This window comes from Corvus cornix, chromosome 7 (genome assembly GCF_000738735.6).
Source record: "Corvus cornix cornix isolate S_Up_H32 chromosome 7, ASM73873v5, whole genome shotgun sequence".
Taxonomy (NCBI): domain Eukaryota; kingdom Metazoa; phylum Chordata; class Aves; order Passeriformes; family Corvidae; genus Corvus; species Corvus cornix.
Genome location: NC_046337.1, coordinates 9074377 through 9187263, shown reverse-complemented (window position 1 = coordinate 9187263; position 112887 = coordinate 9074377). Strand labels below are relative to the sequence as shown.

The following is a 112887-nucleotide window of genomic DNA, read 5'->3' as shown; positions in this document are numbered from 1 at the left end:
GCTTATAACCTGGGAGAAGAGCCCGACCCTAGGCTGGCTACAACCTCCTGTCAGGGAGTTGTAGAGAGCTCCCCCCAGCTCCCTCAGCTGCTCCTCATCAGACTCGTGCTCCAGACCCTTTCCCAGCTCTGTTTCCTTCTCTGGACATGCTCCGGCACCTCAATGTCTTCGTCATGATGGGCCCAAAATTAAACACAGAGTTTGAGGTGCTTCACAGTGCCCAACACAGGGAATGGTCACTGCCCTGGTCCTGTGGCCACGCTATTGCTGGTACAAGCCAGGAGGATGTCATTAGCCTTCTTGGCCACCTGGGCACACACTGGCTCATACACAGCCATCTGTCAAACAGCACCCCCAACTCCTTTTGAGCCTGGGATTTCATTTTTCGTACACAACACGGCCTTCTTCCAGCTTCTCAGTCCACAAACACAGTACAACAGGGTATCCCCAAGTTTCCAGTAGGGAAACAACTAGAGAAACTTTTACCACCACCACCACCACTGATAAAAGGTATCTGGGTTTTTGTAGTCCTTCATCTTGCAGCTCCTCCTGCCTTCCAAGGTGTTCAGGTATAAAGAGGGCCACACAAATAGAAAGCACTGTGTCCTGGCTCACCCGGCTGCTTGGTGACAGCAAGCGGAGAAGCTGGTGGATAGCTGGTGCTTTCAGCTAAACCTAGTTACTCTGGCTGCTGAAGTGTCTCCATGACACAGAAAAGCACCCAAAAAGCAGAGAAAGGAGAAAAGCATCCTCACCTTTACACAGGGAGCAAAATCTATTAAAGCAGGAGTGGATAAAACTCTGCTTTAAATGGGATTTTATGCAGGACATTCATCTGAAGTGCTGCATGGGCACTTGCTGTGAAAACCAGAAATTTTTTACATTGCAATCTACAGATGCTGTAAACCCTTTTCTTCTTTGCAGGCAATGAGAATATCATGGTGAAGTTTTAAGACATTGTGGCAGCTGGTTGCAGCACGGGTCTTTTTTCGACCAAGGCAAAATAATTTCACCTGGAATTTGTACGCACAAATCATGTCACTCAGACAATACAAGAAAACCATTTTGTCTTCAAAGTCTTTATTGCATCAACGTAACATACTCCAAATGTGAAGCAACACTTCTTAAGTGAAGCGTGTTCCTGTTATAAACTCAGCTCTTTGAAACTTTTATTAAACAGTGTATATGGCTTTTGATTGGCAATTTTAAGATTGCAAGGTGATTAAAAGTACAGCTTGCAAAGATGTAAAAGTGCCATTAACTTTAAGAACTTCAAAAATTTTCAAATTGTTTAAGCATGTGAGCTGAGTTATGCCTCTGTAGAGTAGTTGACTCTGCAAATTGGTGATTCTACAGAAGGGTTAATGCTTCAGTAATGAAAAGAAAAAATTAAAAGTCCCTCTTTACAGTCTTGAAAGTTGCAAAAGCAATGACTTTGTGGAAGCTGGAAGTAGTAGGGGGGACTGTAGAGAATTCCCCTAAGAAATGGGTATGAATTCAGTAATTTATACCTAGGAAATAACCAAAGTATGCCAGGGTAACCAACATATAGGTAAGGGGGTTGAAACAATAAATACAAAGTGCATGCTCATATGGGAATTCTTTTTCTTCCAGACTTTTAGCACCAACAAGGCTGAGTGGATACCTAAGGATGACTGAAAACTCTGCTGGTAGGTGAGGTTATTAGAATCACAGCACTGCTTTGATTGAAAAAACCTTTTGGATTCCCTCAGCACAGAACATTTTAAATAAATTCTCACAAGAAGGTGCTTTATGGTGAATACTGGAAATAGGAACACGCACAGGTGCTCTGACCTACCCCACACTTCTTACTGCTGGCCACGGGTAAGGCAGAACAGGCTCCCTCTCCTACCGCTCCCCTCTGCCTTGCGTAGGAAGAAGTCAGAGCTGTTCTCACAGCTCTTGCCTGCATCTCTGCATAACTGAACTTGTAATGTGAGTACTGAAATAACATGTTCTAAAATATTTGCTTGTGTTAGTCCTTGTGTTGATAATTTGAAGACATATTTAAACACGTTGATAGATCAATAAAGAAGAAACCTAGATGTAAAAAAAGAATTTAAAAATTGCCCTGTAAATTCTTACATGTAAAAGGCACTAACACTTTCTAGGCTAGTAAGATCATTCTAGTATTTGAAAGTAATAAGGTATTGTGGATATGCCTGAATGTCATTAAATATGACAAACACTGTTGGATTAAACTCATCATCAACCACGCTGTCGTAGAGGTCAGCAGGATCTGCTGGGCTCCTTGGTGGTGGAGCCTTTAGTCCTTCTCTCCCATCACAGTATTGCCCAGTTAGGACCCGAGCCAAGTACATGTGTTTTTGGCCTTTCACATCTGGAATGGAGTAAGTATCCCGAGCAGAGTAAGATGCATGAACAGCAAAGTAGGTTCCATTTCCAATGGCTGCAGCTGTTAGGAAAGACAACATTTTCAAATACAGTTAGTGTTCTTATTCTCCTAAGAATCTCTACTAAAACTTCTTTTTTTTTTTTTAACACTGCAGAGGCTAAAAATGTGGTTAGAGTTCAAACACAAAATTCTAGTAATAATCCTTTGTATCAGAATCAAATATGAACCCACATAGATACCAGGTAAGTATCAACACGCAGGTTTTTACTTCCCTTTCCTATGGAGAAAAGGGCTCCTCTGTTTAGCATGGTTTAGCCTGCCATCGATCAAACTGCAATTCTTCAGAGACTTTTGGACTTAAAATGACTATGTAATTATAGTTTTCTAGTCACACTTCCCAGCAAGTTAGAGGAATCACATGTCTTTGTTCAAGAGAGATTTCTTTTTTCTGACATTGCTAAAAAGCTGTTCAAGCCAGACAGGTCCTTCCTATCTGTCTGCCCTGATCCTTGGATACTTTTCCTTGGCTACATAGCCTGACAGAAGGGGAGTGTACCTTCCCAATTGTTAATCACAGCTGAGATGAAAAGGTGTCAATATCCACCAGCAGAGAGAAGACATGGGGATCTAGGGCTCTTGCTTCCTGAGTAAATCCAACCTCCTGACACTACCAAAGAGCAGGAAAGCGAAACTACATTTCTGGTCATGTTTTAAAAAGAAGTTGTGGCTACCATTCCTACCTGTGCACAACCTGATATATTTTGTGTATGCTGGGCTTCATTTATTCAAGAAAATCTCAGTTCAAGTACCCTCCAGAGTATCCAGACAGAGAAAGGTCTACTTCTGGATCCAGACCACACTGAAGTGTCAACTAGATCTGAGTTAAGCTGCCCAGCTCTCTCAAGATCAAATCAGCCCTAGGCATGTACAATTCTGTCTTAAGGAAGAAAACATTAAGAGCAAAAATTAAGGACTTTTGAAGTGAGGTTACATGGCCACTAAAATCAACTAGCATCTCAATTCAGTTCATGTTCCACTTCTTCGGATCCTGTCTTTCATCTTTGAATGCTGCCAAATAATACACACAGCATGACTGTACTAGAGGAAGTGGACAAAACAAGCTTTGAACTAATGCAGAAAATCTTTATGCTAAATATTTAAGTTGTCTCTAACAACTATTAAAGGCTAAGAATTAAATCATGAATCTCATAGATTTTGTGAGCATAAAATTGATAAGGATGTGGCATCTTATGCTGTCCTAATCTTTGGAGGCAACAGGAGAAGTATCTGCACTTCTGCTTTGCTACCTGTCTTTGACTGAGAGGAGAGAAGATACCATCAGCTAGTAGCTGTTACCTCAGCAGAGGATGTTGAACAGTGTTCCTTGTTCCTTTCTCTAGGTAAATGATACAAAACAATTCCCAAAAGTTGCCCAGGCTTCATTTCAGAGTAGGTGAACTCTTTGATATCCTTTACATGGTGGCATCCAGCAACAAGGGATTAAGTGAACAAGGTAATTCCTCTTTCCATACAGATTAATCTCAGGAGATGTTAATTACTGTGTTCTCTAATTTCATTCAGGTTCCATGTTGTGCTGACAGCACTGTAACACTGACATCCTGTAGCACTCATACATGTCTAGGAAATTAACTGATTCAGATAATGACTCACCATTCTTTCCAGCATAGCCACGATTAAATCCATAGTAGTTAATTGAGCTCAATGAGGATGCAGCTGTCCCATGAAATAGCAACTTCTCATTATTTTCACTTTTGTTCTTTTTACAGAGAAATTTTTTTTTTAATTGGTATGTCTGCCAGAGGACGCGATTTTGTACTCTTTCAATCTGCAAAATTACAAAATTAACTATATTTATACTAGGGATAAATAGGATAGGGATGAATATTTATCATGGTAGGAAAGCATTAAAATGAAATCAAACTGAAAGAATTACAGCAATTTTCACTATGTTCTGTTAGCGTGAGGTTTGGGTAGAAGAACTGAATATGTAAGCCTCCTGAAAAATCAGAAACCAAAGCAGTTTATAAGAGAGTTTCAAGCTTTGTAATTTTGGGTAAACATTTGTCTTGCCTAGTATACCAGGTACCCAGCAGTCATGGTAGCTGTGCATTGTCATTTCTAGAAAGAGGCAGCTGTACCACTGCTAGAGGCAATGACATAAGATGCTTTCTATACATCCTAATCATCTTTACTGATGATTTTCTCACTAAAGGATACACTGTAGCAATAGCATTATGTTGCGTTTAAGTTTCTCTTCTAGATCTAAGCTTGCAAGTCAAAATTGCTTCCTCTAATGTGTAGCTTAGCAACCCGTAAGAAAGTACTATATAAAAATCACTTGGTGGGAGGATGGATGTTGCTGGCTCCCTATGCCAAGAATGTGAATACAGCTTAAGGGGAAGCAGTGTCTCTGCATCAAAGTATAATCTTAAAGGCAATTGCTGTAACTGCTTTCCATTTTTTAACAGAAAAAGACATAATGTCATTACTTGATTTTTTTTCTATAGTACACTAATGTTTTGTTCTCTTTGTGTGTTTTCATGCCCATGCTCATCGAAGCTTGTGATGGAAGAAAAATTTTAAACACATTATTCTTACTCCTAATTTGATTGTATGTTCTACTGTTTATCTCTTGTCTTGATTCAGAACAATTCCATCTTCTCCCTGGCAATTAAATCTCTGTGCATTGTGTTGCAGACTTCTAAATAAGCAGGATCAAATATTGACACTGGTTAAAACTGCCAGCCAAGACTGAAAAGCTCTGGGATGATAGGGAAGAAGGTGTAAATTAGTCCAAAGCTTTATGTCAGTCTACCAGGATTTTGTTGGGTTTTTTTTCCTGTATTCTGAATGCATTTACTCATGCCTCCATTTCAATACAGAATTTCCCAATTAGAAATACCACATTAACTAGTGAGTACCACATTAGTCGAACAAAAGAGTTAGCCTGAAGACTGACAGTCACTGGTTTTGCACCATTAGATGGCAGAAATGGCAGAACAGCTCTGAGGAAACTTGGTTTGATTTATATCCATCCTGTACAGTGCTGGGGACACTGACATACAAAAGGTGTATTGGGTTTCAGACACCTTATAAGCAAATATTTAGAAAGTATATTAAAGTTTCTTGCCCAAGCATTGACATTTGCCCCCCTCCCCACCCCATATGATATCACCTGCTCTATATTAAAGTTCGGACATGTTTTCCTAAACATCTTCTCAACTGTTCTATATTCGGGATGTGATGGCTTGAGATTCACCAGTTTGACATGTTCATTTTGCATGTCTGTCCACTCCTTAGGGAGCTCTATCGACTGCATATCTGCAAAACAGAGGTTGCATTATTATGACAGAGAACTAGCTCAGCTTCACAGGCCACATCTTACAAACCACCTGCACAGAGAGGGCTAAGAGGACAGGACCTTCTGCAATATTTCATTTAACAAGTACTCTTGCTCTTCCAAACATTGCTGTCTTTGTAATGCACTATTAAGGCTTTACATTTTGTCTAATTATCCCCATACCAATATCTAACTAAAACAAGCTTTAAAACCCCAGAAGAATTTTATGTATTCTTCATACACCACTTCCTTTGTAAGATTTAAGCATGAAATCTATGCTCACCAGTCACATTTGTACAGATAATGTTTCCACTTAAACTGATGTTCTGACTTCACTCATACTTGGCACTGATTATGAAACTCAAAACTGCTGGTGAAGGAAAAAAACAAAAAAAAGAAAAAGGGAAAAAAGCTATGGACTACCTTACTCCTTTAGGATACCCGAGTTTGCATTTATCCGAATCAATAATCCGATTCAATAATCACAATTCAAGCTCTTTTATTTAACAAAAATGTCATTTACCTTCATCCTTTGCCACACGTTGGAGGTTTATAGTTTTTCCTTGGTCATCAGTAGCCTTTAGAGTATTCAGATCCACCTTGTAGTTCTTCTTGTTAATTTTGACATTCAGATATGGTTTTTTAAATAGTTTGGCATGCTCCAGCTGCGTATTTGTCAGTTTATCAAAAGCAACAAAGCTACCATTCCTTCCTGGATACCTCCATTCTACCAGGTTATAAAGAAGTTCTGCCTTGGATTGTTCTTCTTCAGTAGACTTAATTTGTTGGATCATTCTTTGAACTTCTAGAGAAACGGAATAGACATCCCTGCTAATACCAGAAATTTTAATTTGAGGGGGAGAAAGCTTATTTTCAAGCTGAATGGTGACTTGCTTTCTTCTCTGGAGATCTTCCAAAATGGCAATTTGTGTCTCATCAAAACTTTCAATTGTCTCATCTGCAACAGTATTTTCAAGGTGTTCCTTTAAAATTAAATCCTTTATCCAGGACTCAGTTGCATCCACCTTTTCTTGGCTTTCTCCACAAATTTGAAATGTAACTAAATGAACTTTCTTCTCCAAAATCATTAACTTTTTATTCTCAGAAGATTGTTTTTTGCCCCAAAAAAAGGCTGTGGATAAATATATGACAATTAGTAGTTGTAAATAAAAGAACTTCAGTTTTATTTGCCCACACACACAGAAAACACACCAACTTACATTTAAATGTAGATAACAATGATTCCATTGTGGATGAAGATGCATGTTCTCTTTTCTTCATGCTTTCATAAAAGTCTGTGAGCATATTCAGCTGGAAGACAACTATTTTAATTGTCTGTAAATGCTGTACTGATTTTTGTCTTGCAAATTCCACTATAGCATCCAACATTTCATCAGCTACCTTGGCTGGACTCTGTCCTGCTTGACCTAAACAAAAATAAAAGGCACATATCAGTGAACAGTTTTTGTGCAAGTCTACTGTTACTCATATTAAGTTTGTCTGTTTCTGAACTACCCCCATCACAGCCCTCACTGCTTTCCCAAGAAAACACAAACCTGTTCCAATAGCTGGCAAGGCAACAGATTTGTACATCCTTTGTTCACACTCATGAAGCACTTGGGAGACCTGACTCTTCACCTGGTTATCAGTAATCAAATGGATGATTTTACTGCACAACAGATTCCCACCCTGTGTAGTAATAAAGCCACTTTGATACCTCCCAGCTGCAAGAGAGAAGATAAAGAAGGAGACATAACATTTACAAAGTTGCAATCACTTCTGGTAATATTGATTTGTTATATTGGTGCTACAAGAGAAGTGGAAAAAGTGGAGAGAAATACACTGTGAACTATTTTATTGTGGGTTTACTTGTTCTGGTTTTCTCTGTAAATACTCTGCAGGGTTTCTTTGAGAAATTAATTCACGTAAATGTGTTTTCTAATTTCCTAAGATCTCTGCTACAAAATATTTCCCTATTACATGCAATTTAAGAATTTATGATGACTTTGAATACATCTCACTTTTATTTAAAAGCATTCCAAATTAATTTATATGTGAAAACCTTTCTTATGCCACTTATTCCTTGAAAGCCCAAATTTTTATTCTGCAGAAGAGCTGAGTGGTAAACATAGTCTCATTAAGATTATGTCCAACTGATCTAAGAATGGTATGGAATTTTAAAAAAGATGTTTGTGATTTCTCAGAGCACTCATGTTTGCTTACAAAATGCAGTCATATTGTGAGGATGAATGGATTGATGAGCACAGAGTTCCAGACCACCTCACAGATCACAAAGGTAATGACTGTGAGATGCTCTGCAAGCACTGAGATCAGGCTGATAAATTTACTTTGATAAAAAGGTTTATCTGCCAGGCGATTTTCTTATGACTCTTAGGATTTTCTGAATAATATTTTGTACATTAAATTAAAATGTAATTTGGATCATTGTAATGGGGTTTTAAGGTCCTGAAAACATTATCGTTTCTTTGCTTAGTCCATTCCAACAAAAACAGAAAAAAAAATGCACTGGCACAAAGAGTTTTATTTTAAGTTGAGGGTAAGGAGTATTTCATAGTAGTATGTTGATATGGCCTTGCTCTGTGATGGAGTTTCCTTGGGAAACAAGCAGGGTGTAGCTCTGCACGGGAATGCAGATATGAGCATATTTACCAAACAAGTTGGAGCCAAGCCTTTTATCTTGTCCTGTACAGAATAGTTTGGAAATCAGAAAGACATAAAAGTGGCTGTTTGAAATGAAAGAAAAGGAAAATCAATGTAATAGTTCTGAGAACAGAGGTATTTGCTTGATTTGAAGTTAATGATATATGTGTGTTTGTACAAAAGTACCTACAGAGCAAAAGGCTGGGAAAAAAATCCAGGAAACTCCATCTTGAAAGACAATTTCCAGACTTAGAGCAGGCACATTTTGTTTATGCATCTAAAATGTCCCTTTCTATGCTTGTAGTGGCCAACCACAGTGAGCTGGAATTTTACTGCTCTACTGGTCTGGCAGAATGCAGACTACAGAGTAACTTAGGATCAGGGTTGTCCTGATTTCAGCTGGGATACAGTTAATTTTCTTCTTAGTAGCCAGTACAGGCCTATGTTTTGGATCCAGTATGAGAATAAAGTGCATAACACGTTGATGTTTTAGTTGTTGCTAAACAACTGTGATTAGAAAAATTTTCAACATATGTGTCAAAACGAGAACAGGGATTTTCAAAGTTCCTAAAAGTGAAAGCTGTGTTTTTCAGATAAAATAATTATGTCATCAGAGTAGAGAATTACAAAACAACTTCAAGTTTTCAGAGAGAATGATAATAAAAAAAAAATAGTATGCTTTAACATACCATATTGAGCACATTCATCTGCTACCTGGGAACCAGCAGCATCCATAATTGCTTTGAAGACCCCTTAAATCACACAAGAAAAGCACACATGTTCACTAAGTCACCTTAACTATCTCTACTTAAAACTCTACCCAACTTCTGTACTCTACACATACCCTAAATTCTTGTATGGCAAGATACCACAAAGTTCAAAACCTTGACAGTTTCCCTAAGTACTGTCCATGACACACTGTACTAGCTGCAGAGAGAACATTTCCTTCACTGCTGAATACAAGTCATTAAGAACAACTCCTACTTCATAGTTTCACTAGCCAAACCTGTATGCCCTTCACCAAACTCTCCAATGGCTTTGAACTATATCATTTGGTATCTTTCATGCTTATAATTCACCATGTCAAACCCTCTGCTTCTTACAGAGCACTTTACTTAACCAGGGCTTTGTCTTACAGTGAAACATTTTAGGATAAGAGCATTTTTTCGGAATTATACTTAATCTAAAAATTCCCTTTTATTTAAACACTTTTTGGTTTTAAGCAAGAAAAACCTGGTCAGATGCCTTCTGTTTGGAAATGAAATCAAATATACAGGACGTGTAAAAAAACCTGTTTAAGATCTATTTCCTGACTAATCACAACCCTTTATCTGTCATCTGAAAAACACTTCATAAAAGTTTCCCTTGTGGACAATTCTTTCCTGTGATGCCTTAAGAGGACTCCTAGAAGCAGAGACTAGACAGGAGTAAGGGAATAAAAGTAGGTATTTGTTTGAAAGGCCTTCAAAGGTACACCCTGGGGCCAGAGGCTACTGCCAAGGTGGACCTCAAGATGGACCACAAGTCACGAGTTCTTTACCCTTTTATAGGTTTGGTTCATTTGCATAGCAGGGTTAATTCTCCAATTAAAGCTTCAGTTTTCCCCTCAGCTTAACCCCCCTTAGCGGCTCTCTGGTTTATACTTTTGCCCTAGGACAGTCTTGGTGTCCTTGGAGAGCAGGCCCAGAGAGGCTTTGTTATGTCTACCTAGCATGAGAGAGCAGAAATTAACAGGCTACAAGAAACTTCAGAGTCACACACCAAGCAGTGCAGAATTCGAAAAATATAAAGGTTAAAACCTAAGGCATCATCTGTACCCCTTTCTAAAAAGTAGCCCAGATTTATTGCTAAGGAACCACGTATTCAATAGAATACCTGTTTTGGCATCAAATGATGAATTTGCTAAGTTTACAATAACCTCTGTATCTTCCATGGTAATATCTCCCCCAATTACTTGGAGTGTGATGGAACCAATCTTCATTTCATTAGCTCCCAATATTTCAGTAGGAACAGGCTTAATGAAATCTGCAAGGGGAAGAAAAATACATTAAATCACTTCTCCTTCAGTTTGGAGTATTATTCTCTTCCACTGATCAAAACTTCTACTTATCCTTTTAAGGAGTATGCTCTAGATCAGTTTGATGGATGTAGAGTGTCTCTGCTTTTCTCTTTATTCCCTTTCTGAAAGCTGGGAGGCACAGTATTCTTCCTGTTTAAATCGTGTGGAAGTGAAACCATTTCTACTCCTGTAAATTTATGCAATATGAATTCAGAAAACGCCTTCAGGGTTTATCTGATCTGACCAGCTCTGTAACAGAGTTTCCTGAACTAATTCTTACAAGAAATGGAGCATCCAGTTAAAGTGCTGCCAGTAATGGAGATCAGATCACATCCCTTTTGTAAGTTATTTCACATTTGCCTTCATGGATACAAAACTGTTCATTTCTTCTAGTCTAAACTTATCTAACTCATGTTTTATCTGCCCACTCTTAACTTCATCTCTCTGATACTCAGCAACTGAGGCAGAAGAGCTTTATATCCTTACAAATAAGCCTCTGCCCTTGATGCAGTACACTCACATTTTGGCTATTGTGTCCCACTATTGTCAATTAACTAATGGAAAGGAAATGATCCACTATATATATGTGTGTGTATATATATGTGTGTGTGTATATATATGTAGGAGATTAAAGGTACAAAAATACATTTGGCCAAGTGAGAGCAAGATCTTATATCCTTTGAGCAGGACAAACTACTGTGTCTCCTATCAGAACACCCTCTTTGTTATGATAAGACTGGCCTCACTGAGAGTTGACCATGCCCTCAACAAAAGAAATTCCTCCCTGAGAATTTTACAAATGACATTTAAGAATGCAAGTCCATTAGGAGGAAAAAAAATGCCCTCTTCCCTGATGGTATTTCTTCTGTTTCCTGATACATATAAAACCACTTAACAGCATTTACATTCTCCCCCATGTCCCACCTCCTATCCCTACAAAACTTACTTGGCTGTGCTGCTGTGGCATTGCAACTTTCATCTGCCCTATGTTCTAGTTCAGTGGTAAAAGCCTAAGGAGAGAAAAAAAGTACCCAAGATAGTATTTCACAGTATTTACACCAAATGTTTCTATAATTAACGTTGTCACGTAGCTCTTGCTGAGGCACCTGACACACTTTACAGTCATATTTAAGTGTCATTAATAACAGTGAAAGACCCAGTGGTGGACAGTGTGATAAAAGATATCTCTGCATTGCTAGAACTCCTCTGTCAAAAGATAAGGGAGCATCTACAAGCATTTACAGTGCCAGCAGCAAGGCCAATTTTGTCTGCAGCTTCTGCTTGCTGAGAGTTTATATTTCAGAGACACTGGAAAGACATCTCATTGTCACTGGCCCACTGCAGTAAGAAAGTGGCAAATTATTCCCGTAGAAAGCAGTTAAGTAAAATAGATTATTAAAGTGTAACTACAGCAGTATGTTACAAAGACAGCTTTGTCTTGAGAAGAACTACCTGAATGCAATCAAGATCTTTTGGGTTCAAGAGAAAATGAACTTCCTGGAGATTCTTGCAAGTGTGACTACTACTGAACCTGAATACCACATCAAACATCAACTTAGAAACAATTATTTTAGGAAATCCAAATCCTCCAGCCCCAATAGCTGGGAAAGTGATCGATTTCAGTCCAAGTTCTTCAGTTTTCTTCAAGCAGAAATTGATTACATCTTCTAGGACCTGTAAAACACAGCAAAGACACTTTTTTTTCTAAAGGCATCATTTATTATTAGTTCCAAAGAAACTGGTATGACAAGCAGCTCTGAGTTCATCAAGGCATCTTTAAGGTCACTCCAACAGAAGAAAATGGAGTCAAGTCATCTAAAATAACTATGTTAAAACCTGAAATTTCAGGGCAGATCCCAAATAAGTATGTAGCTGCAGGTGGGTTAATAATTAAAATATACCTTCTCTGACTGTGCTCCATCCCACTTGGGTAGTATGGCATGAAACACAGCCTTGCAGGCCATAGCACATCCACTGGTGCAGACTACACGACCAGCAACCTGACTTTGTGTTTTGGTGTCAAACTCATCTTGGAGAGCTGGTCCAGCTCTTTCCAGCAAGGCTTTGCAAAGAGGCCCCACGCCAAACTTCAGATCTGTGCCAACGCTGTTGACGACAACATCCGTCTGCAACAAGATTACAAAGAAAATAGCTACAGCCAGAATTCCACCAAAAATATGCACCAAGATTAAAAGCCCTACCAAAGCAACACACAGCAAAAGGAACAAGATGCCAGTAGATACCCAAAGCAGCAGCCCAGACAGGTACCCACTTTCCCCTAATATCCAACCAAGATAGCTACAGATCATACAAGTACTGTTAGGAAGTACTTTAGAATTTCCCCTTTAGGAAAAAAACCCAAAATCTTTTACATATTGGCCTTGGATCTGGAAAACGAACAAGACCTAGCTGGGAATGAAACACCCTGAAATTCACAGCTGCCCTCTAGAAATGGCTGCAGTGACAGATCTCACTCTACACTCAAGTTTTGCAAGCTTGCGTCCTTGTTTAGCTAGCACACAGCTGATCTTTCCTTATGTAGCAAGTACTTGTAAAACCTACTGTCCCATCCTTTTTCATTTAAATTGAAAGAACTGAAAGATCTTACCATCAAGTTAGAAAGGAGTCAGAAAAGGAAAGACCTACCGTGGCTTCCTGAACATTTTTCTTCTCCACTTGGATGCGAAGTCCTTCTTTTGTTATAACCATGTTCAGATCCCCTTTTCTCTTCTCCTGGCTTTTTTTTTGCTTCAGCCATTGTGGGGAGAATGATTTAGCTGAAAATACTTTTTTTACTGTCTCACTCAGAACCTGAATGATTTCTTCTGCATTACTCACAAGATGAACCTCCTTCAAACTGCTGTCCTCCATGAATTCTTCCAAGGTCTCCTTGATGGATGATGCAATTGAATCTGCACACATCTGCGGTGGAAAGCCATAAATCCCTCCGCTTATAGCAGGCAGAGCTATGGAACGATGATTGTATATTTCAGCTAGTTGTAGACATTTTTTCACTGTCTTTTTTAACAACCCCGTGCACTTTTGTGATTCCTCATTGCTCCACCTGGGCCCAACAGCGTGAATGACGTTCTTGCAGGGCAGTTTCCCGGCGCCCGTGATCACTGCGCAGCCAGGCTGCAAATTCCCGTGCTTCCTCACCAGCTCATCGCACTCCTCCTGCAGTGCTGGGCCAGCCGCTCTTGACAGCGCATCAGCAAGGCCACCAATGTGTTTTAGGTTTTCATTAGATGCATTCACCACAACATCAACAGGGTAATTGCACAAGTTACCTTTATACACTCCTACCACAATTCCACCTGGCAGGTTTTTTTCATAGCAGACCTTTCTTTTCACTTTATCACCAACTTCTCCATCCTTCTGTTCTTCTTCTTCCTTAATCCTAATGAAACAGCTAAACTTCTGCTTTGCCTCTAAAATACATAAATCTTGCCTCTCAGTGAAGAACTCTTTTGCACCTGGTTTATCAATTGGCACATTCTTTGAGTAAAGGGATGAGACAAATTTTTCAAACATGGTGAATGCTTCTAGCACTTTTGTTCTTGGTCCCCTCAGGGAAATACATGGTGTCTTGGTGTCAAAACATACTGTCACACCTTTCTTCTTCAATTCTTCACAAACACCAGATTTCTCCCTCTCTACAAACTGCACTATCACCACTGAATTAGCTAGGATTACTTTTTCCATGATTGTGTTTCTATCTACAAAATCATTAAGTCTCTGATAAACCTCTGTTACAGCCTTAGAAAAGCCAGCAATAATCATTTTATTTTCTTTTCCAACAGTTTGCCAAGTGATGACAATTTCCTGGGAAGAATTATATGTCTTGAGCAAGGAGAGAAGAAGACTCTTCCACTGATCCTTTTTAATGACTTCACCATCTTCCACATTGATGCACTCGTATTTTAAACCTGTTTTTATTTGCTTTTCTGCTTCTAGAAGGTCTTTGGGAGCATCTCCATATAGCAACACAGTATCATCCTGAAGTTCATAAAAAGTATTAATTTTTTCCCTAATGAATAACATATCTGACATTTTTTTATTATCTACACACCGTAGATAGTGGAAAACATGGGGATCAATGGTAACTGATGTACATGGCATACTCAATACCTTTTCCAGTAAGTCAGCTTTGATTTTATATACTTCTGCAGGTAATCCGCACAGCTGAACAGTCTTTTTTTGGTCATCATAAAAGATCTTTAGGCATGGATATTCCTTCTGAATATTCTCTTCTAACCCAGCATTGTGCAGCACAGCATACTTCCCTGGAATCACTGACACAGAAATTTCTATGCTCTGTTTTTCCCTTTCACTTTGCTTCATGCATTCCCTCACTTCTTTCTCTGCATTGTCCACTGCTGCTCTGTTTCCTGCAATCACCACCATCTCCTCAGAAATATCAGTTATGATCAGAGCACCATCTTTCAACAACCTGTTTTTCACACCTTCCCAACCCGATGAATTGACTTTACATTTTATAGCTATGTAACGTGCCATGATACGCGAGAACTCAGTGGAAGCATCTTGCTGCCATGTCTTGAGCAACTTCATCATCGGATTTTTCTGCTTGCAGAGAGATGGTGATGGGCACAACATAACTTCTGGGTTTGCACAGTCTGCCTGGGGCCATTTGAGCTCACAATGGCAAACTGCCATTTCCTGGTTTATGTCTTGGGTCAGATTGGCATGCCTTTGTAAAAACTGCCATACATACGGGTCTAGTGGCACCCTAATGGGGTCTGGCATCTTGACAGCTGGTCTTTCTTTTCCATAGAGAGCCATTCCCAGGGAGTGATAATATGGATGCACAGAAATCAGCATCTGTTCCAGTAAATGTTGCTTTCCCAGGACCGTGGTTAGATCTAGAAGTTAGTGCAAACATACACATAACATTAGCTTCAAATCAAGCAAATGTCTTTGTTCTCAGAACTATTACACTGATTTTCCTTTTCTTTTTCTTTCTCTTCAAAATGCTATTTTTACATCTTTCTGATTTCCAAACTATACTGTACAGGACAAGATAAAAGGCTTGGCTCCAACTTGTTTGGTAAATATGCTCATATCTGCATTCCCGTGCAGAGCTACACCCTGCTTGTTTCCCAAGGAAACTCCATCACAGAGCAAGGCCATATCAACATACTACTATGAAATACTCCTTACCCTCAACTTAAAATAAAACTCTTTCTGCCAGTGCATTTTTTTTTTCTGTTTTTGTTGGAATGGACTAAGCAAAGAAACGATAATGTTTTCAGGAACTTAAAACCCCATTACAGTGATCCAAATGACATTTTAAAACTTTTATCTCAAAGTAAATTTACTAAGCCAGGAGTCTCCAAACACAGGTATTTACCAGAAGTTGCACTGGCACAAAAACTGGAGAGTGATTCAAGGAATGCAAGGAATAGTAACAAGATTGTTCTTTAGCTCTGTTCTTCCCTGACAATGAAGATATTTGACCTTAGTTTCTGAAAGTTAACTGTGCAAGCTGAAGTCACTGACAGATCCTCTACCTACAAGTACAGTTAATCTGGTATTGCAGATAAAATCCACTGCAAATGGAGAAAAAACACCAGTGAGAAGAACCCATGCACAAGGCAGGTATTAAAATGAATCTCTGGTAACAGAAGAAAATAAACAAACAAAACAAAAGCCCCAATAGGTTCTGAAGTCCTAGACATGCAGCAGTATTTCTACACCCAGAGAACTTCCCAGGAACAGGACAGTGTACACTGACTTCAGTGAGAGAAAGCCAGGCTTCTCCTAATGCCCACATTTGCAGTAACTTTCTTGTGGGTCATCTGCCTGTGAGCACCTTGGTCAGGCAAAGGACAGTGTTACCTTTGTGGTCACAGAAAGTAATGATGGCCGAGTTTTCTGTGGGGAAGAGCTGGACATCTGACACGGGCCCCCCTCCGCTCCGCGCACTCTCAAAGTACACTGTGAGGTAGTCTGTGGAAATGCTGTCTGGTAGGTTTTCAGCCTTGATGGCCTGTGTCAATTCAAGAAGCCTGGCAGTCATTTTGAATTCTCTAACTCTCTTGTCTTGTGAACATTTTTGGACAAATTCCTTAGTATCTGTAAGCAGAAGAGCAGTATGAACGGACTGTATTTTCCTGTGTCATTATCAGCCCTGGTTATCACTTCAGGCAGAGACATGAGCAGAGTCTACTCCCTGTATTTGGAACAAAATGGTCTCTGGTGCCACATAACTTTGTGTTGTAATAAAAAAGGTGAAAAGCACACAACCATGTTACTCTCTGCTATTCACTACCAGTATGTTTCTGTTCCCATCTCATAAGTGTATGTCTTCTCTAAAGGAGACTTTATATAATCTCCAAACTCAGTGCACTTCTACTTCTTCTTCATCTAACCCAAAACAAGACAGAAACAACAAAGTATTCTTATCCAATTTCAATAAAGATGCCAGATTTTTCCTTTTTCAGTGTAACATTTGGATCACGGGCACTTTTGTGGAGCTGTATATAAGGCATCTTTCTTGAGAGACTGCAATCTGGGTACTTTTTTAAAACAGTCTGGATCTCTAATGGGAGAGGAATCAAGCTCTGAAAGCTATTACTCATACATATACATGGAAATTAATAATGGTGTCATCCTGTCTTACCAATACTTTTTATAAAGGTAGCTACAGCAACATTTATTTCAGGTATCAGTTCAACAGTAAAGTCAGCATCTACACTCAAGCCGCTGATGTTCTCCACCAGCATCTGTAAGCAGTTTGGACTGCATGTCTTTATGTTCTCAAACACCACTGAAGGTGAGGCCTCTGCAGAGTCAGCTTCCTCCTGGAGTTCACTGTTTGGAACAAAACTCTCTGCTTTCTTCAAGGCTTTTGTATCATCTGCAGCAGAAAGATAAATAAGCCACATAAAATGTTAGTACACATTTCCTGGAATAAACAGATTCTTCTTACCCTTTCTCTCCTTTCCTTCCCCAAGAAAAGAGATTGGTAACCAAACAAATACTGCAGGGTACCTCTGGACATTTTGAGATCCAAACCAACCCAGATGCAATATTCTGCAGGCAGCTTCTTTGGGGCACAAGAATAGGGATGAGTAAACACGTCCAAGGTCACTGGTATGTCTCTGAGTCAGAGACTAAACTAAACCAAACTAAAATCCATTGAGATAAGAGGCCACAGCTGCTCAGGTGTCAGTAAGGGCTGGGAGAGACCTTGCAGCCCCTGCATCTGTTTCTTAGCCCAGGTGCAGGCAAAACAAGCCTGAACATAGCTCAGGACATCCATAGGCACCATAGGCCACCAGTAGCTCTGCATTACTTGAGGTAAAGCCTCCTGATGACCACTGTGCCCTGCCATCAGTGCAGCATGACAGCGCTGGAGGGCCCACGTGCACAGAGGGTTGACAGGGATGCAACAAAATTTTGCAAACAGAAAATATAACAGAGGTGCCCACTGAGTACCCCAGAAGTCCAGTGTCTGCCAGAGGCAAGCACATCTCCAGCTTTGCAGAGAGATGAGGGTGGAGGTGTGAGAGAACCTCTGAACTGGAATGAGCAACAGGCTGGCTCTGCCTGCTCACCAAGGTACAACAACTGATACCAAACCCATAACATTTCCAGAACATAGCTGCCTTTGAAGGCCTACCACCATAAACAAGAAGAAAATGAAACAAGAAGCAAGAGCTCTGCAGATGTTAGTTACTAATTTCTAGATTGCTGCAGGAATCATCTGTTCCACTCTGTCCAATGAAGAAAATACCGAAAGCCAGGCTGACCCAACGAAGCAATTGAGAGCAGCATCTGAAGATTTTCAGGTTCCTCTCTAGTATAACTAAAAAATATATATGACAACTTGGAGAACTGGAGCCATGTGTGGAGAAAAGCACCAACATTTTTGTTTTATGAAGAATCAGCACACAGAGTGATGGATAACATTTTACCTTTTGTTTGAAGGTTGCTCATGGCATCCAAAGCCTAAAATAAAATAATAGCCAAATATCAGTGACAGATTAGACACTCTCACCACTATTTCAAAACTCTGGTTAGGATTACAATTTTTGTTCACCTTTGTGGGAACCGATTTTTCTTCAAATGTCTCCACTCCAGTAGCTAGTGCTGTTTCAGGCTCTGTGACAATCAACCTCAATTTTCTTTCTCCTCCCAAATGCAACTGATGAGAATGTCTCGCAAGAACTCGTTGCTTGACTAAATAAAACCAAAAAAGCCCTGAGAAAATCTGAATGGAAAACCAGCTTTACATGGCATGGCACTTTCCCACCACTACATTATGACACCGTCGCGATTTGGGAATGGTAGTCTGCAATTTATTGTTTCCATTGAAACACGCCAGACCTCGCCGCTTGCTCACTTCCCTTCTCCCCTTCTCCCTTCCTCCCCCCTCCCCGCGCCGTGGCAGGATGGAGAGAACTGAAGGCACGTAAACGTTAAGGATTACAGGATGAGATGAGAACAATTGACTACAAACAGCAACGAAGTAAGAAAAACGAACATGAACAACACCAATACTGATAACAACAGACTGTGCAACAAAGGCGAGCGATTCACGGTGCTCATCCGACCCCACACTAAGCAAAACCCCGGAAGAACTCCCTCTCCTTCCGTGCCCGCAGCGCATGGCTGGAGCGGGATCGAATATCCCCAGGCAGCTGGCTGTGCTCCTCCTGCCTCCTGGAGAAGTTAACCTCGCCTTGGTCGGAACAAGGATGTACAGATACACTGTCCCGCGAAATGAAAGAGCTTTAAACTCATAACACTGACACAGTATGCACAGGCGTTTTTCCTTAAAAAAATCCCGGAAGAACAGGAGAGGACAGTACTCCTGCGAAAAACCGCCAGAGATGCAAAACTCGGCTCTAGCATGTGTTTCATAGCGGTACCCGGGGAGTCCCGGTACCAGCCCCACGCCTTGAACATCCTCTTCCTGACAGTGCCGAAATGGCTTGGGTCTGTATGTCCTGAACTTACCAGCCGGGAGAGCCAGCAACTGGGAAGCATGTTAAAGCAAGAAAAAGAAAAATTGTATATAGGTATGTGGGTGTATCTGTGTGTTTCTGCATATACGTGCCTGTGTACATATACATTTAACCCAAGTGCAGCTAAATCCTTTCCACTCTGCTGCAAGTTTATAAAAATATGTGCATGTTATAGATGTAATATTTTTATATATATATCTGTAACTAATCTAATTGTTAGATTAACATAAGCTTTACTATTCCGAGTGCAGTCTAGAGAATACTACTGTGCATCAAGATGAATATGTATGTATATGTTCCTCCTGGGATATATTTACTAGCTTACAGCCTTTACGCTAAACATAATCCAGAGGCTAGTACTAAGCATCAAATCTAAGCATACATTTAAGTAAATACCATATCCTGAGTTAGAAGGGACCCAAAAAGATAATCGAATCTAAGTTTTGGAGCTGCACAGGACATCCGCATGAATCACACCATGTTAACATACTATCTACTCTATATTGCACAGTAGGGGATGTATACAACATATTACATACTATAGATACTGCACATCACGTACTAGGCGGGATATATTATTACATCGTATGCAACAGCTAAGTTAGTACGTATCTTTTAATTTGCAGGAAGTTTAGACGTGTGAGTTACGACCCCAGCACCCCCGCAGAGAGCCCACACACTAATCCATGTCCCGGCCCCTGCCCTCGCCGGGTCCCCTCACCCCGACCCCCCCGGCCCGGCCGCTCACCCTCGGGGCGGGCGAAGCAGACGAGGATGTGCCCAGTCCCGATCCCGGTGCCGGCCCGCAGCTCGCACTCGCCGCCGCCCGAGCGCTTCTGGCTCTGGAAGTAGCAGAGCAGCTTCTTCCTGAGCGCAGGCGGCGGCTCGGCGGGGCCCCAGTCCCCTCGCACCAGCAGCGGGAAGGCGCACGGGCGCTGCCCCTCCATGGCTGCCCCGACGGCTCCTCTCCCCGCTGCGTTATCGCTTTCGATTCCCCTGCACCAAAGGCGCGGCTTTTCCCGGCAGGCACGGGGCTGTTGTGTCTGCCGCCTATCGCCACACACCTGCCCCAGGCCGCCTCCTCGGGCCTTCCGGGCACAGCTTCACACCTGCGCCCTTACGCTCCTCTCCCCCGAGGACATCCAAAGCACATCCATCACCTCCCCAAATGCCCTGGCTGCTCCTGTGCCGGGGGCTGGCAGCCCGTCTCGCTGTTGTCCCAAGAGAGGTTCTTCCACCCTGTGCGCAAGAGGCCAATCCACACACACAGTCGGGGGATTTGATTCATCCACAGTTCTGCACAGAAAGGGGGGCTGAGTGGCAAATCCACAAAGCCAGCACGGCGACTGCCATAACTTTTTCACTCTTTGTACATTTTAGCAAAAAAGAAGGCATTAATGTTCATTGGCTACATGTAACTTAGTTCTCTTATTAATTAGAATTCTATCTTTCAACACACTTGCTGAGTTGTCTTTGTTAGTTTCTTCCTTATCTTGGGGTTTTTGCCAAATGTCCTTGTGGCCTGTAAATTCTGCATTCTTTGTGTCTGCTATCAGTGGTAAATCCTTCTTCCCAAGCTTTGTTAACCTCCCCCTAAGTCTCAAATCACAGAAACATGTTGAGCCCTAAATCTTAACAAGGCAATTCTACTAACAAGTAATTTGTCTAACACCTGGACATCAGTTAGAGCTTACTTGCTAGCTGCTATCTGTTTCTGAATCTGCTATTCATAGATGAAATCTCCTTTCTTGTTGATTGCACCTGAACGTGTACAAAGATCAAACACCAAAGAACATGGTTCCTTAAGAAAATTTTTGCATATTCCACGTTTTGCATCATTGCTGCCAGAGGAACAAGACTGGGGTGGAACAAGTTGTGTCAGGGGAGATTTAGGTTGGATATTAGGAAAAAGTTCTTCAGTCAGAGGGTGGCTGTGCACAGGCTCCCCAAGGAAGTGGTCACAGCACCAAGCCTGACAGCATTCCGGAAGCATCTGGACAATGCTCTCAGGCACATGGTGTGACTCTGAGGGATGTCCTATGCAGGGTCAGGAACTGGACTTGATGATCCTTGTGGGTCCCTTCCAATTCAGCCTATTCAATGATTCTTGGTCCCCTTGTATGCTCCTAGCTCTGGCCTTTGCTTGTTGGAATAAACCCATTTGGAAAGCAACATCTCACTCACAGCCTGCACATAGCCCAGGGCTACAGATTTCTGCTCCATGCTTGATGCCCTCGGCACCTCTAATGCAAGCACTGGTGAAAAAACACCTTGGTGTCCTCTGCAGCTTCTTGTGGTGCTGGGGAAGCTGAGACCTGATGCAGTACTGGCTCCTGGGGAGAATGGTCAGACTGGTACCAGTGACCCATCAGCTGCAGTGAGGCACCTGGAGCCATCTCCTCTGGCTTCTGGCACGCTGATAAACCACTGGCCACAGGTATTTGTTATGGGGATTTAATAAGTTTATTCATTGTACAAGTGAAACTTAAGACTTTTGTCCCCCATACCAATATCTTGATTTCCAGCTCTGGGTTAAATTGATTTCAACGCACTTGATTTCAGCGATTTTCAGTGGTTAGAAAACTGAGACAGTAAAAAGCAAAAAAGCCCAAAGGGAGCATTCCAGTGCTGTCACAGAGGCAGTGATGGGATGGGTGCAAATGCATAGCCTGAGGTTTATGGCTCTATTGAGATACTTGACTTGCAGATTCATGTTATTTCACACCACCCTCCCTAGAGAAGGTGTCCCTTGGCCACAGTTACCCTGCAGTAGTTATTGCTCACATGGACACACCAACCCACGGTAAAACTTCAACAGTAACCTAACTCTGTAAAGAAAGCATTGGAAGATTTTTTTCTCAATCATACAACCAACCAAGTCAAACCCAATACATTCAGAGGAGCCAAGGGCTCTTTAAAGTTGGAGGTGCTGCAAAGCAGCAGGATTACTGTATTAAAACCAAGTCAATTCGTATCTGTAATGTCAAGTCCAGTGAAGTTCACTGGTTGAAAGCCAATGCTAAATGTCTGAAGAGGTTTAGACAAACACAAGCCATTAAGTACAACTGGTTCATTTATTGAAAACTGCTCTAACATAATACAATATGAGATTGTAACTTACAGAGTGTAAGAAGGCATCAGAAATGCAACACTGAATAGTCCATGGCTGCATTATCATTCATATTCCCCACCAGCACTTAGGAAGGTCCTAAGGCTGTATGGGAAAGCTGATACAGTACAAAGGCCCATTATGTAATCTGAAAGGTTTGCAGTAAAATATTGTGCTCAAGTGTTAATATGCTCAGCTGCTCCAAGTATAAACAAGCTTCAGGGGGATCAGAAATTGCCTGAGATTGCTTGAATGGAAACAGAAATGAATTTGATGCAACCCCTTATTGTTTTTGTTGTGTGTTTTTTACAGGTGTTTCCATCCTACATAAAGGCTGAAAGACATGCAGTTGTGGCTGCAATCAAAATACTTATCTAGTGAAAGTGATAAGGTATTCTGGATAAGCTTGAATGTCATTAAAAATTATGAACATGGATGGCTGGCTCACGTTATCAGTTGAACTGTCATACAGATCTACGGAGTTGCCAGCATTTTTTGCTGCTGGAGTAATTGCTCCTCTTATCCCCTGAGAATATTCTCCAACAAGGACTCGAGCCAAGTACATGTACTTCCTCCCATTCACATCTGGTTTAGAGTAGGTGTCGTGGGCAGAATAGCTGGCATTAACAGCAAAGTATGTTCCATTTCCAAAATTTGCAGCTGTAGTCAGAAAAAAAAAACGTTTGTGAGTGTTTCAGTAGCAGCAATTCTTTATCTGCCATGTTCAGAGCCTGTGAATCTCTGGACAACTCTGCTTTTTATTTGCCATAGGGAGACACAACAAAATAAGTAATTTTGCATACAAGGCAGGATTATACAGATGGCATGGAAAGTCAGTCCTAGCCCTATTCAGGAAAACAAGAGTTGTTTTGAAAGTTACATTACCGTGCATTCCAGCATAGCTCCGGTTAAATCCATGTTTGTTAATTAAGGTTAATGACTCCTTACTCGTCCCATGGAACAGCTTCTTCTCATTCTTTCTGCTGCCATTTTTTTTATCCATCTCACACTTTTTTATTTGGTAGGCCTTCCAAAAATATGGGTTCTGTACCCTTTCAATCTGTGAAGTTTGATAGCAAGACAGAAAGAAAGAAAGTGGGTAGGTTGCTGTGATGAAAAAAGTTAGCCGATCAATTATTCAACCTGCTTCCAAGATTCCTCTCCTAGCTCCAATGCACATATACCAGATGATGACAGATGTTAGTCAAATCCTTCCAAACTCTGGCATGGCAGATAGCAGAACCCAGCCCAAACCATGAGACAAACACTCCCTGGGAAACAATACAGGAGGCATTTGCAGGTTTCCAGGCCATAGATGCCTGCTGGGCCTGCACAGCACAAGTGCCTTATGTGGGCAAAAGATGTGTTCTGCTACAGCAAAAACCATTCCTGTTGCAGTGGGGATCCTGCAACACGCATATATCAAACCAGGACATTCCAAGGAAGGGCACTCTCCCCTGGAGCTGAAGAAGTGACTACTTAAGAGCTGCTCCAAATACCTCAATTGCAACATTAAACTGATTAGTGACAGCCAAAAAGAGTTGTCCAACTTCAGAAATCTCAGGGGAATTATTTTTCTGGTTTTATTAGTAACCATCATCACTTGCCATCGAGGTGTTCATGCTCAGAAATGATGACTTGCTTTTACCTTTTCAATTTTGAATGACTGACAGGTCCGCAGAAACCTTTCCTGCACGTCTTTATACTCTTTTGAGTTTGGTTTTAGTTCCACTATTTTGGGTTGCTCATTTTCCATAGGGTCCCACGTAGGAGGGAGCATCGTTGACTTTTGATCTGCAAAAGAAACATGATCAATCATATTCACCCAAATCCCCTGCTTAAAATGAAATATGCCCTGCTATAAATCCTTCTGGAAGTCCATACATCTTGCTTATGGATGAGTCAGAAAGAGGTATCTCCTTGAAAAGGACCAGTAGTAAATGGAAGTGGGTATGTCTCAAGAACAGAAGTGAGCCAAGAGCCAGAATGACAACTGCTACAAGAAAATTATTGCTAGTAAGCCTGTTAAGAACATCAGAACACATTACTCTCCTTTCAAAATATTTTAAATAGCTGCAAGGTTCTTTTATTTCCCAATTTGGTTCCTTTCTACATTCTCCAGAAAAGCACCTGCACAAAGCTCCTAACAGTATTTTAAATATTCTCATCATTCCCTTCTCCTAACTGGATACAACCCAGGTTTTCACATAGGAACATCAGTCTGTCAAGATGCTTTTACTTACCTTCAGATTTGTCAACACGTATAATGGGTATCTCTGTTCCTTGGGCATCCACAGCAGTCTTACGTTCCATATCCACTGTGTATGTTTGCTCACCAATGGTGACTTCAATAATTTTCTGCTTTCTCATGTAAGCATTTTCCAACTCCACATTTGTGAGACTGTTGAAGGGCACATAAGAACCCTTTGCAAAATATTTCCATTCGATTAAATTTTGTAGAAGTTTTGCCTGGATCTCTTTCTCTTTAGCAGCTTTTACCCTGAGGATCATTTTATGAACAGCTAAAGAAGCCATGCAGACATCTTTTGTAACCCCTGAAATTTCAATAGAGGTACCCTTCAAATGAAGAACAATTTTTAATCTCTCTTCTAGGTCATCCAGTTCTTCACTCTCTTCTTCACCGAAATGAGAGATAGACTCATCTACAATTTCTGTTTGAGATTGTTCTTTTGAAATTGCACCTCTCAGCCACTTTTCAGCTTCTTCCACTTCTTTTTTATTTTCACCACAAATCTGTACAACAGCCAGGTCAATTTTCTTTTCCAGAACCACTGTGGCTTTTTTCTTTGGGGGACGTTTCTCAGAGCTCCAGAGTGCTACATTGAAATACATAAAGATTGTAATCAATATTAATCTTTATTAGCTGGTGCTAAATGGATTGAACTATAAACTGCACTTAGGTGACATCTACTTACATTTAGTCATGTGAAATGCCTTGGAAATCAACGATTTGAATACTGTTGCAGCAGACTTTTCTCTTTTCTGCATGCTTGCATGGAACACACTCATCAGATGTGGCTGAAAGATGACAACTTTAATACTTTTCACAGATGGAGCAGAATTCCATTTTGCAAAGTCAGTTACTGCATCTATCATGTTGTCAGCTACCTCAGCTGGATTGCGGCCTGCCTCTCCTGAAAAAAGTAGCAGATATTTTGCTCTAAAAAGTGTTAATAACTGTCACAAATTATTAAAATATCTTTAAAAGAACAGCTATGAACATGCACAATCACCTGGATCATAAACAGTTCAAGAATAACGTCAGGCTGGCAATTAGGAAAGGTTTCTATTTATCAGGCAAAGAAAGTTAGGGGAAAATGGAAGGGAAAAATGGAAGTTTCCTTTTGTTAGCATGGCAACCAATCAGGTTATGATGGAGATAATATGTCTTGGGTAACTAATAGGCCACAGGCCTGCTGCTCAGTGGCCCAAGTAGTCCATTCCTTGCTCAAAATGCAAGCCTAGTTTTATTCATGCAAGAGGTTCCCACATGCATAGGGTGCATTTCTGGATTCTCCCACTCCAGGGATTTCTACCAAACTAACTGAAAATAACAAGAGAAGAAAAAGGGACAATCTGGGCTTTCTGACAGGTTCATGTTCCATCCGTATCAACCCTACTTGTGCAGCTGCTGGCCAGAGATGCATCATCAACTAATTTCAGCAACAGAGAACTAGGTCCCTGGCTATTCTCTGTCTGATGAGCTGCTCACACATACGAGGCTGCAGGTTCTTCAGGAAGCACAGACTTACCTTTGAATCCCTGTCAGCAATGAAATGCTGGCTTTAGAACACTCTTGCTCGTTATGTACTGGAGCACTGCAAGGAGTGAAGCTTTCTAGCTTTCATAAGCCTCTAATAACATTTTTAAAGACTGCAGTTTCCAAATGTATTTTCACCAAATAATAACCTCTCCAGATAAATCATATTTATCACTTGAGCCCTGAGATCAGCAGAATCACATGCACTGAACCCTTTTCAGAAAAGGGAGACACAGACCTGTTCCAATTGCTGGGAAGGCAACAGAGGTATACTGCTGTAGTTCACACTCCTGGAGCACCTGGGAGACCAGCAACTTGATATCATTTTGGGCAACAAAATGAATGATTTTTTTGCATGGCAGGTTTCCTGCCTGGGTGATGATATAGCTCTTGTTAGTTTGCTGGGCTGAAACATAAGTCGAAGAAAATAATCAACAATTATCCCCAACACAGATGTGTACTAGTCCTCATTAGAAAAAATAAATAGTGACAAATATACCCCAGGATAAGCTTTGTGTCTCCTTCCATAAAGTGAGCAACCCCTCTCTCAATTTTCACTTTCAAGGCACAAGAACTCAATTTATGTTTGGAAAATATTTGCCTTGTTTGGCAAATAAATAAATTTAGTGTGTGCCTTTAGTTGCCAGGTTTGCTCTATAAACTTGGAGAACTTCATGCAGACTATCACTCTGTCTTCACACACACACACACGTGTGCCATCCACCCCCAGGCCACCTAACCCAAAATACCTTCTTGGCCTATGCAAGAGAAGCCTGTTTACCTCTCATCTCTTCCATGTAATTCTTTTCCTTTGGTTGGTCTTCCAAGCTGACCTCCACACCTGCATATTTCCCCCTTCCCTTATTTTCTGAGGTTTTAAATCACATACTCATCCATCTTTGCTCCTCTTTCATTATAGTTGTTGTCCACTAGCTGAATTTGGCCTACAAATAAAAGCCTCTTCTGAGGCAGGAACCCAGCTTCACGCTACTGAAAAGTAGTCACCCACAGGATGTGGCAGTGAGTTACTAGTTAGGCCAACAGCACACATCTCACCAAGAAATAACAAAAGGAGTTGCAGCTACACAGTTGTTTCCAGTGAGAGATGGCTTCTCTATTAACATTTTTGCCAACATCACCCCTTGCTCATGGCTCTGTTCAATGTTGACTCTGTTTTTATCACAGAAATCTTGATTGGAATAAGAGGATGCAATAACTAAGAGATTTAGATCTTTATGTATTCTTAGAAGCAGTCTCCTCTTGAAGATTTTACTTTTCTTTCCCTCATTAGACGTTTTCCATGTATCACATTAACTGATTGAAAACTAGTTGCTGTAACACAGTGCATAATACAGATGGAACTTCAGTAGTCAGTACTGAGAAAGTATTCCAAGAGATTCCCTGCCATGCATTAACACCTTTGGAAAGGTCAGAAATGTTGTACCATACCTAGTACACCACATTCATCTTCAACTGCTTTTCCAGCACCATTCAGAATTGCTCTGGAGACGCCTTAAATGAGAAGAGGCACATGAATCCACTGTTAACTGCTGTTAAAATCCTATCTGAGGCAGAATTGTATGCCTCATCACATCTAAAATATCTCAATTCTGATAACATTACAGATTATTAATGAACAACACTAGCCAAAATTTTAGCCTTATATGCTTTTCAATTCAAATTGATGTTGAAAGTACCTAGCAAGTTTCACTAAGGTCAAAACCTCATTGAGGTTTGTCTTCTCCTTTAGTCTGACAGGTGTTCTATAAAAAGATTATATATATTAAAAAAATTATTAGTTTCCCTTTCTTCAAGACAGTCTTAAACATGCCATCCTGTAACACAGATTAACAAGAGATAAATAAAGTTTCAGATGCTTCCTAATTGAACTTTTGTACCCTAAGAAGCAAAACAGAAACTACATTGTGAAACAAAAAAAAAAAAAGGTTTCAAGTATTGAAGAAAGTACTTCCTCCTCTTCTTTCCCAGCCCTTCCAAGCACACACACTTTTTTCACACATAATATCAACTGAAATACCTATTTTGAGGTTGAAGGTTTGGTTTGTTATGTTTACAATGACATCTGCCTCCTCCTTGGTAATATCACCTTCTGCCACCTGGAACACGATGGAGCCGATTGTTACTTCGAGCACATTATGTGCTGAGGTTGAAGAGATGGCAGAAAAATCTGCAGGGAAAGAAACACAGACCCTGAGCAGAAGGGAGTGATGATGTAAAAGATAAGGGACCTTTTCATGGGTACAATGCCTACAGAGACCACAGTTTGGCTACACACTCAGCCTGTAAAAAGGATTGCCTGCCATGCTAACTGAAAATCATTCCTTCTCGCAGAGTCTGTACTCAACCTGCACTCATTCTCATCATTTCTGTTCATGGTAGCATGGCAGGGAAAATGTGTTTTGCTGCACACCTGGTATGCAGACACTACTTAGAGACATTTTTTACTGTTGTAAAACTCTAATGTAAGAGAGAGCAAACTTTCCAAGTCTCACTCCCTTGCTCCTGTATCTCATAGTTTCCTGGCAGGTTCTCTACTGCTTGAAAAGGTGGAACTTTTTACCCATGTGTTACTTGTAAAATCATAATTAAGTTTTCAACATGTAACTCACTTTTTTACAGGCTGCAGCTCCATTAAGATGGATAACACCAAAGATATTTCTGTTTGGTTTTGCTATTCATCTGAACATGTAAAAGACTTAAAGAGTATTTCAAAGAGGCCACTTTAACACACATAATCAGGAACTCACTTGCCTTCCCAGGGCAGAGGAAGACACTGACTTGTTCACAGTTTAATCTACTGCTGCAGCAATAAAGAAGAAGCCCTGCTTACACCTTTGACACCTTATAGCTTCTGCTGTTCCAATTCGTAGGGGCACTATCCAGATAAGGAATCACAGATACACTTTTTTTCTCAGCATCTCTAACACTAGTTCAGACATAACAGACACTCAGCCTGAAAATACTACCTTTACAGCAGCCACTCAATTTTGGGAATGCTCACCAAACAAGTACTTAAAACATCCATAATAAATGCATTCCCTGGAATACTTTAAAATTTTTTTTAAAAAATCAGTAGGCACACAGCTTCTGTGAAACAAGCTTACCTGTGCTTTGGCTAGCCTCATTTGGAGAAAGCTGCTGCACTTTAACAGCTGCAGACCTCTTTTCAAGTTCATCTGAAAATTCCTAGAGAAGGAAATGACAAACAACCCCTGTAGAAGTCTTTACACAGTAGAAATAAAGGTTTGAAAAGCTAAAAAGCATTTAGAAAGAGCTGAACACAAATTACTTCACGCCATCTGCCCCAATGCTGATGGCCAGTCCTGACACGTTGTTCTCATAGAGCAAGGCTATTCAGTGTGAGCAACACACAGAACTGCAAATAACTGAGCCAAAGCTCTAGTTACCATTCCACAGGGATACAGCAGCAGAAGGCATCCTTATACTGAGTGAGTAGTTTACACTAAACTCAGCTCTTCCAGGTAATGCCACCATTCTCTATGCACAATAGCTCCGGCTTTGAGGCAGTAGCCTTCAAGTTTAGCCTTTCAAAATGTATTAGCTCTTGCACAAAGTACAGAAGGCAACAAATACAGAAACACTTATCTGGACATCATTCACAGTGTGACTGCTCTCTTTGGGTGTGAAATGAGTAACGTGAGCATGGATATAAATTTATGCTAATGTAACGCTGAAGAAAGGGGGATGCAGAATACTGATGTTTCTACTGCAGAAGTTTACCAGCACAGCAATCCTAGCACAGTTTTATTCCTCCTAAAAAGACACCAGCATTCCATTAAAAGCACACCTTTTTTCCAAGGATACAGGCACTGATGCAGGAGTTACAGCAAACTTGTCTGATCTACAGACTGAAGAATTAGGCGAGTTGATGAGATAAAGAGTAATTACACTTTAGTCTGTATTATTCCCAGGGAACAGAAAAGGATAGGAAGGGAGCAGGACTGTACTGGATAGGTGGGAGGTAGAATCAAAAAGAGAACTGTCAGTATAGACGAGAGACTGTCAGCAAACCTTTTCTTTAGGATAAGAACAAGCACCTTGTGGATTCTTTGAAGATCATCATCTAGCCAAGTATCATGAGAGAGACCCAAATAAACCAGCATATAATAGAGAGAGGAAACCACAGTAACTCACCTGAATATTAGCCGTGTCTTTTGGATGCAACAGAAAGTGAACTTCTTCAAGAGAATTGACTCTATTTTTACTACTGAATTCAAATACTTTGTCAAACAATAATTTAGCAACAACAGATCTTGGGAATTCTAATTTCCCTGTCCCAATTGCTGGGAAAGTAATTGATTTCAAAGACAGTTCTTCAGCAATCTCCAGGCATTTTGTGATTATGTCACCCAAGACCTGTAAAGCACAATTATTTTTTCAGTTACTGGAGGTAATTTTTTTCCCGATATGTGCAATGTAACACTTTCCCTTTTAGCTGTCTCTTGGTATTAAAATACAATTAATTGCATACACATGGAATTCACAAGGAATTTATTAGCCAACAAGGGATCAGCTCCACAGTTAAAAAGAACGAGTCAAACTCTCTCAATCTTCTATGACACTGTCCCCCATTTCAAAGGAAAAGTGGCATTAAACACACTATAAATCCCAGACAAAGTCAGGCAAATAAAAACCCTTATACCTTTGAAGGTGTGTCTTTCTGGGACCACATAGGTACGACAGCATGAAGCACAACACTGCAAGCTAGATTGTAACCTTTTGTTTTCAACACAGATCCTTCATCAGGTGTTCTTCCTCCGCCTTCTTTTTTCAAGCCTGTCTGAAGCATTGGCCCTGCCTTGCTTAGCAAAGCTCTACCAAGTGGCCCTTTATCAAGCTGGAGATCTTTGCCAACACTGACGACAACAATGGATGTCTGAAAAACACACAAGCAAAAACTCTAGCTTGTAAGTATCAAATTTAAGTTTTGCATTGGATAATCAAATACAGCCTGCCTGATGGTTTACAAGGTAAATTTTTGGGACAGCAACCAGAGACAACAAAGTTTTGGAATAAACCAGAAATTATGCTCAATTCTAATATCATAAGCCTGCCCAAAGAAACACAAAACTGAGTTAACAATGAAATTTATTTCAGCCCAATGGGAGAAATGTAACAATTCTGCATTCCTGGTTTATGCATTCTACCTCCATTTGAAAAACATTTATGCACGTTTGTTCTCAAAGAGAGGCTTGCAGACCAAAATCTGAGTTCACGGAGGTAGGCAGGGCCTCCATGCATGGCTGGTTCAGGGGGACAAGAAGATGTTAAAGACAAACAAGACTGGGGGTAATCTAAGGAGAAAGAAGTGAGAAAAGCAGTAACTTAGGAATGAGAGAAATACAAAGGGCACTGAACATTGTGTCAAGCCCTGTATTTAGCTCCTCAGGAAGGGCCCCTATACACATAACATATATTCTGCCCTGGCCAATTGGAGGAGCTGCATGCACAAGCTGTGGGAGGCATCCACTCCTCAGAGATTTTGCAGGCCAATATGGGAAGGGTCCTGGACGGAGTTGCTTCCAGTATTGGCAATTGCACTAAAGTATCTATCAGCCAGCTAAGAGAAATTCAGTGCAGGAGGCAACTGGAAGTCAATTAGTGCCACTGGTTCTCCACAGGAAGTGCAGTACCAGCTGCATGTTTCACGCCAGTGTTCACCAGTGACATAACAAAGACCAATATCCCACACATGCAGGGAGAACATGCCTGGCTGTGGGCCTGGCCTCAGATGTTTGTGTCAGTGCCACCTTGAGAGCACCTGGAAGCACCAGCTACTCTCCCACAGCAAGGCACTCACTTTAACCAACATTGAGCACCCTCTTTTGCTTTTGCACTAGTACCACCCTCCCAGAATCAAGATTTCTGAAAAGATCAAGGCTGCCTGAAGATGGTTCCTGCCCAGCAAAGAAGGGTCAGGAGGGTTTGGAGCCCAGAACAATTCCTGCTGACCGCCATCGCTTCTGCTAAACTGTTACGTACCACGTACCACAGGGATCTCTGGAAATATTCAAAAGCTATCTGGACACACAACCTGCTCACTAGGGAACCCTACTTGTACAGGGAGGTTGGACTAGATGACCTCCAACCTTAACCTGCCTGTGATTCTGTAATCTGCATGCCTCTACATCAGTAGATGACAAAATGCAGTGATGCATAGCCATCTGTACCCCCCATGTAAGACAGTAATAGCAATTCTTGCTACCAGCAGTGATAGCCAATTTCAGTAACATGTAAACATGTAACATTGCCAGTTACAGACTATGGTCTACAGCTGGTTGTTTATTGGTTTTGTGTTTGTTAGTTTTAAAAAAAAAGACACTAAAGAACCCACTTGGAATTTCAACAGATGATAATTTAGAACACTTACTGTAGCATCTTCAACACTTCCTGTTTGCACCACAATGTTAAGGCCTTCCTCAGTTGTTATGAATGGGAAGTTCTTGATATACTGAGAAATTTTCCTCTGCTTAGGTTGAGGAGCTGTACTGGCCTGATGCAGTGACATGTGGGAAGGTGAAAAATCTGGAAACACTTTTCTAAATGCCTTGCTGAAAGCCTGAATGTTATCCTGTGCAAAAGCCACAAGATGAACCTCCTTCAAGCTGCAGGTGCCCCTGGATTCTTCCAAGGTCTCCTTGACGGAGGATACAATTGAATAAGTACACAGTTCCAGCGGGAAGCCAAAGATCCCTCCGCTTATAGCAGGCAGAGCTATGGAACGATGATTGTATATTTCAGCTAGTTGTAGACATTTTTTCACTGTCTTTTTTAACAACCACGTGCACTTTTGTGATTCCTCATTGCTCCACCTGGGCCCAACAGCGTGAATGACGTTCTTGCAGGGCAGTTTCCCGGCGCCCGTGATCACTGCGCAGCCGGGCTGCAAATTCCCGTGCTTCCTCACCAGCTCATCGCACTCCTCCTGCAGTGCTGGGCCAGCCGCTCTTGACAGCGCATCAGCAAGGCCACCGATGTGTTTTAGGTTTTCATTAGATGCATTCACCACAACATCAACAGGGTAATTGCACAAGTCAGCTTCATAAAGCGCTATCACAGTCTCATCCATGGTCACCTGCATATAGGGCTTGCCTCTGTTACTGTGTTCTTTCTGTTCTCCCAGCTGCTCTTCCAGTAGGACTAAACACTTGAACACTTGTTTTGCATGTGCAGCCAAAAGGTGTTCTTCCTCTTTTATATATGCCTTAGCTCCTGGTGAGTCAATTACCACACGCTTAAAATGCAGGCCAGACAGAATTTGCTCAACTAAGCTGACTCCCTCCAGCACCATTGTCTTTGGTCCACTCAAGGATATAACCTCACCGTTTTTCTGAGGGCTGAAGTCAACTTTCACACCTTTTTCTTGTAAGCCAGCCCAATCACTGGCCTTCTCTTTCTCAAAAAACTTTAGGACTGCAATGGGCTTTCCTCCAATGACCCTTTCCACCTGTGTGTTTTCATCTATAAATTTGGAAAGTTCCTCAAAGGCTTTTGCTACTGCTTGAGTGAAACCAGCAATCATGACCTGACTCTCTGCCTGAGTGACTGTGACAGCTTCATTAGAGCAGTTTTCCTTGGTTAGCATGTACCATTCCTCCTTCTGGAGGACTGACTCATCCTCCAAATCAATGCTTTTGTAATCCAGTTTCTTCTTTATTTCTTCCTCTGCTTTGAGGAGATCTTCAGGAGCACTCCCTTTCAGGATGATATCTCCCATGCCAAGCTCATAGAAGGCACTAATTTGTTTTGACATAAACAGGCTCTGAAACAGCGTTTCATTATCAGTATTCTCTAAAAACTGAAAAATGCAAGGGTGGACATTAATTGTTTTCTTTACCATTTTGTGTACATGATCGAGTATTTCCCCTTTTACTTTATAAACTTCCTCAGGCACTCCAGATAGGTTAATAACCTTCTGCAAATGATCATAAGTTATTTGCAGGCCGGGGAACTCTGTACAGAACTTTTCTTCAAGACCAGTACTCTGTAAAATTCCATATTCCCCTGGATTCACTCTCTTTACTTGCAGTTCAGTTCTTTGCTTTTCTCTTTCAATTTCTCTGGTGGTCTTTTTGATCAGCAGCTTCAGTTCTTGTTCAACCTTCTTCACAACTTCTTTTTCACCGACTAGAACATGTAAATCATCGGAAATATGTGGGATCATCAGAACTTTATCATGGGGAAAGCTGTTTCTAATGGCTTCCCACACCTCTGCGCTTACTTGACATTGAATTGCTTCGTATTTTGATATGCTGTGAGAAAATGCTGTGGAAACTTTTTCTTTCCATGCCTTGACCAATCGAAATACTGACCTCTTCTGCTCAGAAAAAATAGCTGAAGGATGCAAAGTAACTTTTGGGTCTGCACAGAGGGGTTCAGGCCACATGGGCACACAATTATACTTTGCCATTTCATGATCTATTGCCTCAATTAAGGTACTATTTCCTTGCAAATAATTCCAGATATAGGGATCCAGAGGCAATGTAACTGGATCTGGCTTCTTTATCTGTGGCCCTTCCTTTCCATATAGAGCTGTTTCCAGCGAGGTGTAGTAAGGATAGACAGAGATTGGTGTTTTGTTGAGTGAATGCTTCTTTGCCAGGATATTTGTTACATCTAAAACAAACAAACAACCCCCCAAATTATTAATGTCAGCACTTAAGATCTTACATTTTGTTTTGGTTTTTTTCCATTGTTTGGGGTTTTTAAAACTGTATTTTCTATATAATAATGTTTGTTATTTTTAAGAACATTTTTAGATTAATTTCCTCCCCTTCCCAGATAGAAATAACTCCAAATTTTTGAAGAATTACTTATTTTAAATGCCAGAAAATAAGCTGAAGAGAGACAGTCAAGCACAACAGCATCCACCTCTGGGAGGAGGTGTGCACAGTCTCTGCCTCCACTTCTCTTATAGGCTGTACTTGTAGTGCCCAGCTCCACAGTTGTTTGGGCTATTACTCAGCTGTTCAAACCACAGCTGCTCTGTTTCCCCCCAAAAGACCATCTCTTTCCTTCAACTTCCCTTCATCTTTCCCCTTCACAGCAATGCCTCCAGCTTCTCCCTTGTCCTACACCTTCCACAGTCAGTCATCTTCCTGCCACTGACTGGACAACCCACAGCACTTCCTCTCCAGCCAAAGAGCTGCCCAAGAAATTGTCCTGAGATGAGCCAGACAGCACATGTTGCCATGGGCAGCTGGTGGCCAAGGTGGCAGGCGGGGGGAAAGTCCCCTGTGCCTGTGGGGCTGTGCATTCTCCACAGAACTCAAACTGCAACCTGAACTCTGTAAGGACCAAGGCCTGGGTGAAATAAACTGTTCAGAAAATGAAAGAATTCTATGCCCTATGCCCAGCTGGTCCAAAACTGAAGCTTGCACTCCAGTTAACAAACAAAACAAAACACCATATCTGCCGTTTTACAAAGGCAAAACACCAGATCTGCCGTTTTACAAAGGCAAAGGAGGCATTTCTCTAGAAAATCCACATTTTGGTCTTTAAATGAGAGGTTCTCAAAGAAATAAGGGCTCTGCATTTCTGCATTACCTTTTTGGTCACCAAATGTAATGATAGCTGCATCTTCATCAGGCAGCTGTTGAACATCCACCACTTGTGCACCTCCGTACTTCTTATTTTCAAAGTAGACAGTTATATAGTCACTGGGTGTGTTGGGTGGTATATTTTCAGCCCTAACACTTCTTGTTTGCTCAAGGCACCGTGCAGTAATGTGTTGTTTCCTTGCTCTGTGGTTTTGATTAAGCATTTGAACAAATTCCTCTGCATCTACAAAGAGAAAGGAGGAGAAAAAGAAAAGATAAAACTCGGAGCTTGCTTTTCTACCATGATCTTAGCAGACTATCACTGTGTGCACTGATCAAAGCACTGGACTATAAAATAAGCTCAGAGGTGCCCACAAAGCTATTTCTTTCCACATACTCAGTATCTGTCCCTTAGTATTCCCCTCATTTGTTGACTACAATGACGACAGCCAGAATTTGCCACTAGTTTTCCTACTGACTACCACCAGGTCTCTTTAACCTCAGCAGAAAACAAGATCAGGTTCATATTTGGGCTATGGCTTTGTACTAGTACAACTAGTAAGACACAAGTTAACAGTTCAAATTCTCTCTCTGTTTTATGATAAATACATTCTCATTTTGGCTACTTCCCCCCTGTTATCCTCACAATGAAAGACAGTCAAATCACTTTTCTATCTATCAAGGAAAAACAATTAAGTTTCTTAAAAGATCTACTTATTTCCTGAAGGCTACCCCAAAAATTTAGGACTGGAGCATGATGTGAGAGACAAATCATTTCCAAGGCAGAAAAACCTACATCTTCTCAGAAGGACAGCTTTAGGCAAGGACAGCTTTTACTATCAATCTGTTCTCAGACCAAGTACATCCTTCATTGCTTGTTTTAAGTTATAGTTTGTTTTTAGTCCTACCAGTTGTGTTAACTATCCAAACCAGAGCTAGCTTTCTTTCTGACTTGCATTGGCCTCTACACCTCACAGATAAAGGTTATGGCATTAACTTTAGCAGAGTAAATCCTCCTTTAAAAGGACACAGTATCAGATCAAACCTTAAAAATATGAAAGAAAATACTCCCAGCTTAATCTCACACACATGCATGCAAACATGTAGCTAATAAGAAAGAGCTTCAACTCTGACTCCTCCTTACCAGTATCTCCAGTAAAAGTAACTACAGCAGCACATAACTCAGGTATCATTTCCACACTGAAGTCACCATCATCCTCTGACAAGCCACTGATATTCTCTACCAGCATAATTAACATGCAATCTTTTGTTGTCTCCTTCACATTTTCCAGCACAACTGCGGTAGGAAGCAGGGATCCTTCAGAGTTCTCCACTTGGCACGACTCCCAGGAAGTCTTCACTTGCCATGGTTTCACAACCAGATCAATTTTATTCAAGTGATGCTTTCTTTGCAAAACTTCTTGGGCATCTAGTCCCACAGAAAAACAGAGCTGTCACAGCAGAGCAGCATGTTAAATAATAGCAATAGTACATTACTTCGGCTTGGAGCAATACCCACAAAGAGATCCTGCACCAGCAAAGGCCTATTTTTAAAAGGGAGCTTAAGCAGTGTAACATCCATAACATACAATCATACCTTGCTCATCCTGAAAGGTGATGATCACTTGCTGATCCTTTTTGACAAAGGACTCAATGGTCCCCCCACCAGACTTCCTTTTATTTTCAAAGTACATTTCCACAATCTCATCTTCTATTTCCTCCCCGAAGGCAGTGGTTACTACTACAACAGAATTCCTAGAGGTTGCTTTCTCTGCTTCCAGTTTCTCACATGATTCTGAAATAAAAGATCATACCCTAATGCCTTAGGCAAAAGTTAAGAAAAAAACCAAGCTTCTCATCTTCAAAGCTTTCACGCCAATTATTGTTCAGATCACACTTAAGGTCAGGGAAAGAATAGGGTAAGAATCCCAAACAAGTTAAGCTATCACTAGTGGGAGTTGTCTATCAACATGTGAGGAGGAAACACTTCAGATCATCACCAGGCAAGGACAGCAGAAGTAAAAGACACAAAAGCTTCTTCACAAACCCACAATGAGGGGAACCAGTGCTCTTCTGCCTGCACATGCTCTCCATTCACAGTTCCAGACATTGCTGTGGGTCACCTGGGGTCTATACCTGCTGGCTGCCACGGCTGCTCAGGTGTACCTGGGGTACACAGCTCCCAATATTCCAGCACAGGTCGCCCCAGCAAGGCTGGCAGCAGCTGGGAAGGTCTGGGTAGGGACAGCCTTAGCCAGAACAAAGGCCAGCATCCACTGCTGTTCCCTAAGGAACTGACCTACCTGAGGCAGCCAGTGAAGTGCAGGCTCTAAAGGGACTCATAGAAAGGAAAAAATACATTTATTTCTTTTAGCCTGGGATCACAATTCCTACACTACATTACACAAACAACACAAGCCCCGAGGGTGAGAAGGGCACTACTGCAGCAAGAAAGTCCAGAAAACCAAAGGAACAAGAATACAATAGTCACCACTGGGTGACTCACTCACCTGTCTTCTCCTGCTGAGTACACACCGGAGTTTCCTTATTCTGGCAGATGGGAAGAGACACCTGGGGTTCATTAACTAGAGATAAATGACAATGATTTCTCAGTTGCTGGGTACTTCAAGAAGAAAACAGACACATTCATGTACACCCAGGAGCTAACAAAGCCTGAATTAAGTTTCATTTGACACTGTCAGAATCACAGACTTTCACAGACTCCTCTTTTTAAACCATATGGTGAATTGGGTTACAGAAACACTCTGAGTTCAAGAAGTCTTGGGCATAATGTTAGCACACAGTCATGCTGCATGAACCACCATGAGCAGGTCCTGCCATGGACTACAGCATTTTCCTCACACAAAAACAAAAAACCAAGAAAAAAAAACCAAAAAAAAAATTGAACATGAGAAGTGCTGAGGACATCCGCCCTTGGGAGGGAAGTGTCTTTGAAAACTGTGACGTCTGGAAGAGCCTCTGTCATGATGTGTTTGGCTCAGCATGACTGCTCAACTTCCTCGTTTAGAAGAAGAGGAAATGCAGCTACATTAGAAAACAAAAGATAGTGGAAAGATTGACCAAACTACTTTTCCAGCCTGTGCCCTCAGCCCTCACCTGTGCAATCATCCTGCTACGCACAAGCAGGTACTTTGAAAGCAGAGCTCAGCAGTCTTTGTATTAGCCCTGTGTGTATGGATTACTTCTGTGTATACGGATAGTCATGTATTGATTAGCTGTGCATTGGCCATGTATGTGTATTGATTAGTCCTATGTGTGTGTATTAGCCAGAAGTGTATTGAGTAGCTGTGCGTGCATTGATTGTGCAGTGTATGTGTGTATTAGCCGTGATACCGCGGTCGGTCTGTGCAGTGCCTGGGAAGTGGCTCGGGGGCAGCACCTTAGGAATTCCATCGTGTTTGGGATTTGGGAAATGAAGGGGGGCGCTGGGGAGGAGAATCAAAGCGCTAGAGCGCCATTCGCACGGCCCGGCCACGCAGGGGTCTCCGCCTCCTTCCCCATCCCCGCTCCTCCGCCCGGGCTCCCCGGGCCAGTGCCCCTCCAGCCCCGGAGCCCCGCCTGTCGCAGCTCCTACCTGGCGCCTCGGCCCCGCCGGCCGGTCCCGCGTCCTGCAAGGGAACGAGAGGAGAGCGGTCACCCGCGGTCCCTGCCCAGCCCGCCCCGCGCCCGCTCACCTGCGGCCGCCTCACCTGCGCGGGGTCGTTGTCCGCGGGCAGCGCGGTGACCTGCAGCGACAGCTGCCCTCCGGGCCCCCACACCAGCTCATGGACCGCCCGGCGCAGCACCCGCTGCCTCACTGCCAACAGAACAGGCACCAGTCAGGGGGATGCGGCCGACCCCGGCCGTCGGAGCCGCGGGCATCGCCATCAGCGCCCCCCGCCCCGGCCCGGCCGCTCACCCTCGGGGTGGGCGAAGCAAACTATGATGTGCCCAGTCCCGATCCCGGTGCCGGCCCGCAGCTCGCACTCGCCGCCGCCCGAGCGCTTCTGGCTCTGGAAGTAGCAGAGCAGCTTCTTCCTGAGCGCAGGCGGCGGCTCGGCGGGGCCCCAGTCCCCTCGCACCAGCAGCGGGAAGGCGCACGGGCGCTGCCCCTCCATGGCTGCCCCGACGGCTCCTCTCCCCGCCGCTTTCGGTTTCACTTCTTGACGGGGAAACCTGAGGCGCCTGGGGCTCCGCCCAGTGCCGGGAACACGCCTCCTCCTCCGGGCCCATCGGGTCGGCCAGGGGCCCCGGTCCCCGCCGCGCCTTCTCACGGGGGCAGGACACGCCTCTCACCGCCCTCGGAGCGCGCCCGGGCTGCACAGCCTATTGTGCCTACGCAGAGTCGCACAAGAACCGGCTGTCACAGTGTTTTTCAGCCCCTGAGCTTATAATGGTTAACCACTGGCTAACACTTGCTCTCCCTGCCTTAGCCTTTGAAATGAAGTCATGATGCAAAGTAAAATTACTATTTTTATCATTCTTTGTCAGAGATGCTTCCACAACCGTAGAAGGTTGCAATGAGAGTTTACTTCAGACCAACTTGTCAGCTAGCTAAGTGCTCAGGACTTTCCCTTGTAAAGCTGTTTTCAGCTATTTGATGCTGTATATTTTTACCCTTATGGCCAAATATGGGACACTAAAATAGCCAATACATGAAGTTTTTTCCCCTAACTTCACTGAACATTCATTCAGGAAATGGATAAATAACCAAATGTCATTAAAAATTGACATGCATCATCAGGTATCTACGTGTCATCACTCTGCTGAGTGACCCATGGAGATGCCTTTGTTTCTTGGTGGGCGACTGATTTATCTGTTACTTCCTAATGCACTGTTCTCCCCACAACCAGCCCAGGGTCTCCTCCCCTGCTGTAACCCTCAAAAAATTCCTGACTGTGATTGCAAATTGAGTACATTTAATCCTAAACTGTACAGCTAAGATTAGAAAGTAACAGTCTGTACAGCTGGTCATAGGATAAAGGCTTCAGGAGATTTCTGTAACAATCACCAGGACTCTGCTCCACAATTCAGCCTGCAAACTTTGGCACAGACAAAATGGGAGCCAGTGAGTTAGTTACCCGATGGGGGTCTGACATCAGTGAACTGGCCTGCTGGGACAGAGAGACCAAAAGTGGCTGAGATGATTTGATCGTCACAGCTGTCTTGGTCTGGGACAGAGGTATTTTCCTCTTGGTAGCTGGTTGTGTTGTGGACTCAGTGTGAGAACAATGTTGACAACACGCTGATGGTTTAGTTGTTGCTGAGGAGCGTTTACCCCAAGCTGAGCACTTTTCAGCTTCCCATGCTCTGCAAGCAGGCAGATGCACAGGAAGGCAGGAAGGAGCATGGCCAGGACAGGTGACCCAAAGTGGCCAAAGGGATGTTCCATACCACAGAGCATCCTGCTCAGTACAGAAACTGGGGGGAGTCAGCTGAGGGGGAGGATTGCTGCTCAGTGACAGGCTGAGCATCGCTCAGCGGGTAGTGAACAACTGGACTGTGCATCACTTGTTTCTTGTGGGTTTTATTACCCCGTCTCTCTCTCTTTTTCATTATAATTATTAGTAATAGTGTATCTCATTTTGTTTCAATTAAATAAACTGTTCTTATCTCAATGCACAAGCCTTTCCTTTCCGATTCTCTGCCCACCAGTGTTGGGGGTGATCCACTGATATGTAGCGGCTGGCTGGGGTTGAATCACAATGACAGCTTGTTTCTGTGTGCAGAAAAGCTCAGCCTCTTAGAAACAACTGGAATGTTGGCATTGTACTGCACAGAAAAGGGAGGGAACATGCAATCATGTAAAATGTTAAAAACAAATACAGCAATACAAAACCAGGCCTGGAAAGACATCCCAACCCACATGGAAGCCAAACAGTGCCCAGTACTACTAAACCTGAAAGCCAAGGTGGCAAAGTAATACAGCCTATTCACAATTGCTTAATCTTAAAATTAAAAAATTAAATAAATAAATTTTAAAAAGGGGAGTGTCATAGAGTGCAAATTGCCCCGAATCGTGCTGTTGCAGGGAAGCTCCTAAATCTAAAATATAGACAGTTATATTATTATTATTATTGCAAAAAGGAGGAAAAAGCCTGTACAATAGAATGCAGAAACACATATGGCATTTTTGTATTTTCTTTATTAGTTGTGCCTCATAGCCTTAAAGAAATGGTTCAACTCTCTGAAAATGATGTCTGTGCATGTGACACACCACCACACAGGTAATTTGCAGGTTATTTAGGCACTGCAGAGTAGCTTCATGATACAAATTAAACCTATATTGGATGCAAGGGGAGGAATACAGTTTTACAGGTGAAAAGCTGAATTAGAAGTTGTATTTAAGCTCAAACACAATGGCAGGCACAGAACCAGGAGCCCATCATCAGGGATGGCCACATACAGTTCCCATTTGCTCCAACACAGCTCTCAGCATTCAGCACTTCTGCAGAGCTAAAAATAAGGTAGGATCCATGACTAATTTCATGTGCAAAACCCAAATCACTATTGCCATTTCTACCATGAAAAGGAAAAGAAGGAGAAATCCATAGCTTGATCACAGCTAACACTGTCACAGCTGCATAAAAGTTTTTGATTAGATGGGTTACATGATGCCAGCCATGCTGACAGACACAATAATGCAAAGCTAACAGAAGTGCTGCATCTAATAAAAGCCAGTAGTGGATCTAAGGGTTTTGTCAATCAGACTGGAAAGTTGTGGGGAAAAGTGCAGATCAGATTTGCTGGTAAAGCAAGATACACAAAGTGCAACAAATAGTGATGCTATACTCATAAGAACCAAATTCTGTAAAGGCTATGTATACAGGGAAGTAAATGATTTGTGAAAAGAACATACATTGTTTGATGAGAAAAAATAACTTTTCTTAGCTAACCCCTACCAAACCACTACACTGTGAAATACAAGCAGTTTAAGTATGGCAATTGAACAAAGTAACTTCTCTCTTCTTGGTCCTTGAATGGTAAATTAACTGTTATATGTTCAGTTATTACACTTAAAGAGTTGAGAATTGATAAATTTCCTTATTCGATTCCTTTTGCTTTCAATTCTGATCGAACACGCTGCAGGTAAGAAGGATCCGGGTAACCAAAACTAGGAGAAGAAGAAAAGAATTGTTTGGACTATTTCTGCAAGGAAGCACTTGACAGTTCTACAGAACCTTCTCATCAAAATCCTTTTACAAATCTCATTGAAAATTTTATGCAGTTCTTACCCAACAGAGGAAACAGATCCATACTGCCAGTCAGAGAAGTGATATAGACAGCATAAAGCTACAAACTTCGGGAGCTGTGGCATTTTGTTGTCCAAGTTGACACTAAGAACTTGATTTTTAAAGCTGCCTGGAGTCTCACTTCAAAATAACAAGGTGTTTGAGTATACTTCCTTTTATAAAGAAAATCAGACCTAAAGCATATCCACGTGAGCATTCAAATCAGAAACATAATGGCACCTCTGGACTTGAAGTAGTGCAACACCAGGACTGTGTGTGAAGCCAGTGATAAACAAGAGAGATTTGCACAGAGCAGGGGATAAAGTAGAACTGATGCTTTTTGCTCTTTTAATGATCCTAGCCCAGTCAGGAGCATCTAGACACAAGCCTTTAGAGCTTGCAGGACACCACCAGCCCCCTAGAGGCTGCAACAAGCTTGGAAGGACTGGTCCAAGACTCCCTCCTGTCTGTGCTGCAGGCAGCTCACACTCAGTACTGGTGATTACTCCTTTCATTTAAGTGCAGCAAGTCCTCAAGAAATACTGGATAGGGTTGTCATCTATTCAGAAAATCCTCTGACATACTGAACAGCCAAAATGGAATAACCTTTTCTTCAGGATGGGGCTGGCACGGTGTCCTGTGCTCTGACCCACTAAGTGCTGCACAACTCATGGTTCCTAGCATCTAAAAGCACATGACCATATCTGTACTACAGTCTCTCTTCCTGCTGTTAGCTCTGATAAGTAGAATTTCAAATCATGTTTTACAAAGTCCGAGTGCCATCTTTACCAGGATCATAATGGACCAGCTCCTCCTGGTGCAGAACAGCAGGTAACAGGAGAGCCTTAGATCAGGAGTCCAACCTTCAGTACCATCAAGAGCTTGTTGTCCTGTTCTGTACTAGAAGCAGGTTCTAATCAAAGCAGTTAGTAACTATGTGCCTTACAAACTCACTGGTGAATGAGTAGCCTGAGGGGCAGTAGAACACTAAGCTCATGCTTGTTCCAACTGTACAAATAGGTGAAGGTGATTAATGTCTGGATCCATAGGGTATTCCACAATGACTCTGTTAGTGACAAAATCTGAAAGCTCTAAATATGGAAAATATTCAAGGCAGCCTTCCTGACATATGTGAGTAACAGTAATATTGCATAAAGAGAAGACTACTTACTGGGTAGGTCCTCCATCTCTGGCAGTTTTGTGGTGAATATCATTCCACGTGATAACACTTTGTTCACCAGTAGTATGTGACTGCCCCACTGTGAAAATCAGTTTTTGGTTAAAGGCCCTCCTGAGGAGCTCCAGAATTTCTCGCCCTTCCTTATTGTCAGGTAAATATGCTGTTCGGTGAGTTGGCAAATAATGCTGCCCTGGGTTTGGATGGTTGCTCTGTTTTGTAGAAAAACAAAACAAAAACACATTGTATATAATAAATGATTCAGATGGACTTAGCATGCCTGATGACTGATTTTGGGGAGTTTTTTTCTCTTTAGATACCTTCTTTCATATAAGTTTCATTCACACTTTCTTGTCATCACTCAGGCATCCACTGTTATTTTTCAATTTTTTTTCCCTCTTTTCTCTCCCAAATGCATGGCACCGCACCCGTGACTTTTTAATTTACTTCATTCTCAGTCCTAGTCACAAATCCAAGCACATAACATAAGGAGATTTCTCATCTGGAAAGCTATCACCAAGCCAGACCACTATTTATTTTTGTCCATTGGTGTCCACAGCAAAGAGATTGCCCCAGAAATGCTCATTACACTTGCAAAATTTTTCTTATATGACATCACTGCATAGATTTCAGTTCAGTTATTCCCAATGTACAAATTAAAGACAGGTACCTCTGTCCTGGTGCATATAAAATGAAGGGCTGACAATCTGACCATTTCACTCCTACTGTATTACTTAATCACACCCAAAAATATTGAATTAAACACTTGAAGATTTGTACAAAACAAAGAAATGTCTTGCCTGGACATACATTAAAATAATGGGAAAATAGTCAATTTTACATTTAATCTTGGTTTTGTTGTGGGAAAAATATCTTTAAGGAATACTTAAATATACTTACAGTTTGAATACCACCTTCCATATAATAGTCAATTTGAATAGTGTCACAATTGGGATAACCAGGAAGAGAGGAACGGATTTTTGTAGTTAACATTCTTCCCTCTGGTTGGTTTCCTCTCAGGACTCCACAGACAGTATTACAAACAGGACAAACTTGTTTATGAGCCAAGGCTAAGTCGATGCAACTTTTGCAAAATGCATGTTTGCACTTTTCCAGTATTTCTTTATTTTTAATTCTGTCCCTGCAAATCACACACATTTCTTCTTTTTCTTCTGTCTTTGCCCAAGTCTGTCCTTCAGAAGAAAGATTATTCTTCTGCTTAACACTGGATTTCTTCTTAGATGCTCCTGTAGCTTCTTGAGAGCTGAGGTCAGAGGACAGCAGTGCCTTATTTTTAGTTTGTGTTGAGTCTTCAATGTTAAGAAGGTCCATCATGTGCTTTTCAGCAGCATAAAGATGGTCTGGTAAACCACTCATGATTAACTTATCTTCATTCTTCTTAAGTTTTACATGAAGATCTTCGAATTGTTTTCCATTAAGTAGCATATATAAAGTTTTCTTCTGATCTTCTGAAAGCTTCAGGATGATGCTTTTTTCTCTTAACATTGCAGAGGCACTCTGAAATGCATTGATGAAACTTTCAGTAGCATGTGATGACATATCATAAGCTTTGGGCTTAGGCCTAAATATTATGACCTTCTGGCCATATGAATTCTCTTTTATTTCTATCAGTGTATCAAATTTGTCATTAATGTTTTCGATATCTTTGCTTAATATGGTTTCCAACAATTTAAACACAGAAGCATCAACTTCAATTCCATTCCTGTATTTGTACTGTTCAGATGATATTTTCATTTCCACATGGCTGTTCTCACCTTCCTCTGCTAAAAATTTTTTGGCAGCTAAAATCTCTCTCCGTGGACCACGGAGTAGCAACTGATTCCCTTCCTCTTTAGCAAGAAGACGTCCAAACCTTTCATTTAATTTTGCTACTGTCTCCCTTAATGTGTAACTGCTTGTTATGGGAACTTTTTCCTGTTCCAGACCTCTTGTAGTTTCCTGAAAAGTTGTGATAAAAAAATCACTAGCTGCTTGTAACGATGCAGGACTAGCATCAGAAGATAAGCATATTAATGTGCTATCCTTGTAATGACCTTTAATTCTTATACACACTCCAAACCTTTCGCGTAGTTCTTTGATTTCTTTTTTGCAGGTGTGACTAAAATACTCGTAGAGAGCTGTCACAACTGGAAACTCATTCATTTCTTCAGTATTCAGACCATTTTCATCTTTCAAACCATTCTTACATTCAGAATGTGAAAAATTATGGCTTGGGTCTCTGCCTGCAAGGATATCCTCAAAGTAGTGATAAGCTTTTTCAATATCTGTAAAATCTCCTGTCAATTTCTCAGAGCCATCCATCCCAGGGCTTCCTTCTCTCTTTAAGTTTGGACATATAATGGTAATTTTCTCCCTTTGGTCTTCAGTGAACATACTGGTATTCAAAGTAGCAGATACTGTAAGAAATATCTAAAGGAAAGACAAGAATATAGCAACATTAGTTTTTTCTAAGGTTTTCTGCTTGCTGCTTCTATATTTTGAGCAAGGAGGAGCTCTGTCCATCCCGGTAGTGCCAGATTACTATAAACAAGTTTGCACACAGTATTTCTTTTATGTCATGTATACTGACAATACAAACAGATGAGTAACACAATCTGCTCCTAAGTCAGCTGCAAAAATTAGTTGTTAATGTTGCCAGCATTGCAGGAGCAAAGACAGTAACTCTGCTACTTAGGCTGAGACTGTGACCAGCATTCTCTGCTCCCAACCTCTGACAACAGGGTTAGCATAACTACGGGCATTTTAGACCGTTTTTGCAAACAGGCAACCTCTGTGGCTGAGCTCAGTGCATATTAGGCCCTTTTCCCATCATTATCAGCCCCTAAAAGTCCTGAGCACCAAGTAGACAAAGCAAACAGATTTTTTCTTTCCTTGCCTATCACCCTCAAAGTTTCTGGGCACCAGGCTGACCACTGCCCTCCTAACTGGTTTTGAACGTCCCAGGTACCCTGCCAACCAGGTGGTATTGACCCTGTCACAAAGCATGCTGGTTTAATGGCACTGCCTACAAAATCAACCAGCTCCAAGTCCTAACTGGGAATGTGGACCACAACCGTGGCTGGACAGTGAAACCCATGGACCCCTTGGTGGCCAGGGAGAGTTCCACTGCCCTCCACTTCCTTTGAGGACTGACTGGATGACCCATATGCTTTTATGTGTTCTCAAGTCTAGATTGTGATTGATCTATCAATACAGCAACTTAAGCATTAAGATTTGACACGAGTTGCACCTCTCACCTCCAGGTGACTAGAAACCATAAGCTAAGCTGTGCTATCAAACACAGTGCTATATACTTATATATATATATATATGTATATATATATATACACACTATACTTATAAAATTGTCCTACCCTGATTCTGCTTCTAGAAATCCTGTGGTATTCTGCTCATTAATTCTATGCTACACTAATGATAAAATCCTGTTTTAAAAAGCAAAAAGCTTTAATTGCAACTACATCTTAGTGCCATCGTTATTCTGCCAAGGGTCCCCAAAAGAACCTGTCTGTCCCCTTAGCACCAGGTTACACAGACACAACACGTTTTAAAACCACCTATAAGTTATACTTTATTGTTCTTTATTAATATTAGACTCTCTAGTTTTCACTTATTATCTTTCTTTAAAAACTTCCCAAAAGCCATGCTTCAAAGTAACTCAAGAATCAGGGCAGAAAACAGGATTCTGAAAAATAGTAACAAACATGTTCACTTCTCTACTTTGCACAGACAGAAGGATAGGGAAGTTTGCAGTATAGTGGCACAGATGCCAGGTAAGCACTATGTTAGCACATGCTTATACCTCAAAAATGACATCTGTTACCATGCAAAACAGGGTAAGCCCTCTGAGCCAGATACCCGTGTCTTGGTAGAGCCTCCACATCATGTAGCCCTGTCTCACATCCCTAAACACAGCTGATCTTTTCTGCATAACTTTTAGTTCAAAGTGTCTGAAATCATGTTTGCTGCGCTGCATCACATCACAGCAGACTTTTTTAATGCTGAAGTAAGGGATGGAGGTAATTAGGGCTGCCTCAAGCTGCAAACCGTGTTGAAAGAGTGTTAGAAGTCTGTGTATGTAGAAAAGATCCAATCTCATACAATTCTACTTTTTGGGAGCAGCCCTTGGTGCATACTACCTCTCGAAACCTGCCAGGGTGCTGCTTTGAGGAATAGTAGTTGGCACCTGCCAGAGCCAGGCTGGAAAACATGCTGCCTGTACACATGTGTAGATCGACCTCTGCTCCGGCACTCAAATGTCACTCCTGACCCCCATTTTAATGGCAAAGATCATGTAACTGAACATTTCATTCAACTGAAATATTGAAGTGCAACATAAAAGACTCATGGAACTACAAGCAGGGCAGGTGGTGACATTGCTCTTCCTGATGTACCTTTTTGGTAAGGAGTTCCTTTGCTGTGGCCCCATGGCCATCGTTGTCCCGCTGCTCCTGCTGGGGCAGGGAAGGGCTGGCAGTGACATCGGCGTAGCTGGCAGAGGCCTGTGCTGTAATCTGGCTCTTGCCCGGGTCCCCTTCTCCCGGCAGGATGACTATCTCCAGGCATTTCGCACCCAATTCCAAGCTGTGTTTAGTGCGGGCTTCCACATTCTTCCTATCTGTGGTAATTTCAGAATGACAGAATCACAGAACTGTTATGGCTGGAAGGGATCTCTGGAGATCATCCCGTCCAATCCCAGTGCCAAGGCAGGGTCACCTGAAATGTCTCCAGAGACAGAGACTCCACGACCTCCCTAGGTAGCCTGTTCCAGTGCCCTGCCACCCTCAATGTACTCATGCTAAGGTGAAACTTCTTGTGTTTTAGTTTATGCCCTCTGCTCCTTGTCCTGTCGCTGGCTACCACTGAAAAGTCTGGCACGCCTTTGAGATATTAATATACATTAATGAGATCCCCTTTTTATTTGGACACGGGCAGATAAGGCTGATAAAGTTAGCTGAAAACCTGATGTCTGCCAGCCGCCCTAGAGCAGCCCTGCCCGGGGACGCAAAATGGTGCCCCGGCGGCCATTTCCAGTCCCCTCACAGCGCCGCCCCGTACCTTGCTCCTTAAAGAAGTCCACCCAGTAGGTGCCGGGCTTGGGGCCCGTCCGCACGTTGCACTCGCCGCCCCCCGACCGCTTTCCTGACTGGAAATACGCCTGGAGCTTAAGGATCGCCTTTTCGCCGGTGGCAGGCGCAGGGCTGAGCCGCACCAGCAGCGGCGCGGCCGCCATGGTCCCGTTCCACCGCCTGCTTTCGCTTTCGTTTCCGCTTCCCGCTCCGCCGCCTGCTTTCGCTTTCGTTTCCCGGTCTGGCCGCGGTTCCCCGCTTCGGACCACGCTGCAGCTCCGAGCGCTGAGGATCCGCGCCGAGCCGGCTTATGGGAGTCCTCCAGGTACCGCAGAGGAGCTGGGGGCAGAGGGCTCGGGGCGGCGGCGGCCTCAGGGGCTCGGGGTGCGGCGGGAACTCCCGGCGGGGCTTAGGGGAACAAAACACTCCCGGCCTCTGGCCTGGCGCTCGGAAATTACTCTGCCCGGCCTCTCCCTCCCGCGAGTGAGCCGGAGGAAGCTGTGGGCAGCTTCACCCACAGAGCTCCTGCAGCTCCGAACAGCATTTTAAAAACTAGAAAACTTTCTACAGATGTTTGAAAAGCTGGTGCTGCCGGTTTGATTTGCAACAGAACCTCTCCTGTAGGAAGGTACTATGTGTAGCCCACATACTTTGCTGCTTGTAACGTGTACTTTCTCTTTCTTTTTTTTCTTTTTATTACAATAGAGTTACATTTCAGATTACTTCAAAGGGAAGCCCGATTTAGGTAAGCCTCTCATTTAGCTATCTGCGAAGTGTGTACTTGTATGTAAGTTGAAAACTGCCAGGTACAACCAGCAAACTGGAAAACAAAAGCCAAAAGCAACCTGAAATTCATAATTAATATGAAATAGACACAGTTATGAATCACCATTATTATTCATTACTTCAACCGGACTTGCTTGCATTTTTCTTTTAAAAGCAAGAGCTCAGAAGTGCTTTGATGAATCGGCGTGTATACTTTATAAGTGCAAAACATCCGATCCTTTTTACAAGCAGGTAGCATACCCCAGAGGAAAGTTTGATTAAACTCACACATATTGATTTAAACTAATTAACATAACTGCTGCATATAGTACTGCTGACATCTGCCAGGAGAGGGCTGTATTGCCATGGTAATAATGTAAAAACTGTTCCCTACAAAAAGTGCGTTAAAAAGCCTTTCTGAGTTCATACAAGGTTCCTTACAAAGAAAGAACTTGCTTGTGGGCTTTAAGTACAGACCAAATAAGAGTCACAGAATTAAAACTTAGCATCAGATCTCTGTGGCACAGTTAAATGAACCTTCTTGGGCTTTCTAAATCTCTGAAAAGGGGAGGGAGAAGATTAGACTGTAAAAAAAAAAAAAATTGTTCAGCAATGACAGTAGGATAAAATTGAGAGCTATAAGCCACACTTCTCTGTAAAAAGACATGTTTTGATAGTAGTATCTTCTGTTTCACTTTATGTCCTAGAGTCGGTCATGGTAATGGATGAGGTCAGTTTGATCCCCGTCAGTAAAGATGCCTATGAAGCTCTTAAGAGAAGAGACTACTGTCTAAATAATCTCGTTTCCAAAAGGTTTGCTTGTACGTTGGCCTTCAGAAAAGCAGCAAAAAGTACTGTCGAAGTATACAGGAAAAAAGTAAAAGGGGGAATTGACATTTGTGTTTATAAGGATGATCTCACAAGACATGAGGTTGATGCCTTGGTGAATGCAGCGAATGAGTGTCTTGAACATGGAGGTGGTCTCGCTCTTGCCCTTGTAAAAGCTGGAGGGCCAGAAATAAAAGAGCAAAGCAGTCTTTATATTCAAAAGAATGGAAAAGTCAAAGTTGGCAATATAGCAGTGACAGGTGGAGGGAAGCTTCCTTGTAAGGAAATTATTCATGCAGTTGGGCCAAGGTGGAATCCTCATGACAAGTCAACATGCTGTTACCTACTTCAGCAAGCTATTTGGAACATTCTGTGTTATGTTAGTGCTTCAGGAAAGTTAAAGTCTGTGGCTATCCCAGCAGTGAGTTCAGGTGTCTATGCCTTCCCAGTTGATTTATGTTCTCAAGTGATTGTAATGGCTGTAAAGGAATTTGTTGAGAAAAGTCCACCAAGCTGTCTCAGGGAAATCCGCCTGGTGAACATTGAAGAGTCTACAGTTGCAGAAATAAAGAAGGCCTGTGAAAAGTTTCTGGGTGATACCAATTCACCTGAGGACACTGTGGCAGCTTCACCAAGCCAGCTTTCAACTTACCTCAAATATGGAGGCATTCGCTTGCGCATCATAAATGGATACCCTGAACAGCTGAAGGTAAGTCTGTCCTGTAATTTGAGGAACATGGTGTTGCCTCCAAGTCTTTGTGGGATTTGGAGCCCAAGAGTTCAGAATGCATTTTGTATCAGTTCACTAAATAGTTTTCTTCTCAGTTTGATGAGAATTTACACATGGTAAATAAGTTATAGTAGTAAGGAGTTGTTTTTTGTCTAAATGGGTATTGAACTTTAGAATGTTTTTATTATACATGGTGTTATAATAGGAAGCAGCTAAAGATTGGATGATTAATAATACATTCCTATGTTAAGGTTTATCTTCTTATTATATAGGAATTCACATTTTATCATGCACTCTATAGAAGTCTTCTCTTATTTTCTGCCTTGCTTTTTTCCTATCATTTATGTTCTTATAACTCCATTACTGAAATTATTCAGCAAACACTGAAACAGCTGAAGATAATTTAGATGATGTGCATCTTACCTTTAAACAGGGCAATATTTAAATTGATTAACTTTTTAGCTAGAAAATCTGGTGCAAAATGTATAAGCTCAGTCACAGGAATTCAACAGAGCTCTTAGACTGCAAAGTACAGCACAGGAACAGCATTTTCTTTTAGCAGATACTGTATCTTAAAATAAAAAATAAACTTTTATTATGAAGACGTATCGTAATTGAATAGAAGTTCATTTTTTGGTGTGAGAACAAAGGATCGCAAAGTTGACCTTGCAGGGAATTTTATTAACCAATTCTACAGCACTGAAAGATGCACATGCCCTCAAGACTGTGAGGAAAACATGTTCTTGTGTCTTTAGATAATATTCAACAATAAAGGCTAGAACAATTACTGCTATTACAGGCATTCTGTAAACAAGTTTTTTGCATTGTCCGTATTTGAAATACAGGACGCCTACTATGGGAGTCTGCTTTTTCCACTGGGAATTGGAAACAATCATAGCTTTGCAGTTCCCTTACATGTACTGACACCGCTAGTTTGGTGATGTGTCCTTGCTGCCCTAAGGCTGGGATGACAGCCATAGTTCTCTCCTGCTGATAATTGGCATGTGGGTCATTTGGATAGTGAGAGTAATAATTCTGTTCAGTACACTCTGATGACTGGAACAGCTTTGTGCATGCCGTTGGTTTCTGAACTGCCACTGCAAGGTGCATACTTTGATGTATTCCAGTGCTGCTTGTAGTAGTAAGTAGTAGGAAAATTCAAGCAGCTGATCTTGAATGTGGCAGTCAGGCCTTTTTACAGGAATTGTGCTTAGAAAGAATGCTCTCTGTAATAGCAAAGCTTTCAAATAGTCAGTTTGAAGTATACTGAAATTTGCACTCTTTCCTTGCAGAAAACAGCTATTGTTAACCCTGTGAATGCAAGGGGTGAGCCTACCTCTCAATTTTCAAGACGACTAATGGAAGAAGAGGGTTCAGCTTTTCAAAAGGAACTTCAGCATCATCTTAGATATCCACGTTTTAAGGAACCCATAGTAATGAAAAGGCGTGAGCTGCCTGGTGTGCCTGTACTGAACGTGGTGTTGAGATGCCAGCATCCGGTGTTACAGTGTGAGGTGATGATCACTTACTTTGGATTTTAATGGATTTTCATGTTGGGTGATGGCAGGACTGAAACATTTTGTTTTTCCTGCAGGAATTAAAGGATGCAGTGAAAAGATGCCTGGGTCACTTCCAGGACCACTCATCTCCCTCAGTTTCTTTTCCAGTAGATTGGTCACCAATGCTGTCTATTGACATAGTGGCAGAGACCATGATAGAAGCAATTTTAAATTTTGGCAGGGCACATCCTATGAAGAAGAGAGAAGTGCAATTTGTCGTTTTCCCAGATGACCTTGATGTCTGCAAGGTAATAAATTTGTTGTTAACTACCCCTAAGGAAAACAAAAAGCTAAAAATATTTCCACAGGTGGCTGAAAATGAAGATAGTCTATTCTGTACTAGCAACAATTGGGAGCAGCAGGTCCCAATCTCATTAGAAAATACTCAATCTTTGCAAATATTTTTTTTCACTAAACTAGAAGTCTTCACCCTGTAGTCTGATAAAAATAGGAGGGAACTTTAAAATTGTCATGTCTGTCAGTGAATGTATAAGAGTCTACTCTTAACTCATTAAGGGACAAACATTCCTCCTCAGGAGATATTGTCAGTCAGTTTTGGTTTTTTGTATGGAGCTCCTAAGGCAAAACCCTATTAACACATTCTATGAGCTAATATAATAGAAGAGTTTCAAGTAGACAGGCAGGAGAATAGTCTGGATTTTAAAACTGAGTAGGGATTCATCAGCATTAAACTGCAAGTAATGAACACCTTGATCTTACGTGATTGCATGAGATATGCCACAGCCGCAAGGAGGTGGTAAAGGTGCCAGCCATTCAGTGTGTAAGGTGTGTTACCTTAGGAGATGCCGGACAGGAATGCATTTGATATTGTCAGGAATAACATTTTGGGGAAAATTGACAATTTTCAGAATTGGGGGTGGGGGTGTAAACTGCTTGTCTAACAGTTTTGAAGAGATGAATTGCATATTTGACGAAAGAAGATTGCAAAGTCCTCCTAAACTTTTATCTTTCAAGGTTCTCCAGAGAAAATTTTATTCAGCAAATCACAAACTGGAAAACAGAAGTGATCCTTTGAGTAAGTAATGAACAGAAGGGGCATTTCCAGTAAATGAGCACTCCAGAATTGAGAATTTGTAATCACATCCCTTTAAAATAGGGAACTTAGTATTTACCTGTGTGTCTTGTGGAGAGGAGGAAGCAAAAACTCATGAGCACTTTGTATTTTTACATTAATAGGAATGGAACTGGGCGGTTCCTTTTAAGATTTAAAAACAAAACCCATTGTCATTGCCTAACTTGTTGGAAGTCATTTAGTGAAAGGCAAATAAATTCTCCATATATGTGTGTGTGTGGATTCTGGAAACCTTTCCTCCTTGTAGCTGCATCTCTTTTTTGAGCATACCGGAAGAGTAGTGTGCTTCTTGCACTGTACAGCTTGCATTACAAGTAGGAATTTGTGTCAGCACTTGAAAGTTCTTCACTCTTCCAATGCACTTGTAATTAAAAAAAAATGTATTTTCCAGGTACCGAGTCAGGGGGTCAAACTGCAAGCAGTGAACCAATGATTGAACTTAGAGGGAGCACACCTACAGCACTGGAAGCAGCAGAATCATGGCTCCAAACTGTAATGCAAATTCAGGAAGGTCGCCCTGCTGTTATTGAAAATAACTACATTTTTTGCCTTGGTAAAAAGGAGTTTGCAGAACTCTCTCAAGAGCAGCCTTCTAGTTTATGCATGTCAGAAGAAGTGAGAGGTGGACAAGCAAGACTGAAATTTCAGGGCCCTCCTGATGCTTTGGTTGATGCAGTGCTCATGACTGAAGAGTTACTGCTTCGTATGCAAGAGACGACTATAGCTGAACAAGAGAAACTGCTCTACTCATTGTGTATGTAAAGTAAATAGTGACTAATGAAGTAAATAAGTGCCTAAACAAGTTCAAGTATGAAGCAACATGTATTTCTCTATTGCTGAGAGTGGACATACATTCAGTTCACACATGCATACTGAGTATTGCTTTAATTACTGATATCCCTGTACTTTTATCATGTGAGCCCCTGGGAGACCATTTCACTCACTTGGCAGTGTTCCCAGTAGGGCACAGTTTATACAGGGGCTGGCCATGATGTATATCCAGCTGCAGTGGAGCTTCCTCCAGGATACCTTCACTTTAAAGCCTGGCCACTGGAGATTTGCAAAATTTGCACTTAATTAACACACACCTTTGCTGAGCTCTTGCTGGCTACAGCTGGATCACTGTTGCAGGGCTCAGCAGTGGACTTGTTCTGCAGAGGGCTTGGCTGTCATGAACAGTTGATACAATGAGTGGCATTACAAAAAGCTACTGAGTGATCAATTTTAATTCATGTTGGGATAGTCACTCAATATAGATACCTTTATATGAAAGCTCGGCTGTGGAGAGGTGTAATGGAGAACATAAATTGCTTTTCTTTGGTTTTCTCTCTCCCTGGTTTCCTTATAATAAATGCAGAAAAATAGAATACATTTCTATCTATATAAACTAGTTCCTCTCAAGATTAGCCTCTGACATTACTTCAGAGAATACTTAACGTTCTTTGTTCTTAATTAACCACCAACTAACGTAGCAGGTCTGCCCCCCCTTGCCTTTGCTTCAGACATTAGGATAATGAAAATTCTACTCCCTTTTTCATATCCAGGCCAACCAGAAGCAGGTCAGCTTTCAGAAGGAGACTTTCACAAGACAAGTACCGCTCACTATGTCCAGATTTCACTGGTAGACTCGCACCTCCAGGAGTTTAAAGACAGACAGAAACAGTTTGAAAAAGCTGGACTTCATGTTCTCAGGGTAAAGAGGATGTTGATGGAAAAACTGAATCTCAGCTGATATATTTGACGTAACATTGTTTAATGTAAGCTTAAAAAATCCAGATGAATTATTTCAATGCATTGCTTTTAAAAATTAGGATCAAATCAGCCTAATCCTTAAGATAGATCCAGTCTTTACTCCTAATGAAAAGTATTTTGAACATGACAAAAATAATCACTCAAAAAGTGATTAAATTCTTAGAAGTCTTTTTAATTGTACTGTATGTTCTCCCTCTTACTTTGTGCTTCAGATGCCCCTTTATAGGACTCTAGAGAAATACGAGATTGGTAAGATTAATTAAGTACAATATTCCAGGACACTATTGCAGTGTGTTTTCTTTTTGTGAGCTTGTCATCAAAAATTGCCACCTGAATTTGCCAGTGTTCTGATCTGATTATGTTTTTAAGCTAGAATCATACTGGGTATCAGTGCTTTACTAAACAGGAGGTGGACTCAGTGTCTTCAGCACAACTCAAATACTGGAAGTCAGTACACCAGGAAATATTCCCCGTGATTTCAATGGGAAGCATGGGATAGTGGTATGGTTCTCTTTGGATCAGTTGCCCATTTGAGATACTTTGTCCACTCTGTGGTCAACGCATGTAAGCTAAAGCAAAGGTTCTTGCATTGAAGAACGTAGCCTGAATAAAAGCACTTATGGATTTCATAGACACTGATCTCCATTTGCTTATGCTACGCTGTTCTTTATGTTACAGATTGAAAAGATACGTAATCCACTTCTATCTGCTGCATTCCAACAAATGAAAAAAAATGTAGATGGTAGCTCCAAAACGACCTTCAAGTTGTACCAGAATGTCCCTGCTGAGTTCTGTAGTTCAGTTTGCCAAACTGGATTTCACAGGATGTATTCTCCACCAAGAGGTAATAACTTGTTTTGGCATCTTTAGTCAAAATGAAGTGACTGACTACTAAACTTAGGTTAAAATTAAAAAAAAATGGCATTCCTAAACAAGAACTGTTTCTTACTTGCATTTAGATTTGTATGAGCTTACTTTATTACATACAGTAAGGTTTTCCTTCCTGACACTGTAGAGCCAGCAAGGCTCTAGGAGGATAAGCCTGAATTCAAGCCTAGCCCAGACACTGGACAGAACTATTAGTATACACATAATTCCATGTCCAAGTTTTATTTTGTTACATCACTCTTACAAAGTCAGTGTCCTTAGGTAGCTGCTGCGAACATGCATTCAGCCACTTGTTGCTTTGAAGCATGTTCAAGGGCCTCACAAAACACTGAGGCTGGAAGGTGCTTCTGAGGGTCATCCAGCCCAGGCCCCTGCTCAGATCAGATGTGGTCAGAGACAGCAGATAATCTGATTGCTCATGCTGCCATTCAGAGTAGAGTGGGCTTGGAGGAAAGTTGTGAGCTTTATGAAATACTGTAGTAGACAGATGCTTTCAGAAGGAGAAAGAATTAAGTGTTTAGTGCTTCATGCTGCAGTCGGTGAAGGGTGTGATATTTTGTGTGTCAATTGCAGAACTGGGATTTCAAGCAATAAACCGTTCAAAAAGTGGAGATTTGCCTTTCTTTGTCTATGCAATGTACATGGCACATTTCCACACTTTAAAAGGAATAAATAAGATGTTCTAATTTCTTTGCACTTTCCTACGTGATACTGTAACAGCACTTTATGTGACCTTTTTCTTATAAATCTCAAAGCTTCTTCTTTGTAGTTTGCATTTTTAACATCTTGCTGCCTTTGTTGTTTATCAGTCCCTTGTACATGATGACTGAAGTGTGAGTCATATTTATTTTATATAAATCCTTTAGACCGTGATGGTTCAATCACTGGATTAACAGCTAAATCTAAACAGTTACCACTGGAGTAGCAGTTAATTGGAATGGCCATCAGCTGTCATTGCTCGTGATTTCAGTGGGAGGTCTGTGCAAGCATCAGAGCCACTCCATGTGAGTTAACTTCCAAAAGGATGGCACACATTGAGCAGTAACATCACTTGTAACCCTGAATCAAGCAGCAGTCTCTTGGAGCTACCACCCTGAAAGAACCAACTGTTAAATGCTTTGTCCTCTGAAAATTTTTCTTTCTCTTTCCAGAACAAAACTATGGAGCTGGCATTTACTTTACAAGGAACCTGAGGAACCTGACCAAGGATAGAGCTACATGGGAAACAAATTCTAAAATATACGTGTTTGAGGCTGATGTAGTAACTGGCTTACACACTAGAGGCCAGCCATCTTACATTGTGCCACCAGGAGTGGAGAGGGATGCCATTACCTTATATGACAGTTTAGTAGACAGTGTACGCAGTCCTGACATCTTTGTCATTTTCAACGGTTTTGGGGCCCTTCCACAGTATTTGCTGACTTGTTCCCCAGTGACTGAGAGGTATGTAGCTTCTGGAGAAAACCAGCAACATCCTCAGTGGGTATAAAGCAGAACTGTAGCTACGGTGAAGACCCTCTGAGAACAAAGTCTAGTGCTTAGATTTGAGAGTAGTGTGCTATGGTCAAAGTGCTTCCTGAAAAGTACTCTGAAATATTCATGAAGTAAAGAGTAAGTTAATACCTGAAGGAGATGAGGACAAAATTACCTGTGAATGGAAGCAGAAGGGAAAGCATCCCAAAATACAGTTTAACATTTAACATTAACATTTAACATACCTGGTCATTTACTTAATTCCTTAAAGTGATCTCAGCTTGTGAGTATACACTTTGATGGTTGTGTGGGCTGTCATTCTTCCACTGCATTTTCTTAATCTGCGATACTGCATATGTCAGGGAAACACAAGACATCTTGGTTGTGCCTTTTGATTCTTAAGTTTGTTTTTGACTTAAGATAGCTTTCATCTGCTACATTCCCCTATTTTCCACTTAGGGACATGGTATTATATACACATAGTTATGACAAACATGAGGAAATACTTCATGATTTCTTACAGTGGTTGCTTTTACAGTTTTTATTAGTTACTTCAAGCATTGTAGATACATGTATTCAAAATAAAAAGTACGAATGTCACTATCTGTTAACTTGCATTTTTCTATACAGTCTTAAGAATGTGATTTGTACATGAGCTTCAGATTTCTCAGCAACATTCAATCTATTTGAAAGGCTACAAAATAGTAGAGAACTGGTTCAAGCTACAGCTTGAAATTGTTTTTCAATTAATCTACCTTTACCAACATCTTTTAAAGATTACATTGTCAGCCTTGTAGCCAGGTATCCCCATGCTGCTTCTGCAGTGACCTGAAGCAAATACACGGAAAAGCCCAAGAGCTAGCTAGCTATTACAGTAATTCCAGTGTAAAAGGGGATTCAGTCCAGCACTTGGGTACATGGAAGCTGTCTTTAGTAAAGCCTGCAAATGGGGAGCAGTCTGATCTCTAAAACACAGATGAAATCAGCATTTAATAAAACTTTTCAAAATAATTTGTTAATGGATTCCCAGGATGCTTGTACTGCATCTGCATCTCCTGAGCTAGTAGTTGTAGTGCTAGGAACCACTCACAAGTCCAAAAGAAATTAAGTTATAAAAGTCTAATTCTGAATTCTGAGGTTACAAGTGGAAAATTTTTTTAACCGCTACAAAATAAACTTCTAGATTAATATATTTATATTTTGGGTTTTGTAAAAATTATTTTTAAGATTAGCTATGCCTGCTGTTGCAAAGGGTAGTTTTGTAGTGTGAGTCTCTTAACACACGAGGTTTGTTCTCAAGAAATCCAACGGTTGCTCTTAGAAATTATGCTACAGTTCTGAAAACAGAATTAGTCTATTCCTATTTTAACTATTCCATTTAAGTAACCAATTGTTTTCTACTTCTGTCCGCTTTTTCCTCATGTTTCTTGATTCACACATTACTGCCATGAACACATAGTTGTAGATTTAAGATTTGCTAGCACTGAACGAAGATAAGTTCTCATTTCAGCATGTGTCAAGAGGTATCATTTTTAAAGGGGTTTCATGGTGGGATTTTTTTTTTTTCTTTCTGTTTTGAGAAAACTCAGTACAGAGTTTCTGAACTACAGCATCAGTTTTCAGAACACCTAAAGGAATGTTATTTTTGGCACAATGTAACATCTTGCTCCTAGTGGGAATAAAGAACAGTTTTTAAAACTCAGTATTACTTTAATACTGTAACACAAGTATTGGTAACTGTGTATTTCATTATTAACTTTTTATTAACTTTGTAACTCCCCTTAACTGCATCTGAAAAGGTTTGTAGTCAGTTTAATACAAAAAATAATTTTAGAGAAAGCTTTTAACATCTTACTCCTGTGCCCAGTAAAGGCTTTCTCTTCCCTCCACATACACCTGCACTTAAGGATTCAGTGTGACTGAATATTTATCTTCCATTTTATTACAGAATGATTTTTTCCTGATGTATAATTTCTCTTTAAGTTCACCAGTGTTCTCCACACATAGTGATATACTATACATTCTAGATATATATAGGTTTTTTTAAAAAAATGGTAACGTAAGAGGTTGTATATAATTATTTTCATCTGGTCGTCAAAAAGAATAATTTCATGTACAGAAACTAGAAAATAAAGCCAGCACAAGCTAAATGTACCAAGTAGTACATATCAAAATAATTACCACAGTAATTGAAAATTCCTGATCTTAGTCCTACCATAATCAGTTAACCAGGGCTATTCCACAGCCTCTGGGATTTCTCTGTTGTCCACAATGAGGGTATGAATAATTCCTTCCTTTCGTTTCCCACTACTGACAGCCTTAATGCAACAGCTGCGATCAGCAACAGTGAAGTGAGTTTCAGTCCCATCTTCCACAAATTCACCCTGGGAGAAAGGAAACAAGAAACACATGATATTTTAATAAATGAAAAGCTTGAGTGCATCAATGTCAGGATCACTTGCAGTTCCCACAGATACAGCAGCTTTAGGTACCTCTGACAAGTACTGCCCAAAAGCTGAACAAAGCTGCTGAATCTCAGGCAGGGCTTTGCCAAGGTGCCCAGTTAAGGATTTGTGGGTATTAAATGATGATGAAAACGTCACACAATCGGAAATGGTAAAGCTGGAGTTTGTAAATCAATATTACTGATTCACATCAGTAACCAAAACCAGAAAAGGCAGCGTCCTGCTGCGTTGTGCTGCACAGCCAGTAGGTGCCACACAAACCTACTCCGAAGTGGCAGAAAAAGGTGAAGTATTTAGGATCCCCTGAGTCAAGTACAACAGTTGTGTATCTTGGATACACATCTGCTGCAGTTATGTGATTTCCTGTTAGAGATTTTGCCAGGCATGGCTGTGTTTTTGTCATGATGTTTGTGACAGCAGGACAATCCATGTGCTGCTCTAATGGAAGCATAGTGTGGCACTAAACTTGCACTCACAGCTTGCAAGAATTCTTCCGAGTGCTTTCAGTACATTGTAGAAAAGGCTGATGGCCATCAGGAGCAGAAGTCCTGATTAACTGAGAGAGGAAGTTTCTTCCACTGATTACTAAGCAAACATTTGGTGAATCTTTTCATCCTACTCTCAGGTATAGCAGAACTGTTGATTTTACAATTTGTGCTCATCCAGGGGCTTCCCTGTGGCAGTAGTAACCACTGTAACTCCTCCCTGGTGAGAAAACACATCCTTCAAGGATGGGGAAGTCTACCTGGTATGCATATTGATAATGCAAAAAGACACCAAATAGATTAAGTCTTCTAGCTGTCAGCCTGCTCTAAAATTTAATGCAGATGTCACAGAAAGATTTTATTTGTTCCAATGAGGCTCTTAAGCCCTAAGTATTAGGAACATCTCTAGATGGAAAAAAAGCTTGAGTCAGAACAGACTACATGTGCTCAACTTTCACTGACAACTAACACAAGCAGATTTGGATGCAATGGTTCTACACTCTGCCTCAAACTCAAGTCCTTCCCACTCCCTAGAAAGTTTTCTCCCTAAAAACCCTGACTCAAATTTCTTTTGTTTGTCTAAAAAGGGTAAACAAAAGCATTATTTATCCTTAAATAAGCAGATGTTTGGTATCCGAACTGAAATACTGCCCATTATAAAATTCAGTGAAGGTCATTTGGAACAGACCAGGAGCATCCTGGCTGCCTCAGCCTCTTTGGGAAAGGGAGGTAATGTGCCACTCTGGGGCTTGTTTTGCCAAGCTTTGGTTATGTATCCATAGCCTGGGAAGAGCCTTTGGAAGGGATCACATACCGCTGTTTCCATTTTTTGGCCGTTGCACCACACATCCATAGTGTCCTTTTCTGTGAAGGAAAAGGAAAACAGAAAGTAGAAAGAAAACGGTGTTTTTTTTCTCCCTACAAACAAGGATCTAGGGATTTTAAAAATCTACTGTTGAATTTTACTTCCAATTTCTAAAAGATGTTCCTAAGTAGCCATAGTACCTGAGCTACTGGGTTTGCTCTCACTGGAGAGAGAGGAGGCTCTGTCATCAACTTTTTCTTTGAAGATACATTTTTACCCCTCCCTAGCCCTGGCTATTAAGACTGTGTTGTTCTGAATAGTGCCAGAGATACTCTGACAGTCTTAAACTGAAAAAATTAAAAGACAGAAAAGTGAAATAATTTCTGCTAATTATTTGAGTGCTGTTTATTCAATAAAGCTCTAACTCTTCTTCCAGGTCAATTTAATTCAAAAGCAGCATTATTTAACATCCATCATACTGTTTGTATTCATAACATTTTGAAAACACCAAGTACCACTTTAAATATCAATCTTAGATTTTTGTGCATTTGAAACAGAATATTCTTTTACTTCTCCCAGCATATCCTCCTTAAATTACTTTGCTCTAGAATTCCCTTTACTGACACTGTCATTCACACATCATCAGCAGAGAGCTGAACCCTGCTTGCCTTTCCAGTAAGCATAGAGGTTAAAATTCTGTGAAGAGACTTATCTGTTTCTGGCACTAAAACTGTCTTTCTTCACTGCTCGCCTTCATCTTAGGGCAGTTCATTCTGTCCTGAGGTTTAAGAAGAAATAATAGTCTGAGATCTCTTGTCTCCAGCTCTAACTATACAGCAATGTCCAAGTGGAAGTTTTCCCACTAAATGCCATGGACAAATTCCTCAAGGGATCCCTTCCTCCCACTTGCTTGTAATGTAACTGGGAAAGGGGGGCAGAAGAGAATATATTGCCTAGCTATTAAGAAAGTGAAAGGACATCATCGGAAGGTTTTCGTTTAAATTTGTGGATAAGAAGTGATGCAGAAAAAAGAATGCTCATCAATCTCTTAAAAATGTGGAATAAAGACTTCTTGACATGGCTGATGATTTTTGGGAGGAAAGCCTGGCTACCTGCTGAACAAACTTAGACACACATGAGGTTTGATCACAGTGCAGGTAAAACTTCTGTAACAGGCTTCACCTGGAGAACTGGCTTGCTAGGGCAACTCTATGGATGCAGCAGCAGTAATACCTCCCAACCCTTCTCCCCCCCAAATTTAGACCACACTGCTGTAGGCTCACACATGTATAACAAGACCATTATTTTTCAGACTGTCCTTGGCATCTCATTCCAAATTTCAAAATCCCCCAAGATTTTATACTGCATCAGTGCTACCCACTGAACTGTGCTTTCTCTTAATTGCCAGTTTTCAAATACACACAAGTTTATTCAAAGGCAGCAACATGTAGTCACTCAATGTTTACTTACCTAGAACAATTCTATAGTCTGTACCTCCCAAGTTCAATATCCAGGTATTGGTTGTTTTTAACCTGTTCTCCATATACTTCTTGAGACTCTTTCCATTGATCTCCAAAGTATATTCATATGCAAAGCCACCAACGGCATCAATGTTAATAGCAGCTTTAGTTTTAGTAGCTCCAACAGTGAATGTTTCTTTACCCACTAATTTAAACATCCATTCTCTTCTTATTTCTTCCTGTAGAAAAAAAGACAGTGGGTATTAATTGAAACACCTGAGTGCATGTTTTAATATTAAAAAATTGAACTCGGGAGACAGCTCAGTACTGAACTATTATTTGGGAATGAATGCATATATGGTGCTTTGTATGCACAGAGTGCCTCTGCCCAAAGACAGCAAAGCACTTCATGAATACTCACACCTTAACTGGAACTGAAAAACAGAACGATGTAGTTTATTAAATTAGGTAATTAGCTGAATGTACCTCACTTGCATTTATTAGTCTTTTGTTTGTTGTGAAGTGTGCTGCATGGAAGTGCAGTTATATAATCTGTATCACAGTGAATTTTGAGCACATAGCAATTTCACCTTTCCATCAACATAGACAACACGCTTTCCTGAAGTGGTCCCATGTTCAAATTCAATCTTATGAACACCATCACTTAAAGCTACTTCCCAAACAGCCACCAAATCTGTCATCTTCTCTAAGTAGCTGTACCGAGACCTAAGGAGAAACCAACAAAGTAAATTAATTGTCGTTGAAAGTTCAATTCCCGATGTCTGCAGTTCAAATCTTTACTGCTTCTGGGCAAGTCACTTTTTGCAAATAAAAAATGAGACTTGAAAGAATAAGCTTACAGAACTGCTTATACTTTCATGTTTTTCAAACATTCAAATATGACAAAACATCACAAAATATAAACAGTTAAACAGGCTCACTTTGACAAACAGTACAGACACAGCTAGCCATCTAACCTCTAAAATTCCCATTTCAGATGACAATAGGTAACAAAGTTATATTTAGTTTTAAGATACTCCTGGACAGTTCTGCTATTTCTTGCTAGGCACTAAAATATATTATTTGATTGGTCTCAAAGAAAGTTTCAGCCTTTTAGACTTGAAAAAATAATATGACCAGTTTAGCTATTTGCGGTGTTAATGGATTTGTCTGTAATCCGTTAACATCTCATAAACACTACCTAAATCATTCAGATACGCAACTCTGCACACACGGACACAGGGGAAGGGACCTGGCAAGATACCCTTTAATTTAAGTAATTTTTAAAGTTTAGATACAGTCATAAGTTACTACTGGAACTGTGGATATCTTTCCAAATCTGCTCATATCACAGTTCTTTTACCTTACTTCATCTTCACAGACAGTAATCTCCTCACCGGATGCCATAGAAGCCAAAAGAGTTCTTAATCCAATTAGCAGCAAGAAAAAATAGAAAAGCAGAATAGTAGCAGAGAAGCGCTGAGGTCTAAAGTTTCATCATTTTCTCCAGTTAAGATAAAGGACACTTTTAAAAGCATCATTAACTGGCATGCAGTGCTAGCTGTCATATATATGATGAAATAAAAACACTTAAAACACAACCATCTTTCCTCTAAGACAGGAAGCCAAGTGCATTTTAAAAAGTATTATATTTTACAAAACTAATAAGTGCAGTTTATCCTAACTTTGCTAGCTCCTCATAACGTTGTCAGTTACTGGATGGAAAAATGGGCTGCCTGATTTGTGAGACAAAGCTTAGAAACGAACAAAGCAGGAACCCAATCCAGAGCTGCCCATCTCAGTCCCAGACCGTAGTGAATTTGGGACTGGGAAATAGCACAGGCAGTAATTTCACCTCCTCCCTTTTCTAAACCACTGCAGTAGCTTTCAACAAGCGCATCAGTAAATTTGATCTGGCAATTCAGTCACAACATTTATGTGAGCCACAACGAACTAATTTCTTACTTAAGAGGTTTTTTAGACCATGACTGTGGTTTACAACCACTGTTTTTTAATGTGTTATTTTCACTAATTAATTTCATCATCATCTGCCTTGTCTGTGCTTATCAATAAGCAAACATGTGCTAATAAATGCCAAGGAGATTGTTTTGACCGTTCCTGAAGTTTCTGGTTCCTGTGAAGGCTGGCATCCCCGGGCACACGCTGGGAGTCAGGCAGGGAGTATTTCCCTCCTCTTGTCCAAGGAGCAGGCTCGGGACAGACCCGCGTGTGTCCCCGGCCGGGGTCAGCACAAGGAGCGGCCTCGGGCACACGGGAGATGCCAGAAGAGCTGTCCACAGACCGCCCGGAGCCTTCATCACCCCGGGCAGGCCGCAATCCTGCGGCGTGGATTTTAGGCGTCATTTAGGATCAATGCTTAAAGGATTAGGAAGCATTCCAGAACACACAAAATCCTTTTTTTTTTTTTTTTTTTTTTTCCCTTCCCCCCAAATCATGGTAATGAAGTAATACACTTTTATTTTAAATCAAACCCGAGCCCAGACTCCAGGCCGATCCCACCCGCGTCCCAAGGGAAAGCCGTGCGCTGCCCCAGGGGGAGCGGGCGCGGCGCCTCCAGCGCCGCTGGCTCCGAACCAGGGACACACATCAGTGCTGCACCCACCGCCTCCATTCACCGCGCCTTCTGCTGACCAAGTCAGCAGCCCAAGGCGATGTTTATTCCTTTATACGGAAGGGCTCCTTCAGAAAACTAGGCTGGGATTACGGCTCCCATAGCATCCACATAATCCCGGCAGCGCTCATCGCGGGGCGGCGTACCGGGAGGCGCATGAGCTCCGGGGACGGCAGATTTCCCCCCTCCGTTACCGCGGGCAATGAGGTTTTTTTTCTGTCTTTTCCTTTATTTTTGTTTTCATTAGCCCCGCTCCCGCGCCCGCCGCGGCTCCCGCCGCGGCCCCGCTCCTACCTCCGCCCGGTCTCCTCCCCTCGCCTCCCGCGCCGCAAAATGGCGGCGCCCGCGCAGCGCCGCCCCGCGCCCCCCCGCCCGCCCCGCTCCCCGCCGCTCCGCTCCCGCCCGAGCGGCTCCGCGGCCTGGAGAGCGGCCCCTCTGCTGCCCTGCGGCCCTCGCCATGATCGAGGTACTCTGCTGGCCCCGGGTGTCGCCGCTGGGTGGTTGGAGCGGGGCAAAAGGCGGTGGAACAGTCCATAAACTCCCAGAGCCGCCGCCGCCTCCCTGAGGGCTCCGCTCGCGGCGGGGCCGCTGCGCCCCGGGTGCGTTGGGGGGACCCGAGAGTCGATGGTTGGAGTTTCCTAAAGAGGCGAATTTAACTCGTTGTGCGTATTTTGCTTTCAAATAGGGATCAGGAAAACTGAGCATGCTGTGTGTTGTTAAGTACGCTTTTCCCCAATGTGCTCTGCAGATCCTCCTGTAGAGGCCTTTTGGGGGTTTGGGGTTGGTTTGCTTTAATTTGGGGGCATTTGGTACCTTCTGCTGCACAGCTGATGGGAAGAACTCAGGTTTCTCCCTCTTTTTCCCTTTCTCCCAAGTGCAGCAGGAGAAGGCAGAGTGGGAAAACATAAACAAGGCATTAATGCGTCATGGGTTGAAACCTGTGAGTCTTCCTGCCCCCCAAAGCTGCAGAGATACATCAGGTAAGGAAATGTAATTTTGGCCCTTTTTGTATTTGGAAATAGTAAGCCTGAGTTCATGCATCTCTAAAGCTGTGACTTCCAAATGACAGCAGACAGGCAATGTTCTTTGGCTGTTAAAAGCCTTTCATTGTGACTTTGCTTATGTTTTGTATCTCCAGATACGACTGTCCTAGACAGTCAGTCTTCTCTAGGAATAAGACTTGCATTAAAGACGCTGTTGGAAGACACTGAGCGACAGCAGAAGGTGATGCAGGGACTCATGGAGGCAAATCGGTGTCTTAGGTAAGACACAGTCAAAGGAACTTAGCAGCTAATGGAGAGTAAAAGTATTATCAGTGTGCATCTCCAGCCTGGTGGAGATTTTGTCTCACCAGAGGCTTAAGACCTTTTTCCTGAGGTTGTTGTCCAATATGCAGCAATGTTGTCCCAATTCCTTTTGGGCACTTCCGTTATTTCATGTGCTGCTTCTTCTCATACTGGCACATTTCCCATACCTGCTGCCACAGGGTACTATCAAACCTCATCACGTAATGTCAGGCATGTGCTTCCTGCACTGTCTTTAGTGAAATGAGTTTAATTTAAAATCAAGGATTGATTTCTTTTTTCAGAGAAGTGGTACGACTAGAACAAAGTCGGGCATCTCGGCAAGAGCAACGGGCTAATGATTTGGAAAATGTGGTGAAAAACATTAAGGCCAAAATTTGTCAGCTAGAAGATGAAACAATAGCTAAAGCATGCCAGCATCAGAACCGAGTCAAAGAACTTCAAAAAGACCAACAGGCTACACAGGTAATTCAGATACTTCTGCCTGATAATTCAAACTTTTGACTTATGAAGGTTCTAAAAATATTTACATTGATTCAAATAAACATGAGTCCTGGGTCAAGACCTAATAGGGTTAGTACACTGTTTATAGCTAAGTTTTTTCAAACTATGCAGAATTTTCTAGAAAGAATTTAGAAAAATATCTGTATCCCTCTTCCACTGTCTCTTCAGCGTGGCTAAAACCCAAGTGCTCATCCTTCTTGGGATCAAGTGTGTACCTGGGCTTGCACATTACAGTCAGATTTTGGGTCAGAACAGTTCAATAATGCTCCCATTGCCTGTTCACAGGTAAAATACCAACAGCAGCAGGAAAAGCTGCAAGAACAGGAAGAGATTATTGCCCACTTGCAGAAGGAGCTGAGCAGAGTTGGGAGGGAGGAGAGGCAGCGAGTTGCCACTCAAAACAAAATGTTTTGTCAGTTTTGCAAAAGAGCTCCCAAGTCTCTCCTGGATCAGCGGTAAGTGATTCTCTGACACTGCTGAACCACTTGTAGCATTAAATGAAGAAACAGATTTTAAAGTCATGCTTCTTGATATTTATATGTGAAAAAAAAAATAATCTGGAGACCTTAGGAGTACAAGATGAAATATGAATTCTTGTAAAGGTACATCAGTGCAGTGATATTTTGCTTTTGTGAAATTGTAAGCCAGATAAATCCATGGCAGAAATTAAAAAATCGCCACCCACTGCCCACACTAGATGTCAGCAAAGGGAAGGGAATGATTCACTCTGCTCTGTAGCTGCAGTGTCTGCTAGGATGATCTCATCCTGAGATTCTAACATTTAAAAATGTAAATTAAAAACAAAAATACAAGAAACCCCACCTTTTAGCCCCCCCCAAAAAGAGCCCTTCCAGTTTTGGGAAGTGGTCTTTGCAACTGCTGACTGCAGGCTTGCTGTTAACTTCCAGATACTTTATGGTAAGTTCCCAAAATATCACAAGGCTCTGTCTCTTGCCAGTAGGACTTCCATAGCTCTGCTACAATCAGACATTTGCCAATTCCTAGGCCTCAGATAACCATTGCTTTGTTGTGCTGATATCACCTGGCTTTCTAGGCCTGGCCAGCAATATTTACCTGGGAAGCTTTTAAAAGGGATTGTGTGTGCTCAGCTTTTTGCTTGAGCCCTCACTGTACGAGAGGAGGGACCACTGAATTTGGTTGCCTGTCCTCTCTCATCTGTCTCTCCCAAACAGAAAATTTCGGAGTGCTCAAGACACTTTATTTTGACTGTGCCTCTCTGTTAATCTTGCTGGGTAACCGTAGCCATAAGATGAGGAGGCTGGTGGGCAAATTTAGCTGTTTTCTCCTCTTAAATATTTTGCTACTTCTAAACTAGTACAGATTTAATGCATCTACTTTTCTGTAGAAAAAAAACTGGTTTGGCAAAGTATGACCATGTTTGTCTGGTATGAGAGAAACCCCACTGTTTGGAGCAGCCATTTCCAAAGTGCACTGCAGCTGTGCAAGCTGACCTGGTCCTCTGGGTTGGTCACAGTATGAGTTTTTTGAGAATATCTGATATTCAAAATTAACATTTTTCCTTTCTTCAGGTACCTTTGTCTAATTGATTATTATGAATCTCAGATTAGTCAGATTAAAAAGGAGCTGAGGTAGGTCTCATTGAATGCCTTACGGTTCTACTGTTCAAAATTTTCTTAGCCCTTACTGTTCTTTAATCTTACAGGGCTAAATAGTCTGTGCTCCAGATATCACTAGCATGTAAGAAACAGCAAAGAGTTGTAGTGGTCCTGGAAATTTGGATTTTTCCAGAGAATAATTTGCAGTCAGGCTAAGCAGCTTCTCAGTCAGGAGACCAGGAGAGTTAAGAAGTTTGGGGTATTCAGATATTTGAGCTATAAGTTTGTTTTTTGGGTTTTTTTTTCCCCTTTTCTCTTTTGCCATGGTTCACAGACAGAATTACTGCATTAGCTGTGCTCAGTTGATTGATCTCCCAAAACTAAAGGTTTTCAGCTCTATCCCAGTGCCTGCATGGCACAAAGCAACAAACAGATACCGGAGACATTCCTATACCTCGAGATTACTGAGATTATTGAGAAAACTGAAATGGGATTTGCTTGTACTGGAGTTTCTCTTGTAGACAAGTGCACTTAATTAGCATATGAAACAGCTTTCCCAGAAATTAGAGCCTGGATGTTAGGGCAGAATTTCTATTCTATTTACTTTGTAGTCTATGGAAATGTTATTATCATATATAACTGCTAACTAAACCAACTTTAAATTTTTGAGCTAATTGAATTGCAGTAAACTGAACCAATTTATATTTCCCAATAGGCAATATCAAAAAGATGAAGACCAGGTCCAGACAGAAGTAAAAAACAAGGAAGAGTTCTTAAATCTAGATGCTACTCCTAATTACAAAGCACTACTCACGGTATGGAACTGCCAAGAATAAGTCAGTGGAGATCTCTCAGTGGTAACCCTCCAAGAGCCACATACATCAACATGTTTGACTTCTGTCCCTTGTTCTTGTCATGCCTTCTGAATTTTTAACCTCCCTGGGCAGAGTTCCCTGTCCTTGTGTAAAGATCCAGCAAAATGTTGTGAGTCTGCTGAGGATTGCATAGACCTTCTCAGTCACAGTTCTCACCTGGGGTCTAATGCACCAGGTTCTTGGTCTCAATCATCTGATTCCTCATCCATGCTGTCTTGCTGTACAGGCGATTGGGAACCCTTCTTAACATGCACATACTTTAAATTGTTCAAGCTTGTTGATTATGAAATGAGTGCAATAAAAGAAATAACCCAGTGTATGTTGCAGTCTTTCCAGAAGCAACTTACTGAAACAAAAGCCAAGAACGAACAGCTTTTGCTTGAAAATATAAATCTCAAGAAAGATTTGGAAATAAGGTGAGAAAGGATAAGTATCATCCTTTGTAAGACCATTTCAGTAGACTTTGCTTTACAAAGCACCAGCAATTGTAAAAGCAAAGTGTGAAATCTGCAATCAAAGGAATAAGATATGGCAGCAACAGCCATGCTCTCCTCCCTACACTCTTAATAACAGCTGCTAATGGTTAGTTTGCTCTTTATTGCTGTTGTCATGTAGAAATGTAGCAGAATTTCATTTCCAGAATAATGTTTTAGCACTGGCAAAGCTTTTTTACTTTTTCACTTGAATGAATTTTATAGATACCTTCCAATGCAAGACATATAACTTGGTACTTTTTCTTTCTAACAGGCCAACTGCACAGGAATTAAAATTTTACAAGCACCAAGTGAAGAAACTACAGAAAGCTCTAAAGAAAACTATCCAGTAAGTATATTTTTTCAGGGACTTTGATGAATCCTCTGGCCTTCTGAAGGCAAAGTTACTCTGCAACCCATAAAGTAGAGAGTAGCTTATAAAGCACGTGCCTTATCAGCATTCTTTGGAGCCTGGTTATGGGCAGCAAGTGCTGTTAGACCTCTAAAGCGCTCTGTATTTCTGAAATGATGGCAGGGTCTCCAAATGGGGGCTCAGCAGTGTGGTTTTTTTAATTTCATTTTGTCTGTCTGGATTTGATGGGAGTTCTTTTGCAGGCAAGATGTACAGGGCCATCTGTAGTGTGTGCTGCTTCCATGAGCTGTAAAGGAAGCTACTGGTTTCATGATGGATTATGAATGTGAAAGTGTGAGTTGGCAAAATGTTGCAGCTACTGATGTTATATCCATATTATTTTTAGAAATTGACTTTTTTTCTGAAATATTGCTAAAAAAATACATGAAAGATATTAAAGATCCAGTACTAACAAAGTGTTTTTATCTGTAATTTCACTTAGTCATTTGTGCATGTGTATACTGGATGCTAAATATTTTATAGCCTGAAAAGGACATCAGTTAAACTTTAAAATAAATATACATGTTGTGTATATTTAAATGGTCTTTTCTCTTATGCAGTGGGTATGATTAAGATGAAGAAGAGTAGTCAGCTTTGTATAATAAGCCAGGAAAGATGTTCCAGCAGAAGTGGATAACGACTCAGCTTGGAATTTGAGCCTTTTGAGTAAAATTCTGAATTTTAAGTCTTCAGCCATAGCAGAACTCTGGCAACAGAAAAACTGGTGGTATCCCTTCTAAATCAGCAAGCAGTCTGGCATAGCCTCAGCCTGGAGACTTGAGATAAATTAATGATATTTGCATTAGGTGTTGTGTTGTCAGTCTGTGCTGCTTGGGTCTGATGGAATTCTATTGACCAGCATCATAACGTGGATATTTGACTTTGTAGGTGTGAGTATGTGCTACACACCTGGTTCTCCCATCAAGTCAAAAGGTAGTATCTCCTGCTAAGGCTGCTTGTGTGACCCACTGTGTGTATTTTGTGCAGATCTTCAGGGAGTAGGACCGGAGAAAGAATAGAAGAAAAGAAAGACTCTGGGAGAGTTGCAGGAGTAAGTCAGCTGCAGGCAGCTTGCCAGCAATACTTGCAGGTACCCAAATTGTATCTGTTCTGCGTGTTTCCAGCACTGTTACAATGAAACATTATCCATGTTCTGTTTAGCTGTGTCAGCTGGAGCGTGCTGGTTTGAGGCTAAGAATGCCTATCAAGCTCTATAAGCAAGATGAGTCATGTTCTGGATTTGGCAGTCAGTGTAGGCTGGTTCTTGGTTGTTCTGTCTCAGTGTAAACTACCTGAAAACACAGCAAGGAAGCAGACACTAGGCTGGTAAATGTGATTTAGCTGAAGTCTGTTCAGGACAGGGGATTTGCTCAAGATCTTGGGCAAAACAGATCCTTAGATTACAGTTTTAAACATGCCTGAGGAGATAGAGGCTTTTATTTTCCTTTTAATTAAAAAGCCCAAATATAATAAAACTTAGCAGAATGTAAACTGTGGAAATAACAATGGATAAATGTTAAAGGGATATATATACTTGCATTACTTTTACATATCTTCTAGCTAGTATATGTTTAAATCTTTGAATCTATTGCATGTTGAATGCATGTGTAAAATTCATCAATAGTAATATTGGAGCTATTTATGACTTAATTTTAGGAAATCATGACTGTGATAGGGATTTTATTGGAAAACATCATACATATTTGAGCAATAACATTTGTTATTTGTTGTTGAAGGTTTTGTCCCGTATTGATTCTATTTTGCGAAGCCCAAGAGCTCCTCCATTAATATTTCAGCCCAGCAAAGGGCCAATGCAAAATTACATTAAAGAGAATGGACAGGGATGTGGATTTGAGCACCTTCCACTCACCATAGAAATGTGGGCAGATCAGCTCATGGCCCTAAAGGTAACAAAATGTTGTTGTACTCTGCTTCTTGGTCTTCCTTTCCTCTGCTCTCCACTCCTCCATCCCTCGCTCTGTGTAGTTGTGGGGGTTCTCGTGTGTAGCTTTTATTATTGCTTGGTGTTAAATTTTAAAAATAATTCTGATGTCCACGTGAAATATGTACCAGAGATACTTCTCTGTGTAAATCTTTTATTTGTTTTTGTTAACTGGCTGAGTCCTTAAGAAAACACTTAAGCTTTAGAGTCCATTTCACACGTTTAAGGATAGTGCATTCTCTTTCTTCCTCTTGTCTGGCCAGAACAGTGACTTTTTGGTACAAATACAAGTGAAATAGTTTTGTTTAAAGCCAAACTCTTTGTGACCAATTTCACAAATACAAATACACAAAATTTTGTGTATTTCACTGAAACTGTAATACATAGCAAATACAGTATTTTTTTTTTACTGTAACTGTTGTCTTTTCAAATCAAAGAATGTCAGCAAGAAACCGTGTTTAAATTCCATGAAAACTAAAACCTTACCCTCCCCAGTGCTGGAATGTTACTGCAGATGAGAAACAGAAAAACATCCGTTCCTATAATAAAAACATCTTTAAGCAGTTTCTAAAATAAGTTGGCTCCCCTCCCTTCTTTTAAAAGGCTTTGCATAGGTCCTTGAGAAAACTGTCTCTGGAATTGCTGCCTTGGAACACTGCAGATCCACAGGATAAGAGAGAATCCATACGAGTTGAAGACCTCCAGCTGATAGTAGATGCAATTTTGGAAGAATTAGAAAATAAAGAAAAGGTAATTTTTACCAGGGGTTTATAATCACAAGTTACTGTGGAATTCTTAAATGCATTCTTCACACAGTGATTAGATTGGTGCATTTGAAAGCCTTGCAGCATTTAAGAAATATTTGTTTGAAGACATTCAATAGTCAAAGATTGTTTTAACATAATGGATAAATTCACCTTGGGGAAGACTGCTTTAATCAAAGGCACTTCACCAGCAGTGAATTTGCATTGCCCTGTAGTCTCAGGAACTACCCTGGTCTGTCTCTCAGGGCTGAGAATACATAAATGCTCCTCTCAGCAACAGAGAAGAAAGCTTTCAAAAGAGTATTTAGTTTGGTGGATGTTTGTGCCTGAAAACTATTGAAACTATGCCTTCAGATTTAAGAATATTTGAAAGGCTGAGATTTAATAAGGGAAGTTACCCCTGTTTTTCAGTCTCTAAACAGACTCTGGTTTTAAGAATGTTTCACAGCTAAAAGCACCCTTGCCTTGTTAAGCAGTACCATTGATGAGTTCTTCCTCCTTGCTCCAGAACAGCCAGACACTGTCCTTGACAACCCTGTCTGCCATAGTCTCTCACTTCCAGAAGTTGTTTGATGTGAGTTCTCTGAATGGTGTTTATCCACGCATGAATGAGGTTTACATAAAGCTGGGGGAAATGACCAATGCCATGAGGAATCTCCATGAGCTCTTGGAACTAGGTAAAGAATTACCTGCTGCTTGTTCACACCATTCCAAAGAAAGGAGACAAGTGAAAAGCTGACCTCTTCATAGAAAATAATGTTGAGCTGTTGAGAAACAAATTAACTAGGTGTTTTCTTCACTGGGAAGATAAAAATATGTTCCTGTCACTTTACAGTTCAAATAGCAAATCCCCATTATTTGTAAGCCTTTAGCAGTTACTGAGGAATAACAGGAAGGCAGAAGATGGGAATAACAGAGGAAATAGAACTTTCCTTTTTTCCACAAAGCTTTGTTTTCGGTGAGCTGACTTCATAATTGTCTTTCATTCTCCACTTGAAAGATAACAAGTTTAAGGAAGACGATAACTCAGCCTCGGATGTAGATTTCTACTCAGTAATTCATTCAAGTGTAATTGGGTCCAGTCCTCAGAAAGTTACATCTTATGCTGCTAAACTTAAAAACCAAAAGAAGTTGTTGAATGTCAAAAATTGTCAGTACTCAGAGGTGCAGTTGGTTATTTCCCTTCTGGTGGGAGCTTCTGGAGAGCAGCAGCTGCTGCTGCTCCTGGGTTAAAAGGTTGGGCTGGGTTGTAGAATGTCCAGCCCCAGAGCAAGGCTCCTGGGCTGCTGAGCCTCATTCAAGGAGAGAAGCAGTGTTCCTGCCTGCAGCCAGCATAGATGAGGAAACCTCATCTCCCCCTAATCATTGCAGCTCAGAGGATGCCTTGTCCAAGCCTAATTCTTCTGCAATTGAGGGAGAAAAGAACAAGGAGGCTGCTACCTTCAGTCACAGCACTCCAGACAGGTTAAAATTCAATACAAAACAAGTTCTGGGTGTTAACAAAATGTTTGCTAAGCAGGTTCCTTATTGGCCTAGCCCTATAGTGTGGCTGCTGTGTCACAAGAACCTAATGAATAACCCCTTCTCCATGTATATAAATTTCAGTTGGCTGATTTCCGCTGACATTGTAGGATGCACTTTAATACCCTCTCTGTTGTGAAACACAGCTCTGCCAAAATTGTTTTAGCCACTAAAGGATTAATGAGATTCCCCATTCCTAGCTAACATTTGTTTATTTCTGACCATGGCCACTCTGTTTTCTGGGAATGATGGAATGTGTATGCCTAGATGTATGAAAACCAAATAAAATCTGTGCACCTGCAAGAATTCAACTGTCTCCAAAATACTTCCCTATTATTACTGTTACAAGAATCATGAGGTGTTTGTTTTTCCAGACAGTTCAGCTCCACCCACTGTGGTAGTGGATACTGTTGGGAAACTGTGTGACATCTTTAATAAGAACGTGACTGAGCAGGTACAGCAGCTTCTGGGCACCCAAGACATCCATAGGTATGTGGGGCTGTTCCACTGCTGACCCTTCTTTAAACATCAAATGTAGTAATTGAGAACTGGCAAAAACTGATGCTGAAAGAAACTTTCATTGTTGTTACAGTCAGTGAGCTATGACAGCACAGGTGTTAGTTATTTCTATCCTTCTTGAAACAAATCTTGAGTCCTTTCAAAAGGATAAAGTTGACAGAGGGAAGAATTGAGGCCAGAAGGTTCCAAACCACTCTCTGGTTTGCATGGATAATGTGATCAAACAAGCCTTAATGGGATGCATGTTTCATCAGGAGACAAATCCTGCACGTGGGTGGGGAGGAGAAAGTGATGCAAGTTTCAGCTGTACTACTGAAGTGTACTAGTTGCTAAGGCAGGGTTTGCCTCAAGCTGCCTACAAATACTTTAGAAACTGGACAAATCCTGTTAAATGTTCCACAGATGACAGCCACAACTAGGTGGTAGCAGTCTCTCAGAGCTTGCGTTCAGCATGTGTTTTACAGACCGACTAAAAAAGGAGCAGGCAGCAAGTCTGACACATGCCGAGGTAACAATACTCACTCCCTCTGCCTTTCTACACTCATTTCTCAGTTTTAACTGGAGAACAGCTGCTTATAAAGCACTTCTTGCTCCACCTCCAAGGCAGTTATACCAGCCACCCACAGGCAGTGTATTTAGCATACACAGACATGTTCCAGGCCCCAGACTACCTGGTGACATGTGAGGGCGGAAAGGAAGGATGTGTATAAGCATTAGTAGTGCAATCAGAGCTCCTCGTGACAGCTCCCTTGGTGGCTGCAGGGTTCAGAACTGGAGAACAGAACATTGGTGTCCATGGTTTTATATACTAAGTAGCAGTGTTTTCACAAAGTAATGACACAGAACAACCAAACAACCAAGGGGATGAACTTGCCATGTCCTTGCACCTCTTACCTGTCAGTCTCACTTTCCATTCCAGTATCATCAATAAACTTGAAGAACATGAGTGCTTCTTTCCGCCCTTTCAAGCTCTCATTCAAGATTTGCTGTGTCTTCTAGGTGAGTAATATTTGCAACAGTAATTACCTTCATGCCAGTGCTTCCTCATAGAACTCTAAACAGTTAACAACTGTTTTGTTTACTCCTGCTGTGCTAAAACATGAGAAGGATGTGAGGGAAGGTGCTACCTTTTGCCTCACTCTCCTTTCTATGTTTTCTCAGGAAGTGACCAAAACACTTTATTTTCATTGAACCTGGGGTTGCACTTTCTTAATCATATTACTCATAAGTCAAATTGATTTTTTTCTGAAAGCATTAAAAGGTCTGAGAGGAGTTTATTTAATTCACTGGTAGTTTAAGTTAGAATTTTGGTTGAACTCAAAGGTATTCTGGGTACATAAGCCTTACCCTTTTGCTTTCTGTTCTGTTGCAGGAATCAGTAACATGGATGATATTTTACCTGCAGTGCAAAACCTGAAATGGGGAGCTGGTTATGGGTGACTCTGCTCTTCCTGAGCAAGATTTCTCTTACCTGTGGATGTACCTGTTGGGGCACATGACATCGCAGCTACCTCCAACCACTGTTATCCTAAGCAACAATTCCATATTTTTTAACATAAATAAAAGTTGCTGCATTTTTTTTTAGTTTTTCTTAATTCTTGGTAATTTTAAGAAAAACTTTAACTGCTATCAACTGGTCCACTCAATCCCAGAGAAAGAACCAATATACTCTGTATCAATCCAGGAAACTGAACCCAGCACAACACCAGGCAAACTCTAACCACTGACCATTCTGAATGTTGACACAGCAAGTATGAGGTAAAGATGCCCTAACTGCCACAGCCATCACACACAAATGCTCAATCTTGGATTTCTGGAGACCCTCTTAAAATATTGTTCACATTTCCAGATCAGTTTGGGATGGAAACACATCCTCACTCAGTGAGTATTCTCTCTGATTATGGACTGAGGCAGACTGGATTAATGTAATCTAGGCCAAAAATACTTGAAATTTGCTTCAGGTGATGGTTTGGAATTACCATGGTTATATTTCAAAAATCAGTTTTAGAAAGGAATAGCTCAAGTCTCTTATGCAAGACAATTAGAAGTTTATTGTACAGAAACAAGTACACCAAGCTTCCAAAAATATTTTGCCTCAATATTAATAAAGCTTAGTTTACAAAACTTTGCTGTTCCTCAGACAGAATCTGGGTTTATGAGGTTTTGAAATGTACTGTAACAAAGGACAAAACCTGTTAAGGTGTCACAAACTAAAACCTTAATGACATCATGGTAAATTAATCTCCCTGCTTTTGGAAGCTCATTATTTACATACCTGCAGCCACAGTCTGCTAAGGTACTTCTGAACAGTGGAATACCAACTTAGTTTCTCAAAAAATAATTGCTATTAGTGTTAAAGAGTTTCTCTTTTAACAGGTTCTGTAGCCCTACAGCTGAAGAATGCTGTTTCAAATTGTATTCTTTTAAAAGTACAACACTTCCATGTTAAAACAACATGAACAAGCTCCTAGGGCCATCAGACTGCCAAGCAAAGTAATGACACTTGGCTGACAGTCTAAAATATCCCCAGGTACAACCCTTCTTTAAGAGAGGATTCACACTTAGACGTCCTTTGAGGGGGGATTTGCCAGAAATGGCAAGAATAAAGGACTTACTCTTTAAGGACAAATTATTCCCTATGTGGGGGAAAATATGTTTAACTTCAGTGAGAACTAATCCCCTAACAGGATCATTAAATTTGCATGTCCTGAGCTGGAGCCTGCTTCAAATTTGCAATGACTGTGCAAAACATGTTAATTACAAGAGCTATGTACATTCATATAAAGTTGAAAAATTAGTAACTTATGTACATGAGAAGAAATCAGATTTTCCTGCGTCTGCCCCTTGTCAGCTCATACCTGCAAGACAGACAAAATAAGTAATTACAGTAGTTGAATGCTTTTCTTAGTTTTAACTGGCACAGTAGAGAGAACTTGGGCTGCTGTATTGCTTGTGCTTCACAGGCAGCACAGCAAAGGAGGCTCCAGAGATGGCCTCAAACTTCAGCTCTTCACCAGGAACTTTGGGTGCGTCCTTTTTTCCTCTTCCCATAATTGCCCTGAGACACACACACAAGCTGGCCAGGGAAATGTGGTTTTCCTATTGGAATATTGGCTCACTGCCTGTGTGGATGGCAAGCTCTTGGACTACCCACACTGCATTCCTTGGGCTCCACTGAAGGAGAAAGAAGGAAGAACTCCTGCCATTAACTAAAGACGCAGAAGTGAAAAATACACCCAAGCCTGGTTCTCTGTTCTGCCACAGACCAATGAACATACAAACCTCAGAACCACAATGAACATACAGGCAAAACTGTAAGTGGCTTATTATAATAGTTTCTATAAATGCTTTGTAATTAATGTTTTATCATACATATATATTGCTGATCAGAGTATTTATGTAAGATCTTTATCCAAGTTAAAATTTGTTGCAAGGTTTACTTTAATAAACAAAATTCTTTTACTTATGTGCCCCTGTGGCTTTTATGACAACTTAAAATATGCTGAAGACTATAATTGACACAGGCATCTCATTAAAGCTGTCTCACAGGGCAGGCACTGCACAGACAGTGGATTTACACAAAACTCAGATAGAACTACCAGATTAGCTCAAGTTAGTCCTGCCTTTGCAGGTCAAATATTCTTCTTGCTCACCCAAACACAGCCCAGTTACCAGCACTCCCACAGCAGTCATACAAGCTCCCAGCAAAGCACTGGGCAGGGTTTGGAAGTATGGAGATGAGTACTTACCATTGTGCAAAACCTTTTATTAAATCCTCCTGGGACAAGTCGATGCGCACCTTTAAAACGCAAATTTTATTTGTTTGTAGGTTATTCAGCATGTAAATTGATTAGCTAAGCTACCACTTCTCCCAAGTCAGACCCACTTTCCAGCTGTAGGGCTGCAACTCAGGCCTGAGGAAAAAAGGAGCTTCCCACATTCCCAGGATGGTGCAGGAATGAACCAGCTCAGTTTCCTAGTAGCACTACTTGGAAACTTATCTGTCACTGAAGAAGCAATTGCAGTTTACTTTTCACAGAATCAGTTGTTCACAGAAAGCTTAAAGCACTGTTGGCAAATTGTGGGGTTTAGTCCCACGCCTTTCTCAGCTCCGTGTTTGTGCTCTTGGAGCCCTTCCCCACATGGCAGCAGGGGGGCACAGGAACCAGGCCTTACTTCAGGAACACCCTCCTGAAACGAGACCACGCAGCTCCCACATGGATACAGCCTCATTTCAGATGAAAATCTGGCAGAAAAAAGTTTCCAGATTGCCAGCCCTATTACTGAGAATCAGTTACTGGAGCCACATTTCAGGATTTCAGAAATAGCCCAGAGTGTTCAGCTCTGTTACATCTGTAGTGCAGATTCTTTAAACTTACTTTCCCCAGCTCCTTCCTCTCCTGTGAAATGAAGGGCCTGCTGTTTTTCACTGCAATGTCCAGTGACCTTTTCTTGACATTTTCCAAAGATTCAAAAAATTCAAACCTAAAATTAGAGTTTAAAAAGAAAAGATTTAAGGCAAAAACTAAAATCCCATGAGCTATATTCAGTGGACAGAATATAGTGACAGGGTACAGCATTAGTGGCCACGACTTTAACAGGGAAGGAACACACAGAAAAGGCAATTCTAGAGTTAGGTTTTATTCACGTTGCAGGAAACCTCTTCTGGGCCTCATGAAAGATGCAACACTGTGTTCAGACTGTCCACTGTGCAAGGGGGAAGGAGGAAAACATGCATCCATGATGAAATGCCATTTAACATCATTTTCAGCCTCCATGGAAGATCAGCGTGTTTTCCATTACTCAAGAGGAAATAGTAATGAGCCAACCCCCCAAGTTCACAGAGCAGCCTTGCACCACACCAGGAACAGGCAAAGGCTGAAACCTGTGGCAATTAAATTCTTAATGGCTCTGACTCAAGCCTCTGGCACACATGGCTAATGTCAAGTGAGTTTTGTCCAAGCTAAATCACTCCAGTTCTGCCCACCTGAATAGCTTTTCCTCAAGTCAGAGCTGTGAAACAGGTAACGTGTTTTGGAGCTAAGCATTATCCTTAATTGAGGACGTACAGGATACGTCAGTACTGAGGATGAGGAAAACAAGCTGCTGTTCCCAACTGCTGGGATGGCACTAAATCAGTGGAGTTACTTGAGAATGGACATAATCAGAATCCTCAGCTTTGGTGTTTGGAGTGTTAAGAGGAAAGAAAATATTTTTAGATCTTTTCTCCATTTCTGACTTACACAGAAAGGACGCAACACGGGAAAAATAAAAGCCACCCAGGATCACCCACTATTCACATATTTTCACGTGTACCTTCCTCTAATTATGGGATTAAAACCACCTCTCAAAAGAGCTCTACTTCTAAGGGTTACTGTGTTTGGGTTTATGCAAAACACATTCCATTAGCTGTGACACTGTCAGCAAAGAGGTGGAAGCCCTGGTGACAACATCCACCTATGTGCCCAAAGAGTGGTCCAATCTCAAAAGGCTCTGTACTTCTGCCTTGGACCTTTGGAAAGATGTCAGAATTAGCTTCAGGCAAAGCAGTGTGAACAGAGCAGTAGGCTCTGGGAGGTACCTGAATGGGCAGATTGCCTCTGCCATGACAGGGAGTTAAACATGGGTAGGAGAATGTCAGTTTGCAAAGAAGCAAATGCAGCCTGGGGGCAGGGAAGGGACAGGGAAGAAGGTGTACCCTTCTTCAGGGGGACTGACAACACCACAAGCAGAGCAAGGCCGGCCCCAAGGACTTGTAAAATACAGTCAAAGTGCCATTTGTTTCAGAAAACCTCTAAATGTTCACAAGAGAGTCCTTAGGAGCTACAGCAGCACAGCTTAGGAAGCCCTGTCATTATGCAGAGATCATAACTATTCCAGCCATAATCATAATTAACATTTTCTTACTTCTCATCATATTGGGGGTTCAAAGTTTTTTTCTTAACAGATGTCTTCTTCCTGCTTGTCCATCTTCTGTCTGGAAGCAGGTATATACGAACATACGGATCCACTCCGCGATTGGAAGAGGGTACCAAGTTTCTGTTAAAAGAAATACAGACAAGCAAGGCAGGTTCTCCCACTGTGTGTTTTAATACCTTGGCTCTCTTGGAATCAGACCAACCCTTCACAGGCCAAAACCATTCATCTCAGGAGTTGGAATATAAGCAAATAAAAGTTTACGGATGTTTAGTTAAAATTTTCACTCCTGAGTGCGTGGCCATTTACTGGGGTTCCTAAATTAACAATTACATATTCAGTCATAGGCATCAATCCTTATCACGGTGCCTATCCCAGCATCCAAGACACACATCAGTTGTCAGTGCTGTTCAGAGGAAATTTTGGGTGGATGATAGTTGAAGTATCTCTACTGCAGCGAGCACAACTCACTGGGCTCTCTCCCTGACCTGCTGCTAGCACTGACCAGAGCTGGGCACAGAGAGGCTGCACAGATGGAAGCCAGCCAGTGCTAAGGTAGCTCCTGCTGCACGTGGCTCTGCTCCAGCTCTGCTGGATGACTGACACAGCTCAGAGAGCTCTTCCCTCTCTGAGCCATCACAAGCACTACCTGCAGCCGTTGACCAGCACAACGAGGCTCTGCCGAATGGAAGCGTAACGCACGGTCAGCTGGATCTCCCCCAGAGGCATCTCAGTCCTGTTGAAAGACATTGCACAGTCAAGGCTTTTAAATACAGACCACACACGGACTAAAACCAACTTGCAGGGCACCATCCTTCCTGGCATCCTAAGGTTTGCTATCTAGGAAGTAGCTGGACCACAGAGGTTCCACAGAAGCCCCATCCCTGCCTTCTCTACAGGTACCCAATTTCAGTCCCACAACACAAACTCCCAAAAAAAGCCCCTACATGGCCCACTGTAGATGGAACAGCAAAGTACAGGTTAGCATGTTACATGTTCCCTCAGGAATGTCTGTGTAAGCAAAATGAGGGCTTTTTCATATTTCATTCTGCATGTTATTAAAGTAGTTTAAGATAAAAAAAAGCTTTAAAATGGCTTAAAAATAGTTCATAAATTAAGCCCTGTTCAGAGCTAGAGAATTCACCAGTCAACAATTCACCAAATTGCAGCTAGAGCTGAGTTTGATGTTCAGATTTGTAACAACTCTGATGCTCTCTTAAGTGAGGTGAATCTTTGTAACTTCTGTTGTTATGGATTCCACAAGCTCCATTCTGTGCCCCAGGAGAGACAAATCCTTCTGTCCATCCTGCCTGACAGAGCAGCCTCCCACTGAGCACTGTGGGAAGGACACACACAAGCACACCTATCCACAAAAACTTTGTTCACAGCATTATCAGTCTTAAAACGTATTGGATAAATACATTCAGAGGTTTAAGCAGCCAGAGGTGCCTATCAAGAGTTTAAGTTATTACAGAAGTGAGATGTTCAGATTTCCAATATCCTGTTGCTAAATGAGTGTTGAGAAACCCTTCAACAATATAAAGCCAACACATGCAGTCTCTTAGGAGAGCCATAGAGTGAATGCTTTCCCTTTACACCTGCTCTGATAGTACCCTGTAATTTACGTTGCTGTTGACTGGAATACTTAGGTCAATTCTTTGTAGGTGACTTGAGACCCAAGACCCCAAATGACTTAGCAGACTTGAATTCACCTCTATGCAACAGTAACATCTAAACTTTCCCAAGAGAAGAACAATTCTGCTGGAAGAACACCTACTTATGAATGTCCAGATTGCTGCTACTTAATTCAAAGCAGGAAGAAGGCAGGGACCCCAGTGAAGTGACACTGGGTGCCAGCCTCATCTCCTGCAGGACAGGCAGTGTGGGCACGGCCGCTGCTCCGCTGGGCAATGCTGACGGTGGGCCATGCTCTGCATTTTGCTTGCCCTCTGCTTCATCAAGGCCAGACACAGTTTCACTTGGTACAGGGGCTGCTGAACTGTCTTTAGTGTCCAGGTCTTCTCCACTGTCCTTTTTTGGCAGAGATTCAAGTGCTGCAGAATCTTTGCTCATCGGAGGTACTTTTGAGACTTGTGGTGGAGAGGCAAACTTCTGCTGGTTTCCAGCCTTCTCCGTGACACGCACAGGACCTGGCTTCGAGGCACTGACACCAGCCTTGACTCTTTGTGGATCAGGCTCTTCAACATTCAGTGCCTAAAAATCCCAAGGGAAGACCGTGAGTGCTGCTCCCATAGCACTGGGGTGAATGCCAGCATTACCACCCAGGAGGAAATTTCACCACAAAACTGTAACAGCAGGAATCTGCCATTAGAGATGAAAGGGGCCTCTGGGATTCAGTGTGGTGTTCTCTCCTCTCATCCTACTGTGTTTGTACTCAGCAGTATCTAAGCACTGATCCAGAGCACGGTGAGGAAACAGTACCTAAGCATCAATGCCTCTCCCTGTTCAGGAGCTGACTTCCACAGCTTAGATTTTCTCAGTCTAACTCTTTATCGTCATGAGACAATCTTCAGCCATGGCACTGCACTGTTTTAAGAAGCCTCAGGGATCTCTCTCAACCCCACCATACACTCCTAATTGCACTTAAATACCTTGTCACACTTCCACTCTCTACTCAACTGTGAAGCAAAGCTGTCTTTCTCCACACCCACCTTTCATCTCTTTTGCCTGGTTATAACTGGATGCTTCTGCAGGGGAAGCTGAGTGAATATGGGAAAGAACAACTTACCCGCAGTACAAGTTTCATCTTAATGAAGCTGTCTGAACTGGAATGGTCCAGCTGGAATCTCTGATCCAGAGTCATGTTTGGGTCCTTAAGTAAGTGGGAGAGACATACCACTGAAGTTCCCAGGGCACTATCCCGCTCCTTGTCTTTTATCTGGGGGACGGAAGGAAACAAAAGTTTTTATTAGCTGGAAACTGGGAAGCATACCACTGGGAACAGCAAGGCAAGAAGGTATTTCAGACAGAAACCAAAATTAGCTTATTTACTTCTGTATGCTTACATCCAAATGGGTGATGCCATCATTTCAGCAGTGTAGCAAGTTAGTACATTTGGAATAAAAATCCCATCACTACCTATGCAGAGAAAGAACTGCTTTAGCAGAAAAAAAAATGCCCTGAGATTTACTTGATTTTCCTTACTTGATTTGGGGGCAGTGTCCTAAGCAGCTGAGATGGCAAGTGGTATAAACCTTTACACATGTTTTAGGTAATAGTTTGTTTAGCCTATTTAACCTCAATACACCTTCCAAGCTCAATTCCTTTCTGTATCCGAGTGACTGCCACAGAACTGGCTGTGACTGCAATCCTGCTAAAGAGAGAGGGTTGCTTAACGAGCCAGAACACAGAGGTGAAGAGGTAGGGCTCTGGTTGAGAATCACGAAGTCTGCAATTTCTGACAGCAAAATATTTTTATACACAGACTTGTATAAAATGCCCCTTGTACTTTGCAGCCAGAAACATCCCACATTTTGAACTAAGATACTGCAGGTAACATCATCCTAGAACAAAGATAGATACCAAAAAAGGTAGATACCAAAAAAGGTAGATACCACCACCACCTAATACAGAACTGTCTGTGCAACAACAGGTGCTTCTTCCACCTTTTAGTAGGAGGAATCCTGCACAGAAACAACCAGCACTAAGCTCCATAGGTTTCTTCCTACAGATGTGCAGTTGTTCTTCAAAGGAAAGGCTTTTCTCTCACCTCAATGTGGAGTGACTGGGAATGAGCACTGTGGACAAAGAAGGTGAAAGCCTGGCCCCACGTGGGATCTTTGCTGAAATTGCAGGTCTGCAACAAGAACATACATTAGCTTGGTCTTTGAGAGCAAAGAATCCATGACACTGATCACCAGAGAGTGCCATAGTAACCCTCAGAGATGCTACATCCCAGCTGTATGGAGAGAATGGAAATTCCAGGTCAGAAGCATATGGAAGCAAAGTCTCTGGCAAAACCAGAACAAGTTCTCTGGGGTGTGGAAATGCCAAAGAACAAGTCTGGTGAGCTGCAGTTGGCCCCACTGGTGCTGCCTGGACCAGCAGCCTGCCTCACCTGCAGCAAGGCACCGCTCCCTCCCTCCCACCTTCCCACCCAGGGAGAGTCAGAGTGCTGCTTTCAGCCTGCAGCACCCTGAGCCAGCTCCCAAAGCCACAGCAAGCTGACAGGGAAGGGCAGGAAAGCTGGAGGGGCAGTTTCAGGGGTGTAGAACTCGTGGGAAGAGTAGGAGGGCACAGCTTCAGCACCATCCCCTTCAAAGATGAAAGAGCATGGAAAGCACCCACGGGGACTGCGGCTGCAAGTTGTCGTTGCCAGGCCATGAGCACCGGCAGCAAGTGGAAAGGAGCAGGGAAAGCCTGGAAGCCTGACCTAGCTTAGGAGAGGCAGGTGATATGGTAGGGAAAGGGAAAGCCACAAAAGGTAAAAATGCAAGCAGAACCCAATTTCTGGGTGGAGCAAGTGGAAGGAACAAAGGAAAATAGGTGCCAGTCCTGTATGCTCATGTGTAGCCACAACAGGATTAATTCCTATTTATTGGGTGTCCAAAAGAACAAAGGGCTGCCCTCATCCACATCCAGCTGCAGGACAGTGAACATGGGAGCTACTGGGAGGGCAGAGCTCAGCTGTTGCTCATACTCATGAGGCAAAGGTAATTTTTAAATAATGAAAAATGAACTGAAAGTAAAGCGGAGGAGATGCAGATCCATCTTATCTGGGTTCAAACAAAAAACAAAACAGTAAAACTGTGATACACAGGAGCCAGGAAAGACTCTGATGAAGGAGTAAAAGCCAGATTGATGCAAATGACACCCTGCTCTGAGAAACCACGAGACTTATAGAACTAGAGTGTCTGGGCCAGCATGAACTATTGGACACAGGCACAGAAGCACACATGTGTACAGCAGCTGATCAAACACCCTCTAACCACCACAAGTCATTGACACAGTGGTCCCACTCCCAGGCTCTGCAGCTATCACTACAGCTCACAAGTCCTTCCCTTCCTAGAGGCTCCTTGGAGACAGTCACCCATAAGATGTAAAGCAGAAGAATGAAACAGCCTCACCTTACTCTTCTGAGTCTTGCTCCCAACTGTGAGCAGGACGAAGGAGGAAGGTTCTCGTTCCATCTTCTGTCATTTAATACAAGGAAGAAAGAAAAGGGCAGAAAAAAACATTGAGAAATTTATAGTTTACAGGAAGCAATATTAAACCACTACTCTTACTTAAGTTGCTGGAAAGCTGACAATATTTTCCAGATGTGGGACATCTGAGGAGTGTAGCACACAGGAAAGCCTCCAGCCATAACACAGCACAGTCTTACCCTCCACCATCAAGAGTACACATTTAAGCCAAAGTTTTATGTATTTAGGTTTCAACCGGTGAGCAGTAAAAAAATTTGTCAGAAGCTGGGAAGAAACAGAGAGGAGACCTGAAGGCTCAGTGGGAAATCTTGATCATTCCTGGCTGAACCAGGACTCTCAGAATTGGTTTCCAAGGCTCAGGAGTTGCTCTAAAGCAGCTGGAAGTGAATCTTAGACATCAAGTAACAATTCCTGTCCAGAAGCAACAATACTGGACCTCTTGCACCTCTTTGCAGTAATGCTGTAGAAGTTAAGGCTGAGGTTCTAGTCTTGGCACAACACTATATACAAAGTTCACACAATGAGGTCCAGAATTAAGGATCATTGAATGTGATGTGTATCACAGTGCTGGTAACTCATCTAAATTGTAAAGATGGTATTTAGGAGAGGAGCTGCTCAGAGAGAATGGGAAGCTTTCTCCATAGCTCAGAGCTGTGCTTGTGTGTAGCCTGTTCAAGATAAAAGGCAGAAACACCTTCTTCTCTATACCTGCCATTTACATCACAGTAGCAAAATACAGTATGTGGGGAAAAAAGTAAACAGAAGCTATGAGAGAGATAGTATGAATGACAGAAAGGCTTCTGAATCCTTCCAAAACCAAGTGGGGAGGAATCTGTTGGTCACATCTCCAGTGAACAGGAAAGTTACCACAAATGAGCATATTCCTCCCACCCCAATGGAACAGCTCAGCAAGGGAGGAAAGAGCAGCAGCAGCAGCAAGGACATTATGACTTAGTCTCATGTCTGGAGGTTCTCTTTTGCATAAGAAAGAAAGACATCCACACAGTCAAACAGTTCTGTGTTGCATTCCTACTTTGGCATCCTAGACTTTCCCTGGGGTGGGCTTTCAGTCACTATTCTGAGCCCCATGTCACTTAGATTCTGACAGTGGAGAGATTATTTCTTTTTAACCACCACCAGTTTCAATTCCTATGATACCACATAACCCAGAACATTATTTGCAAGCATGGGAGAAGAATATAAACTTTACCTTCAGGTACTTGTTATTTTTTATCTTCTTTGCTCCACATTCACCATTCGAGTACTCAAAGTGGTTTTTCTGAATTAGTAAAAGAGAATTTAAAACAATTAATCTGCAGTCTTAAAAAAAAAAAGGCGATTAGGAGTGAGGGCTGCTGCATGGGGGGTTTGTACTTACAGGAAGGTTGAAGGCGCTGTCCAAGTAGACAATCAGAATTGCTGTAGACAGACCTTTCTTATCCTGCAAAGGCAGGGAAAGATAAAACAAACCAAAACACAAAATACTCAGGATCACCCACCAAGGACAATGTAAAACATAATAAAATTGCAAGGGCAGCTTCTGAATGCTAAGCAGCTCTCTGCCTTTCTCCTAAAACTTGCAATTTAGAGGAGCACAAGCCAACACAGCATGACAGTTCTAAGCAGACCAGTAAGATGAGTAACTCTTTGCAATTCATTGCATTAAAGTTTGTCAATCTCTCAGTGAAGAACTGGTTGGGTTCCCCAGTGCATCCAGACACCTAAAAACATGCTCAGCCACATACATCAACATGAATCCAGTGTCAGCAGAACAAAGCCTGGAAACAATTTTATTCACTTCAGTGGAACTCAAATGGTTTCACTTGGTTATGAAGAAACAGCCTCTTTGGGAGATGGGCTTTATCCAAGCAATTCACAAACAACACACCATTTGGAAACATGGCCCTATCAAGCACCAGTGCTGGGTATTTGCCTATGACTAGTACAGATTATTTCAGGGGTCCAGGGTCCTACACAAATCCTCGATGAAGAGGGAGGAGAAAAATTGTCAAAGGAAAGAACCCTGAGAAGTCACTTTGCAGTTAGTCAAACAAAGATTTGCTAATTCAAGCAAAAAGCTTCCAGATTTGAGTTACTCCTGAATTACCAAGCGACCTAGGGCAAGCAAATGCCCTTCCTCTGCAGGAGCAGCGGGGAGGGAATCACATCAAAACTTTGCCAGATAAAAATAAACTCCCATGAGTTTGCCTGGGGTTTCTAATTTAACACACTCCTTTATTGATGACTGGGCAGGGTTCAGAGTACCTGAATCCTTTAAGCAAATATACTCACCTCATGTAGCTTTTCTTGGTCATTTACTAGTGAAAGCCACTCCAGTTTTAAATGCAAGTGTCCACTTGTCGTCTTACTTAAGGGAAACCACTAAATGGGGACAACAAAGAGAAACTTGAGAATTGAGAGGCAGAGCAGTTTTTATATGTTGCAGACTCTGGCACACGCAACAGACAACATGAATTTTACTCTGAGCACCTTAGCCTGCATTTTTGACATTTAGATTGTAGCACATCCATCTACTTAGGCACAAGGCAGAAGAAAATTAAAATAAGACACTCATAAACAGGCAAAGCATGTGGATATTTCCAACCAGCAGCAGCACAAGACAGGCACTCTGGCATTGTTTGTAGAGTGCTGAGTTGCAGGACAAAGCACAGTAAGATCAGGTCATTTCTTCCCTCAGCAAACAGGCTGCTTCACCAAACTTTATCTGCAGCTTTGTATAAAACATTTCGTACATACGGGATACAAGGTATCAACACGAGATACCCCACTGCTGGCTCAGCCTAACCTCAGAACTCTCTGGGATTACCAGCCGGGTCGTAAAAATTATTGTAATGGCTACTTTGGTATTATCTTTTTGTAAAACACCACAGTGCAAGTGTGCAAGGAAGCTTTAAGCACAAAGAAACACAGCAAAGGGGCAACACAAATGAGTGCAGGTAGATATACACCACCAAGCGCATTTAGAAATAAGCTGTGCTCTTTACCTCATCAACAGTTCTGTCATTCATTACATCTGCTAGGCCTATCAGCAAGCTGAAAGGCAAAAAGCAAACATTTCAATGTATATTGAGGCATACAGCATAAACCACCAAAAAGCCCACTCTCAAATCTGTTCCAAATAACAACTTCTCCACATGACCTGTGTACCTGTGTGCAGCAGAACACACACTCCTGAAGTCTCCCCCTTGAAGTACTTCCAAAACTAAAATAAACTTGAAGTAAATCTCAAGTCTTGTAGTAACTATCACTTCTAATGGCTTCCCAGGATTCCCTGCAGGAGCGTAACCTTTTTCAACCACAGTTGCACTAGGAACTAATTACTTGGTATCAATATCTGTGCAAAGGGAATAACTTCTAACAGTATTAAATTTCCAGTATGAATAATTCAGGTGTCCCATAGCAGAGGCTACTGGACCCTGATAAAAGGTTGTGCTAATTTACCTGCCCATAAAGTCATCTTTATCTGGATCTTCATCGTACAAATCCACTTCTAAGTCCTGACCAGGCACTTCATGAACAACAAACTGGAGGAGAAAGAGGTATTGATTAAAAATAAAAAGCATTCACATATACCTATTCACGCTCAGGCTGTGGACAAGAACAGGACACTTGACAGCTGTCTAACACATTAAGGACATTCCCTGCTCTTTCACGGTTAATTGCATAACTAATACAATTGATTACACGTGAAAATATTTCACATTCAGTTTGCTTGGTTTTGAGCTACAAGTCAAACCCCCCAAACTGGTATCCCTAATAAGCAGAGAAGACAAGTGCCAGAGCAGCCTACAGCTGCACAGACTGATGCACTGATTGATATTTAAAGCAGTGCTTTGCACCTCCTCCAAAAACCCACATATGTAAATCAGATCAACCTGAATGACATTTCAAGTTTACAATGTAAGTGTGAACTTGGTGAAGGGACAGAAATGCCTCAACCAAGAAACAAGTCCACCTGCCCCAGTGCAGTCAGCTAAGAGAAGGTCCTGCAACCACAGGGAGGTAAATGGCTGAGTATCCTACAGATGGAAAGATAAAAAGGTTCAGTACCTCAAATGTCTCGTTCCAAATGGGATTAAGATCTCGGGAGACTGTCTTGCTTCGATACTGCACAGTGCCAACACGGAGGAGAGCGTACGGGTCAGACTTCCCCCTGATGGCACCAAGGAAATTGTCTTTCTGGACAAGGTTTTCAGCTTCTAACAGATGAACCCTTATTACTCCCTGGATAAAATAAGATACAGAATTGGTCATGAAAATGCAATCTTTGCATAATTATAATATGCTGCCTCCTAAAACTGTTTATTTCAGGCAGCAAGGGTATTCACTATGACAGTTCTGCAAAGACATGTAGTTTGATGCAGTACGTTTCCAATGACAGCTGTAATAAAACACTTTTTCCACCATTTAGCTAGAGGGGGGGGAAAAGCCCCCTTAAACAGATGCACAATTCAATCTAGATAACTGTGCAGCAAATAATATTCAATTTATTTTTAAATCAGAAGCATACATATGCATACAGCATTACAGCCACAGTCAAATCAAGTGCAAAGATCAACTCCCACTGACTGAAGGAGAAACTCATTGGCAGGTTCTTATTTTATTGCACAGGAGCCATTCCACTTCAATTTAGTGATGCAAGTTTGCAACAGGGAGCATGTCTTTGTCACTCATTTATATTTATCCTCATTAGCAAGAGTGTTAGGTATGTGAAGGAAATTGAAGACCTGGATATGTTAAGTATTTAGGAGATTTGTTTGTTGGGGTTTTTTCCCATTTTTTTTTCTGTGACAAAGAGATGTCACCCTCCAAGCTCCCTGTTTACACCCCTTCACAGCATTAGTAAAAATATTAAATAGCCTGACGCTCATTGCTTATGTATTTATCCTCTCATTTGCATGTACCACAGATCTGCAGTTACAGACTAAAGGATTAATTGGTAAATGAGCTCAGAGAACAGACTCCTTATACCATGTAGAGAGAGTAGGAATGCCCAGTGTCCGTGTCTCCCCCTCCCAAATGATGAACTACCCAACACTGCTTTTATATTTATGAAATATTACCTACAGAAAGCCCACAATTCAGGTTGAAAGAGCTGATGCAGCATCCAAAGACACTAAGCTTGGACACATCCACACGGTGGCAACTTCACACTCAGGTAGATAAACACGATGCCACTGAAAAAACAACTCACCTGGGGGACAGGGAACCTCAAGTGGGCAATGTTCATGTTCTTTTTCAGAGGCACTGTGATCCTGTTCGGTAGAACCAGCCGTGCAGCAATGAAGTCTTGAATTAGTGAGTCTGACATTACACTGCAGGTGGGGGGGAAAAGGCAACCTCAATCTCTACAATCAGTCGCAACTCAGAACGAGAAAATGAGGGACAAGGAAAGAAATGGGCATTGCAAAGTAAATGACACCGTCTTCCCCCAAAGTATCTTCAAGCATTGGAACAGGCCATCCAGGGAAATGGTTGAGTCACCATCCCTGGAAGTATTTAAAGACCTGTAAAGTGCTTACACACATAGTTTAGTGATGGGCTTGGCTGGCAGTGTTACGTTAATGGTTGGACTTGATGATCTATAAAGGTCTTTTCCAAAGTTTATGATTCTATGAAAGAGCTGCAGAGTGGCCATTCAACTTCAATTTTGTGATGCAAATTTACAATATGGAGCATTCCTATCTCAGGGTGTGAACTTGGCTCTAGCAGGTTGTAAAGATGAATGGGAGCTTAGGCTGGGTGAAATCTTCATGCACACACCCTAACAGGTCAAACTCATGTGCCTTCTGTGTTTCCTTAGGAATAACACCAGAGATGGACAAGGGGAGAAGGGAATCAGGAAGTTTCAGCATTTCACAGGGGGCTCAAGGCCTGGAGGTAGTTTGTTTTTAGACTTAGAAAAGGCCTCAGCACACACTGCTGCCTACTCTTGGCCACGTGCTGAGACCTTTTCGAAAATTGAGAGAAGCCAGACACATCAAAAAATAAGAAAGCCAAGCTCATTTCTCAGATGAGGTTCTGGAAGTTGGCAGAGTTTGCACTAAGAAGGAAAATTTCATTTGAAGTAACTGGAGAGCACACTGGCTGAATTGAGGGCACTATTTTGGAGTTCAGGGAACTTTCCAGCCTAATTACAACTTGCACATTTTTAGCTTTTCAGTTCAAATCTTTTCTTTACAATTGCTCTTTTTGTATGGCAGGTGCAAGAAGTACATAACCATCACAGATGTCCAGTACTCCCAGGTGATTAATGAGAGGATTTCAACACACCACTACAATCTGGCATGAGCAAAAGACAATATTAAGAGGAAAACCCAAAAAGTATCTGAAAGACTCATCCTCTTGATAGATGTAGTGCTTATAAGGGTAGGACTGTGTAACAAAATTGTCCCAATTCACAGAGGCTGGATTAACACATAAAGAATATAAGGAAACTCTCCTACTCCAAATGTTAAACCTTGGTCAGGCTCTTGGCTTTTCCGTAAAAAAAACCCCACAGGAACGTCACAGAATTGTACCCTCTCTTGAGTCTCAGTACACCCAACTAAACACAGCTTGTATGTGAGGACAGATGATTGCATGCAGTTTCTTTGCTATCTTAAGTGAGCCAAATTCATTTGACAGGAAGGGCTCTTGTTCAACCTGTACTTCAGCCCATTCACGGTCAGGCATGTTTTGCTCCCAGCTTTCATTGCACTGCTGAGGAATAAGCAAAGGTTTCTGTGTGCAAATCCCTGTGGGAGAACCAGGGAGTAAAAATTTAGGACACCAAATTTTCACTTAATTATATGAGAGGCTGTAGGCTAGGACACCTACATGCCTTCTCCCTGCAAAGGATTAGGGAAACCAAGTCAGAAGAGAACAGATTAATTCTCCTGATAAAAACTGGAGCTCTCAGGCTAAACTTCGGGGCAAAAGGCCAGTCAGGCCTCAAATTAAGAGAAAAAGAAAGCTTCCTCTCACTCAACATCAAAAGCCTTCAGAGGATCTTTAATGCATTAACTGGCACCTAAAGTAGCCAGATACTCCTATGAGCCTGCAAACTGTGAGCTGCAGGGGAGCAGAGAGGAACGGAAGTGTCTGCACTTGCACTGAAAGGGAGAAAAGCAATGGCTGAGTAACCAATGTATTTTCTGCTGTGTAACAGAATTTTCTCTTTACACTAAGGAACAAGGACAAAGTGAATCCGCAATCTGATGAAACAGTTTGAAACTTACAGTATTGAAACCCACTAAGATTTTCATCCTTGCTGTGTAAGTTTCATGTATGTAATACTAACCCAAGAGGCACTGCAGAAGAGCTACACCTAAAAGGTGAGCAGATTACATAGAAAGAAAAGAACTTTTCTCCTTATAAATCTGGTGCTGTTCTCTTTATCATGGATTGTACTTGAGTTTGTCAGAGGGACTACAACTCTGTGGTATCTTGCCTTTTTTCACTTTACTGTAAAAAATAATAAGCAGACTGCCAGTCTAAACCTACTTCATCTACCTTTGCGAATAACTGGCACATGGGAAACAGAAGGGCTTGTTTTTAGTTTATAAGTCACTGTTGTTTCAGGGATTTACTATTTCCATCCTAAATGCAATTAAGTGATTGAAACACTTTTGACAGAATGTAAAAAGAACCCTCCTCAGGTTTTGCCGCAGCCAGATATGATGGGATGAACATCAACACAACACCTTGCACACAGTGCTCTCAACAACAGCTTTGTTGAGACCAACTTCCAAAGGCTTTTCAAAGGAGCATAAAGTAAAGCAAAGTAGACACTCACTTAATCCCTGGGACATCCAGGAGGTTGCTCATGCCTGCCCAGTTGATTTCCAGATGCTACAACAAAATCAGGGAAAAAATATTATACAGGTCTGTTGAAATTTATTTCAAAATAAATGTAGAATTTAAAAGGGAAATGCTTCTAGAACAAAGTCAGCTGTTTAAAGAAAGGAAAACCTGCACCACCAATTGACTGCATCTGCACATTAGAACCAACAGCTGGTATCAATTCCCTTATCTATTTTATCTGCCGTCCTGAATTGAGGGTATCACTGGAACTTAACCTGCAAGCAGAAGGAAAGATTCAGCCCTTACCAATGGCCAGTGGCAGACACCCTGGGAAAGGTCATGAAGGAAATTCAACAACAGCTAGTGAGACTTTGAAGCTTTGTTCTCATCCTTTCACTTAGGGGTTGGCCTATGCCCTGAGGCAGGGGGATTTACAAATACCACTGATTTCAGGAGTCTGTATTCCTATTCGTACAATAAACAAAAAAGCAGTTCAAAAGGAGTTTTTTTTCATGGTGCTACATCTAAACACAAAACCACCTAATTCAAGATCAAAAATGCATGACTTTCATGAACTCAAGCAGAGCATAAACCACAAGCAAAGGTGTGTGCCGTAAGATAACTGGTTCTTATATGACCAGAAGGTTTCTCATATTTTATTAAACCACAATTCAGTACAAGGCACACGACCTTCAACAGGCAAGCTTTCAAAAGGCAACCATGACAGAATGGTCTCCAAGACGACTGCATTTAAAATCTATGACTGGGAAGATCCACCAGCCAGAAACCTTGAAGCAAAGGCCTCAGAAATGGGTCCTGTGCTGCCACCATAAGAAAGTCCTCCCATTCGTAGAGTGAAGTGTTTAGGCACTACTGCAAAAGCACAGGATGAATTAACTCACATCCTCCTGGAGTTCAAGAGGAGCACTGAACAATCAGGACTTCATTATTTGAGAACCTGAACTGTGAGGCATTCACAGTTATGCAGTTTGGGTTACCAGTGATGGGACAGCTCGTGTCACTCACCAAAGACCTGTCCAAGCACTAAGACCAAGAAGCAAGAAGGCTGCAGGGAGCAGCTCACTCCTGACTCACCGGTTTCTGCATAAAAAACAAGGTCACTGCTCCAACAAAAGGTGCATCGGTTAGGAGAGGTTCCAGGATCACTCGCAACGTCCCATACAACTGCAAACAGAAGAGGAAAGCTGAGTGTTAAGGTACTCTCACGATGCAGCTTCAAAATTGTCAGCTTTTCAGTGATGGAGATAATTTTAGAAATTGTACTTGAAGTATTTTTATTTAGAATTTAATAACAATAGACGTTTTTCCCCCAAACCATTGCTCTTGATATCAGGCAATGCTTTCTATGTTTGTGGAGTCTCTCTGCAATCCTGCCATACAATGGAGCCATTTGTCTACTAGGTTTCAACATTCTAAGAACAGATTGTTGGTTTAATCTACACCAGTTTATGAACATGCTGGTTCTTCTGAAGTTCTCTACCAACACTTTGAGCTCCCCTGAACTCTGGTGGCAGATGCTGGCCCACACATACTCAATGCTCCAGCTCCAACCCTGTTTGAGTCACACTACAAAGCTTAAAACTGGTATTTAAGTGCTTTCCATGGAAGGTATCATTTCCCCAGCCAAGAACAAGGAGATAAAACTAATCATTCCAAGCCTGATAGTTGCTGGCTTCCCACTTAAGTGTCATGACCTCCCCACTGGGAGGTGGTACCTCCTGCCCCACACAGCCTTGAACAGACAACATTAGTACTGCACGCACCTGTACACCTTTCACGCCAAGATTAAATTTCGATATGTCCATGTGAATCTCACAGTCCCCTATGTAACTGAAAGAAAATTCTCACATTATTCCACAGTTTGCAATAGTCCCCTGAGAAATCTGGGGCTGTACAGAGTATAAATGAAATCAGTTTAAGGATTGACAACATGATCCCACAGGCAGAGACGGATTTTCAAGTGACTGAACAGAGGAAGTTGAACAAAGGTCAGATCTTTCACAAGAGCAACCTTGCAGACAGCTGGGATATTGATGTACCTGTAAAACGTCAAAACAACATCTGTATTTCCAGGTTAATTTTCCATTCTTAAGACTGGTGGTTGGCTGAAGCAAGCTTGCTCCAAAAAGGGGACCAAGATGCTCATTCAAAATTCAAGGTCAGAGCAATCGCCCTCTTGCTCCCTTCCCTGCCAAAAGCCTGATCCCACCCCACAACCTGGTGATCCAGCTCCCAAGCTGGTGCAGAGCCATCCTGCCATTACTTATGGGGTTCCCACCTTACCCACACCCAAAGAGCCCATAGATTACCCTCGCCCACAACACAAAAACCCACTTGAAGGACAAATTTATCACTAAAAATAACCTGGTTTCTTTAAGGCTGAACTCAAAGACAACAACGTAGATCAGATTTTGGTCAGTTGCCATGGAGAACATCAGGCTTTAAATAAAGCAAATGCTGAATGTGGTACTTTGGCAACTTGGAAAGCACCTTTTATTAAAGTACAAACATCACCTTATGCAAAAACCAATAACCACTCTCCGGGGAGCAGAACCTCGAAGATCTGTTGATGCCTCTGGCAGAAAATAATTGAAGGGAGCTACCAAGTTCCCTTTCAGCCCTCTGAGAAACAGCTCTGGCTGCAGACAACAAACACCCTGCAGGTAAAGCAGGGTGTAGAGATACTGCAGCACAGTGAATGTGCTGTGCTTGCTGCCTGCATAACTTCACTCCATAATCACAGGAAAAGGACAGGAGTTCTGCTCTGACCACATGTGTATGGGCAAATAGTGCTGCAGTTACCACAAATTCACACTGTAATTTGCACATGGACAGATGCCCTCCCACCCCAAAAAAAGTGCCAAGAATGTCCAACCCTGTGAATTTGTCTCCATTTTTGCAAAGTTCTTTGTATATTTGTTTACAGATAGTCACCTAACAGAATTTTAAGTGCTCATAACACACAGATTAAAGGCTTTAATGTTAGAGCATTCTAATTTCTCATTTCCAACCTCATAAACCATGCCAAAATTAACACAATCTTTCTTAAAAGCTAGTGACATAATTAAACTTATTTTATGTTTGTTAACTTCTACAATTTTGACATTATCTTACAGCTCATTACACTGGGTGCTAATAGAGCATTGTTACAATAAAATTCTAAATGAGAAGCCAAAATGAGTTCCTCAATTTGCAGTAATTAATCCAAGAGGATTTAATTTGGTTTTTGCAAGTGTCTAGAACAAGTAAGAGCTGTGGTGTTTCAATTTACAGCCTTTCTACCTTTCCATGCAGTCAAAAATTCTTCCCATTCAGTCCTATATGTCTCTTTTTTCCAGAAACACTTCAATACATGCAATCATGTTTTAGAATTTAGATGTCAGAGAAGTCTTATCAGAGCCTGAGCCTTTAATTATCTGTAAGTCTGCCTCATACAGGCATCACCCCCCTGCCAGGGTGCTTGGTAGGAAGGGTGCACTCTTTGTTCATTAGTTTTATTCCTCATTTCCAGTCCCAGCTGCTCATGCTTCCATCTGCTCCTCTGCTCAGCATAACCTTGCTGTGCTCTCTGCTGTCTTGCCCCAGAGCACACCAGAGCCAAACTCAAGCCTTGACACTTAAAAACCTGAGGGCTGAGCCCTTCCACCCTACACAGGACTGTGCTTTACCCACCTGTGAAGGGTGGAAGAATCACCCGTTTCTCTCCTACATCACCTGTTGCACAAGGTGATGCAGATATGCCTGTGCTGTGGATGAGAACCTTGTTCAAGTGTAAGTATCTTTATCTCTTCTGTACTTGGGTGGAAAAGCTGGGCCCAGTGTTTATGATACAAAGGCAACCCACTGGCTGAAGGCAGGGATGCTACAAGAGCTGACAGGTTTAACAAACCTGGATGTCTGCACATCCCCTTGGAAAAAGCCCGGGCAATTTCCCCCCTGTAAAGTAACTGCCCATGGGCCCCACCTTGTCATGGCCCCCCATGCTGAAAACCCCCTTTGGCCCAACCTTCTCAAGTGCTTTGTAACACAGACTAGGCTTAGTCTGCCTTCAGACTTGGGAGATGGACATGCAGAATTACATAAAACAGTGCTCTACATAACCATACCCAATGCTCTGATGCTACAGCCATGTAAGCTGCTGTTAACAGATTTAATTAAAGCAGCTTCTCAAATTCTTTTGGTAACTTCATGCAGTACCAGATCATCTGCATCCCTGACTCTTCTGACAACTACAGCCCATACAAATAAGGGACCTCTAAGTACTACTTTTCCCACTTCCCAAGCAAAGGATGCAATTTTAACACATAGGAAAGGAAGCTCCTCTTCTCATGACACTGAGCTGAACCATAGCATTCAGTGCTGCATCGTGTTGGTGAGATCAGGAGCACAGATGAAACAAAGCCCTTGATGGACCACATGTCTATGAGTGGCTAATAAAACTACACAAATGGTTCCATACAGACCACAAAGGAAGGGTAAGAAGAAAAGGTTTTTTCTATTCCTGCCCTCTTCCTGTATTTTCTCCATGTCAAATCAAAGACTCTGGGCTTCAAGTACTAGTTGCCTCCTTGATAAAACCAAAGGAAAAAAAATCTGTCCTCCTGTGCTATTGTGAGACTGAAAGCAAGAAGCATTTACAGAGCAAGTCAAGATTTCTGGATGGAAGGTACTGCTTAACACAACAGGTAACTCAGCACTGGAGTGGGGCAGTGCTGCTGCCAAGGCAGGATTGTAGAACACTGGGATAACAGCACCCTGTGTGAAGTGGCTGCTCAGCCATCCCGGCTTCAGCTGCCCTGGTCACCAGGTGGTAACCCAGCCAAATGATCACACTCAGGTGGTTCATCGAGGAGGGAACTCCCACAAAATTACAGCTAGCAAGCACCAAGGCAAAGAAGTCATGTTTATAACATGCAGACTTGTTAATCCTTTCATGTCCACTGCAACACAGCTCTGCTTCTCTGAAGATCAGTCACTGTGGTGCCAGCACTGCACAGTGCACCCCAGAGGCACCCACAGCACATCACTCTCTTCTCCAGTGCTGTGATGCCAGCACACAGCCCTGTAAACAGATCAGTCATTTAAACCTCATCAGCACAGTGACCAAGAGGTAAAGCAAAGGGCAGCCTCACACTGGGGCAACTCAACTCCGTCTCCACTAAGTAGTGGAAAAAACTGTTCCATTGGTAATCTAGAAAAAGGCAGGTAAGTAATACCATTGCTCAGAGATTTGTCTCTCCTTGTTCCTGAAAGCAACACACAATCTCCTGCAGACACTGCAGGATGCACAACACAGCTTAGCTGCAGAAACTGATGTTAACATATGAACACAAGTGAAGCTGAGGCCTTAATGCAGCCCTAGAGAAGAGACCCCCATCAGAGAGGTGAGGCAGACTGCACTCTCCTGTGTGAATACAGAAACTACTGGGGTTATCAGATTATGTCAGTTCGGGTTAAGTTATCATCAGCATGAGGAACAGAAGTGCTTGGCCAGTTTGGAGATGTTAATGGGTCTGCCAGAGGGACAGGAATGCAGAGGTGGGGGAGACGCGGTTTAGCAGAGAACAGCAGCACTCTTCTGCAAGGCTTAAAAGGCATCAGATCTCTCAATCTCAACATGGAAAGCACAAATTATTTGCCAAAGGCCCTAACACTGACCTGGTTATTACAAAGGGTACTCCACTGACAGCGCTGAAACACCTGCCTGAAAATCAAGCATGTGAATTTACAGGGAGCAACAGTGCTCTGCCAGGGCTGGGGATGATGCCATGCCATTGCCACATTAAGCAGCAGACACAGTTCTGAGGAGCTCTGTGCTGTTGCTAAGACAGTCCGTAATTTCACAGTTTTTTCCTGGCACTACCATGAAAAGCCGTTTAAATTAGGCAGCTCAGTCACCCACTAAACTTCCAGAGCTACAGCAGCATGCAAGTGGTAATTCCCCCAGCAATTTCATTCTCCAGGGCTAAACCAGGAGTTTAGCTTTGCAATGACTCTGATGTTAACAAAACATACAAGCTCATTCAAAACAGCCTGGGAGGTATTAAATGTTTTATCTAATTTTGTTGTTGTTGTTGTTAATAGAGCTAGAGGCAATTTTCTGCTCAGAGAACAGCTGTAATCAAAAAAGCAAATGTGTTGGATAGCACATAGAACAAATGGTGACTAAAACAAGAGGATAAATCTAGAGGAAGGAATTAAAAAATAAATAGTGCAAGTAGTTCTGGAAGAACTGGAGAGGTTGAACTAATGAGAAACAATAGTGGGCAAGACAGACTGAGCACCTCCATACCTGTGAGCTCTCCTGAGAACAGGAAACACAGTTCAAAAGCTTGGGTTCTCACTGCCATCAATGGCAAAGCCAAGGGACACACTCTTATACCCATGGCAGCCATGATGGGCCAGAGTAGGTAACACCTAGACCTGTGCAGGTTATTTCTGGTTTAGAGGCTGATGCACATTTCACTTCTGTAAGTACTGAGGATATCCAGCTGGGAGACAGATTATCTCATATCATTCTAGGCTCATCTTAGAGCCTTGGACCATGTCCAGTCCAGCATGACATATACACAGGTGGTAAACTAAGACCCATCAACATAATCAATGATGCAACATTACCATATCTGTAGGTCTAGGGTAACTTGTCTTCTATCAATTTCTTTGGTGTAGGCTTTTATTCCATTGATTCTAGGGCACTGAAATAGAGACAAACAAGACACAACATAGTCAACATCTATCAGGATAAGCACAAGTGAAGAATCCTACTCACTTGGATCAATTTGAGTACAGAAGCATTTGTTAAATGCTTTGCAAAATTACATGTAAAGAAAGAGTATACCATGCTAGTTTTTTTTCCTTTAAAGATGGAACAGCTTTGTCAGTCCTTAAACACGGGGCTGGTTGCAAGCAGCCCATCCTACAAGCCTTAGGGCGCACTGAAAACTCCTGTCACGAGGGTATAACAGAAACAAATGTGGATATGGCCTTTTTTTTTAATCTCCAGTCCCAGGATACTGACAGCAGGTGGGAAGACATATGAAGAGGAAACACAGGCATCAAAAAGCTGAACATCTGACTCCCCTTGCATCTGAACTTTTCAGAAAAGAGTGAACCACGAGTGTTTCAAAAGATTCCCACTACCTTCTCGCCAAAGTGGATCTTGGTAAAGGTGCATGTTTTCAGATGTACACTCTTTGCTCTGATTTTTGGTTCAAGAACTTCTTTAAATGTTTTTTCCATGATTGTTCCAAAGTATGGCCAAGCCTGTACAAGGACCTAAAAAATGGCAAAAGCAGGAATACACTGAAGATTCTTTGAGTTAAGATACCTTTTGTGAGAAACAGACACACCCATTACAGAACCCTGGATATTAATATCTGTCCTTTTAAAAACACCAAGTCAATTTTGTGCACTTAAGTCATCCTTATGGAAGGATCCGTCTCAGTTCCTCAGAAATAGAATTTGTTTCAGGAACTGAAGGGTGAGTTTCCAGCACCATAGAGTCTATTGACTGCTTCTAACCACAGGAGCCAACAAAGCCCAGGGTTAAATTTCTAAAGAACAATAGTCCCTAATTACTCTAAAGTGTCACAAAGTTCCCTGGAGTTAGGTTTATTTAGAGAGGATTGAGGTAAGCTTTTATATCAAAAAGAAAATCTGCTAAAAAAACCCAAGAAAGAGGCTAGTCACTGGATGCTGATTTGCAGGTTCAGCTGTTTGGCTTTGAGAAGTTGACCACACCTGCTGATGGGAGCATTTGCCTCAGTGCTCTCTGGGAACCTTTCTGGTGAAAGATACCACTACGTTTGCTAAACAATAATAACATACACACACCATGTGTCCATATATACACACGAATGCTTGCTTTTTCTTTTTAGTCTCAGAACTAAGTGGTGTTGAATTTATCAAACTTGTATCAATCAGGCTCACATTGGCTCTCAGCCTCAGTGGAACTCCACACTTAAGTGACTCCACACTTCAGTACAGACACAGATACAATTGAGCTACACTGTAGTAATTTGATAACTTTCTCAGACTTGTCCTGCAGAGTTTGGACGAGTGGGATGCAGCTCAGAGCAGGTGGCCTCACCAGCTGGAGTTCAGAGCTCCTCACCTTGTTCAGCCACTCCACTCGTTCAACATCAGGGAAGTGAACCTGGGTGCAAAGAAAAATAAATTGAGTGCCATGTGTAATCTCTTTGGGCACACTGCAACACATGCAAAAGATAGCACAGACTGTGGAACAAGTGTTAAGAGTAAGCTGAGATCCCTCTGCCTTCATACATACATCCTTTATAATTTACTACCTCATTGAAAAATCCTAAAACGCAAATAAGCCAGTAAAGAATAGTAAAAGACAAAAGAACCCATGTGCACTGACAATCAGTATGCCTCTGGGCACATTTACATGATTAAAGCAAGTGTCACATCCTGTTCGTGATGTAAAGCAGCATTAGATTTCTCATCCTCCTCTTTGTCATGCCTTGGGAAGCCTGGAGAACCTACTTCCCTTTAAGATCACGAGCTGTGTAGGACCTGTTTCCTGTACTCACTCACCTCAACCAGGACACCACACTTTGGAAAACAAGAATCTGCTTGGGAAACTCAATTTATTGGTTGTGGCAGCATTTCTCCACTAATACCAACACGGTGCCAATGGCTTCAGGGAAAAGAAGCCCTGTAAGAGTTCGAGCCTATTAGCATACACAGTCCAGTGTTTTCAGCTCTCAGAAATTTTTAAGGTGGTAAGGATAAATTAAAATGAAATAGTCACTTATACATCATGTTTTCAAGTTAGACACACCAAATGCCAACACAACGTGTATATGTCCACGACAAAAATCCTTCCGGTTCCCTGAACTGATGACTTGCTTAATCACCATCAGGACAACGGGGTATGAGACCACTCTCAAGTAACTCATCTCTCAGACCCCAGCAAGAAGCTGCTGAGTGAAGAGTTACAATCACCTTACTACAATCACACATTAAAGTCTTATGGATGTGGTATTTGCAGCTGGTGTTACAAGCTGGTAGCAGGTTACTGCGGAAGGGAAGGACAGCACAGCAGCTTCTCAGAACAGACATCTGGGCCCTGCTCAGCTCTACAAGAGCACCTGAATACAAAGGGAATCTGACTATCATCTAGCCTGGTAACAATAATTGGGTAGGACAGTACCTCCTCTTACAAGAGCTGTAAATTACACTCTTCAAGCAAAGGTTTGCTGTTCAATTCATCAGCCTTCAGAGAGGTGCTCAGAGATGTTTGGATGGAATGGACAGCAGCCTTTTAGTACAGCTTCATGGACAATTGAAGAGCTCATTTTCCTTGCTCAAATAATGCTTCAAATGATCTCATTAAAAACCCAAAGTAATATCACCATATTCTTTATAAGCAATTTCTTTTGATGCTCTAAAAGGCAATTTTTTCGTTAAATAAAACAATAGAAGTTCACTAAAATGTCAGCCTGCACAGGTCTATTTGCACGATAAAGTGAGAACTCAGCATCAGAAGGGACAATCAACACAGATAAACTGCTGCTGACATTTTACAGTGAGATGGATTATGTGAATCAGGGGACCTCTGCTTCACCTGCCAGACTTTCATCTTCCACCTAAAGGTCCTCCACCAGGGCACATAAATCCTGGGTTTCCAGCTCCAATGCAATTGCCAGGCACCATCATCCTGCAGCGTTTGTGCCACAGCTCTGGATCAGCTCTGGATGCAGAAAGGATGGAGCAGGGATCAAAGCATCATGGTGGGCTTATTCTTCAAAACACCTTACAGACAGGAGAGGGATGTGACCCAAAAGGAAGGACAGGACAACAGTTAGGCTACCCCTTCCCAGTGAGAAAGTCACAGCCCATATGAGCAGGGGAGAAATGTGGGCCGTTATAAACCATTAAAGTTGTCTGGGATTATTCACTAGAGTCAAGGCTCCTAGAGACTTGAAGCAGCACAAAGGAGCATCAGGAAAGAGGCAAAAGCCACGAGAATGAGGCTGTAGGTAGACCCACCTTAAGAAAAACTGAAATTTAATTTATTATTTGAGCCACAGATACCCGAACCAGACAGCCCACAGCAAACCCCCAAAGCAACTGCAATGAATCACACTACAGAGTGTCACACCTCAGATGCTGTGATAGCAGACATTTGTGGTACATTTCCACCCCACCTGACATCCCCTCATTCAGGTGTTTGCAACCCAGCTCCTACCCAGGCACTTGGTGCCTCAGTTTCCTCTGACAGGTGGAAGGAAGGGCACTGCTGGAGCTCAAAGGCTGGGACCAAAGACCACCAGGGACTCCTGGGCTGACACAATTGGGCTTGCAGAGAACACCACTGGCTGACTACATGTTTCTGGTGAAAACCAGCTTTCTACCCTTTATGACAAGCCACTAAATTTCAGTGTGTTCCCAATACCAAAGTTCAGCTCCACTCAATGGTATGAACTAAAGGAGCAGTTCTTCAGAGGAGCAGAGCTTGGTATCCAGGTGTTGCAGCTGCATCATCCACTGTGTAGTAAGACATAAGCTCTGAGCAAATCCTCTCCTAGCCACGGGGTATCCCCATAACATACATACTAGCTAGCATGTCACATAGCTAGCTCAGCCCAGTGACACCACCAAGCTCTCTTCTTGACCCAACCATTTATCCCTAGAATTTAACATGTCCTAGTATGTTTTGAAAATAAAACCATGTTCAGTTCCACTTTTGAACCATGTGCTCTGGATTTCAGACTCACTTCTGGCCCTTGCTACTGGTGAGAGCCCCACCAGCAAGGTCTTGCCCCGAGTTTGTCATCAGTACAGCATAGGTAGGAGGAGCCCCAAACACTTCCTACTAAGCCCAGAACCAGACACCAAGAGCTGCCAAAGTTAATACTAAAACAGAGTAAGATTTAATCCTGTAGCCTTGGGCAAGTCCCACTATCAGAATCAGTTTTACCCATCTACAAAAGCAGGCATACTTCTTGCCAAAGTTTAAGGAATGCAGCAAAAATTACTTAGCATTTGAAAAGAGCTTTGAAGATCAAAAACACTAGGTAAGGGGCAATTACTAGCAAGTAAAGAAAATGTGTAAGTTTTGCATGACTCCACCTTGCCCTGAAGCAAGCCACACCAAGGTTCACAGCATTAACAAACCCCATGTCTGACACAACAGCACCATTCTGTTCAAATACAACACAGCAATCTATCCATCAGGGTTTGGTTTGGGTTTGTTTGGTTGCTTGTTTTAGGTTTTGTTGGGGATGTTGGTGTTTTGTTTGGGTTTTTTTTTAAGGGACAGGATTTTTAGCTATTCATACAGGAGGAAAAAAGAAAGTGTAAACAAGGCTTTTGCGTGAACAAGGACTTAAAAGGCACCGTTTTAAAAGGACAGTTCTGCACCCAGTAGTATATCTCCCGGTAAAAGGAGTTTAACATCAGGAAGAAACACAGCACACTTGGATTTTGTCACGTGCAGCCAGCTAATAAGTGGCAAAAGCAACATGGAGCAGTCACCACAGCCCCAAGAGCCGCAATGAAGGTGGAAGCCTGGCTACCTCTGCTCTGAGCACTGCCTGCTTGTACAGAAGTCATGCTACAGGCTGCACAGGCTGAAGTCAGAGGGTCTCAACTCTCCAAGACATGGATCTGACTGTGCTTGTCGTGAGCAGATTTCCAGCCTCATTTCCTGAGGAAGCACAGCCTGCCCACGTACAGTGTCTAGCACAGAAACGCATCTATTCCGAACTCACTGGCTGGTTTCAGCCAAGAAACTGGTGCTGCAAAACAACCCTGCAAATTCCCCAAAACAGATGGTTGAGTAGATTAGGGAAACCCCCCCAGCATTGCCCCTAAAGGAAAGGCTGCACTCTGTATATCTCCTAACAACTAATACCACGACTGAGAAGAACATGAGCCAATTTAAAGAAGCCACCTCTTAGGGAAAACAATTTGTAAGTAACCAACAGCACAATCAATGATTGCTCTTAACTCTTCACTGGATGGATCCCCTCATTTTATTACAGAGCACATGAAGAGACAAACATTTACGAATCCCAAGACACTGCCATCGCTTCACACCTTCAGAACTTTTCCTAGGATTACAACACTGCAAATCCAAGCCATGCTCCCCTTGAATTGTATTCCTACTGCCACCTCTGTGTGACAGAAGACAGGGGACAGCTTTAGAGCTCCCAACTGAAGGTCCGTGAACACTGAAAGGCAAAAAAGAAAGATAAAAAAGATAACACCACAGAGAATAAACTGAATAGACATCAGGTGAAAATCAGGTGAGAATCAGCCTCCAAGACAGCCACATGGAAGAAGTAGATCAAATACAGGATGGGGATGGAAGGAAAATTAAAACGGAGAAGTTGAAAAGCATCAAGTACAAGCGCAGTGTGGAAGCAAACACCCAACTGATGAAGAAGAAAAGTTACCAACACACAAAAAGAAAGAAAGTGGCAATATAGGCAAAACTAAAAGCACACCGTGCAGCCCCTTTATCATTAGGTCCTACATCCTGCCTTCCAGGAGTAAGTTCCAAGAACTCACAAGTCAGGAATCAGACCTCTGGAAAGAGTCTGACTCTACCATCTCTATGAACACATGCTGGGCAGTAGGAGATAGAGATGAGATACCCCTTAAACCTTCCCTTCCCCTGAAGGAGGCCGAACAGCTCCAGCTCTGTCAGACACCAGGTGCTCCAGCCCCTGACCACCTCAGTGGCCTCTGCTGCAGTCTCCCCCTCTGCCCAAACCTCTCCCATGTTTGGGGCACACAGTGCTCTCTGTGCAGCCTTGTGAAGGGCAAGTACAGGGCAATCAATAATGAACCACCTGCTCCCACACTAACGAAGCCTGAAACTTTCAACCACAAAACCTAATGGAGCTTTTTGAATTTGTGTGCACTGTGGGGGCAAGTCTGAATTTTCAACAGTGACTAAGAGGCTCAATTTCTGGTTGCAATGATTCAGGGCACATGAGGATAAAATGCAACACTGCTCTCACAGCATCAGGGCAAGAGCTGACATCACCACACTCATTAATGCCCTGAATTGTGTTTTTTTACGCTCTGTCAATACAAACAAGCAGAAACCTCATTCAGAAACAGACTTCTGTGCCTGGCAGGAGAGAACATGTGCAGGGAGCTGCATCAGCCCTGCCAGGAGACCCTGGCTTCACTCCTCAGAACTGCCAGCTGCCTTCATTTCCCACAGAATTAAGGAGAGCCAATTGCTGTAGGCTGTATAAAAGTTTACCGACTATAAATGCCTCCATGCAACACTCTTTACAAATAGAGGTCTTTGATATTCTCTTTCTTACAAGAAGAACATTTTCCTACCAGTCCCTAACAGATTTTTAAATGCAAACAAATGATGATAAAAAAAAAGACCCGAACACCTCATCATCCTTTCCATTAGCCAACCACAGCTGCCCAATAAACAACCCAAGACATAGAATAAAATGTGCAGGTAGAAATTCTAGTTTCTTCCCTTTAAAACGTAGAGTGACTAGAAACAAATGTGAACAACAAACAGGGGTTGGCCTTCTGTACCATCCAGAGATGACTCCTTAAAACTAAATATTTGTTTTTTAGCAGGAAGAGAATATTATGTTTATATATATTTGGTTTTTAGCAGGAAGACAGTATTACGTTTATATATTTTTGTTTGTTTTCAAATGACACTAAAGGAGAGAAAAATCTGCTGGATGAGAAAGTCTAAAACAAGTACCCTCAACAGCAAAATACCTGCAATGCAACACACATATTTGAAGGGAGGTTTCTCTGGCGATACATCAGTCTGTTTTACACACCCACTTACAGCACATCTCCTGTCTAAAACAACTTCTGGTTTAATCCTCGCTTTCCTGAGCAAGACTTTAAAATCAAAGACTCTACTGCTCGGCCCACGGCATCACTGCCGCCCCTTCGGCTGCTCGCTCCGGGACACGTCGCTCTCTGTCCTGCTCTCGCCGCCCGGAACCGCCGGGACCCGCAGCATCCCCTGTGCCGCGGGATGCGGGGCAGAACACCCCGCGTTCCCCACTCACCCACGCCGGCAGGTGCCGGGCGGCTAGGCCCCGGCACACCGCCTCCCGCTCGTCTCCAGCAGCGCGAAGGCAGCGGCCAGGCGGTCGCGCTTCCCCCGCCGGTTGAGTCCCCAGCAGAGCCACAGCGCCAGCGCCAGCAGCACCCAGCTGCCGCTCAGCCCCAAGTACCCCGCCAGGTACACGGGACCGAGCCAGAGCAGCGCCCGTGCGGCGGAGGAGAGCAGCAGGCGCGGCAGCGCGGCGGGGCGCGGGGCGGCCGCGCGGTGCATGGCGACAGCCCGAGCCAGGGTCGCCCCTGCCGAGTGCGCCCGCCCCGCGCCGCCGCCGCCGCCGCGGCTCCTCCGCCCGCCCGGCCCGGCCCGGCCCCGCCCCGCCCCGCCGCGCCGCGCCGCCCTCCCGGCCAGCCCGGTACCCCGCGGCGCTCGGCTCTCCGGCGGCGTTACGGACACCCTGTGACCCATCGTCGTGGCTGGATGTGGAACGAACGTGGGGCACACACAACCTGTTGGTTCTGTACGCTTGGCTGCTTTCCTTCCTCTTTGGCACTTTATTCTCGTCCTCTTTTGATTTTGATGGGGATGTTGTGGGAGTTTAGATTCTGAAATACTGGTAATCATGGAATCATTGAATCATAGAATCATCAAGGTTGAAAGAGACTTTTAAGATCAACAAGTCCAACCATCAACCTAGCACTCTCACCCATAGACCACATCACCCGGCACCAGAACCAAATGCTTCGAAAACACCTCCAGGGATGGTAACCCCACCACCTCCTCGGGAAACTTATTCCAATGCCTGACCACCCTAACAGTGAAAATGTTTTTTCTGACATGTAATCTGAATCTCACCTGCCTCTGTTTGAGGCCATTGTCCTCTAGGCCTCTCACTGCAGGCACAGTAGAAGAGACTGATTCCCCACCTCACTACAACTTCTTGTCAGGTAGTTGTAGAGAACTATGAGGTCCCCCCCAAATCTCCTCTAGACTGAATAAACCCAGCTCCCTCAGCCATTCCTCATAAGATATGTTTTCTAGGGAACCATAAGACACTCTAAAATGCTTTCCCCCTTAACAATATTAATTCTATACCTTTTTGTACATGCCTTAACAGACAGCCTGTAATTGTACAGCTCTACACTGTGTTTTCCACTGCAGCTTTCCCTGGATCAGGCAAATGCCACTCTTTGTTCAGTGGACAAGTCTGGAACATCAGTGAATAATGCCAGCTTTTATTGTGGCCCCTTTTTGATATTGGCTGCACAAGATAACAAATGATGAGCCAGATAAAAACCTCCAAGAAAAAGAAGTTGACCATGACTGGGAGAACTAGGTTTGGCCTCTGCTTTGCCATGGAATTAGTATTTAATTATGCATCAGTCAATAAATCAACACCATAAGTGATCCTCATTTGTTTGTTAATCATTGCACATGACTGCTCTGGGATAGAAATCAGTGCAGGCATCTGAAAACTCAAATGCCTCACATTAGAGAAACTCATGCATGAGACATCTATTAACAGGTGCTTTTGGAAACAACCCTCCTAATCTTTCCTTGGTGTCAAATAAGGATGACTATGCTCTTCTTCCTGGGGATGTTGCAAAGATAAATCATTATAAAACACACTTAAGGAAGTACTTCAGTACACAGTGAGCAGTAAACCTCTAGAACCTACAGGAGGCTGCAAGGCAGATGGTATCAACAGGTTCAAAACCAGATTTCGGTACATTCTCAAGGAAAAGGCCCATAAATGTACTCCCTAACATCATGGACACAACAGCTGTGGAGGCTGCAGGGAAAGGACTGCACAAGGTGCCTGGGTTCATGCCCTCCCCCTAAACAGCAATGCCACTGGGAGCAAGTGGACCAGTGGGCTGATCCCAGAGCACATTTCTGTTTGTAAAGCTGTGAAGGAAAGTCCAGAGACTGACAGAAACTGAAGTACTACCTGCACTCTTGATAACACACATTAAAAAACACACAGTGGCTGCATATTTTGCACAATTACATGTGTCAGGAGATAAGTCTACATGCACAAACACACCTGGATTTATCCTGTGACCAAAGACTGAAGCTGACTTGTATGTCATTTCATCCATGGGGTGAAACTTCACAAGGATAGACTCAGCCCCAACTTTCAGAAAAACAGAAGCTTCTGACAAAAAGTGGGCTCTTTTAGTGATTTGAAGACTTAGAAGATTGCTTTTGCTACTAGGAGAAGCTATAAAAGGTAGATTCACTGTTTTCCTCCTTCACATTAGTACTCTTACTGAGTTTGAGATAAATATCTCAAACTCAGAGAGCCATGCAGTTTAGAAGCATCAACAAGTGTCAGTTTATTGAGCAGGAAAAATAGTGGGGCTGCAGTGAAATCCATACTGGCTGATTTCATAAATAAACCACAGTTTTTGGTTTCTTATTCTTCACTCAGCTGACCACAACAACCTAGGCTGAAGTTTAAGGACAATAAAAGCGCTCCCTCTGTACAAATGACCAGAGCACTTCCAGTCCTGCAGCACAGCCCACAGCTGCTCTTTAGAGAAGGAGATGCTTCCATGAAAGCAGAGCTCCAAGTTCCTTCCTCCACTGTCCCCTAAGACCCTGAGCTTGGAAACAGCCACACTTTCTCCGGCACTGCTTGTTCCTTTACTGCCAACTCTTTACCTTGTGAAGAAAAAGTATTTTTCTGTAATTAAAGGGGTTTTAGGAACTTTAAACAATTACACAAATAATATAAAATGTCACTAAACTTTAGCTTATCCTACTTAAAAATTTAAAAGATGAACAAAATAAAAAGAGTAGAGGTGAAAAATTATCACATCAGATTACACAGACAGGTGTTCTCAACCAAATACTGTGCTGACGAGACCAAAATAAATCAATAGCATTTGAGACCACTGTTAACTCTGTTTATCATGGATAGTAGTTACCCTTTAAAAAATAATCTTTAAAATAGTAATTGGTTTCTCTGATTTTCTGAAGTGCCACAGGAAATACTTATCAATTTCCTCCTGGGGAAAGTATGACCTTGACTGCAGCAGGCTGCTTCCAAACACCAAACATCTGAGCCACTTGAAGCCAGCCTTATTTCCAGTTATAGGGGAATTCCACAATCTGTTTCACCTAATATTCACAGGACAGTCACTAAGGTAATGACCCAAGGCTATTGTTCTGGCCTGTGACAATCTTCTCTCCTTATTTAACTTGATTAGGAATCACCACTATGCTTATTAACACTATAATAAAAGTATATCTTGTTGCTGATTATGACACAGATTTTACAGAAACTGCAGAGATTTGAAAATGTATTAGCACTAAATTTGCTGTCTCTCAAGCTGGCCACGGTAACTAAGGCAACCCATTTTAAAGGTGGGGAGTTACGAAAAACTGCCAACGCTTTTTAACTACAAAGAACATGCAAAGGAACTAACCTGAAGAATCAACTGAAGTACATACCAACAAGCTATCAAAGGGTTCACTGAAGACAACTTTCTAACTTAACTTTCTTGTGGCTTCAGGGTTTGTGACCACTGTGAAATTCCCTCTTTAATGCTAGCAAATGTTAGACGTGCAGTATGTCTTTTTTCTGTGCCTCCACAGCACATAAATATAAAACACTTACGTAAGGCTAAAACCTTACTCCTTGTGTTAACAGAATGACTTCTGTATCCAGACTTGATTAAAGCTATTGCCCCTTTTG

At 42.1% G+C, this 112887-nt stretch overlaps 7 protein-coding genes and 1 long non-coding RNA gene across 18 annotated transcripts; 3 read left to right on the top strand and 5 right to left on the bottom strand.

The window, feature by feature from the left end:
• Positions 1–1059: 1059 nt before the first annotated feature.
• Positions 1060–20800, bottom strand: LOC104694043 (protein mono-ADP-ribosyltransferase PARP14-like). 4 transcript variants are annotated; one of them, XM_039555597.1, is made up of 17 exons: positions 20516–20800; positions 18524–18663; positions 18399–18432; positions 17102–17338; positions 16318–16554; positions 13105–15341; positions 12360–12584; positions 11911–12132; positions 11405–11468; positions 10275–10424; positions 9089–9151; positions 7295–7462; positions 6959–7165; positions 6262–6870; positions 5574–5719; positions 4049–4223; positions 1060–2437 (listed from the first exon to the last, which is right to left on the bottom strand). In XM_039555597.1, the coding sequence occupies exons 3-17, from the start codon at positions 18418–18420 to the stop codon at positions 2148–2150; spliced, it is 5052 nt and encodes a 1683-aa protein (XP_039411531.1). In that variant the 5' UTR covers positions 18421–18432; positions 18524–18663; positions 20516–20800; the 3' UTR covers positions 1060–2147. The 4 variants fall into 4 exon arrangements, with proteins under 4 accessions (XP_039411531.1, XP_010405396.3, XP_010405397.3 ...); XM_010407094.4 differs by lacking the exon at positions 20516–20800 and adding an exon at positions 20200–20499; XM_010407095.4 differs by lacking the exon at positions 20516–20800 and adding an exon at positions 18999–19087.
• LOC104694042 lies at positions 19076–22988 on the top strand. Its single transcript, XR_752676.3, has 3 exons — positions 19076–19505; positions 21739–21888; positions 22873–22988. It is a non-coding gene; the product is annotated as an uncharacterized LOC104694042 (long non-coding RNA).
• LOC104694041 (protein mono-ADP-ribosyltransferase PARP14-like) lies at positions 22507–40162 on the bottom strand. The gene is given in 20 exon segments (XM_039555596.1): positions 22507–23220; positions 23446–23620; positions 24209–24354; positions 24804–25397; positions 25497–25715; positions 26580–26747; positions 27791–27853; positions 28380–28529; positions 29467–29548; positions 30518–30739; positions 31026–31259; positions 32754–34999; positions 35930–36166; positions 37067–37351; positions 37520–37717; positions 38433–38507; positions 39518–39551; positions 39633–39739; positions 39842–40046; positions 40048–40162. Coding segments are annotated over 20 exon segments (5838 nt in total). The 5' UTR covers positions 40156–40162; the 3' UTR covers positions 22507–22930.
• Positions 40163–42047: 1885 nt separating this feature from the next.
• DTX3L (deltex E3 ubiquitin ligase 3L) lies at positions 42048–49602 on the bottom strand. Its single transcript, XM_010407092.4, has 5 exons — positions 49408–49602; positions 48744–48967; positions 45232–46761; positions 44326–44543; positions 42048–43036 (listed from the first exon to the last, which is right to left on the bottom strand). The coding sequence occupies exons 1-5, from the start codon at positions 49580–49582 to the stop codon at positions 42967–42969; spliced, it is 2217 nt and encodes a 738-aa protein (XP_010405394.4). The 5' UTR covers positions 49583–49602; the 3' UTR covers positions 42048–42966.
• A 34-nt stretch (positions 49603–49636) lies between these two features.
• Positions 49637–59106, top strand: PARP9 (poly(ADP-ribose) polymerase family member 9). 2 transcript variants are annotated; one of them, XM_019290211.2, is made up of 10 exons: positions 49637–49743; positions 50124–50163; positions 50891–51720; positions 53034–53255; positions 53336–53548; positions 54276–54336; positions 54785–55147; positions 55938–56086; positions 56824–56989; positions 58185–59106. In XM_019290211.2, exons 1-10 carry the CDS (start codon positions 49729–49731, stop codon positions 58520–58522), a joined length of 2397 nt encoding a protein of 798 aa, XP_019145756.1. In that variant the 5' UTR covers positions 49637–49728; the 3' UTR covers positions 58523–59106. The 2 variants fall into 2 exon arrangements, with proteins under 2 accessions (XP_019145756.1, XP_010405393.1); XM_010407091.3 differs by lacking the exon at positions 58185–59106 and having other exon boundaries at positions 55938–56150; positions 56824–56889.
• FAIM (Fas apoptotic inhibitory molecule) lies at positions 59033–66705 on the bottom strand. Of its 3 annotated transcripts, XM_039555605.1 has the most exons (6): positions 66648–66690; positions 65085–65144; positions 64312–64447; positions 63732–63960; positions 62271–62320; positions 59033–60890 (listed from the first exon to the last, which is right to left on the bottom strand). In XM_039555605.1, the coding sequence occupies exons 2-6, from the start codon at positions 65126–65128 to the stop codon at positions 60741–60743; spliced, it is 609 nt and encodes a 202-aa protein (XP_039411539.1). In that variant the 5' UTR covers positions 65129–65144; positions 66648–66690; the 3' UTR covers positions 59033–60740. The 3 variants fall into 3 exon arrangements, with proteins under 3 accessions (XP_039411539.1, XP_039411540.1, XP_039411541.1); XM_039555606.1 differs by lacking the exon at positions 65085–65144 and having other exon boundaries at positions 66648–66705; XM_039555607.1 differs by lacking the exons at positions 65085–65144; positions 66648–66690 and adding an exon at positions 66500–66628.
• CEP70 (centrosomal protein 70) lies at positions 66234–77828 on the top strand. Of its 5 annotated transcripts, none has more exons than XM_039555600.1 (16): positions 66272–66560; positions 67234–67333; positions 67492–67615; positions 67942–68122; positions 68447–68616; positions 69712–69771; positions 70454–70553; positions 70941–71029; positions 71361–71435; positions 72486–72588; positions 73235–73405; positions 74044–74190; positions 74713–74881; positions 76100–76214; positions 77164–77243; positions 77617–77828. In XM_039555600.1, the coding sequence occupies exons 1-16, from the start codon at positions 66510–66512 to the stop codon at positions 77682–77684; spliced, it is 1803 nt and encodes a 600-aa protein (XP_039411534.1). In that variant the 5' UTR covers positions 66272–66509; the 3' UTR covers positions 77685–77828. The 5 variants fall into 5 exon arrangements, with proteins under 5 accessions (XP_039411536.1, XP_039411534.1, XP_039411538.1 ...); XM_039555604.1 differs by lacking the exon at positions 66272–66560 and adding an exon at positions 66727–66819 and having other exon boundaries at positions 67229–67333; XM_039555601.1 differs by lacking the exon at positions 66272–66560 and adding an exon at positions 66736–66819.
• Positions 77829–78272: 444 nt separating this feature from the next.
• On the bottom strand, positions 78273–109488 carry ESYT3 (extended synaptotagmin 3). Its single transcript, XM_039555599.1, is given in 24 exon segments — positions 78273–79102; positions 79994–80043; positions 80624–80729; positions 82152–82283; positions 82810–82896; positions 83938–84374; positions 84910–85059; positions 85891–85977; positions 87248–87313; positions 88536–88604; positions 88704–88766; positions 89618–89707; positions 90331–90379; positions 90788–90870; positions 91397–91570; positions 92541–92661; positions 95124–95179; positions 96227–96316; positions 96916–96982; positions 101771–101847; positions 102293–102427; positions 103266–103307; positions 109192–109244; positions 109247–109488. Coding segments are annotated over 24 exon segments (2535 nt in total). The 5' UTR covers positions 109461–109488; the 3' UTR covers positions 78273–79065.
• Between the last annotated feature and the right edge of the window lie 3399 nt (positions 109489–112887).

Excerpts from the sequence above, each read along its gene's own strand:
- LOC104694043 (XM_010407094.4), bottom strand. The coding sequence starts at position 20,398 with ATGGAGGGGCAGCGCCCGTGCGCCTTCCCGCTGCTGGTGCGAGGGGAC. Across the intron at positions 7,166-7,294 it reads CTTGCCAGCTATTGGAACAG|GTCAAGCAGGACAGAGTCCA; the intron begins GTTTGTGTTTTC and ends ATTTTTGTTTAG. Across the intron at positions 4,224-5,573 it reads CGAACTTTAATATAGAGCAG|ATTGAAAGAGTACAAAATCG; the intron begins GTGATATCATAT and ends GTAATTTTGCAG.
- DTX3L (XM_010407092.4), bottom strand. The coding sequence starts at position 49,582 with ATGGCGGCCGCGCCGCTGCTGGTGCGGCTCAGCCCTGCGCCTGCCACC. Across the intron at positions 46,762-48,743 it reads AGGAACTCCTTACCAAAAAG|ATATTTCTTACAGTATCTGC; the intron begins GTACATCAGGAA and ends TCTTTCCTTTAG. Across the intron at positions 44,544-45,231 it reads TGGAAGGTGGTATTCAAACT|AGCAACCATCCAAACCCAGG; the intron begins GTAAGTATATTT and ends TCTACAAAACAG.
- PARP9 (XM_019290211.2), top strand. Across the intron at positions 51,721-53,033 it reads GATACCCTGAACAGCTGAAG|AAAACAGCTATTGTTAACCC; the intron begins GTAAGTCTGTCC and ends CTTTCCTTGCAG. Across the intron at positions 54,337-54,784 it reads AAACAGAAGTGATCCTTTGA|GTACCGAGTCAGGGGGTCAA; the intron begins GTAAGTAATGAA and ends TGTATTTTCCAG.
- FAIM (XM_039555605.1), bottom strand. The coding sequence starts at position 65,128 with ATGGCATCCGGTGAGGAGATTACTGTCTGTGAAGATGAAGTAAG. Across the intron at positions 64,448-65,084 it reads GTCTGTGAAGATGAAGTAAG|GTCTCGGTACAGCTACTTAG; the intron begins GTAAAAGAACTG and ends GTTTCTCCTTAG. Across the intron at positions 60,891-62,270 it reads GCCAAAAAATGGAAACAGCG|GGTGAATTTGTGGAAGATGG; the intron begins GTATGTGATCCC and ends CCTTTCTCCCAG.
- CEP70 (XM_039555600.1), top strand. The coding sequence starts at position 66,510 with ATGAGCTCCGGGGACGGCAGATTTCCCCCCTCCGTTACCGCGGGCAAT. Across the intron at positions 70,554-70,940 it reads ATTACAAAGCACTACTCACG|TCTTTCCAGAAGCAACTTAC; the intron begins GTATGGAACTGC and ends TGTATGTTGCAG. Across the intron at positions 73,406-74,043 it reads ATCAGCTCATGGCCCTAAAG|GCTTTGCATAGGTCCTTGAG; the intron begins GTAACAAAATGT and ends TTCTTTTAAAAG.